Genomic DNA, 144,179 nt, shown 5'->3' on the forward strand with positions numbered 1-144,179 from the left:
TAACACGACACTTACAGTCATAATAACGGTAGTTATTTGGCCTTATTGCATGGGTCTTCCCATGAGTGGGTTGGTAGACATTTTATTTACTTACATAAGCGGTATTCTACCTACTTACAGGGAATAGATGAGAAAATAGGGTAAAGAAACGCATTACAATTTTTTATTCAGAGTTTTATTGAATAATTGTGATCAGCGGCCATAGGTACATCACTGTCTGAAGAGTGGATGGAAACAGAATCAGATTCTGTTTCAGTATCACTAGCCGTAGATATAATTATTCGGTCCATCTCTTCATCCATAAGGCCGTCATTTTTAAAATATTCCTCCTCTAAATGTTCGACATGCGTGCACTGAGCTGTCCAATCTTTCGCCGTAATAGACTCAAAAGCCTCTTAAGTTAATTTTAAAATTTCTTTTGGATCTTGTGCCACGTTTTTATCCGCCACCTTTCTTTTTACAAGACTCCAGATTTTCTCAATCGGGTTGAGGTCGCAATGGTAAGGCGGCAACCTTAATACTTCGTGTCCGTGAGTTGTTAATAATTCATCCACTGCAAATGTCGGTGGACCTTTATTTTGTTTGATTAGCTCAAACAGTATAGCTTTTCTCCAAGTGTCTTCAAAATATATACCCTTTTGCCGGAGCCATTCCTGCATACTACTTTTTAAATTTGTCATTGAAGGGGCTTTATTTAAATGAGTGCAATGGTAAGGAGCGTTGTCCATTACCACAAGCGACCTTTCAGGTAGATTAGGTATTAGTTTTTCCGTCACCCATTTTAGGAAATTTGCAGAGTTCATGTCATCGTGGTAATCTGAGGACTTTGATTGAGATTTGAACATTAATAATGCACCATTTATGAATCCATCTTTTGTTCCCGCATGAGCAATTATCCAGCGACTCCCTGATGAGTCTGAGACGAACATTCCTGGCTCCTCTTCACTCTGCCAACAACTTTTTGAATGATAAGTATTGTGGATATAGGTCTCATCTAAGTATACAACGGGTCGTTTTTCCACGGTGCGATTTTTTCGTATTTTATCCAAATATCTTGCACGCCACGCGGTAATGTCGTGACGTTCCATGAGTAGTTTGCGTCTGGATTGACATCGCTTGTACTTGAAACCAATCCTATTTAATATTCTGTGCAAAGTTGTGATGCTTCCCTGAAAATTGATGTCTTCTCTCAGAGCTGCCCGTAATTTAGCCAATGTTGGCAATTCTTTATGCACAACGTAAAAACTGTGAATTTTTTGACGAATAGCGCACAAATCGAACCCGTCTAAGTCGAACTTTTTCGGATGCGGGCGATTCTTCCCTGGGGTGACAATTTTTTTCGAAGTACTCGCCGCTGTTATACCTTCTTTTGTAATTCTTGTTACAGTTTTCTCTGACACACCTGCAATTAAATTATGAACAATTAAAAATAATAGTAACTTTAAGTTTATAATGCTTATGTACTTTGTAAAATATGTTTTACTTTCAGTTACCTACTTTCATCACGTTATGTTTATATTTTTTTATATTTGTTCAATTTTGTCGCAAAAATGAATTTTTACCATAAAAGTTCCAAAAAATTATTATATGGCAACCCTAAAAAGTACCTGTTAAGGCGGCGACTCTCTTCCGAACATTGTTAAGTGATATTAAAACACCTTGATTCTTTTGTTCCGCTTCACAGAACTCTTTCACCTTCAATATCATTTCTCTAGCCGAACTTTTCACAACTTTTGGCATTGTAAACAATCTTTAAAATGCACTAAGCTAGTTAAAAACTCACAAAAATCTACCACGACAAACGAACTTGATAACATTGACGAACGACAACATGGCCGACCTGTCAAATTTAGTTCCAAAAATTACCGCGGGACTTCTTTCATGAAAAGGACTTTAACTTTGTATACTTGAGATAGAGACATCACTCTAACAGACGCTCATGTAACGACATCTCTTGTTTTGTTTCGGAAACAAATGGCAACCTACATATAAATAGTACCTGTTGAAATGAGTACAGAAAGATCACTTTAAAACCATTTATTTCTATTAATCTTTTTCTTACATTTAAACACACGCTTGCTTATTCTACTTGACATTTGAGAAGAAGGAAAAAACCAGAGAGACAATAGCGTTGATCGCGTCATTTGTCTATACTTATAAAGATTAAATAATTTATTAATTACAACACGCCTCCTTAAATTTTTAATCTTATGACCTTTTACACAACTATATTAATCTTAATTGTAATCTGTTTTTCAAAAATTTCGTTTTATTCAGACTTTTAGTTAACATATCTGCCAAATTAATTTTAGTATCAATTTTTACAATATCAATAATTTTCTTTTCATAATTCTCATTTATATAATGATACTGTACTTCAATATGTTTTGAATTTTTTTGTGAAGTTGCCGTATTTAGCGATTGCTATTGCACCTGAATTGTCGACATACAATTTTATTGGGTCACAAAATTTTACATGAAAAGATTCACTTAAGACATTTCTGATAAAAAGCACTTCTGTCACTGCCTCTGACATAGCTATATATTCTGCAAAAGTTGAACATTTAGTTACTGTATTTTGTTTACGTGTTTTCCAAAAAATTAAGTTTCCATTGGAGTATCATATAGCTTACTATTTTTCAGATCATATTTTGCAACCAAAGATTCAATATATTTTGTTTGGTTTAGAGTCATTATACTTTTGTCATCACTATAATCAATGTCTATGCCGATGAAGTTCTTAATTTTTCCTAAATCTTTCATTGCAAATCTTTTCATTAAATTAGTTTTTACATCTTCAATTTTATTTTTATCTTTACAACAAATTAATAGATCATCAACAAAAATTAATATGTATATTGGATCTTTGCTTGCCCTATTAACATATAAACAATAATCATAGTTACTTTTAACAAAATTCAAAGTAGTAATAAATCTATCAAAACACTCATACCATGCTCTGGGACTTTCTTTAAGGCCATAGAGTGCCTTGTGTAATTTGTAAACTTTATTGTCATCAGTTCCATAACCTTCATGTTGATTTACATATACTTCTGACTTTAAATGGGCATTTAAAAAAGCTGTCTCCACATCCATCTGTTCAATAAACAAGTTATTTTTACAACTGTATGACAATAAAATTTTCAATGTTTGCATTTTTCCTACTGGTGAGTAAGCATTTTCAGTGTAGTCATTTTGCTGAAACCCTTTCACAACTAATCTAGCTTTATAAACATTATTATTTTTCCTCCTAAAAACCCATTTTACATCAATAACCTTTTTATCTTTTGGTTTATCTACAACTTCCCAAATATTATTTTTATTTAAGCTATTTATTTCAGAGTCCATCACTATTTTCCATTGTTTATGATCATTGGAGTTTATCGCCTCCTCAAATGTATTTGGTACATTTGCATCAATATAGTTGACATATATAAAATGTGAAATTGGATTACCATACCTATTAACTGGAGTTCTCTTTCTTTTTAGTGATCCCTCTACATCCTGCTCACTATAATTATTTAAATAATCATCATTTACAACATCCTTCACAGCTTTATTAGAATTAGCCTCCTCAGCATCTACATAACTTTCATCACTTTCAATATTGTATTTTTCTATTTCATTTAAACTTTGGTCTATTTCTTTATCTTTCTGATCATCTAGTTTTTCTAGACAAATCAGTTCAGTATTTTCTTCAACTACCTGCACATGCCTAGCATTAATTATTCTATTATTTAAAAGAACTCGATAACTATTTTCATTATAACCTACTAAAATTCCTTCTTGTGCTTTATCATCCCATTTACTTTTCCTCAATACTTCAGGAACCCTAACAAAAACTCTACTTCCATAAATTTTTAAATGCTCAACGTTTGGTTTTATTTTGAAAAATATCTCATAAGGAGTTTTGTTTTCTAAAGTATTTGCAATGGTTCTATTTTTTAAGTAAGCTGCTGTTTTTATAGCTTCAGGCCAATACCTTCTATTAATTTTAGCTTCTCTCATTAAACACCTACCTATGTCCATAGCAGATCTATTATATCTTTCCGCTACTCCATTTAATTCATGAACATATGGTGGACACGGTAACAACTCTATACCCTTATGTTTTATGAAATTGTAGATATCTTTATTTAAATATTCTTTACCATTGTCACACTGAATTTTCTTTACTCTTTTGTTAAATTTATTTTCTATTAAATTTACAAATTCTATAAAACAACTAGCAACTTCGCTTTTACTTTTAATACAAAATATCCTTGTACATTTACTAAAGTCATCAATGAATGTAAGGAAATATTTTTCTCCACCATAACCAGTCGTGTGATGTGGACCGTTCAAATCAGTATGAATTAATTCTAAAATTTCAGTAGTCTTTTTTCTATTATTTTCAAAAGGTACATTACTCATTTTACTTTTAATACAATTTGAACATTTCATTTCCACACTTTCAATCTTATCAGGCAAACCTTCTACTAATTTATTATTTATTAATTTATTTAAATATTGAAAATTTACATGACCAAGTGCCCTATGCCATTTCTCTTTCTGGGTTAATTTTACTGAATGCGCATAGATTTCATTTTTTGTTACAAAACTTTTTACACAATACAAATTGTTTATTTTGTCAGCAACAACTATTAATTCTCTAAGACTATTATAAATTTTTGCATATTCGTTTTTAGCTACTATTGTACAACTTTTGGTTATCTTTGAAAAACTTAACAAATTTTGCTTAATACCCTCGACAAAATAAACATTTTTTAAATCTACATGTTTTTGATTATAGTAGTTATTAAAATAAATTTTGACAGTTCCTACTTTAGTTGCTTTTAACATTTTACCATCTGGCAGTTTTACATTTACATGACTTTTTAATTCTACAAAGTTATAAAAATATGTATCATTATTTATTATGTGGTCGGTACACCCACTATCTAAAAGCCAAGTAATTTCACAGTTATTATAATCTTCTTCTGTTTTAATACATCCACGTACCTGATTTACTTCTGGATTACATACCTCAGCAGTCCATGACTCCGATGAAAAATTTTTTGATGTTTCACCACTGGACTGACCTTGACCCCTTGAATGATTTTGACCTCTTGAAAGACTTTTACCTCTGAAATGATTTTGACCTCCATGGAATCCACCTCTGTTGTATCCATGCCAGCAGTCCTTCTTGAGATGACCCGTCTTGCCACAGATAAAACATTGGGCTGTAGTTTTGGTTGTGAATGTACTCACATTGTTTTTCTTGTCCGAGTCACTAGTAGCCATATTTTTCTCTTTTATCTTTGAACATACATAATCAACTGTTCTTTGTTCTTCTGGAATCACATCAAGAAAATCTCCAATATAACTGTAGCTGGGTGGAAGTGCTCTGAGTAGGTATCTTAACTTTTCTTGTTCATCTATATTTCCCCCGGCTACTTTGAATTCATTAATTGTTTTTTCAAAATCCACAAAAAAATCTTCTATTTCATTGTAATCATTTAATTTTATCTCTTCTATTTTTCCCCTACATATAATTTGCATGGCGGTGGATTTTGTTAAATACATTTTGTCAAGTCTCTTTATCATATCGAATGCTGTTTTACACTCACTTATGTATTCTAGTTGTTTGTCGGAGACTGCACTCATGACTATAGCTCGTGCTTTTAAGTCCTTCTTTTTCCATACCTCTGCTGCATCTTCATTTTTGATAATTACGACTTCGTGACATTCTTTGTATTCCAACAAAGTTAACAACCTTAATTTCCAGCTTGAATAGTTTGTACCATCAAAAATAGGTATTGTAATATCATCTATCTTTGCTTGTTTAGACATTTTGGCGATGATATAGTGTTATTAGTGCGGATTTATGTATTTTCACAACAATTATTTTCGTAGCGCGTGTCAACCTAACCTCTGTTTTCAAATTTTCGTTGTATTTTATTTTACACTGAATTCAACACACTGACTTTTATTTTTTTCAACCACGCTCTGCTACCATGTTGAAATGAGTACAGAAAGATCACTTTAAAACCATTTATTTCTATTAATCTTTTTCTTACATTTAAACACACGCTTGCTTATTCTACTTGACATTTGAGAAGAAGGAAAAAACCAGAGAGACAATAGCGTTGATCGCGTCATTTGTCTATACTTATAAAGATTAAATAATTTATTAATTACAACAGTACCATTTAATGATTACTTTATTTTTCTTTCAATACGAAGTAGATATTGTGATTTGAATGTTGATGTTAAGATAAAACAATTATTTTATATATTATTTATCTATACATCAACATTAAACCAACAGGCCTCTTAATTCTAAAGGAATGGGAACAAAATGAAAAAAATATATCGGGAATAAATGTTACCGGCAAAACTCAATTTCAGGATATACTACTACATACATGAACATATATATATACATATATATATACGTAACATGGCATGGCCTACAATAAACTAGTTTTTTCTAAAATTGGGCTCACAAGTAACATAATTATATTTTATTTGTTATCTTTTTTACAATATTGATATGCAAGTTTTTGAATAACATCATTCTCATCAAAGTCAGACCTGTTCCCACTTAATATTTTATTTGTATCTTTGCACCAGTTATAAATAAATATGTTTATGGTCAAATTTTCCAACTTTTCCACAATATCAATTTTGTGTGATCTGCATTTAATAAAATTGTAGTCCATAACAACAGCAAATATTGTTTTTATATATTGTCGGATATTTTGCCGAGTACAATCTTTTCTTATTATACTTATAACCACATCTTGCATCTGTGAAAAACATTTTATTAGGGGCATTGATGGATATGTGAGCAATCTTTTATTTTTAAAATATTCTCTAATTGTTATAGTAGATAAATCATTTTGATTATAAAGGCATTTTTTGCATGTATTACAGCTTTTGATTCTTAATTTTCGCAACACATATCCTGTCACATATTCTAGTTGTGCCCTTATTTTTGGGTTGCCCATTTTTTGACCCAGTTCTACAAAGATGTGGTCTGGTCTGTTAAAAAACAATTTATTTAATGATTTGAAATTTTGACATGTATCAACTTCACAGTTAGACCCTTTGGAATGGATGCTGCTTATATTATTTATAAGTAACGAAGCGAATGCTGCTTCGAAGCCAGCGCATGTTGGAGATACGTTTCTGCATCCATGGCTCCGAATGCAGCCAAAAAAGTTTTCCAAAGGGTCTTGATTGAAATGTCTCATCCGGAGAGATGTCAAACCATAATTTTTTGACAAAATTTCCACAATGTACTCAGTATTTTCAATTGTTTGAAACCAATTTGTTAATGATGGAACAGAACCTGACTTTGTATGGTTTTCGTTTACAAATTTCATTGTTACCAAAACTTTTTTCGCTTGCCTCCAGAACATTCTATGACTTGAATATGGTGTCTGCACTGCACCTAAAAGAGTCTTTCCACTTCTTTTTTTAAAATTATCATAACTCCCATTTAGGGAATCAAACAAGTTATCAAAAAATAAAAGCACTTCAGCAGTCTCTTCACATTCCTTTGGGAGAACTCCTCTGCCTGAAAATAAATATAAGTTTGTCACTTCTCAGTACATATTTTTTTTATACAAAATCATTGCCCTTACTGTAGGTTAAGATTACATATTATATACATCGTGTCGTTACCATCGCGACAATAAATCAACACACGTCTAACGCTACTGGCCTATAATCATAAAAAATATTAACGTTAAACAAAATCCATAATTAAAAAAAAATATTTTTCAAACAAACTAATAAGTAAAAAAGAAACAAAATTTGTAACATCCTATACAACTCGCGCCACAGGGTCGCAATATAAGCCTCTCCTTCTAACAGTATGTTTTGTCTCTTTTAAATTCATCAAACCCATTCATATGCTTTGTGACCTTTACAAATGAACTTTATGTTACAGTTTTATACGTAAGGCTGTTCTAAAATTGTTTGTTTTGGAAAGTTTAATAACTCGGTAAATATTGATGTTTAAAGAATGTAAATGTTTAATACAATTTTAAAAAGTTATCATCTAAATGTGTGTTCAGTTAGTTTATTGTCGCGGTGGTAACGACACACTGTATATACTGTGTTGTAAAATTTTTTGATTGATAAAGAATGATAATAAATGTTGTAGTTTTTACCAATGCTAATAGAGTATTCCTACAAGTGGAATTTAACATATAATTGTTTTTTTATCAAGTTATGTAAAAAAATTGTTCCGCTGAGTTGAAAATTCAAATATGAATTCTTCTATTTTGAAGAATTAATATTTGAACTTTGAAATCCTCTTACAAAGCTAGTAACTTTAATAAGGCACTTTAGGCAATGGAATTTTATATACTACATGGGGAGATTTATAATTGGCATACTACCTAATATTTTATGCCTATATATTATTATATTTTTAATTTTATATAAAAGCCTGAGGACTAACAGTAAAATGACGCAACTTACTTGCTAAGAATCCCATATGAGTTGCAACAGAATGGCTGAATATCTGTGTTGCACATTTTACTTTCATTTTAAAAATCTTTGTTGGCAAAACATGATTTTCTGTCAAGTTAGGTATTAATTAAATTAAACCTTAATCCTTTGTAGGCTTCATTTTGATCATACAGTTTGATAATGTGGTCCCATTTTGCAGTTATATTGTGATCATTTATAAAAGCTTTTAAATTCTTGGTAAGCAAGTTGTTCCTAATTCTTTTGATGAGGTGAGGTACATCAAATAAAGGTATTACTTCGTGTCCATCTACCTCAAAGACTTTATTTTTAAATTCTCTATTTTCTTTTAGATATTTTTCACGATTTTGATTAATTAAATAATTAATAGCACTAATGTTGGTGGCACCTTGATCGCAAATTGTGGCCATAACTATAAACCCTATAAAGTTTAAGTTTCTGATAATTTCCTTTATCTGCATGGCTAGGTCAATTTTTTGTGTACTTCCTGCACAAAATGTGTAGGAAATGGGCTGTTTATAATTTTTGTAGACACCTCTCACCATAAAAACAAGTGCGTGATCTGCTATTTGTTTTTTAACAATTTGCCCATTATTAACAAAACCTGTAATATTGTCTTTTCTTCTATTGTAAAAAAAACCTGGTTTGAGAGAAACTTCGTCAAACAGCAAGACACATAATTTTTCATGTTTTTTCATTTTTTGCACCTTTTTTTTTAATTGTGCAAATATATTTTTGTTGATATCATACGGCTCAGTGTTAATGGAGACGGTAATACAAACACTTTCCTCAACCATCTATAAGCTCTAGGGCCTTGCTTGTATGTACAAGGCCAAAGCTATCACTTTTTCGTCCCTTTTGAAACGCCTACCTGTATTTTTTTTCCCTACTTCTCGGAACTGTAGCATTGTTAATACTGCAGCAGTAGTGGCAAATTTTTTTAAGGCTTTTTGTAAAGTAATATTTTCAGACAATCTTAGTATTAACACTATTAGCCTCCTGCTTAATTAACAACGTGTAACAATGTGACAACCAACGACAAGTATACATTACCAGACAGAGTATACATTACCATAGATAATCTATTTTGTTAGAACTTAATACCCCTACTTAACAAAATAAAATTATAACCAAATATTTTTTTACTTAGCCTCCTTAAGCCCTAACATATTCATAAACTTATAATGCTTAGCCGATAAAAGACCTTTAGTTAACAAGTCAGCAGGCATTTCCTGAGTTGAAATATATTCAATATTAATTAACTTGTTTTCCACTGCATCTCTAACATAATGAAAACGAACATCTATATGTTTTGACCTAGTATGTGCCTGATGACTCGTTGCAAGTTTCAATGCACTTTGATTATCACATAACAATTTAATAGCATATGTTTTACCAGTAATGTCAAACATTACATTTCTTAAATAAACAGCCTCCCTGGCTGCCTCTGAAAGAGCAACATATTCAGCCTCAGTGCTAGATAAAGAAACTGTCTTTTGTTTTCTACTTTGCCATGATATTACACACCCATTCATGACGAAACAGAACCCAGTATAAGACTTCCTATCCAGACTATCACTAGCCCAATCTGCATCAACAAAACCTGTCAGGCCTATATCTGTCTTACTAAAAGTTAAACAATAATGTTTTGTTTTCTGTAAATACTTCAATATTCGTTTAGCATAGTTAAAATGAGTTTCATTATAACAATTATTAAACTGACTGAGATAGCTAAGACAATATGACAAATCAGGTCTAGTAAGGACAGCTAAATACATTAGACTTCCTATCAATCTTTGATAAGGAATATTTGCAGTACAACATTCAGACTTTTCTAAATTTAACTTACTTTCAATAGGTGTATCAATAGTACTACAATCAGACATATTAAATTTTAATAACAACTGCTCTATATAATCTTGTTGGTCAACTGTTATGGTTTTACATTCTTTGTTCACATTTATTCTCATACCTAGGTAGCGTCTCACATTACCTAAATCTTTTAACTTAAATTGAGAACTAAGAACAGATTTTAATTTTTCAGTTTCATTATTACAATTAGAAAAAATCAAAAAATCATCAACATAAACAACCACAATTAGTTTTATATTTCCAAATGATTTTGTAAAAAGACATGGTTCACACTTACTAATTTTAAACCCACAATCAGATAAGCATTCTTTAACTCTTTTATACCACATTAAAGATGATTGTTTTAAACCATAAATTGCCCTTTTAAGTTTTAACACTTTACCCTACTCTGTGTTTACAAAACCATATGGAATCTCCATGTAAATATTGTTTGTTAAGTAACCATTTAAGAATGCAGTAGTTACATCCGAATGAGTAATGTCCATATCAAACTGAACACTTAAAGCTAACAACATTCTTAAAGTACAGTGTCTCACTACTGGTGAAAAAGTGTCATCATAGTCAATTCCAGGTTTTTGACTAAAACCTTTGGCTACAAGTCTAGCACGATACCGCACTTTGTCACTGACATCAAGTTTTTTATTTAACACCCATTTACACTTCACTATAGTTTGGTCACTTGGTGCATCAACTACTTCCCATGCGTCATTGACCTCAAAGGATTGAAGCTCATCTCGCATAGCTTGTCTCCATTGGTTACCTTCTGGTCCGCTCAAAGCTTCTGAGAAATCTATTTGCTCAGCTTCAAGATTAGAGCTTGCCATACTTATATAACCCAACCTTTCTGGTTGTTTCCTTATTCTCTTGCCTAAGTTGATATGATCTGATATTGGTTGTATCTCACTATTTGAGTTGTTCTCCGATTGATCATGGAGAGATTCATTTAGCGAATACTCCCCCACTGAATCTCTGCCATCTTTGTTTTCTTGCTGATCAAATGTTTCATTCTCAATATCTTCTTGAATCCAGTCGACTGTTTCTTTTTTACCACTTTCATTCTCTTTCTCTGTCATCTTGTCTTTTTCTTCCATTACTATAACATCCCTTTTTACAGTTATAATATTTTTCTCCTTATCATATACTCTATATCCTTTTACTGTATCTGAGAATCCTACAAGGATATGCATTGTTGCCTTTTTGTCCCATTTTAATCTTTTTTCTTTTGGTACATGCACCATCACCGGACTTCCAAATATACGAATGTGCTGTAAATTTGGTTTTTTACCGGTCCAAACTTCATATGGAGTCTTTTCAATACCTGAAGCTGCTGATCTGTTTTTTAAATAGACTGCTGTATTGGCAGCCTCCGCCCAAAACTTCTTTTCTAAATCAGCTTCGAAAAGCAAGCATCGCGCTCTCTCCACAATAGTCCTGTTTGATCTTTCGCTAAGTCCATTCTGTTCTGGTGTGTACGGATTAGTTTTTTGATGAATTATACCTACTTGCTTTAAATAATTTTCAAAATCATGGCTACAGTATTCCCAACCATTGTCAGTTCTTAGTATTTTTATTTTTTTATTTTGTGAATTCTCCACCATTGCTTTATATTTCTTGAAGTTTTTTAAAACCTCACTCTTGTTTTTCAAGAAGTAAATGTGTGTGTATCTGCTATAGTCATCAATGAATAACAGAAAGTATTTTGCACCTCCTATTGACTTACTTTCCATGGGGCCACATATATCTGAATGAATGATTTCAAGTACATCTGATGATCGTGAACCTGCAGAAAATGGTAATCTTGATTGTTTCCCTTCACAACATACCTTGCAACTTAATTTGCTTGTTGCAAATGTGTCTGGATATTCCATTCCATCAACCATTCCACCACGCTTCATCTTATTCATATCAGAGCTATTAATATGTCCAAGCCGCTTATGCCATATCTCCCCATTTGATATGCTACTGGATGTCAATAAACATTTTTTAGTTTCTAGGTTAACTTTGTAAACACCATTCTGCAAACTTGCAATAGCTACCAATTGATCTTGCATGTTTTTGATGTAACATTTATTTTCTTTAAAAATCACGTTATTTCCATTTTTAATCAATTCACTGACTGATAAGAGGTTTGTTGTTAACCTCGGAACACACAGTACATTCTTGATAATAACATCATAATTACAATTTGTAGACACATGTACGTCACCGGAACATAACACTGGCATTTTTGTGTTATTTGCAGTAGTTATCTCTGATAAAACTGGTGTATAATTTGCATTTTGCACCCATGTACTGTTTGCTGTCATGTGTGCGCTCGCGCCGCTGTCCACGTACCATTCGTTTATACTATATTCTCCACTCAAAAAAGCAACACTAAAAGCATTAGACTGCATGTTTTTTTTAAGTATTGGACATGGATTTCGAAAATGTCCTACTTGTTTACATTTATAACACGTCACATTTTTTTCGTTTGACATTGACACTTTTGAATTTGACATTTGCTTTGTTTGTGGTGTCGCGCCATATTTAATTTTATTCTTTTTGTTAGCAGCGAATGCAGCGCCACTGGCGTCCGTGTCATTTCTAGAAACATCCATATCAATCAATTTTGACTTTATACTGTCTGTCGTAATTTTGATTCCTGAATGCTCTATGGCCATAATCATCGGTGCAAACTTTTCAGCTAAACCTGCCAATAGTAACGATCACCTCCGTGAAGTTGGCCCCCCCACTTTCATTTTTTTAACTTTTTTTTACGCAAATCGTTTGAGAATCGTTTGAGAGGGTTTGAGAGAAAAGAAATATCGTTTGAGAGTTCCTACTTTCTCCGTAAAAACAATTTCAAATTCTAGTGTTAAGTTGGCCCCCTCACTTTACTTTTTTTTACTTTTTTCAATGCGAATCGTTAGAGAGTCGTTTGAGAGACATTAAGAGAAAAGAAATATCGTTTGAGAGTTTTTACTTTTTCTGTAATAAATATTTTAATTCTGGGCATCGAAAGTTACAAATCGATTTTCTTTTCTTTCCGAATTAAATATGGCAATCATGCACTTGGACGTTTCAAATTTATTGTGTAGGTAGAGAATGGTAAGAGAGTGATTGAGAGAAAAGAGAAATCGTTTGAGAGTTAATACTTTTTCTGAAATATATATTTCAATGTCGGAATCGAAAGTAACAAATCGATTTTCCTTTTTTCCGAATTAAATATAGCAATCATGCACTTAGACGATTCAAATTTATGGTGTAGGTAGAGAATGGTAATAGAGTGATTGAGAGAAAACAGAAATCGTTTGAGAGTTAATACTTTTTTTGAAATAAATATTTTAAATGTCGGAATCGAAAGTTACAAATCGATATTCCTTTTATTTCGAATTAAATATGGCAATCATGCACTAAGACGTTTCAAATTTATTGTGTAGGTAGAGAATGCTTAGGGAGTGATTGAGAGAAAAGAGAAATCGTTTGAGAGTTAATACTTTTTCTGAAATATATATTTCAATTTCGGAATCGAAAGTTACAGATCGGTTTTCCTTTGCTCCGAAATAAATATGGCAATCATGCACTTGAACGTTTCAAATTTATTGTGTAGGTAGAGAATGCTTAGAGAGTGATTGAGAGAAAAGAGAAATCGTTTGAAAGTTAATACTTTTTCTGAAATATGTATTTCAATGTCGGAATCGAAAGTTACTAATCGATTTTCCTTTTTTTCCGAAATAATTATGGCAATCATGCACTTGGACGTTTCAAATTTATTGTGTAGGTAGAGAATGCTTAGAGAGTGATTGAGAGAAAAGAGAAATCGTTTGAGAGTTAATACTTTTTCTGAAATATGTATTTCAATGTCGGAATCGAAAGTTACTAATCGATTTTCCTTTTTTTCCGAAATAATTATGGCAATCATGCACTTAAACGTTTCAAATTTTTTGTATAGGTATAGAATGATTAGGCAGTGATTGAGAGAAAAGAGAAGTCGTTTGAGAGTAGATACTTTTCCTGAAATAAATATTTCAATTTCGGAATCGTAAGTAACAAATCGATTTTCAAAAACTTACAAATCTCAAAAATTGAAATATTTATTTCAGAAAAAGTATCAACTCTCAAACGATTTCTCTTTTCACTTAATCACTCTCTTACCATTCTCTACCTACACAGTAAATTTGAAACGTCTATGTGCATGATTGCCATATTTATTTCGGAGTAAAGGAAAACCGATCTGTAACTTTCGATTCCGACATTGATATATTTATTTCAAAAAAAGTATTAACTCTCAAACGATTTCTCTTTTCTCTCAATCACTCTATTACCATTCTCTACCTACACCATAAATTTGAATCGTCTAAGTGCATGATTGCCATATTTAATTCGGAAAAAAGGAAAATCGATTTGTTACTTTCGATTCAGAAATTGAAATATTTATTTCAGGAAAAGTATTAACTCTCAAACGATTTCTCTTTTCTCTCAATCACTCTCTAATAATTCTCTACCTATGTAATAAATTTGAAACGTCTAAATGCATGATTGCCATAATTATTTTGGAAAAAAAGGAAAATCGATTAGCAACTTTCGATTCCGACATTGAAATATATTTTTCAGAAAAAAGTATTAACTCTCAAACGATTTCTCTTTTCTCTCAATCACTCTATTACCATTCCCTACCTACACCATAAATTTGAATCGTCTAAGTGCATGTCTGCTATATTTAATTCGGAAAAAAAGAAAATCGATTTGTCACTTTCGATTCCGACATTGAAATATATATTTGAGAAAAAGTATTAACTCTCAAACGATTTATCTTTTCTCTCAATCACTCTCTAAGCATTCTCTAACTACACAATAAATTTGAAACGTCTTAGTGCATGATTACCATATTTAATTCGAAATAAAAGGAAAATCGATTTGTAACTTTCGATTCCAACATTGAAATATTTATTTCAAAAAAAGTATTAACTCTCAAACGATTTCTGTTTTCTCTCAATCACTCTATTACCATTCTCTATCTACACCAAGTCTATGACACGGTAATAATAATACCGTGAGTGAGAGAGAGATACAGTTATACCCAATTCCTGTGACGTGACAAAGACAGGGATAACTATCTTCTGTCCCTTTCTGCGTACCAGGCTTTGGGGTTTGTTTGGAACAAAGGTTGTCCCCTACAAACAACCTAGGTTGTCCCTAACAAAGTTTGACATTCGTGCTATTTTTCGAAAATTGTGAGTACTTAGTGGCTGTAATTGTGCAAAAATATTTTGATATTACAGTTTTAGTAAGGTAAAGTTTATAAAACATGGTATACTGCTGTATTGTCGGTTGTAATAGCCGTAGTGAGCGAAAATAGAAAAACATAACCTTTCACTCGTAAGTACTGAAATTACGCACCTATTCACATGTATTCATACAAAATAAGGAAGAAAATACAAACTAGTTGTTCTTTACAGTCTTTGTAATAACTAATATGTTAAAATACGGGTAAAATCAGCTAAAATAAAATAGTATTTTTCGAACATTATGCGCCCAAACGCAGATGACATTTGTGTCAAATAATATACCTAATATACTGTAGATCTGGGAAACAAGCGGCCATATTAAACTTCTTTTCAAATTGGTTGGTTATTACCCGTAAAAATAATACCACCATCTTGTTGTAAAAATTACCCTGAATTTAGGGGAAATAAATTATAGTATGTATAATGTATATAAATGAAACAATTCACATTTTTTATACTATTTTCAACAGATTTCAAAAGGAGTTTTTAATTCTGGTATATGCTGTGTTTTTAAATATTTGATACTTTCTTATCCCTTTGATTTTAAAGAGTATGCTTTTTAATTTGTCCCATGTAAATTTTGTTTCTTAGAAATTACAATCAAAATAGTTTAATATTAAGTAGTTTTACATGTAGTGTTCACTGTAATGATATACAGAGTAATTTAAAATTATATGACTATAATATTGGTATGTTTTTGTAGCTTTTTATGAAGACTTAGGGCTTCGTGCATATCGAAGAAAAATAGGACATCGTTTGAATGCTCGTCCAATGGACCTAAGACTGAAGAGATGCCGCGCTTTGTTGAAGCGGTACACGGGAAAAAATATCGGGAAATTCTTTTTTTGGAGTCACTCAAGACATCCTTGATTAAGGCAGCCGCCGATATTGACATGGACCTCGTTCGTGCTGCGATAGACGACTGGCCGAGCAGATTGAAGGCCTGTATTCAAAATCACGGAGGTCATTTTGAATAAACTTTAGTGTCATAAGAATCTATGTTTTGTTAAGTTCATTTTGGTATATAAATGGTCACATAATGAATAAACTTGTTTCAATTATTTTATATTAAACATGTGACAGAATTTATGACCTGACTAAGTATTAATAAAAAAATCTGTTTACGTAATCTTAGTCACATAAACAAAAATTACGCATTGTTTTTTATATTTATTACGTTTATTAATTACAATTTAATTGGGAATATATAAATTGGTCTATATTAAATTATATCGTAATTATTCATTTTCGGGAAAAAACAAATAACTGGTAACCCCAATCCTTTTACTTATATATAAGTATAGTCTATAGTACTCTCTATCTGTCCCTAACGGGTGAACGCGCGTGTCATATCTATATAATTCTTCATCTGAGGACACAATAACATTGACGAATGGTCACCCTGACAGCTGACAGTGTTGTTATCCTCCACTTCCGAATACACCCAAGTCAAATCAACTTGACATTCCAACAATCACTACGAAGATGTCGCTGTAGCTGCGCTCTCCGACACATATATATGTAACATATCCAAAGGAACTGTTTGATATCCCAATATTCAAATGTCGCTGTAAAATAGCAAAGTGACAGCTGTTAGATATAACATAATATATCCTCTAAACAGACTTCTTTTACAACGGCTGTCTTGTAAAGTCAAGTAGTTGGATCTGTCAATAATCTATAATTATCTCTAGTGAAATTAAAAAAACCAAAAACTCTTTACTTTAATAAATATGTGGCTGGAGGTCTAGTTTGTACAGTTTTTTATATATGTTTATATGTTTTTATATGTTTCATTAGCTGTCGCCCGTGACTCCGTCCGCATAAGTAGGCTATGTGTTCTTCCAGACTATGTTCTACATCTGTGCCAAATTTCAACAATATCCGTAGATCCTTTCTGGAGATATCTCCAAACAAACATCTATCCATTCATCTAAACATTCGCATTTATAGTATAAGTAAGATTTCTTAATTTTTTTCATAAAAATGTTTCAGCCTAGAAGGGAACATCATCTTTACAAGTTGCACGCTAAATATCAGGCCAAAGAAAACAGTGAGATGATAACAAAGATACTACGTGAAATGGAGGACAGCTGTTTGTCGGAAATTGAAGAGTTTTTAAGTAATTTTGACCCGGAGAATACCTCGTTAGAGGAATTAGACAATTTAATGAAGGACTGCGTTGACACTGAAGTCAAACTGTATGGGTAAACATTTTAATTCTTTAAAATAGGACGCAAATCTTAATTCAACTATGAATTTTCACTGACGGAATGCAAAAACATATAGTAATCCTTGTCTAATCTGTAATTCACTTCGAAAAAGTAAGAAATGACAACATATTTTAATACAAATTGAATTTCACGATAAACAGTAATAACTATTTTTTTTGCCGACTTCAAAAAGAAGGAGGTTATCAATTCTAGTGTATTTTTTTTGGTTAATAACCTCAGTGAAAATCCACAGTTAAATAGCGTTTGAAGGCTTTATAAGAGATATATCTCTTAGTATTTAATTATTTTTTTATATTTTTTTTCATGTTTCCTGCTTAGGTTTTTTTTTTAAATATAATTAAGTTTTTTTTTATGCTCTGAATGTTAGGTTAATTTGAAAATTTGAGCTTATTAATAAATATCCCTGCTATGTGCAGGTATATACGCACCAGCTTTATATATAACTAGAAATATATAAATATATAAATATATAAATAACTAGAAATCTATGAATGTTTTATATATTCACTTGTTAAATTGGTATTATTTTTTTCTATATTTATAATATTAATATAGAAGAAATTTATGCATAAAATATCATCAATTATTTAAGAATTTTTTTTTCCTCTGACTTATATTAATGGGGAGAAAAATTACCTTTTAAACACTATAAATGTCAGTATGTTCAAAAATGACATCACTAAATATACCACAGATTATACAAAAATACTTTATTTTATATACAAAGTACTCTATGGATTGTAGTCATAGTAACGAATTCCGTCATAATCACTTAAAAAAAGGATTTTTTTTAAATAGTTTATCAATTATATGTAACACAAAATGGCTACATTTTTTTTAAAATCGCTAGAATTATGTATAAGCCCTATCTTGACGGCGGCACTAGGCTTTAGTTTTCAGTTTTTTTTATATTACAAGGTGGCAAACGAGCAAGCGGCCACATGAATTCGCCGAAATTGGCGACCGCTGCCCATAGACATTCGTAATTGTAGATGCGTTGCCTACCCTCTATCGACGAAGGAGGAGACGCACAAAAAGAGAATATGTAACCTTCCTATGCATCTCCTCCTCCAACAAATCCACCTTCCCTTCCCATCCTTTCCTTATAAGAAATAGGGTGGGAAGGGAAAGAGGACTAGAGTTAGGCCTACTTAAAGAATTGGGGTTTTTCTCCCCAATTAAAAAAAAATTAATACATAACTGAAGTTTAAATATAAAAATTCTAGATGCTTAATTTTTTTATTACAAAATGAATATTGTTGCGTCAGTCAGAATTCTTTGCCGAAACCTTTTGGCATCGGCGATGAAGTTGGCTTTAAAGTTTACAAACAACTTAACAAAGCTTTTGTTTTTGATTAAAAATGTTTCTATTCGGCCAAAAAATATAATGTGCTTACTCAAATCTTACTCGTATATAATTGTTAAGCTCATATAAAAAGGAAGCTAAATAAAAAAAAATATTACCGATAGGTATCAAAACTTAACAATTTACTGTAGTTTTTTTTTTATTTTTATATAAAATTTCTATTATAGTTAATAATGTGCTTAAAGTTGATTATCAAATTTATAGAAAGGCGGCTACAATTTTTTAATATTCAAACGAAAAAAAAACACGGCTTTATTTGCAATTATTGATTTATAGTGAATTACTGATAACAAAATCTCCGTTTAAATTTTTTTTTTATATCTGACGGATGTGTTTTATACCTCTATATATTATTTGGTCAAAGAAATCTACGGTTTTTCCGCAATAAGTAATTTTTTTGTTTTTTTTTTTCTCTAAACTTTATGATATATAATATTAAATGAAACACAATGAAATGCATCACATTTGGTTGATTAATTTTTTTAAATTATAATTTTATATTATTTTTTACATAATATTAAAATGCATGCCAATTTAAAAAGGGGCTATTTTTTGTAACATAATCTAAGTCATTTAGATATATTTATTAAAATAAATGTACTATGATATCAATTTAAATTTTAAACTTACAAAAAAAATTAAATTAAATGTGCTTTAACGGTAGTCATGTTTTTTAAATACCTTTTTTTTAAAACAATGAAAAAAAGACAGTGAAATAAAATCGAATATGAAATGTTTCATAATTTATTATATAAAAAAAACTTAAATGTGGCCTAAAAACATATTGATTGTTGTGCTGTAAAAATAAAAATTATTTATTGATTATTCAAAATAATTTCTCGTATAATGTAATCAGAGGATTAATTATATATTAACTGACATGTCACAAAGTAAAATAACTTTCTAATCAGATTTTATATTATATTTCGTATGTTTAAAAATACATATTTGTTAATTGTCGCTGCAAAATAGTTAATTGGTCGCTAAGGGTGACTCTCAGTTTAGTTTACACTAAGAAAGATCACTTTTTTATATAAAATATACATATATGGTCACATTGCACTACAAAGTTTACTTAAGCACTGAATAAATTAGATAAATATACTAATTATTAATTAAATTATAGTGTACTTAGTTAATGCTGTGCTTTGATAAGTGAGAGTCATTATCCAGTACCGACAGATGTCTTTCATTTTAATTCAGGTTAGAAAAATATCGCGGTTTGAACTCTCGCTTATCCAGGTTCGACTGTATTAGTCAATATACTGAATTTTCACAAATTTTTAATCTGTTACAAATGTTATTAATTCACGTTTGAACGCCATTTATTTTTAATAAGTAAGTTGTAACAAAAATTATTGTTTATTTTTTACTGAATGTGCTATTATTTGTTTAATTTACACATATGTTTTTTTTAATTTTATTTTTAATGTACATATTACTTTGTGCTTTAGTCAGTAAATAATTTTGGATATACGTAATATGTGTAAGGTTGCTTTTTAAAACTTTTTCTACTTAACTGTAGAATTAATTTGAATTAAATTGGATGTGCGTTGCTAAAATTTTAATATGAATATTTAAATGTAGGGATTGACTTCAATGAAAAAAGATCTGTTGGAAATAGTATATTTCATTTCGATTGCGGAAAGCCTGTCATTGCAAGTTCCGATAAATGTCTACAAGTTGACAGTAGGAACAATTTGCAATGACGGTTCCTCACGTGTACTGAACAACTATTTTTAATACAGTTGCCAAAAAATGAAGCATTTTAGTAGAATAATAAAAATAATTTTTTTGGAAAATGGCGCCAATCGTAAAAGAATGTAAGTAGAGATTTTTTTTGTTTTCTTCACCCATTCTGGGTAGGGAAAGGGAACCATGCCCATACAGCCAAGTTTTCAGCTGATTTTTTTTTGATATGAAATAAAAATGAAATTTAATGAGATGAAATGAAACCTAACCTAACTCGTTGAATCAAATCATCTGATATTGAAACAAATCAATAGTTTCTTTTTAGGAATATTTGCATGAATCATAAAAACTTCTATGATTTTTCTTTTGTAAAAAGTTTGTGGTTGTTTATTTTCTTTTTAATAGACATTATTTTGACAGTTGGGTAAGAGAACGTACGAGTTCGGAAAAGGTAAAGAAAAAGCACGAGAGAACAAAAGAATACGCTAGTTTTTGAGCAAATGTATTAAAAATATTTTTTAACACGAGTATTACAACGGCTATAACAATTTATAGCCGTTGGTCTGACATTTGACTGTTGATTTGTTCTACAGTTTCATCACAACTTGATCATTCGAGAAAGTATAAATTACAAACAAAAATATTTTTTTTATTTTATTTTTGTGATGATTTTATAGATTCTCTATTGTAATTAAAGACAGATAAATTTATTTGACCCGGTGAGTATTACTAAAATACGCGCTCTAAGTTCATTAGCGCCGCCCTGTCAATGTCAAAAAAGTGTCAAAAGATCCATCTCGTAATGTAACTGTGTCTTATAAGACAAAACATAACAAGACGTATACGTCATGTTCTATGTCGAAGTAGTTTTTATATGTTTTTAACAAGTAATCGCGATGACAGCGCCATTCACCGGGTCAGATAAGTATGTCGCACTATATTCCGTTTTTAATTAATTTTTAAATTTACGATGTGTCTATAATAGATTTATTTATCGTCCATTAATTGAATTTATTATTTCGTATATTTTCATTGTAATGATGGCTGATAATTTGTTAGCGTACTATTACGGTTAAATTAAATAAAGTAATTATTTCAATTTGTATTTTATTTGGGATGAAATATAGAATTATAAGGATAGTGGTGTGGTGGAGATTCACCATGTTGTCAGAATGAACACACTAGCCTCGCCTACCCGTAAGGTTGCCAGGTCGCCAAACCTACTAGCCGGACAGAGCAGCCAGTTTGGTCGGACATTTGGGTACAAAGGTCGGACACCCTATATTAATTAGGATTTAGTCTCAGTATTAATAGGTACACTCTCTTTCGAGAAATGTAAAAAGCCTAACAAAAGTCGGAAAACTGTTTATTTTGGCCGGACAACGCTACCTACCCGTATTCGGACGAGACCTGAATAATTTTTAAGTTATATGTAATATCTTTAACCAAAATACAAAAATATGTTTCTATATTTTAAAAGTGGAATAAAAATTTAAATAATAAAAATTGTTCGGAGCCCTTGGTTCTTTTCGACGCTTGTGTAATTTTCTTCCGATTCTTACCAAAGTTGCGCTTGTTCAGTCCTTACTTCTGCCTATACTTGACTATGCCGACATTTGCTATCCTGATCTCACAGAGGAGCAATTAAATAAACTTGACCGCCTTCAAAATGTTGGTATACGGTTTATATTTGGGGTACGCAAATATGACCACATATCCGAATATCGTGTAAAGCTCAAGTGGCTCCCAATCCGTCTTCGCCGGAATGCTCACATTCTTTCTACTTTATATAATATACTGTTCAATCCACTTGCTCCACATTATTTGAAAGAACGTTTTAAGTTTACATATCTCACTCATGACCACAACTTGCGTTCTAGTACAAACTTTTCTCTTCTTACTCCTTCACACACTTCTTCTTTCTACTCAAAATCGTTCACGGTTTACGCTGTGAAACTATGGAACTCCTTACCTCTCTCTATTAGATGCAGTAAAAGTATTGAATCGTTTAAAAAACATGTCAAAGATCACTATCTGCAGCTCTAATTTGGCTATATATTGCTGAAATATTGTATTATTTTATTTTCTCTTATTAATATTTCTATTGTTTTTATTTTTATTTCTTATCACTGTTCGTGTGCACCCTACCGATTTGGTTTACTTAGCTTAATTTCTACCCAAAGGTTGTCTGGCAGAGATCGCTGTTTAGCGATAAGACAGCCTTTTGTGAAAATCCTGTTGTACTTTCTTTTTTTGTAACTCCATGATTGTGCACAATAAAGTATATTTGTATTGTATTGTAAAAATATATGCACATTTTTATTTAATACATATGATAAATAATTGCCTAAACATCGATCAATTTATTTTCCTTAGCATTAATCAGACGAAGTCTTTACCGCAAGAGTGAACGCGACAACTGTAGGCATGAAAACTCCAACCTAATCTGCATTCCAGTAGCTAGAAAAATATTCCTACACGTAACACACACACACACCTATGAAGATTGTTCGTGACAACGAACATAAACAACAACCGTGAAAGAAGATCAAGGCAAAAGAACAACCTCGAGCTAAATAATTAGTGCTGACTGAGCGAGGTCAGCAGTGAGACAGCTGGTGGGTCGAATCGATTCATCAGCAGTTTTCAATTGTATAAAAGATCTTGGAATCAGAGAATAAAGCATTCTGGTTTACTGGAATCACGGTGGTTTTACTCTCCTCGCCGCCTCCACCACCCTTAGTGCCTTGGGTTTGCCGTTGATCTATTGCCGGCTTATTCCATTGCACTGTCTCCTTGCCACCCTCTTCCCCGCCTTGTGCCTTGGGTACGCCGTAGATAATTGCCGGCCACCCCCACTGCACTATCACCCCCTTCCCCAACCTTCGGACCTCGACTTTGCTGCGGGGTATTGCTAGCATACTCCATAGTTTTGGTCGCTCCCATACCGAATCCTAGCATCCCGTCTGTGAACCCGGAAACACTGGTACCCTGGTGATCTGGTTGCACATGTTGGTCCTTCGAGTAAACCGAACCACAGCCGCTAAATTAAAAAAAAAAAAAACCGCGATTAAAACGGGAGGCCTACCCAAAACGGTAAAATCAATTATAAACGAAATAATAATAAACGGTCGCGTACGTAAACAAATATCGGAATCCGTGATAACGCGAGTGAATAAGGAGGTCGTGTCGTGTGAACGGGGACAAGCAAATTGTAAGGTAAGCATATTGCATGTTTTCATAGCTAACTCATTCAAATCCACTAAAGTAATTAAAAAAAAAAAAAATAGAGGAGAATTGAAATCACAGTTAACTTTTACGTATACACCAATTGATGATGTTTACACAGGTCTAAGTGCAAATAGTAATTTCTATGTTTACGTAATTTACATCTAATAAGGCATAATTACACGAGTTTGAACCAAGCGTTAAACGTAGTAGGTCCGAAGGGAGGAGAGTTTATTATTTTACTTTTATTTTTTTATTTTTTTTTCTCCTCCCATTTGTTACGCGGCAATTCGATAAACAAATTACGGCGGCGTACGGTAAACAAGCGGTCAAAAGCATAGAAATAAAGGAATTAATATCATAGCGGCAGAAGTTGGTAGTAGAACGTTAGTGTGGTATAATAATTAAAGCACAGTGCTATTTAAAGGAAAAAGGACTTGAAAAGAAAAAAAAAAAATTATAATTTTTATGAGCTTAGGACTCTAGCGGCGAAGCTAAGGGCTTGCACGCATATATACAAATAATAATTTTTATGAGCCTAGGACTCTAGCGGCAAAGCTAAGGGCTTGCACGCACATATACAAATAATAATTTTTAAGAGCTTAGCGCTCTAGCGGCAAAGCTAAGGGCTTGCACGCACATATACAAATAATAATTTTAAGAGCTTAGCGCTCTAGCGGCAAAGCTAAGGGCTTGCACGCACATATACAAATAATAATTTTTAAGAGCTTAGCGCTCTAGCGGCAAAGCTAAGGGCTTGCACGCACATATACAAATAATAATTTTTAAGAGCTCAACGCTCTAGCGGCAAAGCTAAGGGCTTGCACGCACATATACAAATAATAATTTTAAGAGCTTAGCGCTCTAGCGGCAAAGCTAAGGGCTTGCACGCACATATACAAATAATAATTTTTAAGAGCTTAGCGCTCTAGCGGCAAAGCTAAGGGCTTGCACGCACATATACAAATAATAATTTTTAAGAGCTTAGCGCTCTAGCGGCAAAGCAAAGGGCTTGCACGCACATATACAAATAATAATTTTAAGAGTTTAGCGCTCTAGCGGCAAAGCTAAGGGCTTGCACGCACATATACAAATAATGATTTTTAGAGCTTAGCGCTCTAGCGGCAAAGCTAAGGGCTTGCACGCACATATACAAATAATAATTTTAAGAGCTTAGCGCTCTAGCGGCAAAGCTAAGGGCTTGCACGCACATATGCAAATAATAATTTTAAGAGCTTAGCGCTCTAGCGGCAAAGCTAAGGGCTTGCACGCACATATACAAATAATAATTTTAAGAGCTTAGCGCTCTAGCGGCAAAGCTAAGGGCTTGCACGCACATCACATTATCTATATACATACATTTTTTTTTAAAAGTAAAAAAAAAAAAAAAAAAGGGGCCTAGCACTCTGGCAGCAAAGTCAAGGGATTGCGCACATATAGTTATAAAGGAATAGCGGTCAAGAGCCTCAAAGTAAACGTCCGCACACGCAAATAAAAGATAAATTGCTATTAAAAAGATCCAGGAAAAGGCTGTCAAGAAGCGCAAACGAAAATAAGAATAAAGAAGAGATTGCTGTCGAAGAAAAATAACGATTTATATAAAGGAAAAGCCAAACGATAACTGGAACGGTAGAAAAGTAGAATAAAGTGCCTGGCTAACAATAAAAAGAAGAAGGAAAACGTCAGTGACGCAAAATCGCACCGGGTGTTAAGTAAGCGGTAAACAAAAATATTAAAGATGTCTACGAAAGAATTATTGAAGGAACAAGAACAGATTGGTTTAAAAATAGACTCAATAGTGACCAACGCCAAAAAAGATGGACCGTCAAGAAGAACCGCAAGTTATATAGAAGACCGCAAGAAATTGTTGTGTGACTTATACGAACAAGCATGCAAAAATCATGATACGCTAAAAAAAGATAGTTCGATCGCAGACCATCAGTACTTCACTACCAGGTACTATCAGCAAATAAAAATATCATACGAGGAGGCATTGCAATACTTTGAAAAGTTAGAACAAGGAATGAAGCCAGAGTTACACGAGAAAAGGGAGCCACAGAATAATGAGATACAAAAACAAAAGTATAGAATACAGCAATTATCAAAACGGATACAACAAATTACGCAGGCAATGATGAACAATGAGGCCGAGTGGCAAATAGAGAGCATGGTCCAGGCGGCACAGCGGCAGTGGGACTTGGTGGAAGAAGCCGACGTTAATATATCTATCTATGGCAGCAGTAGCAATGATAGTTACTATATTGAGAATTTATTTGAAGAAATACAAATCAAATTCGAAAACATGAAAAAAGAAGCTAATAGGATAATAACACACTTCGTACACTTTGGAATACCAGGAAGTACATGCCAGGAGCTTTCGGTCTCAATCGGTAGTACTAGTATCAAACAAGTAAGCTGTACGTCATTTTTAGGTTTCGAGATTGACCGCGGTCTCACGTGGGGCTCGCACTTAGACAAGTTATGCGCTAAACTAGGCGCCGCGTGCTTCGCATTGCACCGGCTCTCGCGAGTCGTCCCCGCTGATGTCGTCCGCACCTGCTATTTCGCGACCGTACACTCGCTGCTGCAGTACGGCACCGAGCTGTGGGGGCGTGCGGCCGACAGGGAACGGGCATTCCGAATGCAAAAACGCGCGATTAGGGCGATCGCTAGGGTACCGCAGACGACTTCGGCAAAACCGTTTTTTATTTCAAACAAGATCTTAACATTGCCGTCGTTAGTTATTTTCCAGGTGGCGATGTTCACCCGTCAAACGCTACGCGACTTCAAAACGCAAAAGGAATCCGGTAGCAGCAGTATGAATACTCGCGGCGCGGACAAGCTAGCTCCAGTGGCGCATCGACTGGCTAAGACGGAGAAGTCGACTCACGTCATGGGGCCTGCTGTCTACAACCGCCTGCCGGAGCACGTCACAGCGGCTACCAGCCTCGCGTCTTTTAAAAATAAACTAAAATCATGGCTTATTCAGAAAGCGCTGTATAGCTACGAAGAATATTTTGTCTAAAAATATGCATATATATATATAGTAATTGTGTGCTCATCGTTATTCAAAATATTTGAGTAGTGAGATTTTGTTTCATAAAATAGATATTGTAGCTTTTACTTGTATGACCTGTAATTTATATATTACCAATAACATTGTAATTGTAATTGTAATTGTAATTGTAAATGGATACGATAATCAACTAAATGTCAAATCAAGCATAACGTTGCCAAAAATTACGATACCTATGTTTCATGGGAATTATGAAACATGGCCATCATTCAGAGATTTGTTTGAAAAGATCATTCACCAAAACAGAACAATATCGGACGCGGAAAAAATGCAATATTTGAAGACACATGTTAAAGGAGAAGCAGAAAGACTTATTCAGCATTTAAATGTTACTGATAGCAATTATGAGGCAGCATGGGATCTATTACAAAAAAGATACCAAAATGAACGGTTAATAATAAATAAATTTTTGGACCGCATTCTAGATATACCGAGGATGGATCGCCCAATGGTTCGAGACCTGAAAAACTTGTACAATACAGTCAACGAATCGCTCGTAGCACTAAAGAACCTAGGAATGGAGGTGGACGCATGGGGTCCGATTCTGACCCGAATAATAACAAGAAAATGGGACAAAAGCACAAATCACTTAAATGAGTTGTCGCTTGACAATCCGCATAAACGGCAGGAGTTTGCTGAAATTATGAAGTTTATGGACAAAAGAATAAAAAGTTTAGAAATCACTAGTGTCCAGGACAATCAAAGAATGACCGGGCAACAAAATTACACAAAGATTAAAGGGACACCAGGTCATGACAAAAAGCCATTTAACAAGACAAAGACTTGTGCAATGTGCAACGGTATAAATCATGCAATTATGAACTGTACAATGTTTAAGATGCTTGATCTAAATGCAAGAATAAGAATAGTAGATGAACGAAGAATATGCCACTGTTGTCTAAGCCACGACTCAAGAATACCGTGCCAAAGTACGAAAAATTGTGAGATCTGCAATAAGAAACATCACACTCTATTACATAGGTGGGGTGTCCATTCGGAAACCACAAAGAAAGAATCAAATGTAGATCAGAAAACAAGAAACAAAAGGAATGTCAGGACCTATAACAGCCAAGCGAGTAAAAGCGGACAGATCTCAGCACTTCTGCCAACTGCAATCATACAGATAAAGTCGTCATCGGGCGAGCCACAACTGTTTAGAGCATTGTGCGACCAAGGTTCAGAAGTATCATTCTGTACGGAGGAGGTAGCACAGATCCTAGGTTATCCGAAACACAAAATAAGTGCCAAGATTAGTGGCATTGGCAACAGCAAGGCAAGGGAAGCGAGCAGTATGATTATCGCGTCAATATCCCGAAGACGCCCAAATGGATACGAAATGCAAGTTCCACTAATCATCCTACCGAAGCTGACATCGGCGTTACCAAACAAAAACATAAACGAATTCGAAATAAAAGAAATAAGAGAAGATTTGACAGATCCAACTTATAATAGAAGAGGGAAGATTGATATACTTTTAGGAGCAAGCGAGTATGGGCAAATGCTATTACCAGGATTAAAGAAGCTGGAAAATGGGGCAATCGCTCAAAATACTCAGCTGGGATGGATTGTTTCAGGAAACATTAATAACAATATAGGTAAACCTATCAGGCTTGTAAGCATGGTAAGCAGACGAGAGGAAGAGAATAGACTGCCAAAGTTTTGGGAAATGGAAGAAGTGAATTTGGTAGCAAATAATTTGAACGAAGACGATATACTCTGCGAAGAGTTCTATACTAAAACTACGCGAAGAAATAAGGACGGGTCATACACAGTTCGAATACCCTTTAAAAAATTTACTTCAGGGACAGAAATACAGCTGGGAGAGTCAAGAAATAGAGCAGCAGCACGATTATTACAGCTAGAAAAAAGGTTCAAGAAAGATGAAAATCTACATAGACAATACGATAACTTCATGGAAGAATATTTAAAATTGGATCACATGGAAAAGGTGCCCTGGGAGAAAAGTAGTTTGGGAAAGTATTATATACCCCATCAACCGGTAGTCAAAGAAGATAGTCTGACGACCAAATTAAGAGTTGTGTTCGACGCCTCAAGTAAAACATCATCTCAACAAAGTCTAAATGATATGATGTATAAAGGACCAAGACTACAAGAAGATCTACCGTCGATATTGCTACGGTGGCGAAAACATAGGATATGTTTTATGGCCGATGTAGAAAAAATGTATAGGTGTATAAAAATTTCTGATTGCGATCAGGTTTATCAACGGATACTGTGGAGATTTACGAATGGCAGAAACACAAGTAATAAGACAAGTATCGAAGAATATCAATTAACAACAGTCACATACGGGACGTCAGCTGCACCATACCTGGCAGTACGAACCCTACAACAATTAGCAAAAGACGAAAGGAAAAAGTATCCGGAAGCAAGCAGAGTAACCATGGAGGATTTCTATGTAGATGATTGCTTGTCAGGAGAAGATGATGTTACATCAGCAAAGAAGCTGCAAGATCAGTTGATTCGAATGTTAAAGTCAGGCCAATTTAAACTGCGGAAGTGGTCGTCAAACGCTGAGCCATTAATTACGGAGTTACCTCACGAAAATCAGGATATGGAGCTACTGCAATTACCACACGACGAAACAAGAAAGTCGCTCGGTGTACTATGGGCACCATGTTATGATCATTTCACATTCAAAATATCTGTAAAAGAAAATGGTACCCCGACAAAGAGGTTTATCCTATCAGAAGTATCCAAAATATTTGATCCACTAGGCTGGCTGGGGCCAATCATCCTGAAGATGAAGCTGTTAATTCAACAATTATGGATCAAGAATATTGGATGGGACAGTCCGCTTGATGAATGCTACACAAACCAGTGGATAGAGTTCCAAAAACAAATAAAAAGTGTAGAAAACATAAACGTACCACGATGGATGGGGTGCATGAAGAAAACGAAAGTTGAACTACACGGATTTTGCGATGCGTCCGAGAAGGCATATGGGGCGGTAGTGTATAGCAGAGTCAAAACCATCAACGGTTACATTGTAACATTGCTACAAGCGAAATCTAAGGTGGCTCCGATAAAGCAAAAAATAACATTGCCAAGGTTGGAGCTCAACGCAGCCCTACTATTAGCAAGACTTCTAAAGAAAATAAGAGACACGCTGAGGTGCGATCAAATTGATTTAAATATGTGGTCTGACTCAATGATTACACTGGGGTGGATAAAGGGAAATCCCGGTAAATGGAATAAATTCGTTGGCATACGCGTATCAGAAATACGCAATTTGACAGTGCCAGAGAAGTGGAATTACGTAAAATCATCAGAAAACCCAGCAGATATAATTTCAAGAGGAAGTGAACCAAACGCGTTGCAGGAAAATAAACTTTGGTGGGAAGGGCCGCTCTGGCTGAAAAAACAAAATATACCAATGAAAAGGGTTATCATTGACACACACGAAGAGGAAATACGGTCGTATCACGCGAGTACCGAAGAAGAAAGTAACTTATGGGATAGGTTCTCGGAACTACAACGTATGTTAAGAGTATTAACTTACTTTCGGCGAGTGTTTAGCAAAAATAAATCGAATAAAACATTAAAAGTGGTGGAAATACAGGAAACATTACACAAATTGTTAAAGATTATTCAGCGAAGAGAATTCGAGACGGAATATAACGCGCTATTAAAAGGAGGAACAGTGAGTAAAAAAGGTAGAATAGCCGCTTTGGATCCATTCATTGATGAAGAAGGACTGATACGAGTTGGAGGAAGATTAAGTAATTCAACGTTAACATACAATCAGAAACATCCCATAATACTACCATATAAACATCATGTAACAGATCTATTAATAAGAGATGCGCACAAGGAAACACTACATGGCGGGAATCAGGCAACACTTTGCTATATAAGGAATAAGTACTGGATACTCGGGATCAAACGAAGAATCAAAACAGTATTGAACAAATGTGTAAAATGCATTCGCTATAAGGGTGTAAATACGCACCAAAAAATGGGCCAAATACCAACCGCACGAGTGACACCATCACACCCATTTAGTTCTTCAGGAGTGGACTATGCAGGACCGATTCAAGTGCGCACAACGAAGGGGCGAGGCCACAAATCTTACAAAGGTTATATTGCGTTGTTCGTTTGTTTAGCAACAAAGGCAATACACTTGGAATTAGTAAGCGATATGACAACATCATCATTCCTCGCGGCCTTCAGACGATTTACAGCGAGAAGAGGACATTGTTATCACATGTACAGTGATAATGGAACATACTTTGTAAAAGCGGCAAGAACACTACAACACGAAGTACTTGAAATAACACAGAAACCACACCTTCAGGATATAATAACGAACATCGGTACGCAATGGCATTTCATACCAACGCATTCACCTCATTTTGGCGGTTTATGGGAACGGGGAGTAAGATCAATGAAACATCATCTGAAAAGGACTATTGGAGAAGCGACACTGACGTTCGAAGAACTCACCACACTCCTATGTCAAATAGAATCATGTCTGAATTCAAGACCTCTATGCAAAATGGATGAGAGTATCGAGAGCATGCAAGCTTTAACGCCGAGTCACTTCCTTATTGGAAGAGAAGCAGTTGGTATCCCGGACCCTATAGAACAGTGTATCATTAGAGAACCTACGTTAAGATGGAAAATGATACAAAAAATAAAAAAGGAGTTTTGGAAAAGCTGGACAAGTGACTACTTAAATCAGTTACAACAAAAATACAAGTGGCGAAGTCAAGGACCGAACGTGAAACCAGGAGACATAGTATTAATAAAAGATGAAAGTATAAGCCCGAGCAAGTGGCCATTAGCAAAAGTAGTAGAAAGCCACCCCGGGAGTGATAAATTAACAAGAGTAATTGTAAGATACGTCAATAAAACACTGCGGTCGGATGCCAACTGATTTATTACTTTTTCATAAGTACCTTCAATATACTACACATCTCTCTCCTAATTAATAACATTTTGATAATCTATGAACTAAATAAACTTACAGATTTTTTTTTTTTTTTTTAAATGCATTTTAACAAGTTTAACTTACATCTACTATTTTCTTCCTCCACCAAGTGAAACTAATTATTCATCTTACATCATATAACTTACTTTATGTTGATATTAATTTTAATATTAATTATTACATTTTACTAATATCTAACAAAAAGCTTGTTTAATCAAACGACAAGAAAACCAAAGGAAATGCGATAAATGTGACCAAGTGCTGTAACGATTTTTTTTTTTTTTTACTTGACCTTACTCCATCCCTTTCCTTCGCCATTCGCGACGAAGCGCTCTTTTTGCCCTCTCATTTAATTCTCCGGATAACGTGCTCACCTGGTTGGAACTTCCGGGAACCGCCCAGGTGGTATCTTCAGCCTCCGCTGGCCCTACAGCCTCAGTGGTCGGCGCCGACGCAGTGCCTGTGTCACTGTCGGGCTGCGGCTGAGCCGTCGTGTACGTATCGTAATCAATATCGAAAGTATCACCTTCATAATTGTTATTTCTATTCCGCGGTCTCGTGTTGACGTACTCATCCATGTTACTATAATTATCCGATTCGTTTTCTATGTCCCATGAGAACCTATTGTTACTCCGAGGTAAAATTTGGTCCGTGTGCCTACGGTATACATCCCCATCATTATTCATAATTTTATACGACACCGGACCGGTTTGTTGTAAAATTTTCCCTTCGACCCACTTATGCTTATTAGTTGAATAATTTCTAGATAATATTTTATCCCCTACCTTAAAGTTTCTAGCGAGTCCCGAGGAGTTGAGTACTTGTTTGTCCTGCGCTTCCTCGACTATTTTTGCGGTGCTCGGGCGCATCACGTCTAGCCTGTTACGCAACCGATGTCCGAGGAGCGCCACCGCGGGCGCAACCCCTGTTGTTGCATGTTCACAATTTCTATACTGCATTAGAAACCGATATAAACTAGTATGGATGTCCCTACCTTCTATAACGGCTTTCTTAATAGTTTTTTTTACTATTTTAACACAGTTCTCGGCTGCACCGTTACCTTGCGGTCTATAGGGCGAAGAAGTTATGTGACGTATCATATTTCTATCACAAAATTCCCTAAATTCCGCGCTTTGAAACGGAGGCCCGTTATCCGTAACGAGCTTTTCCGGTAGGCCGAACCTCGCAAATAAACTTCTAAGAAATTTTATGGTGTGATACGCCGATGTGCTACGTATTTCCTCCGCCTCGAGCCACTTACTATGGGCATCCACTAGGATAATATAATACTTGCCGTGCAGCTGCGCAAAGTCAGCGTGCAGTCGCTGCCAAGGCGCGGCGGGAAACTCCCAGGGATGGAGGACGGCGCGCGGGGGGGCGTCGCGTACGCTGCGACACGCCTCGCACTTGTTTCCTATCAACTCGATATCTTTATCGAGTGCCGGCCAATAAACATAATTCCTAGCGATGGACTTCATTTTTACAATGCCTAAATGACCATCGTGAATTTCTAACAGCACGCGTTTTTGTAATGTTTGCGGTATCACCAGACGATATTTATACAAAATACAGCCGTGATCAATATTCAAATCTGCACGTCTGACATAAAAAGCCTTTTCATCATCTGAACACTTTCCCGGCCAGCCAAACATAATATATCCAAAAATTCTACTTAACAATTTATCTTTAGTTGTTGCTAATGCTATTTCTTTAAAATTAACTGGTAAAGTTTCATCAACGTACATTAAATAATGTTTATCCGGCGCACTCGATGCGCCGCCGCTGCCGTCTCCCTCTAGCGGCAAGCGCGACAACGCGTCCGCGTTGCCGTTGCACTTTGATTTTACAAAATCAATATTAAAATCGTACGCGGCTAGTTTGGCGGCCCAACGTTGTAGCCGACTCGCCGCAGTCTGTGGAATACAGCCTTTAGGTCCAAAAATATATACCAATGGTTTGTGATCAGTTTTTAACGTGAATTTCCTGCCGAATAAATATTGATGATGTTTTTGCACTCCGTACATAATAGCGAGCGCCTCTTTGTCTAATTGACTGTAATTCTTTTCGGCGTCGGAAAGCGTCCTGGAGGCGCAGCTTATAGGGCGCTCGGAACCGTCGGGGAAGGTGTGCGCGAGCACCGCGCCCACGCCGTACGCGCTGCTGTCCACCGACAGCACCACCGGAAGTTCCGCCTCGTAGTGACACAACACCTTGTCGCTAGCTAAAATGTTTTTTATTTTTCTGAATGCGATTTCACAATTTGTATTCCAATACCACGACTGATTTTTTTTTAACAAGGCATATAAGGGATGGAGTAATGTACTTAAATTAGGAACGAATTTGCCATAATAATTAACTAATCCTAAAAATGCCTTTAATTGAGTCACGTTCATCGGTTCCGGAGCCTTCACGATCGCATCAACCTTGGCCATGTCCGGATGTAAACCGTGCCTATCAATAATAAAGCCTAAATACGATACACTCTCTTGTAAAAAATTACATTTATTCAACTTAACAGTAAGACCCATGTTTGCCAACCTTTCTATTACCGCTCTCAGATTTTTTTTATGCGTCTCCCTATCTTTTCCTGTAACACAAATATCATCTAGGAACACTACAGTATTCGGTAAGCCCCTAAGGGTCTCCTCCATAATTTTTTGAAACATTTGTGGAATGCAATTTAAACCATAGGGAGTACGCTTAAATACATAAGTACCAACGTGTGTGGTGATGGCCGTGCACGCCTGCGAATCGGGGTGGAGAGGTACTTGCATATACGCGGTTGTCAGATCTATTTTTGAAAACTCCTGCCCACCGCTTAGGGCCGCAAACAGTTCCTCTATTCGCGGAAGCGGATATTGATCAATTTTTAATTTCGGATTTATTGTAGATTTGTAATCGCCGCATATGCGGATGTCCCCGGATGGTTTAATGATAGGTACTATAGGTGTACCATAATCGGAATGTTCAACTTGATAAATCGATCCCTCTTTTTCTAGACGATTTATTTCCCTCTCCACCGCGGTGCGCAATGCGAGCGGTACGGGCCGCGCGCGTAAGTAAACCGGTTTGTTATCAGTCAATTGCAAGCGAAACTGTTTTTTACATTCACCTAACTTATCTGTAAAGACGTTAGGATAATTATTTTTTAAATCTTCAATGAACCGATTTCGCTGCTCGTTAACATCAAGTGAAATATTATTAATACACAATCCATTTATATTAAATCTTTGAATCCAATTTCTACCTAACAAAGGACGACTACCATTCTTGATTACGTACAGTTGTAAATTATCTTGAAAATTATCATCAATCGACGCGTTTACTACAATATATCCAATCGTTTCTATACGCGACCCGGAATACGAACATAACTTAATCGAATCCTTAAGAATTTTATAGTTGGAAAAAAATCGCTTGTAACAATTCTCATTAATTGCCGAAATCTTACTTCCAGTGTCTAGTTCACATTTTAACATTACATCACCAACCTTAACGTCTATAAAGTAAGGCTTATCTCCGCAAGAAACCGCACAAATATTATACATTTCACAGTCGGAGTCCTCCTCCACAAAATTGTGTCGCGTGCCGGCTGTTCTACTATTCGACGCTTTGCACATTATTTTTAAATGCCCTTTTACATTACATTGGCCACACGTATATTGCTTAAAACGACACTTATCTGCACGATGTGGTTTACCACATCTCCAACACGGCGGTTGCGCCGCAGCCGGTCGCGCCGCCACGGCCGGCCCGCTGCGCAGCGCGTGCAACGGCTCGCCGCCCGCCTGTGAAACGCCGCCGCTTGCGCCCGCGCTGACCGCCGTCACCGCCGCCGCCACGTCGTCGCCGAGGTCCCTGGAGCGCACAGCACCGCTCACGCTGACGCGGCCGCTCACCCGCTCCACATGCTTCTCCGTGGCTTCCAAATTTAGAGCTAGCTCCACCGCCCGTTTATAGGTTAATTTCGCATCAAATAGCAATCGTGATTTAATCTCCGTGCTCCGCAAGCCCGTGACGAATTGCTCACATAAGTTTTCTTCTAAATTCTGGGCAAAATTGCATGACGAAGCTAAATGTTTTAACTGTTGCAAAAATTCGCCGATGCTTTCTTCTGCCTTTTGCCGTCGTTGTCGAAACATTTCCCTTTCGGCGTACACCGAACGTTGCGGTTCTACGTGACTTTTTACAATTTGCACTAACTGTTCGAAAGTTTTATCCTCCGGTCTATCAGGTGCACACAAGTCACACATCAAATTATATGTACGATCGCCTACTAAAGTCACCAACGTGGCGACCCGATGCGTCTCCTTTATGTCATTTAGGAAAATAAATTGTTCTACACGTCGCACATATGTTGTCCATTGTCCACAAAACAAATCGAACGGTTCGATTTTACCAAATGGCATGTTAACACTTTTAACTAATTACTTCGCACGCGTACAATATAAAAAAAATAACCCGCCTCGTCGCCAGTGTAAGATACGTCAATAAAACACTGCGGTCGGATGCCAACTGATTTATTACTTTTTCATAAGTACCTTCAATATACTACAGTAATCACTGTGCAAAGATCAAATGGCACAAAAAGCAAGCGGAGTATACACAGCATAGTTCCACTCGAAATAAATGAAAATACCGACGCAGCAGGTTCCAAGGAAAGGGAACAAGCACAATGCAACGCAACTTATAATAAGCGCAAAGATAGAACATACAATAAAACAAACAACCCGCTTAAGTGGCTAATGCTGGCAAGTACAATAATGTGCTTACTTACAAGTGTGTCCGGAAATTATACATTGAAAAAATTAGACGAAGGATATTACATAGAAGAACTAGGGGACGTGCGTGTAGACCGAGGAGTATTTCGAATCGATATGACATATGCGAAGGAAGACTTAAACCACGATTGGCAACACGTAGTCAACATAATGAAGGAATTTGAAGACTTTTGTAATGAAACTAAAAAAAAGACTACATCAGAAACACAATGTTTCAAACTATTATATATCAACACTTAGAAGACCAAGGCAATGAGTTAAAACATGTGAGAGAAAGCCTGCTGTACCTACACAACATAAGAAAGAAAAGAGGCGTACTGGGAAACATTATGACATCGTTATTCGGAGTAAATGATGAGGTATACAGAGATATAAGTGTACTACAAGACAATCAGAATAAATTAAGACAGGCGGCAGATCATCAAACAACAATAAGTATCACTACAATAGCAATAATCTGCATCATGACAATGGGCTGTTGTCATCTCATCAGAAAAACAACATGTCGATGGAGGCCAAGGATTGGAAGAAGGTTGACAATAAGAAAGAATACAACAAATAACAACAGTGAAGGCGCACATTCACAGAGTAGAGGAATTAAATCAGTCTCAGCAGCCGAGACAGCCCGTCCGTGCGTCGCACCCCCACCGCCGCCATCTGAAGCAGCATGTGCCGGCATCCAGTTGCAACCTCTAAGAACCATCCCGTCATCTGGAGACTCCCCAGAATGTTCGTGACAACGAACATAAACAACAACCGTGAAAGAAGATCAAGGCAAAAGAACAACCTCGAGCTAAATAATTAGTGCTGACTGAGCGAGGTCAGCAGCGAGACAGCTGGTGGGTCGAATCGATTCATCAGCAGTTTTCAATTGTGTAAAAGATCTTGGAATCAGAGAATAAAGCATTCTGGTTTACTGGAATCACGGTGGTTTTACTCTCCTCGCCGCCTCCACCACCCTTAGTGCCTTGGGTTTGCCGTTGATCTATTGCCGGCTTATTCCATTGCACTGTCTCCTTGCCACCCTCTTCCCCGCCTTGTGCCTTGGGTACGCCGTAGATAATTGCCGGCCACCCCCACTGCACTATCACCCCCTTCCCCAACCTTCGGACCTCGACCTTGCTGCGGGGTATTGCTATCATACTCCATAGTTTTGGTCGCTCCCATACCGAATCCTAGCATCCCGTCTGTGAACCCGGAAACACTGGTACCCTGGTGATCTGGTTGCACAAAGATCGTGTAAAGATAAGAACAAATATATGCGAAATACATTTCAAATAAATCTCTTTCGTTAACCAGCATTAGGTGGTTTTATTTCCCCGTGCTCCGCATTGGGAGTGCACCGTTGAATATTTTTCCGGTGCACCCCCCGTGCGAGTCGTTCTGTATGTCCGCAGTCAGTTCCCCAGCCGGGGCTGATTTAATATGTACATGTCGTTTGTTCTAAAAAGCAATTAGCCGTAGTTTATTAAGAAAGTTTTATATAACTTTGATTTTTGTCGTGATGTTTATTTTTAAAATAGGAAGATTTTTGATTCAATTCATTAATGTAGTACCTATATAACATTTTTATTTTTTGTTACATCATAATAGACATTTTTTCAAAATATTTATGATATAACTAGCTGTCGTCTGCGACTCGGCGACGGCGGCGAAAAAAATAATAATTAGTAGCCTGTGTTCTTATAGTCTGTGTTCTATATCTATGTCAAATTTCAGCGAGATTCATGCAGCCGCTCTTGACATACCTCTAAACAATTCATCCATCCATCCAAACATTCGTATTTATTATATTTTGCCTACAAAACCTGTAATTTATACTACAATAAATTTGTAAGTTCGCAATAACCTTTTAGATGGGTGTTAACTTTAATGTCAATATTAAACTGCGTATTGTTTAAGTCTTTATCATGGACCTAAAGACGGCTACACACCATCAGTTTTAACTCAACGGTCGCACTGTTTTGTTAAAATGTATGATTGAAGGCAAGATTTACTTGATACTGTACACGTCTCAGTTTTTCTTAAACATATACGTTTTAACTGAACAGTCCGACTGTTCTGTTCAGACTGATCAGTTAAAACCGAAGGTGTGGACCTGGCCTAAGCAAGGACAACGCAAATATGTTTATAATTTTGTAAACATCGAACTTTGTAGCAAAACAAAAGCTCATTTCTATCACTTCTCTTTCGTAGTGTTTACTGTGTGAACGTCATCCACTATACTCCATATAAAAGGTGTGCAATTACGTTTTTTATAGTTAGTTTTTTTACGTTATTATAATGCGTATTACTGTTATAAATATCTTAACGGCTCAAGGTCATCGGTGCGCTGCGCAGTGCCCTCCCTCCCATATCCCGATACGCCCCGCTACACTTATAATTGTGTTCTGCGCAGCGACACGCGCGTTGTTAAGAACCACCAAGATATCTGAAAACTACAATACCAACATTGTTTTCAATATCTATCAAACGTACGTACGTACTACTCTTTTACTTTTACTATAAAAAAAAAAGCAATGGCAGGACCCGGCAGTGCAGAGCGTCTCTGACCGGGAGGCAATATGGAAAGAGAAAGAGCTCCACGGGAGGTTCTACAAGGCTCTTCATGAGCCCTCCGTAGATACAGTATCATCCCACCACTGGCTACGCTTCGGGGACCTTTTCGGGGAAACCGAGGGTTTTGTCTGTGCGATACAGGATCAGGTTATTAAGACCAACAACTATCGGAGATACATCCTAAAGGACGGCACCGTCGACATTTGTCGAGCATGTCGCCGTCCCGGTGAGTCACTTAGGCATGTTATCTCCGGTTGTTCGGCGCTTTCTAACACTGAGTATCTGCACAGACACAACTTAGTAGCCCGTATTGTCCATCAGGAGCTCGCTCTTAAGTATGGTCTTCTGGATGTTAGACTGCCTTATTATAAGTACGTCCCGGAAGCCGTGCTCGAAAATAACCGCGCCAGGCTCTACTGGGACCGGTCCATCATCACAGACAGGACTATTCCAGCGAATAAGCCTGACATTGTGCTGATGGACCGGGCACAGTCAGGGATATTTTTGGTTGACATAGCGATCCCCCATGACGAGAATCTCGAGAATGCCGCAACAGAGAAGAAAAGAAAATATACTTGGCACACGAGTTTTCTGACATGTGGGGTAGCTTGTCGACTGAAATTATACCGATAGTGGTTTAAATAAATAAATAAAATAACATTTAATCCTTCCACCATTACAACGCAATAAAAAACTAACATATTACAAAATAATTATAAATACATAAAACAGAATAAAATTAAAATTACACTAGCATAAAGAAACATTTATAATTAACGTTGCAATGCTGACCGGATAGGGTCCTCCCTCAGCTTTGTATGCTGGGTGCTCCTCTCTGGAACACTCAGCGCTGATCTTCCGCGAAAACCCTCACGACTATCCGCACGCCAGTTGCAGCGGTGGATAACCAAACATAAATATTTATATATAAAGATAAATAAAAATTTCAATATTACAAAAGATAAAATAAGATAAGAACTAATAAATAATATAAGAACTATGGTATAAAAAGAAGTTAAAGTTATGTATAATTAACGGGTCCTAAGTTCAATATGCAAGGTATTTAAAACAATATTAAAGAAAAGAAAAAAAAAAAAAAAAACTTATTCACTATCATTACTTCAATGTAACTTAAAACAAATAAAAATTCTGGAACAATATTAGTCTCCCTTTTACATATGTACATTTCGATAAGCAGCCAAAGAGTGCAGGAAAAAAAAAAAAAAAAATTAGAAAAAAGATTTATTATAAATTTTCTGCTTTTGGACTTCTAATACACTTCTGCAAACGGTTTAATTCCAGTCAGCCTTTCTGGATACTTGAGGAGGCTGGGGCTCCGGGACGGTGTGCTCCGAGCTCAAATGCAGAAAGCGGTGCTTCTCGATACCGCCCGAATTGTCCGCCGGTTTCTTTCCCTTTCTCCCTGACCCTTGGCCGTCTGGTCTCCCCTGCCGAGGGAATCCCGCCTGGCTAGGATTATTTATGTATGTATGTATGTATAGTGTGTAATTTAGGTTTTATATATATGTATTTATCGTAAATACGTAGTATATTTATTAGTTTTTATTTAACCATTATTTATTTACTTTATCTATCATATAAAAACCAGCCAGGCGGAGACAGAATTAATATAAAAGAAATAATAATAATAAATATTGTTTAGTCCAAACACAGATGGTTGGTTTTAATGGTTTATTTTCGGATTACAAAGTTGCAAAAAGACAAATTATACGGTGCGCGTATGCATCGGCAGCCGGTTGAGATTTTGAGTGACGTTTCTTCACCCGCACGCCGCTCCGCCCGCTTATAGGGTTGCCCGCATCTCGGGCGCGAACATCCTCCCCGGGTTGAACACCTTTGTTCAAAGAAGCAGTGTGATGGGCCCACGGCTGTGAAGAAACAGATGTAAGTGGTTGTAATGGAAGAGTTGTGGTAGCAGAGTGACGAGAAGGTTCTAGTCCAAGGGAAGAGGACAAATGTTTTTGTAGCTCCGTAGAACAGTTTTTCCTTTCATCTTTAGTTCTGCCACTCTTGAGCCTCCATCGACGCCAGGATAAATTTTGGTGACTCGTCCCAATGGCCACAGTAGAGGAGGTTGACCTGCTTCCTTCAATAATACAAGAGTTCCGACAGATAGTTGTCCTGTTGAATGGAACCATTTAGTTTTTGTTTGAAGTAAAGAGACGTATTCTTTAGAAAACCGCTTCCAAAAATGCTGCTTTATATAATTGATTCTTTGATAACGCTGCAAATGCTCGACCTTCATGTTTGAAACCTGTGGATAAGGTACAGATAAGAGAGTTCGTCCGATTAAGAAATGAGAAGGAGTAAGAGCAGAGAGGTCAGTGGGATCAGATGAGAGAGGGGTAAGCGGACGGGAATTCAAAACGGCTTCAATTTGAGTTAGACAAGTTGTAAGTTCCTCATATGTAAAGTTAGTCATTTGAATCAAGCGCCTTAAATGGTATTTGGTAGAACGAACCGCTGCTTCAGCAATTCCGTTAAAATGGGGAGAATATGAAGGGGAAAAGGAAAATTGAATGCCCTGCTGAGCAACCTCCGAAGGCAGGTTTGAAGTCTGTAAAAATTGTTCCAACTCCTTGGAAACACCAACAAAGTTCGTAGCGTTTTCTGACAGAATGGACTGAGGTTTGCCCCGACGAGCCACAAAACGGTTCAAAGCTGACATGTAGCCTTCCTTGGTCAGATCTGTAACAAGCTCGATATGCACAGCCTTGACTGCAAGGCAAACAAAAATACACACGTATGATTTTATAAGCTTACAACCTCGCCCTTTCCGGTCAGCTATCAGTATTGGTCCGGCATAGTCGACACTGCAATGTAAAAATGGAAATTCTAAGTTAGTACGAGAAATTGGTAATTGTCCCATGACAGGTTGTATAGTTGTATTTTTATATCTGAAACATCTTAAACATTTTTTTACGATTACTCTAGAAAGCTTTCTGCCCCCTAAGGGCCAATATAATTGACGAATATTTGCTAAAAGCAGTTGAGGCCCTGCGTGCAATAAATCTAGATGGTATTTTTGAAATAATATTTTAGTGACGTGATGTTTACTACACAGCAAAATAGGATGTTTTATATTATATTCGTAAGGTGAGTTTTCAAGCCTTCCGCCTACACGTATGATACCGTCTTTGTCCATGAACGGACTCAACGACGCAAGTCTATTCTTACGAGGTAACGATTTACCCTTTTGTAGCAAGACATATTCATCGGGAAACATATCAATTTGGGCATTCTGCATTACGACTTTAAAGGCCTGATCTAATTCGTCCTTCGTAGGTAAACCGATTCTTTTGTTATTTTTGTTTTTAAGGTTATACACAAAACGTTGAACATATGACATTACTCTTACAAGACGATTGAAGTTAGAAAATTTATTAATTAACGATCGAAACACCGACTCGTGATTTAAATTTGCCGTAGTTAATAGTTGTGATTCGTTGTAATGGTAAGTAGATTCCGAAGATGGCATTTTTGGCCAATCATTTTCGGACTTTACCAAAAACTCAGGTCCTGACCACCACAACGTACATTCCCCAATGTTATTAGCCTTCACGCCTCGTGATACTAAATCGGCAGGATTGTCTCCAGACGAAACGTATCTCCACGAATGGTCAGCAGTACTCTCTTGTATTTCATGAACGCGGTTGCGCACAAACGGATCTAATGAATGCGATGGCATAGATAACCAGCGTAAAACAATAGTTGAATCGCACCAAAAATGACACCTTGTAATTGGTAAATGGAGAGCATTTATGATCTTTACGTATAGTCTAGTTCCTAGTAATGCCCCACAAAGCTCTAACCGTGGAATAGTTGTAGGCTTGATCGGTGCTACGCGATTTTTAGATATTAATAATCTAACCTTTACTTGATTTTGCTCATCTATCGAACGCACGTAAACACAAGACCCGTACACCTTTTCCGAGGCATCTGTAAAAATATGAAGCTCATATAAACACGCTTTATCAGACAACACCCAACGGGGAATCTTTAAATTATTAAGATGTAATAGAGAGCTTGAGAAGGATGTCCAAAGTGCTTTTATTTTATCTGGTACTTGTTCATCCCAATCAGACTTTATCAACCAAAGACATTGTAATAAAATTTAGCCTTCAACAACACACGGACCTACAAGACCTAAAGGGTCGAAAATTTGACTAATTACTGACAACATAATACGTTTCGTTACCTGCTTGTTCAAGTCTATATTAACAGAGAAAGAAATATAATCTGAATTGCATAACCAAAATAAACCTAAGGTTTTATGCGGCGTATCTTTATTTTCTGCGAAGTTTAAACTATCCTCACAGCTTGAAACACCTAAAACCTGAGCCAATACCTCCGGGCTATTGGATTTCCATTTACGAAGATGAAATTTCGCCGAAGATAAAATAGAACGTACTTCCATACTTAATTGCACTACCTGTGGTATGGTGTCGCCGCCACTAAGGTAGTCGTCCACATAGAAGTCTTGTAAAATTGACCGTTTAGTTTGTTCATTCGACGCGCTTGACGCTAGGCTGCTTAGACACTTTGTGGCCAAATAAGGAGCTGACGCGGTGCCATAAGTTACCGTATTAAGTTTGTAAGTTTTGAGAGGTAACTTATTGTTCTCCCTAAAAATTATTTGTTGTAAACTGCGTTGGTTAGGTGTAACATTAATAGCTCTATACATTTTTTCAATGTCCGCGGATATGACATACTTATGTTGCCGAAAACGCAACAAAATCGAAAGAAGATCGTCTTGTATAGTGGGTCCTACCATTTGGATGTCGTTGAATGATAGCCCGGACGAGGTTGGAGCAGATGCATCAAAAACTACACGAAATTTTGTTGTTGTACTAGCATCATTAATGACTCCATGGTGCGGCAAAAAGTATTCGATATTAGACTCTGCTTCAGAAGTATTACGCGTATTGTTTTCAGTCATATGACCCAAACGTTCGTATTCCTGCATAAATGCTATATATCGTTCTTTGAAGACAGGATTACGTTGAAATCGACGTTCCAATGATAAAAAACGGCGTTGCGCCATTTCATATGACTCACCTAAGACATTAGTATTATTTTTTAATGGGATCGTTACAATAAATCGACCGTCTTCGTCACGGATAGTATTCAAGTTAAAGCTTTCCTCACAAGCTCGTTCTTCACTAGACAGGGCATGGCTCGAAGCGACGGAATCGAGTTCCCAAAACCTTTTCAAATTGTTGTCAAGATCTCTAATCGACAAATTACAAGAATGAGTAAAATTTGATGTTGTCTGTATTGGTAGTTGGCCTGTAACAATCCAACCTAATTTTGATTCAACTAACTTAGGTTTGTTTTTGCCTAGGTTAATTGATTTAGTACATATAACATCCCAGAAAACTTCAGCCCCGACGAGAATGTCGATTACTGACGGTATGTTGAACGAAGGGTCAGCTAGATGTAGATCTGAGGGCAACGAAAGTTGACTGATGTCTATAATAGTAGAAGGGAGTATTTTAGTTATCTCCGGTAAAATATAACATTCTATATTCGCTTTATACCTACAACATTGGGACTCGATTGTTAAATTGCAAGCTTGTGTACTAGTTAACGATTGATTATTAATGCCATTAATTTCAGAACTTACAGAACGTGTAGATAATTTTAGTTTACTGCAAAGCGACTGCGTTATAAAATTTGCTGTACTGCCGTTATCGAGTAGAAGCCGTGCGTCCATGCTGTTGCCGTTGTCGTCAATCACTTTCACCATAGCTGTGGACAGTAAAACATGCGTAGAAGTAGTAAGTTGTATAGGAGCATTACTCGACAAAACGATATTATTTTCTTTGGCGAAAGCAATGGATGATGATGAATGATTTATAGGCAACGCAACACTAGAACTACTAGGCATTGGGTCTTGAAATGAAGTAGACTTTGACTCTTCGGTGTGCAAAAGCGTATTATGTTTACTATTGCAATACTTACAATGCGTTAATCTACATCGCTTAGTACCATGTCCGGGACGCAAACAGTTAAAACATATTTTTAACTCTTTCGCCTTATTTAATCTTTCTTCAACCGTTAAACTACGAAAATGTTCACATGTAAACAAAAGATGATTTTTTGAACATAAAGGACATGACAATTTATAAGATTTAATGTTGTTATGTTTTGATTGTTCTAAGGAACGATTATTATTATTTATGTTAGATGCTATTATATAACTGTTATTTTTCGAAATTGTTTTATTTACATTTGTATTCTGTTTATTTTCAATTGTTTCCAATAAATCAGCTTTGTTACTAATAAAATCGCAAAATTGTTGTAAAGAAGGCGGTTTCGATAAGCCATTACGATATTCTTCCCAATGTCTACCGGTTACTACGTCTAATTTGTTTGACATTATGTAAACTACAAGCGTATCCCAATATTGCGTCGGCTCGTTCAATGTTTTTAACGCTCGAATATTTTTATTAATTGTATCAAGCAAACGACGTAAACAAAGACTCGATTCTTTGACAACCTGTTCAACATTGAACAATGCCTGCACGTGATTATGCACTAATAGACGACTATTGTCATATCGATCACATAGCAATTGCCACGCCATTAAATAGTTGTCGCCTTTAAAATCTATGTTCGTAATAATGTCGAGTGCCGCACCCGAGAGCGAGGCGCGTAAATAGTGGAATTTGCTTATGTTATCGATAGAAGCACTACTATGAATTAATGATAAAAATGTATCCCTATACTCAAGCCAGCACTGATAACTACCATGAAAGCGAGGTAAATCAATTTTAGGTAAGCGAATAAAATTGTGTTGGAATGATTCACCTGCTTGTTTGCATATCGAACCTGCAACAGAGCGGCCGTCATCTGCTGCACCATCTCTGCACAGCAGATTGCGCGCTTGCGCCATCAGCGCGTAATAACGCTCTTCGAATTTTGAACGTTCCTCGTATTCGTCCTCTGGCTTGTCGGAACACACCTCAATCTCCACCTGTAATTCATCGAATTGATCGTATAATGCCTCGTATTTATTTAATCGACATTGTAATTCATGTTGAAGTTCGGAGATTATGCCGGAAGCGCCAATTGAGCTAATATAATTGGAGAAATTTGTAAGCTTGGCTTTCATGCCACTACGTTTGCGAATTAAAACATCTAGCTGGGCCATTGTTGAATTAAAAGGAAAAAATTATCGATAAGAATTACGAAAAAAAAAGAAAAAAAAGTGGGTACTTCACTATACGGTAATTAGGCGCTCGTAAATGCATAAGCGTGAGATTGAACAATTAACACAATAGGAAGCCAATTATAGAGGATTTAGAAGGGAAAATATGGAACGAACTCACTTTATCTTCCCCTGTCCACACGGTACTTCCTTTGTCTTGATGTCTGAAGTTTGACTCCGGCGGCCGTTGAGCCGATGTCGCGATAATTTGCTGCACTTCGTTCGCTCCAAACGTATTAAATGAGTGGACTGTATTTTCGTTGTTGATTGTTGAGGCTCGATGGACCATTTGTTTAGGCCAAACACAGTTGCTTGGTTGTAATGGTTTATTTTGGAATTAACAAAGTTGCAAAAAGACAAATTATACGGTGCGCGTATGCATCGGCAGCCGGTTGAGATTTTGAGTGACGTTTCTTCACCCGCACGCCGCTCCGCCCGCTTATAGGGTTGCCCGCATCTCGGGCGCGAACATCAAATTGAAGCCGTTTTGAATTCCCGTCCGCTTACCCCTCTCTCATCTGATCCCACTGACCTCTCTGCTCTTACTCCTTCTCATTTCTTAATCGGACGAACTCTCTTATCTGTACCTTATCCACAGGTTTCAAACATGAAGGTCGAGCATTTGCAGCGTTATCAAAGAATCAATTATATAAAGCAGCATTTTTGGAAGCGGTTTTCTAAAGAATACGTCTCTTTACTTCAAACAAAAACTAAATGGTTCCATTCAACAGGACAACTATCTGTCGGAACTCTTGTATTATTGAAGGAAGCAGGTGCTCCTGTACTGTGGCCATTGGGACGAGTCACCAAAATTTATCCTGGCGTCGATGGAGGCTCAAGAGTGGCAGAACTAAAGATGAAAGGAAAAACTGTTCTACGGAGCTACAAAAACATTTGTCCTCTTCCCTTGGACTAGAACCTTCTCGTCACTCTGCTACCACAACTCTTCCATTACAACCACTTACATCTGTTTCTTCACAGCCGTGGGCCCATCACACTGCTTCTTTGAACAAAGGTGTTCAACCCGGGGAGGATGTTCGCGCCCGAGATGCGGGCAACCCTATAAGCGGGCGGAGCGGCGTGCGGGTGAAGAAACGTCACTCAAAATCTCAACCGGCTGCCGATGCATACGCGCACCGTATAATTTGTCTTTTTGCAACTTTGTTAATTCCAAAATAAACCATTACAACCAAGCAACTGTGTTTGGCCTAAACAAAATACATTGTGTTATGTTTTAACATTAGATTCTTGAATAAAAGTCTGGATCTTGTAATTAATTTATTTGTAACACGTTTTTACACTGTTGTCTGTTGTAACAGAAGTTGAAAAGGGAAGAGAAGGGCACGCGAACAGAAAGCATCGACAAAGAGTATGAAGTGTCAAAGATTAACGAATCGATTCGTAACATTCTCGCCCTTTTTACAAATAGTGAGATTATATAACTCTAAAATAACACAATAGAATCTAGTAGTTACATTATTTAAGTAATAGTATTAATAGTTAACAAGGTAAGTATGATGTACACACAAGGTAAGTATCCTTTACACTTTTTTAGCAAATCAATTATAATAATAGAATTAGTAATCATAACATAACACTAGTAACTAAGTAACAAAAAAATTAAAGTAGCTTCTAAGTAGATTTAAATTTAAGTCTTAGTAGGTAACAAAATTAACTTATGAATAGGTCTAGCATAGTCTCCTTTAGAAGTACGGATAACAACTGACCTGATAAGACCATCCGTTTTATTCATTTTGGTAGAAATTACCCTGCCTAGAGGCCAAAATGTGGGGGGAGTAACTTCATCTTTAATTATCACTAAATCTCCAATATTTAAATTATTATGAATCTTTAACCACTTGTTTCTAGTTTGTAACTCTGATAAATAACTGAAATAGAATTGTTTCCAAAATCTCTGTTTTAAATGTATTATTCTTTTGTAAATATTAAGTCTAGACTCATTTATTTCTAGTAAATTAGGCTCAGGTAAGTCTGTTATAGCTGTACCTATGATAAAATGAGCCGGTGTTAGACAAGTTAAATCATTTGGCAAATCAGGGATAGGATACAAAGGTCTGGAATTTAATATTCCTTCTATCTGCACTAATACAGTGTAAAGTAATTCATATGTTAACTTAGTAGTAAACAAATATCTCTTAAGTAGTGACTTAACAGATTTTATACCTGCTTCGTAAATACCACCCATATGGCTAGCTAATGGTATAGTAAATTTGAACTCTATGTTATTAGAAGCACAAAAATCGGTTATTTCACTATAACATTTGTCATTTTTAAACATTTTATAGAGATCATGAAGTTCAGATTTTGCACCCTTGAAATTCGTTGCATTATCTGTATACAAACAAGTAGGCAATCCTCGTCTAAATATAAACCTCTTTGTTAGTTTATAATCGATATTTACTCTATGATCAATAATGTAAACGAACTATCGATTCATTGATCTATGATCTATGCAATTATCTATTACTTTTGTAAAAGATGGCGAGTCGCTAATAAAATTTCGAACAAGTAACAGCGTTTCTCTTCTCAAGATCCGACATAACCACATCCAACCAACATAGTGGTCCTTCGAGCCGGATAGTCAGCGTTTTATTCAAAATTAGAAAAATTGGTAGAAAATATGGATAACGTAGAACAATTATTAACAGTGCTCCAAGACATACGCCAACACATTACCCGAATTTACGAGAATATCAAGAAGACTCCAAAAAGTCGTCTGACCGAAGGATATGTTGAAACCAAGATGTCGATCTTACAAGAATACTGGGTCGCCTTCACAAACAATCATAACAGCTTAATAAGGATAGTAACGAAAGAACAAAGAAAATCATTGGAGTATTTCAAGAACGAAGTATTCGTCGACTGCGAAGAGACCTACATTCAAGGTAAAGCAGCTATGAAAGATTTTCTTCAGCCAGCACATCCCCAAAGCAGCAGCATACCAGCTATCGGCAGCCCACTAAGTATGAAGCAGCAGGTAAAATTACCAAATATAGAAGTACCCACATTCGCCGGTAATTATGAAGATTGGCCAACATTCCAAGACCTTTTTATCTCCCTTATTCACAAGAACGATGGAATTAGTAAAGTACAAAAACTACAATATTTAAAATTGAGTGTCAGCGGGGAAGCAGAAAATTTACTAAAACATATACAAGTAACGGAGGACAACTACGATCAAGCCCGGGAAGTGTTGAGGCAGCGATATAACAATAAGCGTCTCATTGTAACATCTATTTTAAGGAAATTACTTAACCAGAAAAAGTTGCAGAGTCCATCGGTGAGTCATATAAAAGCTTTACTTGATACCACTAACCAATGCCTCCATAGCCTTAATAATTTAAACATTAATACAGACCAATGGGACCCTCTAATTGTGTATATAATTACCAATAAATTAGATCTAGAGTCACAAAAGGGATGGGAAGAATATGTAAGCAAGGAAGTTTCCGGAGATCTACCTACATTTTCAATTTTAAAAAAGTTTCTAGAAATTAAATTTAGAACGCTCGAATTATTACAATCATCTACAAAGGAGAAAAATACAGTCCACACATTTCACACTACAACAAATTTCAAAGCATGTGTCTTATGTAAAGAACATCATGCACTTTGTCACTGCAAAAGTTTTGGAAAAATGGATCTACAAAAGAGAAGAGAATATATCAATCAGAATAACATCTGTTACAACTGTTTAATTCCAGGACATCCTGTCAAATATTGTCGATCATCTAGCACTTGCAGGATTTGTCACAAACGGCATCACACGCTTCTTCATCATTCACCCACAGCGAGTACCCAAGGTAACATTGCAAATCATTCTCAACCTACGGTTTTAAATGCAAATGTTGAAGAAACACCAATTCAAATTAATACAGTAGCGACTTCACAATCAAATACAACATACAATAAAACAGTTTTATTAGGGACGGCAATAGTAGCTGTTAAAAGCGAGGATGGATACACAACTGTTTTAAGAGCATTAATCGATCCAGGTTCACAAGGTTGTTTAATAAGCGAGCGAGCCGCTCAATTGTTAAAGGCAAAGAGATATTCAACAAAAGGAAACATCATCGGGGTGGGATCAGTAAAGTCAAGGATACATGAATCAATTCAAATTGAAGTAAGCTCCAGATTTATGAAAGATTTTAGCATCAAAATAAAGGCATTTGTGATTTCCAGGCAACTTACTTCAAGAATACCAAACACAACATTGCAATACAGCGACTGGCCCCACATACAAGGACTTGAGTTAGCCGATCCAAGTTTCAACATTTCAAGATCTGTAGACCTACTGTTGGGAGTAGATGTATATTCACAAATAATACTGAGTGAGGTTATAAGAGGCCCACCAGGAACACCATGTGCTCAAAACACCACATTAGGTTATATAATTTTTGGAACAATAGATGATAGTTTACAATCAACCCAAGAAAATATTATAGTTATGCATCAAATTACAAACCTAGATGATATGTTAAAATCACTATGGGAAATAGATACAACTTCTAAAAGAAAATTAACGCAAGATGAACAAATTTGTGAAGAATTATTTCAGAATACAACATCAAGAAGTAGCAATGGCAGATACATTGTACAATTACCTTTCAAAACAGACAAGCCTAAATCCATGGAAGGAAATAGTCGAGAGATAGCATTGAGAAGATTCAAACAATTAGAAAGCAAATTAGAAAAGTCACCAGGTCTTAAACAAAAATATAATAAAGTTGCTCCAGTGAAAACAATATCCCTACCTCGTCTCGAGTTATGTGGTGTAGTCCTACTATCAAAATTATTACACCATGTAACCAATGCAATGAGAATACCATCAAATCAAGTTTATGCATGGACAGACTCTTCAGTTGTGTTAGCATGGCTGCTAGGAGAACCAAACAGATGGAAACCATTTGTCGCTAATCGAGTAGTGGAGATATTGGACAACATCAACAACAGTCAATGGTATCATGTTAAGTCTCAGGAGAACCCGGCAGATGTTGCCTCAAGAGGTTGCAGTGTCGATGAACTTCAAAACGATATTTTATGGTGGAATGGCCCTTCATGGCTTCTACAAAAGACAATAACATTTTCAAGACCTAACATTGTATCAACTCATCTCGAGAAGAAATCTGTACAAGTTTGTTTAAATACCATGGAAACTGAAGATAACTATTCAAATAAATTTTTAGATTTTGATAATTTTGATACACTAGAAGAACTTCAAAAAATAATTGTTTACAGTAGAAGATTTCTAAATTTCAGAAAAAAGGAATACAAAGAGTCCAGCATTACAACAGAAGAATTAAATCAAGCTTTATTAATCTGTATAAAAAGGGATCAGAGCGAACATTTCAGTGATGACATAAGAAATATTATGATGTATGAATATGTCAAACCAACCAGTCACCTTAAAACTTTGAACCCTTTTCTTGACAAAGGAAGAGTTATCAGAGTTGGAGGAAGATTGCGTCATGCAAACTTAAGGGAAGACAGTAAACATCCAATTATACTCGACTCCAAGTCTAAACTTACCGCACTTATTGTAGCTGATGCACACAGAAAAACTTTACATGGTGGATTGCAACTCATGCTTTCATATTTGAGAACGAAATATTGGATTATAAGAGCTAAAAGTATTGTTAAATCACATATTTTTAAATGCTTAATTTGTGCAAAACTTCGACCCAAAACAAGAAGTCAACTCATGGGTGATCTACCGAGTCAGCGAGTAACTCCATCACGACCTTTTCTCAACAGCGGCGTAGATTTCGCGGGACCATTCAACATCCTCATGTCCAAGGGCAAGGGCATTCGCACAAGCAAGGCTTACATTGCTATATTTATTTGTTTATCTACAAAGGCTATACACCTAGAATTGGTGAGCGACTTAACCTCAGAAGCTTTTATTGCAGCATTCAAACGTTTTGTGTCGCACAGAGGGCATTGTGCTCAGATGTGGAGCGATCAGGGTAGAACTTTTATTGCTGCAAATAGAGAACTGAAGGAGTCCCTAGATGAAGCTAATTTAGAATCATTACATAAACAAACTGCAAACACCTTGGCTATGGATGGTACTCGGTGGCATTTCATTCCTCCCTACAGTCCAACATTTGGTGGACTCTGGGAAGCTGGAGTCAAATCAATGAAAGGTCATTTGAAGAGGGTTTTGACAACAAATTTAACATTCGAAGAAATGAGCACACTTTTGTGTCAAGTAGAAGCTTGTCTCAATTCTCGGCCGTTGACACCAATAGATGACAGTGATGTAGATAATGTGGACCCGCTGACACCAGGACATTTTTTAGTTGGAGAAGCCCTTAAAATTGTTCCTACACCTAATTTAACTAACATTAATTTTAACTTACATACTAGATGGCTTTATACACAGAAACTTTTAAATGATTTTTGGCATCGATGGCAACAAGAATATCTAACAAGATTACAACAAAGACCTAAATGGTTGAAATTTAAAAAGGAATTTTCAATTAATGATATTGTATTAATAAAACAAGACAATATGCCTCCGGGGAAGTGGATGCTGGGGCGCATACTCAACAAACATCCTGGACCAGACGGGATAACCAGAGTGTATAGTGTAAAGTGTGGTGATAGTGTTACTAAAAGAAATGTGCTTAAATTGTGTCATTTACCTATTAATATTGATTCATAATTTACTGTAAAACTTGTTAAGTAGATATGTTATATCATTTTTCTTTATAAATTGTTGTAGTTAATAAGTTTACTTGATTCATACTTTCAACACTTACCTTAGATTCTTAATTAATGTTTTCTTCATATTGTGTACATATTTAATTTGCAATTACTTAAAACTAATTGATTAAGTTTGTGTTATTGATTTCAGCAGTTATGTTTTAAGTTTTTATTTTGGTTTTGAGATTTATTTATTTTGTTTTTCTTTTCATTTTGATTTATGCTAAGTTTGTTTACATTTACTTTGATTTGTACTGATTACAGCGATTTAACTATAAGGATAATTACTTAAAATTAGGATGTTTTGTAAATACTAGGATAATTTCATACATTTGTTTTCATACTTGCATATTTGTTTCACTATTTGTATTACTTAAGATTTTCATTCATGTGTGTTTACAACTTAAAATTTTGACAGTTTGCTATTAATTCATTCTTTGGTTTATATACAGTTTAATTTCAATTTCATTAATTTTCTTAAAAAGGCCTGTGCCCTTTTTGGTGGGGGGCATGTTAGTTTATAATCGATATTTACTCTATGATCAATAATGTAAACGAACTATCGATTCATTGATCTATGATCTATGCAATTATCTATTACTTTTGTAAAAGATGGCGAGTCGCTAATAAAATTTCGAACAAGTAACAGCGTTTCTCTTCTCAAGATCCGACATAACCACATCCAACCAACACTCTTTAAAGCACATATAAAAGCTTGAGATGACAGGTCTGTCACTAATTCTAAATGAATTGCTCTAGTAGCCAAACACACAAATAAACAAATATATCCTTTTAAATATCTGCAGTTTCTAGCCATAGTGTTTCTGATGGATACAGCACCACTAAAATCTATTCCTACGTGCGTGAAAACACGAGTTAACGTAACCCTAGGAGTTGGTAGGTTTGACATTTGTTGTCCACAGACTGTTCCTCTGTACCTAGTACATCTTACACATGTGTGAATACATTTTTTAACTTCATGTCTACCATGTATTGGCCAGTAAGTGAGCCTTATGTTGTATAATGTGTTTTGAACTCCCGCATGAAGTAATTTGAGATGATAATGACGTACAATTAATTCAGTTATGTGGTTTTTAGCAGCTAATATAATAGGGTGCGCCTGACTATATGGTATGTCCGAGTGCTGAATGCGCCCTCCCACTCTTAACAAATTATTTTCATCTAAGAAAGGATTTAAGTTTCTGATAGGGCTAGAAGTAAATGTGTATAATTTATGTGTGCTTATGTGATCTGACTGTGTGTTATTATTCTGAGCATTTTGTAATTCGCTAATTTCTTTTGGGAATGACTGATGTTGTGATGTTTGAATGATAAAATTATGTGCATGTTTGAGTTCAGAGACTGATAAATAAGAAATGTGTTTGTTAGTTTTGTTTTTTAAATTATATATGAATCTAAATATATATGCTACTGACCTAGTTAAGCGAGTAAAATTAGAGATCTTACAAAAGTGATCATAAAAGAATGAGTAGTTTTTAGTTAATTTTGTACAAACATTTACCACTTTAGTTGTTGACAAATCAATTACCTTTTGACTATCATTTTCAGGTATATTTGCAGTGATAGGCCACAATGTTTGGTCTTGTGTTAACCAAGAAGGTCCATTCCACCATAAAGAGCATGATGGAAGTGCATTTGGCATGACACCTCGTGTAATTAAGTCAGCTGGATTTTGTTTAGTATTAATGTAATACCAGTTGTCATTCTGTGTAGTATTAATGATAAGCATGAGTCTATGGGTAACATATGTGTCATGTTTATGTTTGTATGGTGATTTTATCCAACATAATACAATTGAAGAATCTGTAAATAAACATATACATGAAATATTGATTTTATTTTTAGTTGTATCTAAAAATCTGTTAGTTAACTGAGCTAGTTAAAGTAGTGCTCCACACAATTCTAGTCTAGGGATTGACTGTTGCTTTTTAATAGGTGCAACTTTAGACTTAGCCGTTACTAAAGTACATCGTGCTTAGGACTTGCGCTCCCGAGTTGGCACCGGTTTTAACGCGCCTGTTCCGGTTCTCCTACTCCTTAGGCGTTGTCCCGAAATCATGGAAGACTGTCATAATCCACCCGATCCCGAAAAAAGGAGATAGCTCAGACCCGTCCAACTACAGGCCGATCGCCGTTACCATCTTGTTCTCGAAAGTCATGGAAACGACCATCAATTGCCAACTCATGAGGTACCTTGAGGAGCATCAGCTGATTAGCGATCGTCAGTACGGTTTCCGACAGCGTCGCTCAGCTGGTGATCTTCTTGCGTACCTCACGCATCGATGGTCGGAGGCGATCGAGGGCAAGGGGGAGGCCCTGGCGGTTAGTTTGGACGTGGCCAAGGCCTTTGATCGGGTATGGCACAGAGCACTTCTCTCGAAGCTGCCTTCCTACGGGCTGCCCGAGAAACTACGCGCCTGGATTGCCAGCTTTTTGGAGGGTCGAAGCATCAAGGTCGTTGTCGACGGTGCATGCTCGGACCCCAAACCGATTAATGCTGGTATCCCACAGGGCTGTGTACTGTCGCCCACCCTGTTTCTTCTGCATATCAATGACATGCTGCAAATTAGCAACATCCATTGTTATGCAGACGATAGCACGGGTGATGCATTGTACACGGCCCGCGCTAACGTTTCTCGGGCTACTGCCAATGAGAACCGGACCAAACTTGTGTCTGAACTGGAGACCCTATTGGGTGAAGTTTCGGATTGGGGTCGGCGAAATCTCGTTGATTTCAATCCCAAAAAGACACAAGTATGCGCCATTACCGCTAAAAAACAACCCTTTGTCGTGGATCTTCGTTTCGAGGGCACTCCCCTGGTTGCCTCAGCCAGTATCAGTATTCTCGGCGTTGACATATCGAACGACGTTCAGTTTCGCGGTCATTTGGAAGACAAGGCCAAGCTGGCCTCCAAAAAACTGGGCGTGCTCGGCAGAGCGAAGCAGTATTTCCTACCGGGCCATCGCCTTCAGCTGTATAAAGCGCAAGTTCGGCCCCACATGGAATACTGCTCGCATCTCTGGGCGGGAGCACCCCAGTACCAGCTTCTTCCATTTGACCGCATACAACGGAGAGCGGTTCGAATCGTCAACGACCGAGTTCTTACTGATCGGCTCGACACTCTGGCGTTGCGGAGGGACGTTAGTTCCCTCTGCATTTTCTACCGTATTTACCACGGGGAGTGCTCAGAAGAGTTGTTTGGAACAATTCCTGCCGCCGAGTTCCGTCATCGGACGACCCGATAGACCGCCAAGTTCCATCCACACCACCTCGATGGCTGGCAATCCACAACCGTGCGGTTTTCGCGTAGCTTTCTACCGCGTACCGCCGCGTTGTGGAATGGTCTGTCCTCGGCGGTATTTCCAAACCGCTACGACTTAGGGTCCTTCAAGAAGCGAGCGTATCACCTTCTCAAAGGCCGGCAACGCATCTGCGATTCCTCTGGTATTGCAGATGTCCATGGGCGTCGATGAACACCTTGGTGTTCCCGCTGCTCGTTTGCCCCCTTCTCTTATAAAAAAAAAAAAAAACATGTAAACTCTTTGTTAGGATAAGTTGCTCTTAAATATAAACATGCTCCATAGGCTTTCTGTGAAGCATCACTGAACCCTAACAAAATGATATCTGTAGGAATATCAGAAAAGTAATATCTAGGAATCTGTATGTCTTTTAAAGAATGTAATTGTGAAATGAACATATTCCAAGTTTCTAACAATTCTTGAGGAATTAAAGAATCCCAATCTATATTTTGTTTCCAAATATCTTGCATTAATATTTTTGCTAATATAATTGTAGGAGATAGTAAACCAATAGGATCATATATTTGTGCAATTTGAGATAAAACATTCCTTTTGGTACATTGAGAGTTGTCACTTGAATTAGGAATGGAAAGTTGAAGTACATCTTTAGTAGGTATCCACTGTAAACCAAGAGTTTTGACTGGAGTGTGAGATAAAAAGTTGTAAGGATTGCTCTCAGTTTGTGTACAATCTAACTTTAAGACATGTGATAATATCTCTGAATGATTAGTTGACCATTTATGCAATTCGAAACCAGCTTTACTCAATAAGTCAATGAGCTGAGTACATAATTCTACACATTGCTCCACGGACTGAGCACCACATAAATAATCATCCATATAAGAACTAGATTTTATACATTCTGCAGCTAGCTTATGAGTGTTTATGTATTTATCAGCTAAATGTTGCATTGTGCGGCAAGCAAGGAAAGGAGCACTCTTAGTACCATATGTAACAGTTTTTAGTTCTAAGCATTTCAGTGGTTCTGTGTTTGAATTCCGCCATAAAATTCTCTGTAGGGCTGTAAATTTAGGATTAACCCAGATATTTCTATACATTTTAACAATATCACAAATGAAAGCATATTTATAAAGTCGGAAGCAAAGTATTATATCAAATTGGCAAACCCCCCCCCCCCCCCCAAATGAAGCATGACAGTGGGATCTAAAGAAAATCTACCCCAGGGGGGTACCAAAACCAACAGTTTTGGAGAATCCCCCTCCGCGCGTTTACACCTGAACTCTCGCCTGGAGTCCGGGGGTAAGCGCACGGATTGCCCCGCGTATTCTGGGGGGGGCACCATCCCGCTCTGTGCTACTGGTCGGGGCAAACGTAGCAAGCGCCATGTCACATCCCCTGCCACACTATCTGTGGACTTCTGTAACGTCAGGGGACTCCGTTCTAACCTTGAAGCCGTCCACCATCACCTTGAGACGACTAAGCCGGGCTTGCTCTTTCTCACCGAGACACAGATATCTTCTCCGGCGGACACTTCATTTCTTCACTACCCCGGGTATAAGCTCGAACACCGCTTTTTACCACGGGCTGGGGTGTGCGTGTACGTCCGTGAGGATATCTGTTCTCGTCGCCTCGACCACCTTGAAGGCCGGGACCTATCTGTTTTGTGGCTGCGTGTAGATAGCGACGACCATCCGCGAGTCTACGCGTGCCTCTATAGGTCCCATGGCGGAAATACCGATACAGACCAACTCATGGAGCTAGTCCAAATGGGCACAGATTCCGTGTTAGAGCAGATCCCTTCTGCTGAAGTCGTGGTTCTTGGCGATTTTAATGCCCACCATGCCGAATGGCTCGGCTCACGTACCACGGATTACGCGGGGAGATCTGTTCATGACTTTGCCTTAGCATATGATATGACACAGCTGGTTACCTCGCCTACGCGAATCCCAGATGTTGTCGATCATTTACCTTCCCTGTTGGACCTTCTGCTGACCACTCATCCGGACAGCTATCTGGTTTCCGTCGACGCCCCTTTAGGGTCGTCAGACCACTGTCTGGTCCGGACAACAGTGCCAGTCGCAAGACGCTTACGGTCACAACCGACTGGTCTTCGTCGAGTCTGGCACTTTAGGTCAGCGGATTGGGATGGGATGCGGACCTTCTTTGCATCCTACCCATGGGGGCAGGTTTGCTTCAAGCTGGACGATCCCGACGCCATTGCTGACTCTGTTGCAGACGTGGTGCTTCAGGGGATGGAACTTTTTGTCCCATCAACTGTAGTGCCCATCGGTGGTAGATCTCGGCCCTGGTTCGGTCGTTCTTGCAAGTTAGCTTTAAGCCACAAGCGGGAATGTTATCGTGCCTGGGCCAAAGCGTCGGAAACGGGAGACCATAGATCCAGCGGGCTTAGAATGAAGTACAACTCTGCCTCCAGGTCCTACAAAAGTGTAATTGCAAAGGCAAAGTCTGAACACGTGGCCAGCATTGGTGAGAAGCTAGTGTGCCTTCCATCCGGAACTCGCGCATTTTGGTCTCTCGCCAAGGCTGTCCAAGGAAATTTCTGTCGCCCATCACTACCATCTTTGCGCAGGGAGGACGACTCATTGGCCCATACTGCAAAGGAGAAAGCCGATCTTCTGGTATCCTTCTTTGCATCAAACTCGACACTGGATGATAAAGGTAACTCGCCGCCGAAAATCCCGCGCGTTGAGACCTCTATGTCGGATATCCAGTTCATCCAGAGATCAGTGCGTAAAGCGCTGCTATCTCTGGATGTCAACAAGTCGAGTGGGCCTGACGGTATTCCTCCTATTGTGCTAAGGACATGTGCTCCTGAGTTGGCACCGGTCTTAACGCGTCTTTTCCGGTACTCCTACTCCTTAGGCGTGGTCCCGAAATGCTGGAAGACTGCCCTAATTCACCCGATCCCTAAAAAAGGCGACAGCTCGGATCCAGCGAACTACCGGCCCATTGCCTTAACCCCTTTGTTCTCCAAGATAATGGAGTCTAGCATTAATTGCCAGCTCATGAGGTACCTGGAGGAGCACCAGCTCATAAGCGATCGCCAGTACGGTTTCCGTCAACGTCGCTCTGCTGGTGATCTTTTAGCGTACCTCACTCACAGATGGGCTGAAGCCATTGAGAACAAAGGGGAGGCCCTAGCGGTCAGCTTGGACGTAGCGAAGGCCTTCGATCGGGTGTGGCATAAAGGGCTTCTTTCGAAGCTTTCTTCCTATGGGCTTCCCGAGAGACTATTGGCCTGGATTGCCAGCTTTTTGGAGGGTCGGAGCATCAGAGTCGTTGTAGACGGTGCATGCTCAGACCCTAAACCAATTAATGCTGGTGTCCCACAGGGCTGCGTACTGTCGCCCACTCTCTTTCTTCTGCATATCAATGACTTGTTACATCATAGTAACGTCCATTGTTATGCAGACGATAGTACGGGCGACGCTTTGTACACGGCCCGAGCTAATGTTTCTCGGGATAGCGTCATCGAGTACCGGAATAAACTTGTGTCCGAACTGGAGACCCTTCTGGGTAATATCTCTGATTGGGGGCAACAAAACCTTGTCGAATTCAACCCCAAAAAGACACAAGTTTGCGCGTTTTCCGCCAAAAAAGAACCCTTTGTCGTCAACCTTAACTTTGAGAACACTCCTCTGGTTGCCTCAGCCAGCATTGGTATCCTCGGCGTTGACATATCGAGTGACGTCCAATTCCGTGGTCATCTGGAGGGGAAGGCCAAGCTGGCCTCTAAGAAGCTTGGTGTCCTAGGGAGAGCGAAGCAGTATTTCACGCCAGCCCATCGCTTACAGTTATACAAAGCGCAGGTTCGGCCACATATGGAATACTGCTCGCATCTCTGGGCTGGAGCTCCTAAATACCAGCTTCTTCCTTTTGACCGCGTGCAACGACGTGCCACTCGAATCGTCAATGACCGGGGTCTTACCGATTGGCTTGACTCACTGGCTTTGCGAAGGGATGTCAGTTCCCTTTGTATCTTCTACCGCCTTTACCACGGGGAGTGTTCCGAAGAATTGTTTGGAACCATACCTGCCGCCGAGTTCCGTCATCGCACGAGTCGACAGAGCGCCAAATTTCATCGCTACCATCTCGATGGGTGGCATTCCACAACGACGAGGTTTTCACGAAACTTTCTACCTCGCACAGCCGCGTTGTGGAATACTCTGTCCTCGGCGGTATTTCCAAACAGTTACGACTTAGGGACCTTCAAGAAAAGAGCGTATACCTTCCTTAAAGGCCGGCAACGCATCTGCGATTCTTCTGGCGTTGCGGATGTCCATGGGCGTCGGATCAAATAATTCTCGGTCCGTTGCTCGTTTGCCCCCTTCTCCTATAAAAAAAAAAAAAAAAAAAAAAAATATATATATCATTGTAAATGTTAGGACCCTCATATAGAATATCATTAAGAGATAAACCACTAGATGTCTTAGCACTGGCATTAGCTAGTATTTCATGTTTGCTAAATTTCTTTCTCTAATTATTTATCCAGCTTTTGATTATGGAATCACTTAAAGATACCAGAGTTTTTACTATTTTACTAATATTATAAATTCGAATGTTTAGATGGATGGAAGTTTGTTTATTGGAACGTATCTGTCGAACGGCTGAACGGATCTTGATGAAATTTGATACAAATGTAGAACATAGTCTGGAAGAACACATAGGCTACTTATAATTTTTTTTTTAATTCCTCGCGGACGAAGTCGCGGCCGATGGCTAGTGACCTAATAAATACGTTTTCTATTGGTACACGAAGCATAGTAGAAGTAGAGTGCCGTGACACTTGTAATAATACACGTGTCAATACAAGTATCACTAAAATAGAGTTTAAATCCATACATTATAGATTTTTTTGTTATTTAGCGTAAAATTGAGAGATAAAGTGAATTAATACTGTAATTATAATGTTCGTAAGAAACGGGATTCTTACCACGATTAGGCTGTTTGAGCTCCCGATATTACGAACATTATATACACACCGGCACAATTAGCGGAACAGAAAAAAAAGTGACACTATGATATAATAACGTATATATTTGACGAAAATGTAATTAGATACAAAATAACAAATTGATTAACATCTTTTAACAACGACTTTGGAAAGTCTTCGTCATTTTTTTATTGAAAAATAAAGAAATTTGAAATAAGTGAATTTTTTAGATGATTATGAACCATTACAAAAAAATAAAAAAGTAAGCATTAAATGATTTAACAATAAAATTAAAGCAAAATTAATAACGAGTGTTTCCCCCTCTTGCTCTGATTACGGTTTCCATTCGTCTGGGCATGCTATAGATTATGTTATCGATGATTTCTTGAGGCAACCGCTCCCACTCCTCAAGTAATGCGTTTCCAAGTTCATTCAGATTGTTGGGGGGTGGCATTCTGGATTTAACCCTTCTTTTTAGCAAGTCCCAGACATGGTCTATCGGATTCATATCGGGGGAATTTGCTGGCCACTGCATCACCGGTATAACTACGTGGCTAAGATATGCCTGTACCGATTGTGCACTATGAGCACGAGCATTATCTTGCATTAGAATAAAGTCGTCACCAATAAATGGGGCAAATGGTACAATACGTTCTTCTAATATGTCTCTGATGTATCGATCTGCTGTCATGGTCCCTCCTGTGACTATCACTAACTCCGTGCGAGCTCCCAAACATATCCTTCCCCAAACCATAATCGAGCCGCCAGTATAAGCCACTGTGTGTTCAAAATTAGACTATATGTGGCGTTCTCCTTTGCGTCTCCATATTCGCTGTCTCCCATCGATCTGTTTTAAAAGAACTCTGCACTCATCAGTAAAGAGAGCCTGCTGCCATTCGTTCAAATCCAATGACGATGTTCTCGCGCATAGCTTAATCGGTTTACGCGGTGACGTCTCTCAAGTTTTGGGCCTTTGGCAGGTATATACGACCCTAAACCAACTTCTTCAAAACTCCTGCGTACTGTACGCTCACTTACTCGTACTCCTCGAACGTCTTCCAGTTCATTTCGAGCTTGTACAGCCGTTAATCGCGTATTCCTACGAACTCCAAGTTGTAAAAAACTGTCATCTCGCCTCGATGTACATCTTTTTCTACCTTGACCCCTCCTCCTCACAAGAGAATTAGACGATCTGCATCGCTGGATGCTGCGATGAATCGTTGATACTGGTCGACGAAGCTTTGAGGCAATCGATCTGTAGGTATGGCCATTTCTTCTCATTTCATCAGCCCTAATGATTTCCAGTGATGTTAAGTCAGGCATAATAAAGAGATTTTAATAAACTAAATTGCCTATAGAATAACAAATTTATAAAAAACCATTATGTTACCAATTTTTCAAAAAAATTACAATTACGTAGTTATTACTCGAACAAGTTGACAAAACGTATTGTTCGGGAAAATAAAAAAATTAATGAAAAAAGTGTATGTCATCTAATTTTCTATTATCAAATTTGACAATAAATTAAAAAAAAATCATAACTGGCCAGTTCCTCCAGTAAAAGATTTTAAAATCCTGTTTTTTTTTGTGTTACGCTAATTGTGCCGGTGTGTATATTAGTAAAAACCACGAAAGTTTAAAGTTATAATACTGTAATTGTAAAATAAGGGCATTAATATTAAACAGTGATATGAGACTGTTTTATGCGAAATATTTTGGATCTTACAAGTTTTAGTGTAAATTGTACTTTGTCCATGGTTTCGATTCGAATCCGGTATACTATTTTTTTACTAACTTATATAGAAACGGCTAAAACACTCACGTATATATATCCGGTGTCGTCACCGACTAGTTTCGAGCCCTTCGGGGGCCCTTCATCAGGATGAGTGGGATTGGTATTATTTCGCGGACGCGGCCCGTCGCTCACTGCGCGCCTGCGCTCTTAGGGCGCGTCTTGAGGGGGCGGAGGGCGCGGGGTGCGCCGGCGTCGTTGACGAGGTTGATACCAAAGTGTCATGGGTGTTGTTATTAGAGTTTCCGGGGGCACAAAATGTACTGATTATATCCACAATATCGTCTTCAGCACTGTTGATGTTGTGTCGCGCCGCGTTCATTAAAACGGGTTCCCATGTACGCGGCAGAGCCCACCCCTAGTCTCTGTTGAAATTAGGTCGACGACCTATTTCAATAGCCTCCCGAAGCTTCCGAGACACGAAGTTCCTCTCACGGGCCAGCACTTTAACTTTGTCGAACCTAATATAATGCGAGGTTCCGGAGTTAAGTGCGTGCGTTAAGTGCGTAAATTAGACGACAACACCTCGGCGGTTGCGGATCACGATAAACAATTTGCGCACACAGAATGCGGTCGTGTCAAAATTGATTTGTTACTTAGTGGTAACAAGAAATGGATCACGATTTGGTTTGTGCAAGCAAAAACTTTTATTGAGCCAAATAAACATTTTAATAATATTTTTATAGGCACAATTTTATGAATATCTAGTGGTTTAGGGACGCGAATTAAAATTACAATATTTGTTTATATTCATTGTACATTGATAGTACATAAAATACTGGATTAGGCACCAAATTATTATTATACTATATGCACGTCTTTCATAGAATTGGTCCCGATGCGTTCCTTTGGAGATCCCGGGACTCTTACCAGTTGAGGATGGCCACCGAGGAGGTTTTAGTGAGTCTAGTCTCACATAACCCAGTGTAAATTTTTAAGATTCCCCCCCCCCCCCCGAAAAATAATGTACCCTAGACTAAACAAATTTGTTTTGAATTATGGGGGCTTAAAAATATGGGAATCTTTTTAAAAGATTATCTACTGAGAGCTAATCCTTACTTAATATTATAAATGCGAAAGTAACTCTGTCTGTCTGTCTGTCTCGCTTTCACGCAAAAACTACTGAAGCGATTTAAATGAAATTTTGTACACAGATAGTCTAGAGCCTGAGGTAGGACATAGGCTACATTTTAACGCGAAAAAGGGGTTGAAAGTGGTGAAAGTTTGTATGGAATTATCGTCATTTTTACAGGTAGAAGGTTGAAACTTATTTTCAAGGCTGCTAATTTGATAAAAATAAATATGAAATTAAATTTTTGTAAAAATTTTACCCCCAAGGGTGCTAAATAACAATAGGGGATGAAATTTTGATTGGCAATATGTTCGGTTTTGGTGAATGTTTTGTTTAATATGCTGTGCTGTAACCCTTACCAATATTTAGTCTTGAGCCTGTGGAATGTCGTAGGCTACATTTTAACGCGAAAAAGGGGTTATAAGGGGTTGAAAGTGGGGGTGAAATTTTGTATGGAATTATCGTTATTTTTACAGATAGAACCTTGAAACTTTTTTCAAGGCTGCTAATGTGATATTGTTAGTAACGATTACAAAACTAGATGGCGCTGTTCGATAACGAAACGCGATATGGTTTGGTGTAACTATTTTGAATATACATTGTATTAATTTAAGATTTTTTGAGTTGTTCTTGTGTGTTGTTCTTTTTCTTGTGAATTGTTAAGTGAGTTGTGAGTAATAAATCTATATAAGTGAGTGAGTGTCTAGTGCTTTCCCCTACAATTTTATGGTCCTTCGAGCCGGATTTTGAGATAACGGGACTTTCGATTATTCAAACACTTAGAATAATTTGGAGAATTTCGCTTATAAGCGACTTAGAATATTTTACTGATTACGAGACTTGTAAAATTTTCAAGTTCACTGATCAAGGGACTTAGAAAAATTTTAAAGAAATTTGGACTTAGAAAAATTTTCAATAAATTTGGACTTAGAAAATTTTGTAAATTACAAGTGAATCAATAACATTGCAAATGGAGACCTTAATATCAGAACAAGAAGTTACTTTAGAACTTATTTAAAAAATCGGAGTAAATTTCAGAAAATCCTCTAAGTCAAGATTGAAAGTTGCTACAATTCAAGTGAAAGTTGAGACGTTAAATGAGTATTGGACGAAATTCAGAACAACACATTTTTCTATAGTGCAAATAGCTACTTCTGAGCAAAAATTAAAGCATAAATATTTCGCTATAGACATGTTTGGCATAGGAGAAGAGGAATATATCAACACAAAATCAGACATGTTAGAGAAAATGGAGGAGTTAAGTGATAGAGCAAGAGCCCGTGAACCCCAGACCTTCGTTATTTTATAAAAGCTGAAAGTTTGTCAGCGCATGCTCCCAACACAGGTAAGAACGATGGACTATTATGAAGTTTGGGTTACCGTGGCTTTGGCAGGTAAACGGTACTAAAGGTGTGTAAAATACCGATCTAAATTCATCAAATAATAAAGTGTGATTTTTTGGTATTACCTTCAGAATATTATTAAAAATCACGTTATTGATTGCCAGACACTTAACATCGTGGCAACCCCTTGCCAGACACCCCTAATGTTCATGAAATTATAATTCTACTTATGTTATAGTATAAAAGCTGATTTTTATATATAATACTTAGGTAATAATTAGATGATGTTTCCTCATCAGCCAGACATTTTTGATAGTTCCAACCCCTTGCCAGACAATGATGTAGGGTCGCTGTAGGAGCGAGCGCGAGACAGTATATGTATGGTGGGTGCGAGTGAGATGGCGAGATAGGTCTATCGCGATCCCTCAATAACAGATTATAAAAAAAAAACCAAACAAATAATACTCAAAAATTTAATTAAAAATATATTAATAACATTACAAGTTATTATAGAGCAAGAGCCCGTGAACCCCAGACCTTCATTATTAGTAGTAGTAAAAGTAGTATCCATTTCAATGGAATTCTCTGCATATATTCTCTCCAATGAATCAGTATATAATTCATGTAAATGAATCAATAAATGACAGCGGCCATTGTTGATAATATCTTCTTCTATGATGCTACAAATTTCATTGAAAGATTCTTGGTGGTACTCTCGATAATGATGCCAATCACTTTTAACAGATATTTTCGCCAATGAAGATATTTTATTATTAAACTGAATCCTACAGTCAGTGTGATAGTATATTTTCGGACTTGCAATACTTTCCAATCTACTTAACAACTCATTATACTCTTTTTGACTTTCAATGCTAGACATTATACGAGACTGAAATTGGTTTTTATCACCTTCATGGAGTGGAAGCATTTTTGATCTCACTTGTCTCTTTTTTTTATTGCAAAATAAACAAATTTTTTTACTTATACTGATTAAAATGACTTATGACTTATGACTGATGAAAAAATATTTTACCCCAGAACCTAAAAATTCTAAAAAGACTGTTGAAACAGAGCAAGAAAAAGAGCCATCTTAAGACGTAAATATATCAACAGACGATTCAATACCAGGTTCATCGCATTTGTCTGAGTTAACTGTATCACACCCACCTTCAGCTTCTCAATCAACAGAACTTCAACCTTCCCAGGCAGCTGTGGACATTCGCGGACTTGAAGAAGTGAGTGAAAATGCTAATGCAACCACAGAAGTAAATAGTTCGATTCAAAGTGATACCAGTGTTGATATAAGTAAAAAAATTTGTTTATTTTGCAATAAAAAAAAGAGACAAGTGAGATCGAAAGTGCTTCCACTCCATGAAGGTGATAAAAACCAATTTCAGTCTCGTATAATGTCTAGCATTGAAAATCAAAAAGAGTATAATGAGTTGTTAAGTAGATTGGAAAGTATTGCAAGTCCGAAAATATACTATCACACTGACTGTAGGATTCAGTTTAATAATAAAATATCTTCATTGGCGAAAATATCTGTTAAAAGTGATTGGCATCATTATCGAGAGTACCACCAAGAATCTTTCAATGAAATTTGTAGCATCATAGAAGAAGATATTATCAACAATGGCCGCTGTCATTTATTGATTCATTTACATGAATTATATACTGATTCATTGGAGAGAATATATGCAGAGAATTCCATTGAAATGGATACTACTTTTACTACTACTAATAATGAAGGTCTGGGGTTCACGGGCTCTTGCTCTATAATAACTTGTAATGTTATTAATATATTTTTAATTAAATTTTTGAGTATTATTTGTTTGGTTTTTTTTTTATAATCTGTTATTGAGGGATCGCGATAGACCTATCTCGCCATCTCACTCGCACCCACCATACATATACTGTCTCGCGCTCGCTCCTACAGCGACCCTACATCATTGTCTGGCAAGGGGTTGGAACTATCAAAAATGTCTGGCTGATGAGGAAACATCATCTAATTATTACCTAAGTATTATATATAAAAATCAGCTTTTATACTATAACATAAGTAGAATTATAATTTCATGAACATTAGGGGTGTCTGGCAAGGGGTTGCCACGATGTTAAGTGTCTGGCAATCAATAACGTGATTTTTAATAATATTCTGAAGGTAATACCAAAAAATCACACTTTATTATTTGATGAATTTAGATCGGTATTTTACACACCTTTAGTACCGTTTACCTGCCAAAGCCACGGTAACCCAAACTTCATAATAGTCCATCGTTCTTACCTGTATTGGGAGCATGCGTTGACAAACTTTCAGCTTTTATAAAATAACGAAGGTCTGGGGTTCACGGGCTCTTAGACTATGAGAAAACACCTGAGTTATTAGAGAAAAATATAACACATAACCAAACACAGGAAGTCAAGCTACCAAAAATTAATATACCCCAATTTTCTGGAATTTATCATGACTGGAGTACATTTAGAGATTTGTATACACCACTTATACATAACAATCATTCTTTATCCAAAGTTCAAAAGCTACATTATTTAAAATCAAGTATAACCGGTGAGGCAGAGCAATTATTAAGACAAATACAAATCACGGAAAAAAATTAGGATGTTGCATGGGAGACTTTAAATAACAGATATAATAATCGGAGAATAATAGTTCAAACTATACTAAATCGACTTTTTAACCAAAGAAAACTATCCCAAAGTACAGCCAAAGGAATCAAAGATTTATTGGATACGACAGTCGAATGTCTTAACAGTTTAAAGAACAATGATGTGGAAACCAAAAACTGGGACATCATAGTAATCCATTTGATAGTCAATAAGCTGGACGATGAATCACATAAGCAATGGGAAGAAGATGTTGGAGAGTTACCTATAGATATCTTACCACTTTTGAGAGATTTACGAAATTCCTAGAAACAAGATTTAGAGTCTATGAAATGATGAGTACTACTTCAGTTAATGTGTCAAGAGAGAGAAACCCAACAAAATCATTTATTACAACTAATAATACTCAACATTGTCCATTTTGCAAACAAGATCACCGCTTATCAGCATGTACAGAATTTGCGAAATTAGACGTAAACAAACGAATTGAACATATACAGAACGCGAGATTATGTTTTAATTGTCTATCACCGAGTCACAGTGTCTTAAATTATAGATCCAAAGCGTCCTGTCATGAGTGCAGAAAGAGACCTCATACATTAATTCATCTAACCAGAACAGAAAGAGAGAGTGAGCCTAACAGGTCTGAAAATACAACCATAGAGACTCCAACTACATCTGAATCGAGAGTTATTCGATCACATCTTACAGTACAAGGAAAAACTGCATTATTAGCAACCGCACTGGTTAACATCGAAACTAGTAAAGGGCCTCAAACCTTAAGAGCTCTTATAGATCCATGTTCACAAGAGTCCTTTGTAAATGAAATAACTGTGAAACGTTTACAATTACGCAGAAGAATAGTGGAAGGCGAGGTGAGTGGTGTAGATCAGATGACATCAAAAATCAAATATGCTACTGAGTTGGAGATCACTTCGAGACTAACAAATGCATTCAAAATTAACTGTACAGCATTTGTAGTAAAACAAATCACAGACTTTTTACCCACTTCAAGAGTCAATAATGAATCATTCTCTCACATCCAACATTTAACTTTGGCAGATCCAACATACATGGAGCCAGGTACCATAGATTTACTTTTAGGAGTTAATGTATTTACTGAAATAATAATGAGTGGAGTAATTAAAGGAAGTGAAGGGTCACCAATTGCCCAACAAACACAGTTTGGTTGGATAATATCTGGAGGAGGTATAAAAGAAAATATAACAAGAGGAATAGTAAGCATGCACTTAAACGTAAAACTAGAGAAAATGTTAGAGAAATGTTGGGAAGACGAGAATGTGGAGATTAGAAATAACACGCCCTATACATTAGAAGAGTTACGAGCTGAGCAAATTTACGAGAATACTACCACACGAGAACCTAATGGAAGATACGTCGTCGCACTTCAGTTTAAGCACGACGAACCTAACCTACCTACCCATACTTATGAGAGAGCACTAGACAGATTCAAGAGATTAGAGAAAAAACTATCACAAAATGAGAAACTGAGTCACGAGTATAATAAAGTCATGAGAGAGTATCTTACTTTAAATCACATGGAGCCGGTAAAAGAGAGAACGAGAAACGAGAGAGCCATATACCTACCGCACCATGCAGTATTGAGAGAAGATAAAATTACGACAAAGGTTAGAGTTGTGTTTGATGCTTCGAGTAAAGGAAGCAACAATATTTCACTTAATGATGAGTTATTAATTGGTCCACCGCTACAAGAAGAATTACGTAGTATTTTGATGAGATGGAGAATGCATAAGATTTGTTTTACAGCTGACATAATCAAAATGTACCGACAAATAAGACTGAGAAAGGAAGATACAGATTATCACAGAATATTATGGCGTTTTAGTGATGAAGAAGAAATACAAGATTTTAGATTGCTAACAGTCACATTTGGCACAGCATGTGCGCCATACCTTGCAATAAAAACACTTAAACAAGTAGCGATAGACGAAGATAAGGATGAGTCAAGAGGCACAGAGAGCCATTCTTAACGATTTTTTCGTCTATGACATTTTATCAGGAATTTACGATGTAGAAACTGCAATCGACATTCAAAGTAAAGTAACAAAAATACTACAATCAGGAGGTTTTGAGCTACAAAAATGGAATTCTAATAGTAAACAATTTATGGAAGAGATCGAGAATAGTAAAAGAGCATCAAAAAATGAGATAGAGCCAAACATAAAGGATACAATAAAAACGTTAGGTATTAACTGGAATACACTAACTGACAAGTTACAAATAACAAATACAGTCCACAATTCGAAAATATCACTTGAACCAACTATAACTAAGAGAAAGGTACTTACCGTCATAGCTTCGCTATTCGATCCTATGGGTTGGCTAGCACCGAGTATTATTGTTGCAAAAATCTTCATGCAAAAACTGTGGGCAGCAAAGATTGCATGGGATGATGAGTGTTTTCATTATCGTAGTGTTGACCTTTGCCGTGTTCTACGCTCTGGGTATGGTAATGTACTTGATGTGCCATTTACTAGGTCGGGTTATTATCTGAATTCGTTCACAGTGAAAGGTGCGTACTTGTGGAATGAGCTGCCTCGTGATGTTCGTGAGTCAAAGTCCCTAGCTATATTCAAATCTCAGCTACATAGCCATCTCCTGAATAAAGTCACTCGCTAAATCTATTATATTGTAAGATATTTGATGCAAAAGTATTTTAAAAGAATTAAACTAACAGCGAAATAATGAATTTAACTCTACTTCATAATAATCCTCGCTGTAGTATAAACTCAAACCGAACGTAAACAAACAAAAATGTCAGACATTCCGCAATGACGAATGGAAAGAGACAGCCTCGAGCAGCAGCGCACGCTTCCTTATAAAACCTTTTTTTTATGCGGCTACCCTCAACAGTCCTAACACGGCTTCTCCTGACATGAGACCGTCCTCGGGCTCGTTCTTCCAGCACCTTCAACACTGGAATTCGTCTGTAACAATGGCATAGAGTCTTTCGATACCAGCTCGTTGGCAGCCGCGATGCGGGCGCGCTGCTCGTCGTCAGGCGCTACACTGGCGCGCTGCTCGGCAACAGGCGCTGCACTGGCGCGCTGATCGTAGACAGGCACCGCTCAGGCGCGCTGATCGTAGACAGGCACCGCTCAGGCGCGCTGATCGTAGACAGGCACCGCTCAGGCGCGCTGATCGTAGACAGGCACCGCTCAGGCGCGCTGATCGTAGACAGGCACCACTCAGGCGCGCTGATTGTAGACAGGCACCGCTCAGGCGCGCTGCTTGTAGACAGGCACCGCTCAGGCGCGCTGATTGTAGACAGGCGCGGCTGTGGCGCGCTGATTGCAGACAGGCGCGGCTGTGGCGCGCTGCTTGTAGGCACGCGCGGCTGTGGCGCGCTGCTTGTAGGCACGCGCGGCTGTGGCGCGCTGCTTGTAGGCACGCGCGGCTGTGGCGCGCTGCTTGTAGGCGCGCGCGGCTGTGGCGCGCTGCTTGTAGGCGCGCGCGGCTGTGGCGCGCTGCTTGTAGGCGCGCGCGGCTGTGGCGCGCTGCTTGTAGGCGCGCGCGGTGCACAACACAGCTACACAGTAGGACACAAGATCCGACCAAATCCGCATCTATATCAATAATGGTGACCTCGGTTATTTGATCATAACTCTTTATGGTTTCAAAACATTCGACACATGACCATGCGAGCCATGACATCAGTGGCAGCCCGCAGTATGCCAGATACTGAACGTCCCGCAGTCCGTTCAATGCCTTAATTCACAAGACCATGTAGGGCAAGCGTCCCGCAGTCCGTTGCCGATAGGAGCGTCCCGCAGTCCGTCCTCTACATGATATTAATGGCAGCCCGCAGTATGCCAGATGCTGAACGTCCCGCAGTCCGTTCAATACTTTACTTCAAAAGACCATGTAGGGCAAGCGTCCCGCAGTCCGTCCTCTACATGATATTAATGGCAAACGGCAGTTTGTCAGTCGTGAACATACCCTAGAAGCATCTACTGATACAGAACGTCTCATATTCCGTTCACAATCTCACATCTGCGGTTGGGTATCCCGCAGTCTACGCAACGCAGAGCATCTCGACAATACATGGACAAAGCAAACTGAACTAATAAAGGGCATCAATGACTATTACGACATAATGACATACGTCTGAATCAGGTAATGGCTTAACACGCTCAGCGCAACCGACTAGCCTTACAAGGTCACGTTAAAATGAAAATATCATGCTGGCATGTAACGTGTTAAATCTTGCCACGACTCGGCTTTACCTGACCCTCACTAATAAACTGATCGAGGTATTCAATTTCAGTCTTTAGTAAAGAACATATCTTTAAATTAATTGAAAAGTCTATTGTTGACTTATTTGGCACCAAAACTTGAAATATAAAAACATTGATTCGATCTTACCGCAGTACAAATTGAATAAATCGTGTCCACAATCCTCTCTGCTGTGAAATACACAGACAGCGCGTGAGCCTCACTACCGACATATTCCCACGCAGAATAAACGGCTTGGTCCACGCTATCCATGTTTCGCGAACACTGGTATGACTTTGATATCGACTCAACTTGCTACGACTACAACAATTATCACGGTAACGATCTGACATTTTTCTCTTTGCATTTATTTTTTACGAAAATGCAAACACAAACACAGAGTGAGCAAAGTGGATAGAATCACGTGGATCCTATCCCACTTCTGATGTAAGATATTTGATGCAAAAGTATTTTAAAAGAATTAAACTAACAGCGAAATAATGAATTTAACTCTACTTCATAATAATCCTCGCTGTAGTATAAACTCAAACCGAACGTAAACAAACAAAAATGTCAGACATTCCGCAATGACGAATGGAAAGAGACAGCCTCGAGCAGCAGCGCACGCTTCCTTATAAAACCTTTTTTTTATGCGGCTACCCTCAACAGTCCTAACAATATATTAAGTAAGTTGTATAATCTGTTAAGTATATTCGTATTTAACTAGTTTAATTATACATAGTTCTTGCTCTTATTTATTTATTTTTGACCTTTTTTTTATATTTATGATACACCCCGCTATTTATGTTAGTCTCTCCTGTCCCACAGGGTTGCCTGGAAGAGATCGCTTATAGCGATAAGGCCGCCCTTGCGATGTAAATTAGTATTTAGTAATTTTTCTGTATAATTCGTATTAGCAATAAGAGTTAATAAATAAAAAATAAATAAATAAATGAGCTACCAGCCTCACTACGCAATGAATGGTGCAAATACAATTCTCAGTTAAACAAACTTTCTGAAATAAATGTAGATAGATGGATGGGTACCTCGAATACACATCGTAGATTTGAGTTGCATGGTTTTTCAGACGCTGACTGTTGTGTATGCGCCTGCCCTGCGTGTGTTTTCGAACTGGCGGCTGCGCCCGCCGCTAATGTGACAGCGACTTGAATAAACAGTCTGCGCTAAGCAAGCAATCGTTTCATTACTCCCAATACGTAACAGTGGCGACGAGTGCGTGAAATACCCACTTTTGAATAAATAAAACCCAAAATGTCTGTAATGCATTTTGGTGTTTTATCGTGTTTTAATCACAGTGAACAAACGTGGAAAACGTATAAAAGTCGCATAACGCAGTGGTTTATCGCGAACGACGTAAACCATATAACCGATGCGACGGGAGTTAAACGACGAGCTATACTGCTTAGTGCGCTCACTGAGGGCACATACAAGTTGGCAGCAGATCTAGCGCTGCCCAAGGAACTCCATGAGGTGCCCTACGAAGATATTCTAGATCTCCTGGATGCTCATTTCACGCCGAAACGTGTCGGTTTCGGCGAACGGCACAAATTTTACGCAGCAGTGCAGCAACCCGCGGAGTCATTTACGCAATGGGCGGCTCGACTACGGGGACTCACGGCTAATTGCAACTTTAGCAGCCTAGAAGAAGTACTCCGCGACCGGTTCATAGTGGGGATGCTACCGGGACTCGAGAAAGAAGCGATCTTCGCCGAGGATCTGAGTAGCCTGACCCTGGCAAGGGCGGTGGAGCAGGCCGAGAACATCAGGTGCGCGCGGACGGGAGCAGTCTCGAGCGGTGTCGTTACCGCGCATACAGAAGTGCTATGTAAAATCGGACAGTCGAACAAATGTGAACAAGAAGTGAGTGAGAGAAAGTCGGGAAAAGTGCAGTGTTCCGTGTGTGGTTATTTTAACCACAGGTCGCCAGAGTGTCGTTTCATTAATAATACGTGCAAAAAATGTAATCAAACGGGTCACCTCCGACGCATGTGCAAGAAGGTGAATCTGACGTCAGCTGTGACGAGCGGGAAGGGCGAGAACGACGACGGCGGTGAGTTGTATAATATCCGATCTTTCAGGGGTGAACCTATGGTGGAGTCTGTTAATTTAAATGGGGTCACTTTAAAATTTGAAATTGACAGCGGGTCCGCTGTAACGGTTATTTCCGAGATTATTTTTAAACGGCATTTTCATGTGTCATTGTCGCCTTCGAATAAAAAGTTAATGAGTTACACGGGCCAAAGAATACACTGTTTAGGTGTTATGCGTGAGTCACAAATGTCGTTCGATGGGGTCACTCGCGCTATAGACGTATACGTGGTACGTGGCGGGGGCCCGGCACTTCTCGGCAGGGATTTTATCTCGAAGTTCCACTTAGAACTAGCTCCAGTAAAATATTGTGGGTCATCGCTCTCGATAGAACAGCTTCAGACTCGTTTTTATAAAACATTTTCCGACAATTTGGGTTGTTTTAAAAAATATAAAATAAAATTATTTTTGAAAGAAAATTCGAAGCCGAAGTTCTTTAAAGCGCGACCCATTGCTTTCGCCCTCAGGGAAAAGGTTACCGACGAGTTAAATAGGCTAGTCGACCTAGGTGTGCTGAAACCTGTTGACCATTCCGAATATGCGTCCCCCATCGTGCCAGTCCTAAAAAGGAACGGCTCCGTAAGAATATGCGCCGACTACTCGGTTAGTATTAACAAGCAGCTAGTCGTCGAGCAGTTTCCCTTGCCGACTGTCAATGAGTTGTTCTCGAAGCTGCACGGCGGCGAACAGTTTACGAAGCTAGACTTGTCCAGCGCGTACAATCAGCTGTGTCTCGACGAGGACTCACAGAAGCTGACGTGCATTAACACGCACCGTGGACTTTATCAGTACACACGGCTCGTATTCGGTCTGTCCTCAGCTCCGGCGATTTTTCAGCGCGCCATGGAGACCGTGTTGTCGGGCTTAGACGGGGTATTGTGTCTGCTCGACGATATTTTGATTACAGGTCGTAATAGGGAGGAGCACTTGACGCGACTAAGTTCCGTATTGCAGAGGCTCGAAGACGCGGGGTTAACACTTCAAAAGGAAAAGTGCGAATTTTTTAAAGACGAGATCAGTTATTTAGGTTATGTAATTAACAAAAATGGTCTTAAAAAATCGCCGGAAAAAGTTAAAGCCATACTAAACGCACCTAGGCCAAGTAATGTGAGTCAGTTGCAATCGTTTTTAGGGCTAGCAAACTATTATAGAAATTTTGTACCCGGTGCATCAATGATGTTAAGTCCATTGTACGAATTGTTAAAAAAGAATAGTAACTGGAAGTGGACAAAAATTCACTCGGACGCTTTCTCATCTATAAAAAAGTGTCTAGCGTCGGATTCGGTTTTGGCACATTTTGATCAAAGCGCTAAACTTATTCTAACGGTCGACGCATCCCCCACCGGTCTCGGGGCGATTTTGTCACAAGTGGGGAAAGACGGCACGGAGCGGCCGGTTGCGTACGCGTCGCGCACACTCACGGCCGCCGAGCATAGATACTCGCAAATACAAAAGGAAGCGACTGCGATTATATTCGGGGTGCGTCGGTTTCACCAGTACTTATACGGTCGATCGGACCCTTTCGTCTTACGAACCGATCACAAGCCTTTGATCTCCATCTTCGGTCCACATAAGGGTATTCCAGAAGTGTCAGCAAATAGGCTGCAACGTTACGCGATGTTTTTAAGCGCATATAATTACGTTATAGAATATGTTCGCAGCTCCGATAACAGCGCGGACTATCTTTCCCGCGCGAGCTTGGCGGGGGCGGGGGAGCGCGGCGCGGTGACCACGAAGGCGGGGCGCGCGTCGTGCGCAGACGCCGCTGCGGCGCTGTGCGATAGGGCCGCATATGTTTGCTTCGTGGTGGACGGAACGTTGCCTATTACCGTAAGCGAATTACGTCATGAAACATCCAAAGACGTAATATTATCCCGCGTTGTGAACTATGTTCTAAACGGCTGGCCACCTAAAGTAGCAGATTTAAAGTTGAAGCCGTACTTTTTATGTCGAAATCAGCTATTGGTAGAAAATGGATGCTTAATGAGGGGCCATAAAGTAATCATTCCAAGTTCATTACGTAAAAAGGTAATGAACGAATTGCATACGTCCCATTTAGGGATAGTTAAAACTAAGGCTGAAGCGAGGTCCAGATTTTGGTTTCCGGGCGTGGACGACGCTATTGAAAATTTAATCGGGTCCTGTGAGGTGTGCACCCGGCTGAGGCCGTCACCGCCGCGTGCTAAGCTGGCGCCGTGGAAGTTTCCTCCTCAGCCGTTTCACAGGGTGCACATCGACTTCTTAGGGCCGTTAAACGGTCGGTCGTATTTGGTCATCGTAGACTCGTATACCAAATGGGTTGAGGTATACGACATGAACGCAAACACAACGTCGAATGCAGTAATCGAACGGTTTTACGAATACATTGCGCGTTATGGGATTCCGAACACGATTGTGAGCGACAACGGACCCTCCTTTGCTTCGCAAGAGTTCTCAAAGTTCTGCTTAGGAAATGGAATCAAGCACTTGACTACACCGGCATACCATCCAGCCGGCAATGGTCAAGCGGAAAGTATGGTAAAAGTTGTGAAAAAAGGCATCAAAAGTAGCGTTATGTCTAGTCGTACAGTGAAGGAATGTAAGTTACGTCTCCTCAAGTTTCTGTTTGACTATCGAAATTCAATTCACTCCACCACAGGTCTATCCCCAGCAGAACTGGTGTACGGGCGTAAACTTAAATCGCGGTTGGATTTAATTAATCCCAGAGAGCCGTCGCCCTCGTTCGGCGCCCTTGCCGATTTTGTTGAGGTTAGGCAGCAGTCGCAAATCACAGCCCATGGTGGGAAAAATAAATCTTTCTTTTCCCCTGGTGAACATGTGCTATACAAAAAATTTAGTGGTAAAAATAAGTTCACCTGGCATAAGGGTATTGTGTTACGGCGACTGGGCAAAGTATTGTACGTAATACAAGATAATGAAACTTTAGCTACACTAAAAAAACACAAAAATCAATTATGGTTATATAAAGCCGACTATACTAATAAGAACTTAAACACGTGGGATGTTGATGATTTTGATGAGGTTGTTGATAGTATGCCAATATCGTTAACATCCTCAGGAATGCCAGAAGTCCCACAGGATAGTGATAGGGCCTATCTGAGGGGGGAGGTGAGGAAGCATGCTCGCTTCCGGTCACACCTCCTATCAACCATCCCAATGTGACTGTAACTCGAGGGGTAAGGCGCCCTGCGCCGTCCGATTGTTTAGAGTTGGATAGTCAATGAATATAATTGTGTTAGTAATAAGCTACTGTATATAAAAATTGTATAATTGTATTGTCTTTATCAGAGTTTAGGGTTAAATGCTATGTCACATCTAAAGGGGGAGGGATGTTGTGTATGCGCCTGCCCTGCGTGTGTTTCCGAACTGGCGGCTGCGCCCGCCGCTAATGTGACAGCGACTTGAATAAACAGTCTGCGCTAAGCAAGCAATCGTTTCATTACTCCCAATACGTAACACTGACGATGACGATGAAGTCAAGGTTTCGTTGATAATATCAAAAACAAAGGTAGCACCTTTAAATCAAGTAACGCTCCCACGTTTAGAATTATGTGCTGCTCTTCTGCTGACAAAACTTTTAAAACATGTCGCGACCGCATTGAGAGTTGATGAGACACATACTTACGCTTGGTCCGACTCACAAGTAGCGTTATGTTGGATTAACGGCGATCCCAATAGATGGAAACCATATTTAAAAAATAGAGTGATTGAAATATCAAATACTTTCAAACCAAATTGGTCTTACATAGCTACAAAAGAGAATCCCGCTGACGCAGCATCTCGAGGAGTAGCGCCTGAAAAATTAAAATCCCATGAGTTGTGGTGGCAAGGTCCATTATTTCTAAAAGATAAATACATAAAAAGACTTACCTGTGAAGTACCAACTACTACATTGGAGCTAAAAGAAACAGTTTCTTGTATGACAGTTAAGTTGCAAGAGTCAGAAGATGTGGAAATACTTACCTTATTAACTAAATATTCTTCTTTGAGAAAACTAATAACGGTGATAGCATACTGTAGACGATGGCTGCACCTGAAAAATAAAGACAAGGTTAAAACATCATTTATAAATTTTGAGGAAAGAGGAGAAGCACTTACCGTTTGTTTAAAGTTGTCACAAGGCATAGAGTTTAGAGATGAAATTGAGAATTTGAAAAGGGGCTTACCTCTACAAAAAAAAAGTCGTTTATTATCATTAAAACCGTTCTTGGATGAGAACGAAGTGTTAAGAGTCGGAGGTCGCCTAAAGCATGCTCACATTCAGTATCAGAGTAAACACCCTGTAATTATATCAAAAACTAATGTACTCTTACCATTATTATTAGCAGATGCTCATTTTAATACGCTACATGGAGGGCCACAATTAATGTTGTCATATTACGTCTACGACATTTACATATCACGTCTTGAATCCATTCAAAGACGATTTGTTAGATATTTACAATATAAAACTCAAAAACCTAATTCAGATTATACATTACGATGTAAAGAACACCACCTACTACCATTGTCTGTGAGAAGAAATATAGCTGACATTGCATATTTATCAAAAATAACAAATGGCACGGTTGATTCTCCTCTACTTCTTTCCAAAATAAATATTAACGTTCCATCGAGACCAATTGGGAGTAATCTATATCTTAATATAAATCGAGTAACGACGAACTTTAGAGCAAACGCTTTCTTTTGCAGAGCGGCCAGACAGTTTAACTCAATATCAAAGCAAAGTCCTCACATCGACTTGTTTAATACTAGGCTTGCTGACATTGTAAGCCATTTAAGCAGCGAATTCTTTGGTTGTCCGGTTCGCTAGCCGCTTGTTTTTTTACCTTCCTGTTTACTTTTAATTTGTTCAACTTTTTTTGAATTATTTTTATACTTCCCTATTATTTATCAATTGTTTTTATTCTCTTCGCGATTTTGATACTATTGTTTTTGCTGTCTATTTGCGAAATCTATAAAAACATAGTTTTCCAGTTAAATAAATAAATAAATAAATAAATATTTACGTGGCAAATACTGGTTGATAAATACAGGCAATACTGTAAAACGATTTGTGAGAAATTGCATGATTTGTTCGAGACAACGCGCCAATAACACTACACAGATGATGGGAGATTTGCCCGAGTGTCGTGTTACTCCATCGAGACCATTTCTTATAAGTGGAGTTGATTTTGCAGGCCCTATAGACGTACGTATGAGCAAGGGCAGAGGAGCAAAATCCTATCGTGGCTACATCGCATTATTTATATGCATGGCTACAAAGGCTATACACGTAGAGATCGTGAGTGACATGACCGTGGATGCATTCATGGCTGCATTCAGACGTTTCATATCAAGAAGAGGTCCATGTAGAGAGATGTGGAGCGATAATGGAACTACATTCGTCGCTGCCAGTAAAGAAATTTTAGAGATGTGGCACCAAGGCAAGGCATCGATACCAAAAGAACTTGAATCACTACTAGATTCCAAATCTACCAAATGGCGTTATATTCCACCTGGATCACCAAATTTCGGAGGATTATGGGAGGCCGGAGTGAAATCTATAAAATATCACATAAAGAGAACAATAGGAGAGGCAACACTTACCTTCGAGGAGTTGTACACCGTCCTCGTCCAAATCGAGGCGTGCCTAAATTCGCGACCGCTCTCTCCCATGAGTGATCATCCTGATGATTTTGAACCTTTAACCCCAGCATATTTTTTGGTTGGCGAATGATCACTGATCTGATCACAGTTCCTGAGCGAGATTTAACTGATTTCAAAATACGAAATTTAACACGATGGAGACTTCTACAAAAGTTGATGCAATCCTTTTGGAAAAAATGGCATGTCGAATATTTATCACGATTACAAGAGCGACCAAAATGGATGCAACTAAAGAAGGAGTTTAATGTGGATGATTTAGTCCTTATGAAAATACCTAATCTGCCGCCAAGTAAATGGTTTCTTGGGCGCATTGAGAAAAAATATCCTGGACAAGACGAAATAACGAGAACTTATGATGTACGAACAAAGACAGGAGTCTACACGAGAACTGTTGGGAAACTATGCCCATTACCTGATGTTTAAAGGACTATCGTCCTTTCCGGGGGATGTGTGTTAGTAACGATTACAAAACTAGATGGCGCTGTTCGATAACGAAACGCGATATGGTTTGGTGTAACTATTTTGAATATACATTGTATTAATTTAAGATTTTTTGAGTTGTTCTTGTGAGTTGTTCTTTTTCTTGTGAATTGTTAAGTGAGTTGTGAGTAAAAAATCTATATAAGTGAGTGAGTGTCTAGTGCTTTCCCCTACAGATATAGATAAATACGAAATTAATTTTTTGTAATAATTTTACCCCTAAGGGTGCAAAATAATAATAGGGGATGAAATTTTGTTTGGTAATATATTCGGTTTTGGTGAATGTTTTGTTTTGATATGCTTTGCTGTAACTCTTACCAATATTTAGTCTAGAGCCTGAGTAAGGACATAGGCTACATTTTAACACGAAAAAAGGAATGTAAGGGGTTGAAAGTGGGGGTGAAAGTTTGTATGGAATTATCGTCATTTTAGCGGGGACTGGGGTCGGGGCGGGCACCGGCTCTACGGCCGGGGCGGGGGCAGCGCGCTTCACCTCGCGGCGGGTGCTGGTCGCTCCTGCGGTGGCGGTGGCGGCGGTGGCGGCGGCGGCGGCATTATGCGCGTCCGCAGCCAGCGGAGGGCGCAATCTCGGCTCGTGCAGCAGGCGGTCGCCAATACCCGCGATCCAATACCAGCCAGCTCGGCCTGCAGGTGGGCGACCTCCTGCAACTCGGTGCGGGTTCGTAGAGCTCGCACTGCCTCGCCAATGGTCGCCACTGCCTCGCGGACGCTGGCGATGTGCTGGCACTTCATTTTGGCCAAAATCGGCTGGGTGGGGAGCGCGATCTTGAGCGCATGCCCTCACCCCCGATTGCCTCTAATGAGGCGCAGCTGCCGCTGTCCGTATCGGACAGCTGCCTCCTCTCCAGGACCATGGGCGAGTCGCACCGAGAGAGCGACACCCGTAACTCCCGGACGGCCACACCCGCGGCCCTGTTCCCGCCTTCGACTGCTTCCAAATCGTTGTGCGTCTCTTCTATTCTTTGTGCGTTGCCATTGTCGTCGTTGTGTTTTTTGTGTTCTGTATCCCATAGTTCTGTATAGTTCCCACGAGTGTGGGGGAAAGGATACTCCAGACAGGCAGAGCCCCCTGTACCCAGACTGGGCGTACATACTGCGGAGGTCCGCCGGTATCCGCAGGTTTTAACGACTTCGCTGTCGGGTTTTTAGTGACTGTGCCGTACACGACGGGTTCGGGTCCCGCGGCACAACCTGCCTTAAACTACGTATCACAAGGCCTGGCGTAAATATTGTAAATATATGAAGTGGCACTTACCTACTCGATGCCCCGTTCACCGCCTGCAGGTGCCTGGTCACTCTGTCGGTGTCAGTCGAGTCAAATAAGTCACTGTCATACAGTCTAAAGGCGCCAGCAATGCTGCACTTCTGATGCACCCTATGCACTGCTTCCCGTAAGCGCCCTATAGACGCGTCCTTTATCGAACCGAACGCGGAACCGTAAACTTAGCGACCCTGTACGCTAAATAATAGACACTTCCGATGTGCTATCTAACTGCCGACCACTTTCTATGCTGCCACGATGAGCTCTGTCCCCGCACAAGCCCCCCGCAGGCACCGCGCCCATCCGTAGCGGAAAGGGATTTCTAACTACCCGCTTGAGCGGGAGAATAAAAATGAGTCGATCTACCTACATAAAACCTGTGTAGGTCAACCGCGAAATTCAAAAATATACATATAATATAGTACATCTGTACCGAACAGTGACTGATCCTTGTCTTGGGCCGGCCAATGAAGGCAAGCCCCCTGTCCCGGCGACGCCGCTAGACATGATCAACTGACACAGTCTGACCGGGACAGGTTGCCCGACGTTGTCCCGAAGGACATCCCCCTAAGTGCGTGTTAGCACACCCAGGGTGTCTACGCCATATTTAAAAAGTGGCAACATTGCCACAGAGCAGCGACAGTGCACTGTCATCGCTGCTCTCGCGCCGACGGCCGACCGGCCGGCGGTCGTCGGCGCCATCTTTCACTTCACTTCAATTTCAACATTCAACCTTACAACAAGCACGCGATCAAGTAAGATCTTTCAATGATTCTTCACGAACCTGCACCGACATAGTTTCGAGCCGGATTCGAATAATTTCGATTGGATCTCAACAATCAAAAGGGGCCAAGAAGAAAAATTTCGAAGCGGTGCGGTCGAAAAAAGAAGATTGATCGACATGGACGCGTGCTGAATATCAAATCTTCAATTCATCAAGCCAATATATACCTAGAGAGGTTTGCGGAGATGAGTGAGTTCGTTCCAATTATTTTCCAACTATTTACGTAAATCTCACTATTGCAATTTTCAATCTATTTGTTCAATCATACCAACTATCTAAAGGTGTGTTATTCAATTTCTTTGTTATTAATCATTTCAAAAATCATTATTCCAAATTCAAAAAACTATAATTTATTTCGTTTCAACAAATTAAAAATTGTCGCGTCATCCCACTTACCTTCACTAACTTTAAAAAAAAAATTCAACTATTGTACATTTCTAAAGGGTCTAGAACGGTGTATTGCCTCTATTTGTACTAATGCAGCATAATTTTAACCATTTGCTAACTTAAGTTTCGAACATTACAGAAATCCATGTGGGGTCATTGTTCCCGCTTAAGCCGGTTGGTAGCCGAGTGAACCCTCATGAGCCTTCGGTTGTTCTGCCATCTGCTTGCTTGAATATAACCTAACGTTCTGCCTGCTTTTTTCAAGTTTTTTTTTACAAAATTTAAGTATTTTTTTTTATTTTTTTACTTACCCTCAATTTAACTTTTTTATTTGCATATGTAACTTTGTTTAATTTTCTTTACAACAGCAGGGATTTATAATTTATTTCATTTTCATTAACATTTAATTAACTTTGCATCATTAATTTACTTTCAATTAACAATCAAAATGGACATCCAAACTTTGAAAAAATCTAGAGCAAGCTTCAAATCGAAATTAACAGTGTTTAAAAAATTTCTAGATACATTATTACCTAGCAAAACTATAAATAGTGTACAGGCCCATGAATTAACCATAAGAAATGGGAAAATGCAAGAAATGTACAATGATTTTGACTCGGTACAGAATGATATAGAAGGATTAACCGACATTCCAGATGACGAGTATGCAGAACGAGCTGCCTTCGAGAACAGCTACTTCAGCGCCATGGCTGTTGCACAGGATTTGCTCAGCAGGCATGCCGCTGTTAATGCTGCTACTGCTGCGGGCAATGACAATGCATCGGTGTCGGGCTCAGGTGTTATTGGATATTCAGGTGGGCCGAGCATCAAATTACCAACAATACATTTACCCACCTTTTCTGGTCGCTATCAAGATTGGTTAGAATATCATGACACCTACAAATCATTAATACACGACAATCACACAATTCCAAAAATACATAAATTTCACTATTTAAGAAATTCATTAAAGGATACAGCGGCTTTAATTATTAAATCTATAGAATTTTCAACGGAGAACTATGATGTTGCCTGGGACTTACTTTGTGACAGATTCAACAACAATCGAATTTTAATTAACAACCATATTCAAGCTCTATTTAACATACAGCCTGTCACGCAAGAGTCTTCCAAGGCTCTGCGGAACTTAATAGATTGGGTAAATAAAAACCTACGGGCTCTAAATACATTAAAACTTCCAACAGAACATTGGGATGTGTTAATTATTCACATGATGTCAAGCAAACTTGATTTAGTTTCAATACGCGATTGGGAAACTGAGCGTAATCGGATTCAGCATGTACCATCTTTGCAAGAGTTCATGCAATTTTTAAAAAACCGTGCAGATCTTTTAGAAACCATCGAAGAAGCTCAGGGACAACCTAAGTCACGACGTTATAGTGATGTAACTCACAACCGTCCCAAGACATTTATTGTTAATGAAACATCTAAACAAAAACAATTTAAGTGCCCCGTTTGCAAACATTTTCATTCCATATATCAATGTCCTAAGTTCAAGGCAATGTCTATAGAATCTCGGCTAACAAAAATAAAAGATCTGAATCTTTGCACAAATTGCTTGCGGTCTGGGCACAATGAACAACATTGTAGACTCAGTTCCTGCCGCTTATGCTCAAAGCGACACAATACTATGTTGCATCCATCTAAACAATTTAATGAACCTCCGGTTAATCAATCTTCTAAAAGTGACTGTGTTGTTCTACCAAATATACAGGAACTATCTAAACCTGTTACACTATCATCAATACACAATAGCCAGGTTTTATTATCAACAGCAATGATCACCATAGAAGATCATGCTGGGCAATTACACAAAGTACGTGCTCTATTGGACAATGGTAGCACTAGCAGTTTCATAACACAATCTTTGCAAAGGCAATTAGGGATACCCAGTTATTCCACATGTGTATCAGTCCAAGGACTAAATCAACAATTTTCCAACATCTCACAAAGATGTGACGTCACAATTTCATCTCTATATCAAAATCATTATAAAACAGAAGTCAACTGTTTTATCGTTCCCAATATCACTCAGCTGATACCCACGGTTCCCATTAATACCAATTCATTTGAGATTCCTTCCCAAGTTCAACTTGCTGACCCAACATTTGCTGTGCCGTCAGAGGTGCACATGTTGCTTGGTGCTGATCTATTCTGGAATGTTCTTTCTTCAAATCAAATATCTCTAGGTAAACACAAACCAATCCTCGTTGAAACAAAACTTGGTTGGCTAATTTCTGGTTCAATTCAATTACCATACAAAAGAAAATCAAAACAATTTTATTCACATACAGTCCATTGCCATTTCACAAACGATATCGAGCTTGATGAAAAATTAAACTATTTTTTTGAATCTGAAGCCGCTCCAGTCACTCAACAATTGCACGATCTTAAAGCTGAGAGTGAGTGCGAACGGATCTTCACTACCACAACAAAACGCCACCCAGATGGCAAGTTTATTGTTACAATTCCATTTAAAGAGTCCCCGGACTGTCTGGGTGACTCGAGCCAACAAGCTTTGGTTAGATTTAATTCTTTAGAACGCAAATTTAAAAGAAATCCTAGTTTCAAAAACGAATATATCAATTTCATGAATGAATACATAGAGTTAGGACATATGTCTGAAAAAACAAACACACAATTTACTACAAATTCATATTTTTTACCACATCACGGTGTCTTGCGCGAGGGCAGCATCAGCACACGCTTGCGTGCGGTGTTTGATGGATCTGCAGTGACCAGTACAGGTGTCTCACTAAATGATATTCAACACATTGGCCCTGTAGTGCAAGACGACCTATTAAGCATACTTATTAGATTTCGACAGCATAAATATATTGTTACTTCCGATATAGAAAAAATGTACAGACAAATCTATGTAACAGAAGGTCAACGCTCTTTACAACAAATTTATTGGCGTTCAGATCCTTCACAACCTATCAAACAATATACACTCAACACAGTAACATATGGTACAGCCTCAGCACCATTCTTGGCTACCAGATGCTTAAAACAATTAGGTGAAGAGTGTTCCAATCAATTAGTAAGTCAATCTATCTTACACGATTTTTATGTAGATGATTTTATAACTGGAAATGATGACAAAAATACACTAGTTGAAACCTGTAAGGGTGTTATTAATGAACTCAAAGGGGCTCATTTCCATTTACGAAAGTGGCGTTCAAATAAAACGTCCATTTTAAATGAAATTGTTGATGAAACCAACAATAATGACATATTGAACTTAAATAAAGATGATTGTGCACGGACCCTAGGCGTAGCCTGGGCCAGCAAAACTGACACATTGTTGTTTCCATCAATACCTATAGATGATACCTCAATAACAAAACGCACTATTTTGTCCACAATAGCACACATCTTTGACCCCATGGGTTTAGTAAACCCATGCATGCTACAAGCAAAGCTTATCCTTCAGGCTCTATGGGCTCACAATATACCTTGGGACGGACCAGTACCAGCTGATATTGAGTCGCAATGGAAACAATTCATAGAATACTTTCCATACATTTCTCAAATAACAATACCTCGAAAAGTGTTATGTGAAAAGTATATAACAGTCCAAATTCATGCCTTCAGCGATGCTTCAATTAAGGCATTTTCAGGTTGTGTTTATATTCGCACAATATCGAGCAGTGGTCAAGTAACTGTACGCTTACTTGTTGCAAAGAGTAAGGTGGCACCTTTAAAAAATAAACTAACAATGCCAAGGCTCGAACTCTGTGGTGCTTTACTTGTAACACAACTGACAAAAAAGGTAGTAAGTGCGTTGCGATTAAACATCGACTCAATACAGTTCTGGTGTGACTCAACTATAGTGCTGGGCTGGATAAAAACTTGCAAAAAACAATTAAAACAATTTGTATACAATAGAGTTACAGAAATTACTAATACATTTGATCCAGCAGCATGGAATTATGTCCCAACCAATCTCAATCCGTCTGATATAGGTTCCAGAGGTTTGAATCCTTTACAACTCAAAAATTCAAATTTGTGGTGGGAAGGTCCGCACTTCTTGCGGCATCAAAACATAGATTGGCCATCCCAACCTCAAAACTTAGATATTTCAAATTTACCAGAAATAAAATCTAACTTTCATATTTCTGCGACTGCAGTCTTACAAGATATTGATGAACATTTCACAACCAAATATTCAAATTTTAACAAAATGCAACATATCGTAGCTTATTTATTAAGATTCAAACACAACTGTCAAAATAAAAATAATAAACATATTGGTTCACTTAGACTTTCAGAATTAAAACTAGCATTATTAGTGTTGTGCAAAAGAGTGCAACTAGATATGTTTAATAAACAATATTTTTTACTCATGAAAGGTGAACTTTCACCAAAAGATAAACTGATTAAATTGAACCCTTTTATTGATAATGACCATCTTATTAGAGTTGGAGGTCGATTGTCAAACTCCAACTACGACTATGACACAAAACATCCAATACTGTTACATGCATCACATCACATAACAAAAACATTAGTACAACATTACCACACAATATTATTACATGCAGGACCACAATTACTTCTATCTACACTACGGCACAAATTTTGGATCGTTGGAGGACGCAACCTCTGCCGAAAAATAACACATCAATGTACAACTTGTCTCAGATTTGCAGGCAAAACTTACCAACCAATCATGAGTACACTTCCTGCGGAGAGGTTGCAGTCTGAATTCGCATTCTTAAACACAGCTACAGACTATGCCGGTCCAATCATGATATTGAACAGAAAGGGTCGTGGTGCACAACTTATCAAATCCTATATAGTTGTGTTTGTATGTTTGGCAGTAAAGGCAATACACCTTGAGCTCGTCACCGATCTCACTTCGCAAGGTTTTATTGACGCGTTAAACAGATTTATTGCCCGCAGAGGTAAGCCAGCAACTCTTTATTCTGACAATGGAACTCAGTATAAAGGGGCGTGTAATGAATTGTCAAAATTTTTAAAGGATAACTGCAACAATATAGTTTCATATTCGGCTGAAAATGATATAAATTTTAAATTTTGTCCTGCTTATAGTCCCAATTTTAACGGTTTGGCAGAGGGTTCAGTAAAATCGGTAAAGCACCATCTAAAACGAGTCCTACCTATGACTCATTTAGACTACGAACATATGAATTCTCTTTTAGTACAAATAGAGGGGATACTAAATTCTAGACCTCTCACTCCTCTTTCGTCCGATCCTACGGATCTCATTCCCTTAACACCGGCCCATTTTCTAATTGGACGAACAATAACTATGTCGCCTGCACCTCAGGTGGAAAATCACCAATTATCAACTTTAAGCAAATTCAAGAGAATTCAACAATTAAAATGTCATTTTTGGACCAGATATTATAAGGAATATCTTTCAGAACTCCAGTCCCGCAGCAAGTGGCGCACGCGAGGAACGCAACCGCAATTAGGAGAAATGGTCGTCGTGAAGGATGATCGCCTTCCACCAAACCGATGGCTGATTGGAAGGATCACTGGCGTCCACCCTGGCAGCGACGGTGTCAACCGCGTCGCTGACGTCCTCACCACAACCGGGACGCTGCGCAGAGCCTACAACCGCCTCTGCCCACTACCTGCTGCGTTGGACCAGGATGCTCCTGACCCAAGGGGGGCAGCCTGTCTACGCCATATTTAAAAAGTGGCAACATTGCCACAGAGCAGCGACAGTGCACTGTCATCGCTGCTCTCGCGCCGACGGCCGACCGGCCGGCGGTCGTCGGCGCCATCTTTCACTTCACTTCAATTTCAACATTCAACCTTACAACAAGCACGCGATCAAGTAAGATCTTTCAATGATTCTTCACGAACCTGCACCGACACAGGGGAACCGCCGCGCCGCGGAATACTCCTGCCAAAACTACGTCCGAAGACCGCTGTCCAACAGGACCGACAATGGGGAAAACACCGCTCCCATGCCGACTAAGCCGGCGACGACGCCAGTCTGCACCAGTTCACCAGTCGACTCTGAAAATAGAGCCGGACCGTGCACTGGGCAGACCCGGCAATTCGCGGGGCGCTCTTAAAAGAGCGCCTCGCCGCGGACCTTGGAGGTCCGCCATCCCACGACCCCTCCATGGGTCAGCTGGCCAGATATTGGTCAGCGACAGATGACTTCCCTCCCCCCTGTAGAGGAAAGGAACCCATCTGCCGCCGTCCAGGGTGCACCGGACCTACCGCTTCCATTCCCCCGGGACTTGTCCCAGAACAATCCAAGCGGCGGCCCAACGTGGAGGTTTCCGACCCTAGCACCCCCGCCTGGCTAGGATTATTTATGTATGTATGTATGTATAGTGTGTAATTTAGGTTTTATATATATGTATTTATCGTAAATACGTAGTATATTTATTATTTTTCATTTTACCATTATTTATTTACCTTATCTATCATATAAAAACCAGCCAGGCGGAGACAGAATTAATATAAAAGGAAAATAATAATTGATCTTAAAAGTAGATAATTTAGCCATGGGGGGTCTGTGGAAACGATTCATTTTGGAAAAGGGGGTCACTTGTCCAAAATAGTTTGGGAATCCCTGATTTAAATCATAATATTTAAGTTAGTGTAATCATAAAAGTCTACTGCACATAAACTTGTATCTATGTATATTTATTCCCTTTCATCGTCTTTTATAAAACAGAGACAATATGTTTTAATACTAGTGCTGTGGAATGGGTACAAAAAACGTCAAATTCACCATCTGTCAAAGTTTGTATACGTCATTCTCGTGATTTATTAAAAAAAAATGTATTCCTTATTGACAGTGCCGGAATTTAAATAAGAGTTTCCAAGATGGAATTCATTCACAGGTGGAATAATAGCCTTTTTTGTTGTTGTTGTATATGTAAGTGTATAATCTGTGCGCGGCTGCTGCGTCTGCCGTCAGTTTGACAATGACGTCAATAAACCAGTCTGCACCAAGCTAGCGGTCGTATCATTACTCCCTATATCTAACAGTGGCGACGAGGATTCGAAAAACCTACATATGAAAATTAAAAATGGCAGTGTCGTATTTCGGTGTTTTATCGTGTTTCGATCATAATGTACATACGTGGAAGGTGTACAAAAGTCGCATAACGTTGTGGTTTATTGCGAACGATATAAATCACTTAAATGATGCGGCGGGAGTGAAGCGACGCGCTATACTGCTCAGTGCGCTCAGCGAGGGTACATACAAGCTGGCAACGGATTTGGCGTTGCCAAAGGAGCTGCAAGACGTATCCTATGAAGACATCCTAGCCCTGCTCGACGCGCATTTTACGCCAAGGCACATCGGGTTCAGCGCGCGGCATAAGTTTTACGCGGCGGTACAACAACCGACCGAGTCGCATACACAATGGGCGGCGCGGCTGCGAGGGTTGACGTTGAATTGTGACTTCAGTAACCTCGAAGAAGCCGTAAGGGACCGCTTCATAATGGGCATGCTGCCAAGCATCGAGAAGGAGGAGTTATACGGCAAGGAGTTGGCCAGTCTGCCCTTGTCCATGGCGGTGGAACTGGCTGAGAGCATCCAGTGCGCACGGGCGGGAGACGCCTGTGCAGCGGCCGCGACCAGAGTCGGCGCCATCGTGCCCACGGACGCTATTGGACAAAATAGTAAGCAAAGTGTCAGTGTGAGCAGTAGTGAAAAGGTGATGTGCGGCAACGTTGACCATAAGACTTTGGAGTCTCGTCGTTCCGACTGTAGTTCTAGAAAGTGCAACCAAAAAGTTCATGTAAAAAGTGTGTGTAGCAAGGCGAACCTGGTGGCGTCAGCCGAGACGGACGAGAACGACGACGGTGAGTTGTATCATATCCGATCGTTTATGGGGGAGCCAATGGTGGAGTTTATTGAGTTAAATGGTGTTAGTTTGAAATTTGAAATCGACAGTGGCTCGGCCGTAACGGTTATTTCGGAAACCAGTTATAGACGGCATTACAATAAGGTATCTTTGTCTCCTTCGAAAAAAAAATTATTGGGTTACACGGGCGAAAAGATACATTGTTTAGGGGTTATGTCTCAGTCGCAGATATTGTATGGCGAGGTCACCCGCGCCATAGACGTCTATGTAGTACGCGGCGGGGGCCCGGCACTTCTCGGCAGGGATTTTATATCAAAATTCAATCTGAAACTAGCACCGGTTAAATATTGTGAATCATCTATTTCAATAGAACAACTCCAGGCTCGGTATGCAAAAGCATTTTCTGACACTTTAGGGACGTTTAAAAAATATAAAATCAAATTATATTTAAAAGAAAATTCAAAGCCGATTTTTTTTAAAGCCCGACCTATAGCGTTTGCTCTCCGAGACAAAGTTACTGAAGAGATCGATAGGTTAGTCGATTTAGGGTTCCTTAAACCTATAGACCTATATATATCAACGGCGAAAACCTAACTCATTTGAGATTCGCGGACGATTTAGCTGTATTCTCGTCCTCTGCATTGGAACTAACGACAATGCTTAAAGATCTCTACAAAGAAAGTCAAAAAGTAGGATTAACAATGAATGCGCTTAAAACGAAAGCAATGACGAACAACATTGAAGAGCCTATCATAGTGGACGGAAATACAATAGAATACGTCCGCGAATATACATACCTAGGACAAGTAATATCACCAACAGCCCAAAACTCAAAAGAGATTGAAACAAGAATCAGCAATGCTTGGAAGAGGTATTGGATGCTAAAAGAAGTAATGAAGAACAAGGAAATGAGTGTACAGCTGAAATGAAAACTCTTTAATGCTTGTGTGCTTCCTGTTCTAACTTACGGTTGTCAGACTTGGGCTCCGACAAAAGATCACTACAAGAGACTACAAGTTTGCCAAAGATCTATGGAGAGAAGTATGCTAAATGTTAGAAAAAATGATAAAATTAAAAATACAACTATAACAAAAATAACAGGATTAACAAATATAACCACGATTATTAAACAATTTAAATGGAGGTGGGCCGGACACATTATGCGCGGCCCAGACAAATGGACTAAATCAATTAACTTCTGGTACCCTAAAAGTGGCAAAAGGAAGCGCGGGAGACCAGTAAGAAGATGGGTAGACGAAATAAGGGCAGTAGCGGGACATACTTGGACCAGAACGGCAATACAAAGAGAAGAATGGAGGAAGTTGGAAGAGGCCTATGTCCGAAACGGGCACACAGATTGTACAAGAAATAAAGAAATGTAACTATAAACAATATGTAATTATGTATGTATCTATCTGAATAAAGGCTATTATTATTATTATTATTATTAAACCTATAGACGATTCTGATTACGCATCTCCTATCGTACCGGTCCTTAAGCGAAACGGCTCCGTTAGGATATGTGCCGACTACGCTGTGACTATAAACAAACAACTCGTCGTCGAGCAATACCCCCTGCCCACGGTAAATGAACTGTTTTCAAAGCTGCACGGCGGTGAACAGTTCACCAAGTTAGACCTGTCAAGCGCACACAACCAACTTTGTCTCGACGAGGAATCGCAGAAGTTGACGTGTATCAACACGCACAGAGGTCTGTACCAATACACGCGGCTCGTGTTCGGTCTTGCGTCGGCCCCGGCGATCTTCCAGCGCGCTATGGAAACCGTTTTGTCAGGCTTAGACGGGGTGTTGTGTCGCCACGACGACATACTTGTTACCGGTCGGAATAGGGAAGAACATATGAGTCGCCTAGGTGCCGTATTACAAAGGCTCGAGGAAGCCGGCCTTTCATTGCAGAAAGAAAAGTGTGAATTTTTTTAAAACGAGATCAGTTACCTGGGTTATGTGATTAACAAGTATGGGTTAAAGAAATCGCCAGAAAAAGTTAAGGCAATAATGGATGCACCTTTCTTTTTTTTTATAGTCAGGAAATGCGTTTACGCACGCCTACGCCGGGCTGTGCAATGGCGTAGGGAGTGTGGGATTCGCCGGCCACAGAAGGTGACCGGAATACCCACTAAAACCTGACTGCCCTCTAACGCATTATGGCGGGCGCCACGGGAACACTTTAGCTTTCTTCCGTGGCCTCGCCTGCGTTATCGCCCTGAAGGGGCCTCCCTCTCACGCATGGTTTGTGGGGAGAAGTACGGCGGCGAAACCCCGCCTCCTACTCCCCACTCTCCTGCGTCTGAGCGGGGGCGCGAGGGGATTATCCTCGCGCTCTCGCTCCCTTTCCTCTTCTAGCAATAGTAATTTCGCAGAAGGAGGAAACCGCCTCCCATGACCCCTCACTGCCCAGCATGGCGCGAATTACGCCTGGGAGTGAGAGGTCATCACCAATTGCCGCTGCCAGAGTGCGGCGCTCTTCGGACCACGCTATACAAACCTGAAGGGTGTGTTGCGCGGTGTCCTCATCAGCGCCGCACTCGTGGCACGACATCCTCTCCTCTCTTCGTATTCGGTGAAGGTACCACCCGAAGCAGCCGTGACCTGTTAAAATCTGGGAAAGTCTGTAATTCATTGCGCCGTGGCGCCTCCCGCACCAGTCCGAGAGCCGTGGGCGTATGGCCTCTATGGTGCGGGCGCCGTATTTGGCGTCCGCTAGGCCAACAGCCCACAGCTCTATGGTCGTTCGCTTTCTCCTCGCCCGGGAACGGGCGAGCTCCCCTGGAGCCGGGGCTTCGCCCCGAGCTCTCTGTTCGGCCCGCTCCCGGTACGCTTCGGCCAGCACACCCGCTTCTATCTCCTACGGGGGAGTGCCGGCCAAAGCGCAGGCCGCTGCGTGGCCCACCGAGCGGTAGGCCATGCATGCGCGCACCGCAACGATGCGCTGCGGCCTGCGGAGGAGGGCCCTGTTTGGCGCGTCAAGGGCTTCTGCCCATATCGGCGCGCCGTACAGGGCCATACTGCGAACGACCATGGCGTACAGGCGTCTGACCTGCACGCCCGGACCTCTCAAGTTCGGGAGGAGCCTGGCGAGGGCGGAAGCCGCGCCGACGAGTCGGGGGGTTAGCGTCCGGAAGTGATCTCCGAAACGCCAACCCCCATCGAGGATAAGGCCAAGATATTTGATCCGGGCCTTAACCTCGACCTCGTCCCCGTTGATCTGGAGGGTCGCTCCTGCGGGCACTCTCCACCTCGGCCCTTTGAAGCAGAGGGCCTCGGTTTTGTGGAGTGCCACGCGGAGTCCGAGCGCCTCGATCCTCCGGACCAACAGGGTGGCCCCAGCTTCCGCCCTCCTCTTGACCTTCCTCCAGGTGGTGTCCCGGACGGCTATTATCGTGTCATCTGCGTAGCAAATGACAGCCATCCGGGGCAGCACCTCCCCGCGGATGGCCCAGTCAAAGCCGATGTTCCACAGCAGGGGTCCTAGGACGGACCCCTGAGGAACATCGGAGGCCATCCGCCGCTCCTCTCTTCCCTCCCTCCCCATGTAGGACACTACCCGCTCTCGCAGGTAGTGTCCCACAATCCTTCGGAGATAGAGGGGCAGTTCGTGAAACCGAAGTGCCTCCTCTATTACTCCGAAGGGGAGGGAGCCGAAGGCGTTGGCGATGTCAAGTGACACCACCATCGCCCCTTGTCCCCTCTCGGCCGCATCCTTCGAGAACCTTTTCAGGGCAGTCAGGGCGTCCAGGGTGGATCGCCCGGACCGGAACCCGAACTGGTTCTCGGAGAGCTGCGGCCCTTCCGTCTCCAGATGCTGGATGATTCGGGAAGCCAATACTCTTTCCAGTAGCTTCCCAGCCTCATCCAGCATCACGAGCGGCCGGTGGCCGGAAGGAGAGTCGACGGAGTGACCCTCCTTCCTCAGCAACACCAGTCGCCCCTCCTTCCACACCCCGGGGAAACGCCCTTCTGCCAGACAGTCGTTAAACAGTCTGCGGAGGCGTTCCCCGAGGTGTTCCAGCGCAATGTGCAAAACCTTGCTAGGCACTCCGTCTGGCCCCGGGGCCTTGCGGGTCCCCCTGAGCCGGCCCGCCGCCCTGGCCATTTCCTCCTTAGATATCGGAGGTGGGGCGAGAGCGGCAGGCCGATTCAGCGTCTCGATGTCCGCCGGCATGTCTCTTGTCATGCGGTGGTACAAAAGGGGGGCTATCCGAGAACAGCCCCTCGACCACCGCGCTAAGAACCGCCGGCTCCATCGTTTCCGTGGGGGACGCCACCTTCAGCTTCGCCCGCACCATGCGGTATGGGCGCCCCCACGGGTCTGCGTCTAGGGTCGCCAAGAACTCCGCATAGGCAGAGTCCTTGGCGGCCTTGATCGCACTGGAGAACGCCTTCTTTGCCGAGCTCAGCTCGGTGTAAAGGCGCTCCAGCTCCTCCTCTGTTCTGTTCCGCCGTCTGCGGCACCGGGTGAATGCCCGTCGGGCGGCGTTACTGGCGGAGCGCAGGGCGGCTAGGTCCTGCGTCCACCAGTACACACCTTCCCGGGGCGCGAAACCACGGCACCACGATGGCGACTGATCCCTCTGTGTCCCGGAACCAACTGGGTTACGGGGGAACAAAGTAGGGCTCAGCCACGACCGCAACAGCAATTCTCCACTCTGCCAGGCACTGCATGAGCAGGTCCTGTGCGCGGGCAGAGTGGTTGGTGTTCGTCTGTAGTAGGTCGAAATGCAGGTGTCTTGGCATTAAGATACCTGCATTTCTTCCTCCTCAGCCATACGGCTGCCGTGCGGTTGGGGCTGAGTGCGAGGCACTCTGCTCGACGACGGGGCTTTGCCCTTCACCGACGGGGGTGTGCACTTGGCACCCCCCATCACATGCGAGTGTGGGCGCCCCGTCGTTGCACACACGGTGCATTTGCAGGGGGCCTCGCACTCTGCCGACTTATGCCCTTCACTGCCGCAGCGGAAGCAGAGACGCCCGTTCTCTGCCTCCGCTGGGCATAGCGCGCGAGTGTGGCCCAGCATCATGCATTTGTAGCATCTCAATGGCTAGGCCTCCACTGCTTTGACGGTGGCCATCGTCCATCCGATGGCCACTCGTCCCGCCTTCACGACTGCCTTAGCGGCAGTCGCTGGGCACTTGACCAGGGCGGAGCCGCCGCCCCAGAAGCTCGGCCTGATGTTCCCTTGTTGATGAGAATACCTTGACTTCTGGAACTTTCCTCTTCGGTTACAACGGACGGCCGTCCGCTGTAAGAACTTTTGGGCGAGTGACCCCGACACCCCGCACAAAACTTTCATGGAGCTGGGGGGACACCCGCCGATCGATGCCAGTTGGGCCGCCACTTCCTCAGTGGTCACCGTGTCATCCAGACCGGTGATCCTGAGGACGACCATTTTGGTAGGGCGGGTGATGTCCGCCCAGCTCCCTACTGCCTCCACCAGGGCGGCGGCGAGGCGGTCCGCGGTTTCCTCGGGGGTGATCCCCCGACCTCCATCAGTTTGGAGCCGGTCGTGCTCGTTCGGATCTTGACCGACTCCAAACCGAATTCCCTCAAGGATATCGAGGACCTGGCCTTTGCCAGGACCTCGGTATATTTCGCGTCAGTCGTGGCCCCTTCCGCGGTGGTCATGGTGGCCCCTTTCTTGAGGGTCACCACTATGGCCGCGGGCACAAGGTCTATGTCCAAAGGTAAATTTGAAATACCCATGGTACAAAATTACTATGGAGATAGAATGTTAAAAAAACGAGTTCCATATTTACTCAACAGTTTACCCGAGCACATAAGACGTGAGCCTAAACTTAGTAAATTTAAACACTTATTAAAAAAGCACTTGTTAAGTACATTGTAACCATTTAATTAATGTAAAGCGAGTGACCTGCAATCAAACTGCGTAAGCAGTTTTGCGGGGCACGTAATATTTGAAAGTATAACTGTGTAAGTGTAAATTTTCCAAAATAAATAAATAAAATAATCTCCTCCATGGCGCATCTGAGCACCTCCTCAAAGTTGGGCTGCTGGGGCCCTGTGGCCTCTCTCGGGGCTGCAGCAGACTTCCGCTGCGACTCCACGTACGCTTGTTTGAATGCACGCAGCTCGTTGCGGACTAGATCTAGCTCTCTTGCTAGACGAGCATTGTCCGCGCGGAGCCTGCGCTGCTCTTCCTCTGGTGTTATATCCCTTAGGCCCTCAACTGCCTCGACTACGCTTTTAGTCGCCCGGTTTATTTGCCCCCACATGGTACCCTTTAGGTGGCCGCTCTTCTTAATTTCCTCCTTTTTCTTTTCTACACTTTTGAGAGCCTCCTCGGCGAGGGCCTCAACCGTGCCCCTGGATAGGGCGTCTGGGCTCCCATCGTCGGCTTTTGCGGAGGCCACTACGGGGCTCGTCTTCCTCCCGGATGGACGGTAAGTTGGGTCGGGGTCCTCCCCCTCACTATCCCCCCCATCAGCTAAGTAGTCTTTAGCCTCCTTGAGGAAGCTGTAAACCCCTACCGGGCGCCTAACGCGGCCCCTCCTCGAAGACGAGGCCACTTTATGCGCCACGGCCGGGGCGTCCTCATCCGCGGATGTAGCGGCCAACGGCCGTTTATGGGTCGTTCCTGTTCGGAACTTTAATGTCAAGCCCGCTGACCGCGGCTTACCTCCCTTGTTTTGCCTTGCGGCGTCCTCGGTGCTCGCGGCGCCCGCGGCTTCCAGCCGGCGCCCGGAGGCGCCCTCGTCCTCTGAGCACGTGTAGTCCGACATGGAGGTGTCCTCCCCCATGTCGTAAGTCACTTTGCTATTGTTGTTCATAGCGTTTGTAGACTATTCATAAGTTCTACAAACGAACTTAAACACTAAAAAAAAAAAACTAAACTACTAAAAACTTAACTAATTTGGTCTTTGTCCACTCTAAAAACTATACCGGTCAATTTGTCTCACTGAGACGCATCTCCCGGTATATTGCACAACAAAATCGGAGCACTTTTTGGACTTTGCCGAAAAAGTGCCACGCCCAAAATGACCGTTATAACACTTAAACACTAAAAACTTAACTAATTTGGTCTCTGCCCACTATGTATTTTATACCACTAGATGCGAGACGCATCTTCCGATGTATAACACAGGTATATCACTTCACTTTTTACCACATTTAAAGATTTTTAAATGCGGAGCGACACGGAAGCGATGCACACGGTACGGCAACCGGCGCGCGACTCCAATAATGGATGCACCTAGGCCGACTAATGTAAGTCAACTCCAGTCGTTTTTAGGTCTTGCTAATTATTATAGAAATTTTGTACCGGGCGCGTCTACTGTTTTAAGTCCATTGTACGATTTATTGAAAAAAAATAGTAAATGGGAATGGTGCAAGGTTCACTCAGACGCATTCCTTTCAATTAAAAAATGTTTAGCATCGGATACCGTCCTGGCTCACTTCGATCCGAATGCTAAACTTATCTTAACTGTGGATGCGTCCCCTACCGGCCTCGGCGCGATACTATCCCAAGTAGGAGTAGACGGCGCGGAGCGGGCGGTCTCGTTCGCGTCTCGCAAACTCACGCCAGCGGAGAAACGGTACTCGCAAATTCAAAAAGAGGCGACGGCGATCATTTTCGGCGTACGCCGTTTTCATCAATATTTGTACGGTCGATCGGATCCGTTTATTTTGCAAACCGATCATAAGCCTCTAATTACAATATTTGGCCAGCATAAAGGCATTCCAGAGGTATCGGCTAATAGGCTGCAACGGTACGCATTGTTTCTTAGCGCTTACAATTTTAATATTGAATATGTTCGCAGCGCCGATAACAGCGCGGATTATCTATCGCGTGCGACCCTGGTGGGGGCGAGCGAGAGCGGCGCGAGGACCGCGGAGGCGGGGCGTGCGTCGTGCGCAGACGCTGCCGCGGCGCTGTGCGACAGGGCCGCGTATGTTTGTTTCGTGGTGGACGGAACGCTGCCGATAACCGTTGGCGAGCTACGACACGAAACATCTAAAGATGTTATATTGAGTCGCGTCGTTAATTATGTTTTAAACGGATGGCCAAATAAAATAGCTGATTTAAAATTAAAACCGTATTTTTTGTGCCGTAATCAGCTATCGGCCGAAAACGGTTGCCTTATGAGAGGACACAAAGTCGTTATTCCCGCATCGTTACGTAATCGTGTGCTCAGCGTATTGCATATTTCTCATTTAGGCATCGTAAAGACTAAGGCCGAAGCTAGGGCGAGATTTTGGTTTCCGGGCGTTGATGACGCTATTGAAAAATTAATAGGGTCATGTGATGTGTGTAACCGGTTAAGGTCGTCACCACCACGGGCTAAAATGTCGCCGTGGGAATTCCCTCCACGACCGTTCTACCGGGTACACGTTGATTTTTTGGTTCCGCTAAATGGTCGTACATACCTGGTGGTCGTAGACGCGTACACGAAGTGGGTTCAGGTGTACGATATGTGTACTAGCACGGGTTCTAGTGCAGTTGTGGGGTTGAGATATATTAGAATAGAATATTTACAATAAATATATTGACAAGAAATAACAACTAGTTCAGCAACACAATATTTATTAGCCAGAAGGCGAAGTATATAATGCACGTGGCACAGAAGGTTAATTGGCACAATAGTTACACAGATCACAGTAGAATATTAGAATATAGGTATTGCGAAGGAATTTAGGAAACACGAAAGCGTCACAGAGATCGGGCGAAGCGGCAGCGGAATACGTAAGCAGGTAAGCGAGTGCGTCGGGAGCGCAAAGCGGCGTGCGTCTAGTGCGAGCGCAAAAACCGGACTGGTGCGGGGAAGCGATGCGGCGGCTTGCCGGCCTGCGTATGCACATGGCTGCCTCGCATACAATAGGCGCTGACGTCGGTGGATGCGTTTCCACTGCACCTCATTACAGGTCGCCCGATACGACACAGGTAAGTGCTAGCTGACCATTTATTTATGTTATTTAGTTATGTAAGTTGTGTGTGTATGGATTTATGTTTGTGTGTATGATAATGTAAATTATTGATAAATGATTTATTAATGTAAATTAGTATTTTAGGTATGTAAGACCCTACACCACCCCCCTCCAGAGACCCGGCTAGGGGCGATAAAAATCCGGGAACTTAACTCGACGTCCCGAACGCGTAACATAATCTTTATTCACCTTTGGTAAATGGTCTTGCGAGGTTGCATCATGTACGTCTCTAAGGATGTACGCTGGTTTCAGCCGATCTATGGACACGGTGACGTCTCTGCCATTAACGGTGATTTTAAAGATTTTGTCACTTCTCCAGATAACTGTAATATTCACAATGAAACACGAGTGCTCAGTCCAAGATGTTTATTGCCAACTGGCGTATAAAATAATCACATTAAATAAGGTACTTACACAAAGTTGTTCTGTAGCTACCTACATTACACTCCTCTACACTAATTAAGAACTATCTTAAAACTCTCTTACAACAATAATGACAACATACTTAACCCTAAGGAATACTAACTAAGAATTACAGAACATAAATAATAAGAGTCTTAACTTAAATAAAATAAAATACAAAAATCTTTATTACTTAGGCTTAACTAATCGGCACTGCCTAATAGGGCGAACTCTAAGTGCGGCAGCCGCGGACACATGTCCTGACCCGCCCGGTGAAGCCGGAGCGGGCTGCGGCTGCGACGCCGGCGGCTCGGCCACGCGCGGCGCCCTCTCTTCCGTCGGCCCCTCCGATTCTTCCTCCTCCTCCGACCCCGCGCCCCCGGGGTCTGATCCTTGAGCGTTCGCACTGTCTACCTGTTCACCCAACACAGACGGGGCAGACGCGAGCGATTGCCTGCTCTCGCTCGGTCTCCTACGCAACTGATCGATATGTCTGTGCACCACCCCACCGTCTGATCCTCTTACCTTAAAATTACTGCTTCCAAGAACCTCTACTACCTGCCCCGGAATCCATTTCTCCCCTTTCAGGTACTGCCTGTACCAAACCGTATCCGACTTGTCGAAAGTCCGGTTGGCCCCGCCGGCCGCCTCCTGCTGACGTTGTTGTGCGCAACGCACTTTGCCCTCCCGATCCGGTCTAATTACATCGAGGCGGGTACGTATCGGTCTGCCGAGTAAAAGCATCGCCGGGCTCTCGCCAGTCGTACAATGTTCCACGTTTCGGTAGTAAAGTAAAAATGACCACAGAGCCCTGTTTATGTCCCGCTTCTCTTGCAGCGCCTTTTTAATTATCCTCTTAAGCGTTTTAACCGCGTTTTCGGCTAACCCGTTCGATGATGGGTGATAAGGTGGAGTAAAAATGTGTTGTATGCCGTTATACTTGTTAAAATATTCGAACTCTTTCGAAGCGAACTGCGTACCGTTATCAGTGACGATCTGCTTCGGTATACCGAATCGGCTGAATAATTCATTTAAACGATCAATTAAATAGCTCGCCGAAACCCCCGTCATGTGGAAAACTTCGATCCACTTGGACATCGCGTCCACTACCACCAAAAATGTTTTCCCCCCGATTGGGCCCAAGAAATCTAAATGGAGGCGAGTCCAGGGGCGCGATGGCCAGGGCCACATGCGCGGTGTCTGCCGTGGCGGCGCGTCCGCCTGCGCCGCGCACGCCTCGCACTCCCGGCACGCGCGCTCCACCGCTTCGTCGATGCCCGCCCACCATACATAGCTGCGGGCGAGCGCCTTGGACTTTACTATGCCCATGTGGGGTTCGTGAATAATTTTTAAAATTTTACTTTTACATTGTTCCGGCACTACTAACCGGTGCCCCCACATAACGCATCCTAACTCCTCGTATAACTCATTTCGCCTATTCCAGTACGGTTTCATATTCGTTAACTCGCAATGTGCAGGCCAACCGTCCCGTATGTATAGCAATACTTTAGCCAGTATTGGATCCCGTATCGTCTCGTTCTTTATTTCATTATAATCTAAACATAAAGAATCTTGAATACAATGTAAGTACGTTTGCTCAGGCGGTGTCGGCTCGCTTTGTTTACAGTCGATCGGCAAACGTGACAGACCGTCCGCGCTATTTTCATCAGTTCGCACATACTCAATGTCGAACGAGTAAGCCGACAGAATAATCGCCCAGCGCTGCATACGACTGGCTACCATAGCAGGGATACCCGTGTTCGGACCGAAAATAGATACCAAGGGCTTGTGGTCTGTCCGCAGCGTGAAATGTCGACCGTATAAATATTGATGAAATTTATTTACGCAAAAAATTATAGCCAACGCCTCGCGATGTATCTGTGAATAGTTCTTTTCGGCATCGGTAAGCGTCCGCGACGCATACGCTACCGGGCGCTCGCCACCGCTGCCGGCGTCGATCTGCGTCAGCACGCCGCCGATGCCACGCCCACTCGCGTCGCACGTTACTACTAATGGCTTCTTGGAATCATAATGGGCTAGGGTGTCCACGCTACTTAGTATTTTTTTTATTTTAATAAACGCATTTTCACATTCCGCAGACCAATACCACTCTTTATCTTTCTTTAATAACTCATATAACGGAACCAACCTGCCACTCATATTCTTTATAAATTTCCCATAAAAATTCAGAATTCCTAAAAATGACCTAAGTTCCGAAACATTACTTGGCCTAGGTAGCTTTGCAATAGCCTCGATTTTAGATGGGTCCGTTTTGATCCCGTCTTTACTGATTACGTAACCCAAGTATCGAATTTCGTTGACTAGGAAAACACATTTGCTAGATTTTAACTTGAGACCCGAATTATGTAGTCTACTAAAGACTTCCTGTAATGCCTCCAAATGCTCGCTTATTGTTTTACCGCCTATGATGACGTCATCTAAAAATATCTCCACATTAGAAATTCCCCGTAACAGATTGCACATAATACGCTGAAAAATTCCCGGACTGGACGCCAAGCCGTAAACGAGCCTATTATACCTATATAGCCCCCTGTGCGTATTGATAACGGTGTATTTTTTTGTGTCGTCTAGTTCAATCTGATTGTAAGCCTGCGACAAATCGATCTTGGAAAAGAAGCAAGCCCCGCTTAACCTAACCATTAAATCCTCGATCCGCGGCAAGGGGTACCGATCGATCTGCAAGACCGGATTTAACGTTGCTTTGTAGTCAGCGCAAACCCTCAAGGATCCGTCCGCTTTATTTACCGGTACTAGAGGAGAGGCCCAGTCGGAGCAGTCGACGGGCTCGATGACGCCGTCGCGCAGCATGCGATCCAGCTCGGCGTCGACGCGCTCGCGCAGCGCGTACGGCAGTGGCCGCGCGCGGTGGAACACCGGCGTTGCCCCCTCCCGCACGCGCAGCGTCACCTGGCCACCCGTAAAGCGACCGAGTCCGCCACTGAATAATTCCTTATACCTAGAACATAGTTTATTTAACTCAGTAGACCATGTTATTTTCCCATTATTAACGTCTATCTTATGACAACCACTCAACATTGGAACTCTTATATTTAACTCAGTGAGCCACTGTCGACCGAGTAATGATGTATTACCACCAGTGATAATAAATAATTCCAACCTTTTTTTGTGGTCACCATATCGGACCATTGGTTTGATTAAACCTAACGGCTTTATTTTTGAGCCGTCATAAAAATTTAAAATTAATGCACTGTTTTGTATACGATGATGCTTAAAGTATAGGTTGTATGTGTCAGCACTTATACACGATACAGCCGAGCCAGTATCCACTTCCATATTAATAGTAACCGCGTCAACTACGACGGGGAGACTCACCGGTCTGTAATCGTTGAGGCAGAGGTGGTGGAAGTTCTCCTCCAGGCTCTCCTCACTGAGGTCTTCTGCTCCCGCGTAATTCAGCAAGGCACGGTCGCCGGCCCGCTGTCCGCCGGAGCCACGTCCGCCGCGCTCGGGACACGCGCGCCGTAAATGTCCCTTCCGCCTGCACCAGCTGCACATATAATTACGGAACCGACATACTGCATACCGGTGATCCGACGACCCGCAGCCTGTACAAACTGCATACCGGCTTCCGACCCTCTCGTCTGCGGCCGCACCGCCACGCCACCTCTCCGCACCTAGTGTCCCGCTCTGTCCGCTCGTCGCTCCTCCACGCCAACCAGGTGCGCTGTCCCGCGCTCCCTTGCCTCTTATCACCCTGGGAAGAACACCACGCTCACCGCCATGACTTATCGCATTCACTGCTTGTATTGCTTGACTGCCGCCGTCCAGAGGCTTCTCAACTGCCGCCGCATCCCGCTCTGCCGCTTCCAACGTGCTTGCTATTTTAACTGCCTTCGTATAGGACAAAGAGTCGTCTTCGGCGAATAGGCGCTGCCGTATGACATCACTGCGGAGGCCACACACAAATTGATCACGCAGATTCTCGTTGAGGTTGCTTCCAAACACACAGTACCGTGATAATTTCTTAAGTTCCGCCACGTATTCCGATACATTTTCCTCGGTGGTCTGTCTGCGCTGCCTGAACTTATATCGTTCGGCCAGCACGGAAGGCGTCGGTTCCAAGTGTTGTTGCATTAAGTCCACCGCCTCCTTGAACTTGAGCTCAGAAGGTTTCTTGGGACTAGCCAAATTTACTAAGAGCTCATAGGCTTCCTCCCCCATTACTGCGATCAATGTCGGCAGCTGAACCTCCGGCTTGATTCCGTTGGCAACGAAGTACATCTCGAGCCGATCCACGTAGGACGCCCACGCAGCACTCCGCATTTCAAAAGCGCCTATTAGTCCCACCGACATTTCGAACGTAAACAAGTGTAAACACCGTGCAACACCCTAAACGATTGCACACCGCACAAAATATCACACCCGTACGTCTTCCGTTTTATCCTCGTCGCCACTGTAATATTCACAATGAAACACGAGTGCTCAGTCCAAGATGTTTATTGCCAACTGGCGTATAAAATAATCACATTAAATAAGGTACTTACACAAAGTTGTTCTGTAGCTACCTACATTACAATAACTTTATGAGGGCCTGAGTAAGCTGGTTGAAGGCTTCCTCTCACTGTGTCGTCCCTGAGGAAGACGTGCTCACATGTAGCCAATTCTCTGAAAACAAAGACTTTGTCTATACCATGACGAGCTGCAGGTACTGGACGTAGTTTTTGAGCGAATGAGCGGAGACGCGCAACGAATTCAGTAGTGTCAGTCGTTACGTTGGTGTTCGACTCAAAGAACTCTCCTGGGAGTCTGAGCGGCTCGCCGTACAGTAACTCAGCGGAGGAGGCCTGCAAATCTTCTTTGAAGGAACTGCGTATTCCAAGCAGCACCCAAGGCAAAGACTCAGTCCATCTGTCATTTGCATGGCACATGATGGCTGCCTTGAGCTGTCTATGGAACCTTTCAACCAAGCCATTACAGGCTGGGTGATACGCCGTTGTTCTTTTGTGATGAAACCCAGCAATCTGCGAAAGGTATTGGAACAGGGCTGATTCAAATTGGCGACCTCTGTCCGTTACGATGTCTGTCGGGCATCCATAACGGGAGATCCATGTGGTGAGTAATGCTCTTGCCACTGTCTCCGCAGTGATATCTGCGATTGGTACCACTTCCGGCCATCGAGTGAATCTATCTACAGCGGTTAGGCAATAGCGGTAGCCCTCTGATGAAGGAAGTGGACCAACCAGGTCGATATGTACTTCCTTGAAGCGCGCACGTGGGAGGTTAAATGTGCCTGTTTTCGCAGACACATGCCGGCTCACTTTAGCGCGTTGGCAGGCGAGACAAGCGCGTGCCCATTCCCTGCAGTCTTTTTTCATGCCAGGCCACACAAAGCGTGCTGACACTACTTTGGCTGCGGCCTTGGGGCCGGGGTGGCTCAAGGAGTGGAGACTGTCGAAGACTTGTTTCCGATAGAAACTCGTTACAAACGGTCTTGACACTCCTGTACTGACATCACAGTACAATAAGGAACTGCAACCAGGCAATGAGAGCTTTTCGAAGCGTAATGACGAACCTTGTTCGATCAGCTTGGCTAATTCAGGGTCGGAAGCTTGACTTGCGGCTAAGGCATTGAAGTCGATAGGCATTTCTAGTTCTTCGACCCGGGATAAGGCATCAGCGACTACATTGTCTTTGCCAGATATATGCCTTATGTCTGTCGTGAACTGGGCAATGTAGTCTAAATATCGGTACTGCCTAGGCGAGCAGTTAGCTTTCCGACCCTGGAAAGTGAAACTGATCGGCTTATGGTCAGTGTAAATGATGAAATGCCTGGCCTCTAACATATGCCGGAAATATTTCACAGCCTCATATATTGCCAAAAGTTCCCTATCGTAAGGAGAGTACTTCTCTTGTGCAGGGTTCAGCTTTCGAGAGAAGAAAGCTAAAGGCTCCCATGATCCATCCTTAAGTTGCTGCAAGGCGGCGCCGATTGCTTTGTCCGACGCGTCAGTTACTAGGGCAAGCTTAGCTTTGCAGTCAGGGTGAGCTAAGAGTGCAGCGTCTGAGAGGCTAGACTTGCATTCCTCAAATGCCTGCAGGGCTGCTCCTGAAATGTCAACCGGCTGAGAACCCTTTACTGAACCAACCAAAAGAGCGTTCAGTGGAGCTTGAACTTCAGCGGCCCTGGGCAGGAATCTTCTATAGAAGTTTACCATGCCCAGGAATCGTCTGAGTTGGCGGACGTTGGTCGGTGTTGGGAATTGCTGGATAGCTTCGACCTTGGCATCCAGTGGCTTCGTCCCTTTAGCGGAGATGCTGTAACCTAAAAACGTTACCTCCTCTGCTCCAAAAATACACTTCGATGTGTTTATCAACATGCCGTAGTTCTTCAGGCGGGTGAAGATAGTGCGCAGGTGCTCCTCGTGTTGTTCTGCATCCCTGGAGAAGATGAGAAAGTCATCGAGGTAGCAGTAGCAAAAATCCAGCCCTCTCGTCATTTCATCCACAAACCTTTGGAATGTTTGCCCAGCGTTCCGGAGACCAAAGCTCATGAATGGGAATTCGAACATTCCAAAGGGTGTGGTGATGGCAGTTTTCGGAATATCCTCCGAGAAGACCGGGATTTGGTTGTATGCCTTCACGAGGTCGAGAGTGCTGAAAATTCTGCATCCTGCTATGCTGTGCGTAAAATCGTGTATGTGCCTTATGGGGTACATATCAGGAATTGTACGCGCATTGAGCATCCTATAATCCCCACAGGGGCGCCATCCATTATCTTTTTTAGGTGTTAAGTGTAATGGGGAGGACCACGGGCTCTCCGAAGGCCTAGCTGTCCCGCTGTCCAACATTGACTGGAACTCGAGCTTGGCAATTTTGAGTTTCTCAGGGGACAAACGTCTAGGGGTACAAGAAACTGGAGGGCCTGGTGTAGTGCGTATGTGGTGCACGGTGTTATGTAGTATGGCGCGGTGTGTACCTGAGGGTCGTGTGATATCTGGGAACTCTTCCAAGATCTTGTGGTACTTTGTGTTTCCAGTTGCAACTTTTACAGAGGTAATAGCGTTCTTACAATCTAGTGAAGCTACAGCGGTTATAGTAGTAGTATTATCTATTAAGCGCTGATGGCGACAATCTACCATTATATTATAAAAGGTTAGAAAATCTACACCAATAATAGCTTTTTGAACATCTGCTACTACAAATCTCCATTTAAATACACGTTTAAGTCCAAAATCTAAATACAAATACACAAAACCATAAGTGTCTATGGGGGTGCCGTTAGCTGCACACAGTTGGTAGTCCGTTTTCGCTCGTCGGTCCTGCAGTGACGATCGGGGGAAGACGCAGAGGTCGCTTCCAGTATCGACCAAGAACTGCATCTTCGTCTTCCGGTCAGTGACGAACAGGCGACTAGTTGTGTAAGGGCAATCGGCAGTCGCCATTACTGACCGCCCTGCACGTTTTCCGACTTGTAGTCGCAGGGTCGCGAACAATGGTTGGCCTTATCCCCAAACTTCGCATGATACCAGCAAATGGGGTACTTCCGGTAGTTCGACTTTGACCTGGACCTGGAACGACCGCGATTGTCCTGTCTTGCGTTGGAACGGCCTTGCCTCTTCCCTTGGGTTGTAAACGACTGGAACTGCTTTCTGAGTTCGGCCACTTCCCTCACCAGATCGCTAAAGGCTGACCCTGGTATAGCTTGGCTGGTAGATGCTACCTGAGGTGTATGCGGTGCGATGTCGTGTGTGCGGTCTGCTAGGTCTGACAAAACTTCCAGAGTGGCTGTAGGTTGTCCAGCGAGTACTGTTTGGGTTCCGCTTGGTAGTCGACTGATCCAAATGGTTTTAATAAAATCGTCTGGTACCTGGGGTCCGGCAAGACTGGTAAGATGGCGGAGGAATTGAGACGGCTTGCGATCACCTAACTCTTCATGCATGAGCAGTTGTTTCAGTTTCTTCTCCTTCGATGCGGTCAGTCGCTTAATGAGCTCGGATTTCAGCTTCTCATACTTCTCTGTGGCTGGAGGATTGACGATTATGTCTTTTATTTCTATAGAATACTGCTTGTCCAACTGGCCGATGACGTAATTAAATTTCGTCGCGTCGTTAATAATTCCGGATATGGCGAATTGTCCCTCGATCTGTGCAAACCATATTTCCGGTTCTTCCGGCCAAAAAGGTGGAACACGAATTCCCACTTTAAAAATGTCGGATGACGGACCTGCTTTGGAAGTGGAACCACACGCGCCTTCTCCTGCGCCCGGTTTGTTCATTGTCAAAGGGGTCACCAGTTGTGGGGTTGAGATATATTAGAATAGAATATTTACAATAAATATATTGACAAGAAATAACAACTAGTTCAGCAACACAATATTTATTAGCCAGAAGGCGAAGTATATAATGCACGTGGCACAGAAGGTTAATTGGCACAATAGTTACACAGATCACAGTAGAATATTAGAATATAGGTATTGCGAAGGAATTTAGGAAACACGAAAGCGTCACAGAGATCGGGCGAAGCGGCAGCGGAATACGTAAGCAGGTAAGCGAGTGCGTCGGGAGCGCAAAGCGGCGTGCGTCTAGTGCGAGCGCAAAAACCGGACTGGTGCGGGGAAGCGATGCGGCGGCTTGCCGGCCTGCGTATGCACATGGCTGCCTCGCATACAATAGGCGCTGACGTCGGTGGATGCGTTTCCACTGCACCTCATTACAGGTCGCCCGATACGACACAGGTAAGTGCTAGCTGACCATTTATTTATGTTATTTAGTTATGTAAGTTGTGTGTGTATGGATTTATGTTTGTGTGTATGATAATGTAAATTATTGATAAATGATTTATTAATGTAAATTAGTATTTTAGGTATGTAAGACCCTACACAGTGATCGAACGGCTACACGAATATATCGCGCGGTTTGGACTACCGAAAACGATTGTCAGCGACAACGGAACCGGATTTAGAAAGGGAAGAAGCACTGACACTGCTCTTGGGCAGTTCACCGATTATGTCAATAACGAATTAAGTGAGGGCAATCAGCTCATAGCACTTTTTGTGGACTTCAAAAAGGCATTTGACACCTTACAGCATAACCAATTACTACTGGCCATGGAAGAATGTGGTATCAGTGGTCCCATCAATAGATTTTTCCACAATTACCTCAAAGAAAGGTCAATGTATACGGTTGTTAACGGGATAAGGGGAGCAGAGGCGGGTGTAGTGCTCGGTGTGCCAACCGACTCAGTGTTCGGGCCGGTTGGGTACATCATGCACGTAAATAGTGTGGTCAACGTGGTCGAGAATTGTAGGGTGTACATGTATGCAGACGACATGTGCTTGTTGGTGGCTGGCAGAGATTTGAAGAGGATGGAAAGATTGATGCAGAATGATTTTGATCGAGTGGTTCAATGGGCGCATGATAACGGCATACTATTAAATATAGCGAAGACAAAGGCTATGCATATATATTCACCCTACAATAGGAATGCAAAGAAGGCTGCAATACAGGGGGTTCATGTCATTGGCCACTCATTTGACTGCTTCCACCGCAGCGACCACAATTGGTGTAACTGTCCAAGGGTAGACTGTGTTACTACTTTTCGGTATTTAGGTCTGACGTTAGATAGCTGTTTTAACTGGCGACCGCATATAAATAATGTTTGTAACAGATTAAGAGCTGTTTTGGCTAAATTATATCAGCTCAAAAGAGTGGTTAATAAAGATATTATGTTCACGGTATACTACGCGTTAGCAGATTCAGTGATAAGTTATGGTTTAAGTTCATACGGGTTAACATTTAAAACTTATATAGATCAAATTAAAAATATACAGTTACGTTTATTGAAATTAATTGTTGTTTAATTCGGAGATCGGGACCACAAAAATAAAACTCTTGATAGAACTTCACTAGTATATTTAAATTTTAATCTAAACATCTAATCAGTGACATTTTCAAATAAAACACCACCGTGATTTAAAAGATCAGTAACTCCTCTATTGATTAGCTTTAACATAAACCGCCCACCAAGGACACACTTTGTCCTTCATTTTATTATAACTAAACATCAAATTAAAATAACACTAACTTAACATAAACAAAAATATAAACATTAAAGATAAACCGCCCACCATGCCACAAGCTATTTGGTCAGGACACAAACTTTACTCATTGGTCTTTTTTTTGTACCATTGATTGTCCTGATCGAAACTACTCTGGTGATATTATCTTTTCCAGTATATTTTTCTACTATAGGGCCTAGCTGCCACTTGGCTGGTGGTACGTTGTCATCTTTGATTAACACTACTTCGCCAAGTTCAGGTTCTTTACCTTTGTGATACCATTTGTATCTTTGGCTTATATTTGAAAGGTACTCCCGACTCCATCTTTTCCAAAAAATGGAGACCATTTTTTGTACCATTCTCCATCTATAAATTCCAACGACCTCACTTTGATCTTAATCTGGATCAGAAATGTTGATCAAGGGTTCGCCAACCAAAAAATGGCCGGGTGTCAGTGGGAGTGGATCATTCGGATCACTACTAAGAACTGAAAGAGAGCGCGAGTTCAAACATGCTTCGATTTGAGTCAAAACCGTACTTAGCTCCTCAAATGTCAGCGCACTGTCACCAATTGTTTTTCGTAAATGATTTTTAACACTACACACGCCAGCCTCCCATAATCCACCAAAATTAGGTGCGTGTGGAGGGTTAAAATGCCAAGTAGTTGATTCTAGTGTTAACAATTGGACAATTTCCTCTGGCCAAGACCTTTGGGCCGCCTTAAGCATATCGAATAACAACTTATTTGATCCTACAAAGTTCGTGGCATTATCACTATATAGATCTTTGCAATGGCCTCTTCTAGCTATGAATCATCTAAACGCGGCGATAAATCCTTTACCAGTTAAATCCGAGACAACTTCAAGATGCACTGCGCGTGTGACCATACATACAAATAAACATATGTAGCCTTTGTTCCTCTTCCAGGTGAGAAACGAACATTTATAGGACCGGCGTAATCAACGCCCGATGACTTAAATGGTTTACTTGGCTTGAGTCTTACATCTGGAATTTGTCCCATCAATTGAGATCTGTTAGCGGATGAATATCTTCGACACTTGACACAGTTTCGATAATACTTCTTGACTTGAACTCGAGCATTGATGATGAAGTACATATACCTAATGTAATTTAGCATAAGCTGTGGTCCGCCTTGGAGAGTCTTAAAATGAGCATCTTGAATAACCAACCACGTAAGATGATTCTTAGCAGGCAGTATGATTGGATGTTTTCTCTCATACGTAAGTTCAGATCTCTCCAATTTTCCACCGACTCTTAACGTCCCCTTAGAATCTAATATCGGACAAAGAGTATGTAATGTACTCCGTTTTAGAACACAACCACGTGATTTGATAGAATCGATCTCTTCTTTAAAAGATATAGCTTGTACTACACCCACCAATGTCAACAATGTGTCGTTCATCTCTTGAACTGATATGGAACCTGTATTTGTCATATGATTACCTTGAGACGTTCTATAATGTGACCAACGTCTACAATATGATAAAACCCTAAGCATTCTTGTTAGAGATGAAAATCTTCCTATCAATCCTTCTGAATCATTTTCTTCCATTACATTCGCTAATAGACATATCTTCTTACTCGCTTTTTCTTCTAAACTTGTGTTCTTAAAAATTCCTTTACTGTATTTGATTTCTTTGTCACTTAACCACTTTGGACCTTTTTTCCATAGTTCTAAACCTATTAACTCCTTTGCTTTAATACCTTTCGATGCACAATCAGCAGGATTCTCTTCGGATGGTACATGTGACCACTGATTACTATCCATCTTCGTGAGTATCTCTGACACACGGTTGGCGACGAAAGTCTTCCATTTACTTGGATGACTGCTTAACCAAGCGATGCCAACCGATGAGTCCGTCCACGCGTGGATATTCTCTTTTGGTACCTGTAACACCTGTGATACATCAGATAGAAGTTTGGCCAGTAATACGGCACCACACAGCTCCAGACGGGGTATCGATACCTGCTTAACAGGCGCAACCTTTGTTCTGGAACGGAGAAGGTTGACAATTACCTCTCCTTGATGATCGATTTCTCGCGCATACAAAACTGCGGCATAAGCAATATTAGAAGCGTCGCAGAAGCCTTGAAGCTCCAGTCGTTTGTTGTTTATGCTACTTCCAATCCACCGAGGAATGCGAAATTCTGCAAGTGTATAAAGATCTTGACGATATGTGATCCATTCCTTCAACATGTTTTCTGGAAGTTCTTGATCCCATTCGATTCCAGCCAGCCACAATTTCTGTATGAAAGCCTTGGCTGTGATGATTGTAGGAGCCACCCACCCTAACGGATCAAACAGCATTGCATGTCCGAAAGCACCTTGCGTTTGGTAACCGGAGTAGTTAATGGAGGTAACCTGACAACATATTAAAACCTGTCCTCACATCTATTCCAAGTCATTCCTAATATTTTTAGCGTCTGATCCAATTTGATAGGTATAGATTCGTTATCTGTCATTCCGTCTTGTCCAATGAGTTCCAACAATGTATTAGAACTACTGCTCCACTTTTGAAATTGAAACCCTCCTAACTTCATAAGATTGCTCAACTCTTCAAAAATACTAACTGCTTCAGACTCAGTCTCACAACCTGTCATTATGGAGTCACTCCAATTAGTGGAGTACTTAGAAACTATCAATGTACTACCCGAATTCCAGTCTGGGTTTAGAAAAGGTCATAGCACAACCACAGCTCTTTTAGATGTCACTGACAACATTATCACCGCTCAGGACGACGGCATGTGCACATTGTTAGTGCTTCTAGATTTCTCACGGGCATTTGATTGTATAGATATATCACTACTTCTCTCTAAGATGTCGTATTACGGGTTCGAACCGAATACGGTAAAATGGTTCCAAAGTTTCCTCACAGGTCGTGGTCAGTGTGTCGAAGTGGCTAGAGACGACGGTCGCACATGGCGTTCAGATTATCGCCCCCTTACAAGAGGAACCCCCCAGGGAACTATCCTATCTCCTATTCTCTTTGTTTTATATACTGCTGATATAATAAAGTGCATACAAAATTGCAAATATCATTTATACGCTGACGATTTACAGATATACATCTCATTTAAAAGTAGTGAATTGGACTCTGCTATAAAATCTCTTAATGAAGACCTTGAAAGGTTACAAAATTGGTCCATAAACAACAGTCTTATTCTAAATCCCGGCAAGACGAAGTACATAATTTTCGGATCCAAGTATCAAATTAACAGTATACCGACTGATTGCCAGGTAAGGTTAGGAAATGAGATTGTTGAGCGTGTTTATGAAGCTCGAAATTTAGGATTAGAGCTAGACCAATACCTACGGTACGAAAGTTACATATCTAAAATCGTACGCAACTGTTTCTATAGATTAAAATTACTGTACAAAATTCGGGGATATGTAAATGAACGCCTTCGTAAACAGTTGGTGGACACGCTGGTGTTGTCAAAACTAAATTATACAGATGTAGTTTATGGGCCGCGTTTATATGCTAGGACTGAAAAGATAATACAGAGGGTTCAAAACGCATGTGCCCGTTTCTGTTTTAATGTGCCGCCACGTAGTCACGTAACGCCGTTTTTCAATGAAAACAATATTTTAAAGATCGGTTACCGTAGGAAACTGCATCTAGCTTGTCTTCTTTTTGATATAATTAATTTACAGTCACCTAGTTATCTATTTTGTAAGCTTGAGTGGTCTAAAGGTAGCCGTCCCAAACAAAGACAGGGGTCTTTGCAACTATGCACAAAGCGACATAAGTCTGCCGCATTTCGAGGTAGTTTTCGATACGCTGCCACGAGATGTTGGAATAATATCCCGCCACCTATTAAGAATGCGCTAACTAAATTAACTTTTAAAAGAAAGCTAAAAGTATTTTTATTAGAAGTCCAAAAGCAGAAAATTTATAATAAATCTTTTTTCTAATTTTTTTTTTTTTTCCTGCACTCTGGCTGCTTATCGAAATGTACATATGTAAAAGGGAGACTAATATTGTTCCAGAATTTCTATTTGTTTTAAGTTACATTGAAGTAATGATAGTGAATAATTTTTTTTTTTTTTTCTTTTCTTTAATATTGTTTTAAATACCTTGCATATTGAACTTAGGACCCGTTAATTATACATAACTTTAACTTCTTTTTATACCATAGTTCTTATATTATTTATTAGTTCTTATCTTATTTTATCTTTTTTAATATTGAAATTTTTATTTATCTTTATATATAAATATTTATGTTTGGTTATCCACCGCTGCAACTGGCGTGCGGATAGTCGTGAGGGTTTTCGCGGAAGATCAGCGCTGAGTGTTCCAGAGAGGAGCACCCAGCATACAAAGCTGAGGGAGGACCCTATCCGGTCAGCATTGCAACGTTAATTATAAATGTTTCTTTATGCTAGTGTAATTTTAATTTTATTCTGTTTTTTTTTGCATTTATAATTATTTTGTAATATGTTAGTTTTTTATTGCGTTGTAATGGTGGGAAGGATTAAATGTTATTTTTTTTTTTTTTTTTTTTTTATTTATTAAGTCATCCATATACAGATCGTTTTTAGTGATTTCTGCTCCAATTGGATATAACAGTTTCTCATCTTCTGCAAGTTGATGTAATGCTTTTACTGCTAGATACGGTGCGCAAGCTGTCCCAAATGTCAATGTTAACAACTGATAATGGTCAATTGATTCTGTCCTATTAGGTCTCCATAAAATCCGTTGATAATTCACGTCTTCTTCATGAACACGAACCTGTCGATACATCTTGATCAGATCGGCTATAATAGCGATTCTGTGAATACGCCATCGTAACAGGAGATGTTGTAAATTCAGGTCAGCATTGCAACGTTAATTATAAATGTTTCTTTATGCTAGTGTAATTTTAATTTTATTCTGTTTTATGTATTTATAATTATTTTGTAATATGTTAGTTTTTTATTGCGTTGTAATGGTGGGAAGGATTAAATGTTATTTTATTTATTTATTTATTTATTTAAATCTTGCTGTAACTTAGGCCCAACAAGAAGGTTGTCGATGAGCGACACATCATTTACGCCTTTGCAGGAAGCATCAAATACTACACGGACCTTTGTCGTGTCTCTATCTTCTTTTACCACTGCATGATGTGGAAGGTATACAGCCTTGGGATTGTCGATGTCGTCTTTAGGAACAGGTTTCATGTGATTTAATGTCTTACATTCTTCTATAACTTTAGCATATTCTTCACTTAATTTAGGATTTCTGGCGAGTTTATTCTCTAAAGACATAAATCTGTCTTGTGCTATCTTCATCATGTTACCATATTGACATTCTGGGTCAACCGAGTTGAAGGGTAGTCTGACGACGTATCTACCATTTTCATTTCTCGTTGTTGTCGAAGCAAAGATCTCTTCACATTTCTTCTCCTCTTCGGTCAATAGCTTCTGATTGGTTTCTGTTTCTTGCTCCAACTCCCAAAACTTTTTTAATAAATCCTCTGCTCGGATTTGTGTGTGCATACTTATGACTCTTTCTGGTGAGCCTGATTCTGACATCTTTCCTGAAACAATCCAACCAAGAATGGTGTCCTGTGCGATTAATCTTCTTGTTGGATTCTTGATTACGTCGCCTTTTAAAATCTCACAGTAGACTTCAGCTCCGAGTAAAACGTCGATCTTACTCGGTGATAAATATGATGGGTCAGCTAGAGGTAGCATTTCTAGCTCGAGCCAGTCAGGTGAATGAATAACCTTTGAAGGAAGCATAGTTGTTAGGGAACTTAATACATAAGCGTTAACTTTGATAGAATTGTAAGGAGGATGGCGTGATGTGATATGCAATGATACCATATATTTTACTCTAGTATGACCATCTCCCACTCCAGACACCAAACCATTGATTGGCTGGCGTTTGAGCCCTAACAACTGGACAGTTTCTTCCGTGATAAAAGACGCTTGCGACCCTTGATCAATAAGCGCTCTGATTACATGACTAACACCATTAACTGACATAGCCCTAACGATTGCGGTTGCTAATAATACTTCACAGGGTGATGATTGTTTCGCAAACGTTGATATGATAGTAGTGCTCTCCTTGGATTGAGTTTTTATATTTTCTGTGGTTTCCTGCGCTTTCTCCTTCTCTTGTTCTCGTTCTAGATGTAGTAAAGTAAGTAAAGTGATGACGTCGGCCGCATCTACGACAGCTGGTTGATTGGTGACATTTATTTACAGAATGATTTGGTGCCAGACAGTTAAAACAAAGACCTTTTTCTTTGACAAGCTCCGATCTTTCTTAAGGTGTTAAGTTTGAAAACTTCTTGCATTGATATAAGTAATGTTCACTGTGGCACATCCCGCAACTTATTGTTTTCTTATTTTCTATTGCGTGAAATGTCTTTGCTTTCCATGTCGTCGGCGTTTGTTTTACTCCTTCTAACATCTCCATTGTTCTATATCTTGTCTCCAAAAAGTCCTTTAGTTGGTTCCATGATGGTAGCTCATCCATACTAATCTGGCTTAAATGAAGTTCCCACTGCTTACGGCTTTCCTGATCAAACTTAGTAACAACAACATAGTTGATAATAGTATCCCACGATGTAATATCTATTTTCAAATTATTTAACGACTTCAGACAAGCTGATGTTGTATCCAATAATCGTTTGACAGCCGTAGATGACTCTGTAATAGTTTTTTGTGAAAACAGTGTCTTTAGCACCTCATTCGTATTGAAGCGTCTATTATTATATCTTCGTGTTAGCTGAAGCCAAGCTTCATGGTAGTTGGCTTCGGTGATTGTAAGATTTTTAACACTTGCTCAGCTTCTCCACGAAGGCAGCTCTTAAGATAATGCATCTTCTGAACCGATGTTAGTTTTTCATTATTGTGGATTAATGATACAAACAAATCATGAAAAGACTGCCACTCCTCGTATCCAGACGTAAATGTCGGAAAATTTATTTGCGGTAGCCTTACATCACAACTGGGTGAACTTGCAATGACATTTGTTTTTAAAGATTCTAAACGTGTTTCAATGTACGATGAAGTTATTCGCGCCTTCGGAGACTTAGAATAGTTGTTGATTGCTTTCTTTATTAACTTTGATAGCTCTTCTTGATTACTAATAAGTGACTTTGCCATTCTTAATTTTTTTTTTTTTTAAGTTACAGTCAATTCTAAATTATTCTATGTATTTTATGTATGGCAAAATCCACAAACTACACGTAACACATGAAATTGTCCAAAGTCCAGATATAAACACACTGTTTTTCAGAGTCACATACACTCACTGAAACTTTTTCTAAGTAACTGTTCACTTCACTGATCACATTTCACTTGGAACCAACTGAAGCACTGCACTGATTCACTCAATCGTCCCGGGTTTCGGCACCATGTTTAATTCGGAGATCGGGACCACAAAAATAAAACTCTTGATAGAACTTCACTACTATATTTAAATTTTAATCTAAACATCTAATCAGTGACATTTTCAAATAAAACACCACCGTGATTTAAAAGATTAGTAACTCCATCTATTGATTAGCTTTAACAATTGTAGATAAAAAATTTAAAGATAAATATAAACACGATTATTATAAACTCTTTAAAGAATGTCAGATATTACCTATTGATAAAAAAAAAAACACACTACCTAATAATGTTACAGTTATACTATGAAAATGAAAAGGTTACGGATTTAGAAGTAATTAATAATAATTATAACACGAGGGCTGTCGCTGCGGGTAACGTACGCGAAGCCAGAGCTTATAATTATTACGGCGAACGAACCAGAGAATACTTGGCACCAAAGCTTTTTAATAAATTCTTAAGACCTTTACTAGTTCGTAGTTCAATTGTGAATAGTTCTGTAAATAGTAGGGGCTCACTGAAGCAAACATTGAAAAATATGCTGCTGTAGCTTTCAATCAACAATGAATTATTCTTGATCGAAAGCTCAGCAATGAATATATAAATAAGAAATAACTTGATAGCGTTAATTTAAAATTGTATTTAATTAAGTTTGTAACACGTCGAATTACGTCGCATATATGTGTGTGTGTGTGCGCGACATCCGAGAGCCGCCGAACACACCCGTGTGCGCGCGCGCCGCGGGTATAAATACGGAGCCGGGGCCCGCGAAAGTCACAAACCACTCCGCTACAGACTGTTGAGGCAAACGGACGTGTTCGCTCGCCGCACATCTGTCGCTCCGCCCGACATTACGTTGAGCAATCCGCACCTGCGCGCGCCATAAAAGGTGCCGCCGTCCTTTGTTCGCGAGCCGATTGTGTCGGCGCAATTTTTATTGCGCCCGCCTTCTGGTAAGCGCTAATCCTAGTTTCTAGGTAGAACATCGTAACGTCTATTGTTCCGCTAAGGAACTATTATTGCTCTGCCATCTGGCAAGCCATCTGGTTTCTTGGGATAGCGACGTCATTGTTTCCGACTTCGGGAACTGCGTGAAAGAAATTGTGAAGTGCAGTTTTCACTGCGCTGAACAATATCTTAATAACCGCAATTTTGAGAAAGGCTAGCGGATACCTAACGGTGATAACGAAGCTAGTCAGGCAGCCCCGTTCGCCTGCGTTTCCCCTTCAGCGAACCGCGTAATTCGGAAGGGACCTCCATCATTGGCCTTGGGTAGTGCCCTAGTCAACGTTGGTCCACGCTTGGCCCTTTAGAGCCCACGGGTAGCTTTAGTTAGACCTAAGTACACACCCGAGTGCACAATAAGATCGGCACTCGGACACACTAGGGCTACACGTAGTAGGCACACATCCTCCCTGCTTAACCCAGCAGGGAGGGAGCTAGGGATACACACCCCGGTATCCCACCGGGAGACTGCAATGCAATAGTTAAGTCCCAACCCATCATAGGTAATTAAATGGCGGACCAAAGCTTAGTTGCCGTTCTTGACTTCCTCAGGGCTAAGTTCCCTGATGCGTTTAAGGCCTTAACAGCCTCTCTACTAGAATCAGAATCAGGGGCCCCCGTAGTGCCATCTAAGTCAGACTCGACGTCGAGTAATGCGTCGCCATCAACCACCGATACTGAGGAGATGGAGTTGGACTCCCGCTTGTCCCCCGAAAACCCCGACGATGCAGGCGGTCTATTTACTGAGGTGAGGAACAAGAAGAAGCGCAAGAAGCGCTCTTCCCCCGCCTCCTCGTCGGCAGCATCATCGTCCCCATCACCCGTGCCTCAGAAGGCGCCGCGCCCATGTCCCCAGCTCGAACCCGGATCTTCCCAGCCGGTTCAAATCCCAGCCCTTATGGCTATCCCCGTTTTTTTTTTTTTTTTTTTTTTATTAATATTTTTACATCTACAGACGCTTGGTCCGTACTCTTTCCTGCACAGGTTTTAGTTATCTTTTTTTTTTTTTATTATTAATATCCCTGTGCTACATTGTTTGTTCCTGCTTACTTATAAATACATATAATTTAACTTAATTATATATATATTTTTTTTTTAACCATTTACTATACTAAACTTACTTGCTAAATTACTTATACTTATTATTATTACTTGTTCTTTTTTTTTTTTTTTTATATATTTAAACTGTGGCGACGGATCGTAGTGTTTCTCATTTTTAGGAGACCTTCTACGATCGCCGCGTCTCGGTTTCTCATCGCCATTTTTGTGTTATAGGCGATGATTTTGTCGGTTGGCGCGTTCGTTGCCCTCAGGATAAGCCTTGCTGTTGCGTCTTGGCGGTCGTCCGTGTAATACGCACATTCGGCCGTGTGCCTGGATACCGCTACCACAGCGTGCTGTACGCTGTCGTGCAGCTGCAGCTTCCGTGCTGTGGAACGCAAGATGATAACCGTCCCGTATGTTAACCCTTGTGCTTCGTGTACCGTCAGCAGACGCGATCCCTCACCAGTTCCGTAACCAAGATGGTGTAGATTCTCCTTTTCTTCTTGGGTAAACACTAGGAAAAGGGTGTTGGGTACTGATGTAGGTATTTTCGCTCCTGTGTATCTTCCGATCTTGTACGAACGCACTTGGGTTTTAGACGAATATATGCCGCTGTAGATCTCGTTTAGCGCATATGCTACGTCTAACGGGTTTCGGTGCGTGCATAGCAATTCCTGACTTACTCCGGTTATGAGGTTGGGGCGAGTGTACTCCATTGTGAAGAGGTTTTCTCTGTCTATGTAGGGGAGTTGATTGTTGTCACCACACAGAAGCACTTCCTTGGCGCCACTGATCCGCTGGGCCATCACGATTGCTCCAAAGTGATTCATGAGTGCCTCGTCTACGATGAGTCGGGAACAGGTCTTGTGATCTCTAAGCCCGTTCACCAGTAGCGAGGCCATTGTGCGCACTTTGGATTTCGCTTTGGGACCGATGCGGTTCATGAGCTTCTCGCGTAGGTCTTTAGCCGCCTCTGTTGTTGTGGTGATGACAATGTCTCCCTGTTGGCTGAAGTTATTGACCACCCAGGTTGTCTTGCCGCACCCAGGGACACCATTGACCCACCTTATTGTCGGCACAGTCCAGTTGTCTAGGTCCTCGGCGCTTAAAATGGTTTCCGCCATCTCGAGAACTTTATGCTCTAAAACGACCTTTGTGCTTTTGGCTACAACAACAATGGGGTCATCGGGGGGAGATTTATAGGTTGTCTTCCCTTTTCTTTCCGTCTCTGCTTCGTCCAGCTCGACGAAGCCCGCTGACCTACTATATGCCGCCATATGTGTCTTCATTGTGCCGTGGATTGTCTCGGACGTGATGTTGTTGTATATGGCAGCTTCTGACTCCTCGAGCTTGGTTTTTAAGATTGTCTCGTTCTTGCCTGCAAATGCGTCTAATATCTCCCTGCAGGTGGCGAGGTTTACTTCCCTCGTTGCTCTTGTGAGGGCTTGAAACTCGAGGAAGGCGTTTACATAGTGGTCCCGGGTTTCGCTCACTGGCCGAAGCCGAGGCGGAATGACTTCTCCCTTGTCGGCTCTGGTTAGGGTGGTGGGTGTTTTCGGTGGAGAGTAAGTGGTTGTTGTTTTGTTTGTTATCTGGCTGTGGCTCCTTTCTTGATTTCTGGCTCCGGGTATTGATTGGGCTGCAGCATTAATGATTTTAAGGAGCTCGTTAACCATTCCTCCTGTCACTGATCTTTCCTGGCTTCTCCTCTGTCTGGTTTCGTCTATAGCTGTCGTGCGTTCGCTCACTGTTCTTAGCTGTAGGCGTTCCGAGCCGCTCAGGGTTGATAGGTTCGCTATGGGGTGGCCCCAAGCATCCACTTGGTTAGTCGCTGTTGCTGAGTCGTATTTAAGTAGGTAACTGAGGTTTTCACCCCTGTCCTCATATACGATGATCTCGTGATGTTCCGAGGCCATCAAGCAACCCGTGCGATCTGCAACTTCCCCTTTTTCGTGCTGCACCACCATAGCGTCCACACTCACCCTGCGAGATACAGCTGCTGAGTGGGAGGGGCCGAGCTTTCTTAGTAACGAGCATGCTTGTGAGAACGGTGTTTCATCTGCATTCCATGAGAACAGTAGTATAGTCTTGTTACGGACTCTCACTACTTTTCCTCGTTGGTTTGCGACTTCAGCTACCGTTAACGCATCGTAAGTTTTGCGTCTCATGCTCACTTTGTTTGTGCTGCCGTTCAGCAGGACACCCAAGCCAGGTGAGATCTTGATATATTTGCTGGCCGTTGCTATGCAGAAACTTATACCCAGCTTTTCTGAGGGGTTGTCCATAAAAAGTGCAACTCCTCGAATTTTGATTCCAGCCACACCTTTTTCTCCCCAGGTTAGGAGTTGTGATATTGTGAGTGACTGTGTTTGGTTCTTTTGTGGATTCGGGTTGGTTGGTTGTGCTTGTGTGTGTGGGGTTATTGTTGTATTGGTGTTTATTGTGGTGTGTCTCTTTGCTGCTTTACGGAAAACCATTTCGGTAAATGCAAATAATTGTTGTCTATGGTCTTCGTTTTTTATTATTTCGTGGAGATTGTTCAGACTTAGTGTTTTGTTTAATGCGAATTCTAAGTTTAAGCGGGCTGTTGCGAAGCGGGGGCAATCTATGACCAGATGCCATACGGACTCGCTGATATTTGGGTCGCATTCACAGCCAGGACTGTCTTTTATCTTAAACCTGTGTAAGTACTCCCCTATTCCACCATGTCCTGTTAAAACCTGCACTAAGGTCGGGGATGGTCTTGTTTTTCTGATTATTCCGAATGCCTCATGGACATCCGGAAGGAATTTCCTTGTGACCGACGCTGTGGTAGAGGTTGTGTATCTGTCCTGCCATTTTCGAACAGTTTCCTCTCTGATCTTCCTTTTGACGTAGGAAATCGGGATGCTATCGTAGTCCGTAGAGCTTGCATTCTTTAGTGCCCCCGACTTCGCGAGCTCGTCGGCCCTTTCATTGCCCGGTGTTCCGACATGGGCCCTGAGCCAGAACAGACGGAGTTTTCTTCCCTCTTTGTTTATTTCTGCTATTGTTTGTTTTATGGTATGTGCCAAAGGATGACTTGTTTTCGGGTTGCTCAGGAGATCTAGCGAAGATCTTGAGTCGCTGAAGATATTTGCCGCCGGAACGTCCTTTGATTTTATCGCCTTAGCAGCGCTGTGTAGCGCATACAGCTCCGCCTGGAAGACTGTGCAACGGGGGTCCAAACTGAAGACCGCGTTACTGGACTCTTTTCCCTCCTCCCACCATGATAGGGCAGCTCCGACTCCTCCTTCTATTTTGCTGCCGTCCGTATAGATGTGTGGGCCGGTTATTTGGTGTTTTCGGAGTGTTTCCGTGCTCGTGTCTTCCAGGAGTTCGTAATTTGCGTTGATTTGTTTAGAGGGATGTGGTGTGTTTGGGTATGTTATGTGGAGTTTGAGTTCTTTACCTGGCGGTATGTAGTCATTTAGTCCTTTCTTTTTGGTCAGGAACAGGGTGGCGCATTCGGCAATTCTTAGGTCCAGCGGTAGAAGACCAGAGAGGATAAGGGCGGACGTGAGTGAGACGGTGCGGTACGCCTTGCATATCTTCTGCGCGAATCCTCTCTGCAGCGTGTTTAATCGGTCTTTGACCATTTGTAACTCCGCTGCAGGGTACCATGCGCTACTGGCGTACAGCACTATTGGCTCGATGACCGCCACGTAGATGGTCCTCGTTATTTCTCCACTGAGGCCCCAAGTCACCCTCGCCGCGCGCGCAAGTTGTTTGTAAATGTCGGCTGATTTCTTACATATAGCTGCTACGTGCTTTACGAAGGTGAGTTTGTGGTCAATTGTGAGTCCCAGTATTTTGATCTCTTCTACTAGTCCTATTTGCTTGCCTGCTATTAATAGTTTTGGGGGTTCCCACTTGAGCTTTTTTGTCACCACCATGGCGTTGGTTTTGTGTGGGGCGAATTTCAGCTTGTTTTGGGCTCCCCATTTAACTACTGTTCGGAGTACTTCGTTGGCCTGTTCCTCTAGGACGCTGGAAGTGTGCCCGGCAAAGACCAGCACTACGTCATCCGCGAATGCTTGGCAGTGCACTTCTTTGCCTGAGAGACGATTGAGAAGCGAATCCAGGATGATGTTCTAGAAAGTTGGGCCGCCTATAGATCCTTGGACGCAGCCCTTTGTGGTAGCCTTCTCACTCGTCTCCCCTGCATAATTGACCTGGATCTTACGGTCTGTGAGGTACGACTCGACCATGCTGAAGAGGTTTCCCGGGCATTTTTTGCGCGAAAGTTGGAGTTTTAGGGCTGGCCACCACGCGTTGTCAAAAGCTCCCTCTATGTCGAGCGACACAATTAGGACTATCTTCTTGTTGTCCCTTTCCCGTTTGACAAGTGTCACTAGGTCATAGAGAGCGTCCTCCGTACCGCGCTGAGGTGTGAAACCGTACTGGTTGGTATTTAGAGTTGGAAGGATGTGCCATTGAATTCTGTTGACCATAAGTTTTTCGATGATTTTTCCGAGAACTGGTAGAAGGCCTATCGGTCTGTACGACTTTGGGTGTGTGTAGTCGTCTTTACCGGGTTTCCGAAGTACAACTACGTGGGCGGTTTTCCACTGCATTGGGAAATACTTAAGCGATAAACACTTGTTGGCGATTGCCATAAATATCTCCCTTCCCGCATTGATTGCCGCTAGGCAGATATCGGCTGTTAGCCCGTCTGGACCCGGTGCTTTTTTGGGGTTCAGACCCTTAAGCACCGCTTCCAACTCTGCTGTGGTAAAAGGTGGGTCGTCTTCTCCAAGATGTTCTGTCTCAATGTTATCGGTTCGTTCCCGAACTCTCGTGTGGTAAGTATGGTCGGTCGACTTGTCGTCGTCAGGATAGAATGTTTTGGACAGGAGTTCCGCTGATTTCTCCGGAGTTAGGGTAGTGCCGTTTTCGTCCTTGAGGAGCACGTCCTCTTGTTTTTTCGAGGTTTTCCGGATGACTCTATAGATTTTGTCCCACATGCTCTCTCTGTCCTGCGTCGAACAGAATGTCTTCCAGCTCTCGGTTTGAGCCTCTTCCACTTTCACAGCGTAATTTTTCTTTGCTTGGAGATAGTCATCTATGACCGATTGTCTTCTGGTCGTCGCGGCATTTCTGATTCTCCTCTTTTTTCTTAGAACGTCCTTTTTGGTGTTTTCTAAATCTCTTGACCACCAGGGGGGCGTTGTTCTGCTCTTCCTGCTGCCTATCTTCGGCATAACCTTCTCACAGGATTCCTGTATGGCTTCCGTGTAGGCTTCCGTGATTGCATCTAATTCCTCTGATTGTCTTGTTTTTTCCACACGCTCTACATTTATGGCTTTCTCTTTAAGCATGGACCTGAAGTGTGTTTCAAAGTCTGCCCAGTTCGCCTTCCTTGTATTGAACTTTCTCGTTGTGGACGGTGTCATCGGTTTTAGTGCTTCCCCCGTGCGCAACGAGAAAGTAATGGCATTATGGTCGGATGTTGTCAGATCTCTGTCCACTCTCCAGTCTTCTATTTTTCCAAGTAGATTTTCACTGCAAGCGGTTACGTCTACGATACTTGAATAGAGTTTGCCTCTTCTGTATGTTTCAAAAGTTGGTGTGTTTCCGACATTCAGGATGTGGAGATTCATTTGGTCCAGGAATGTGCAGTATGCCGTCCCTCTTTCGTTTTCTGTGTTGCTGCCCCACCATGTGCTCCACGCATTTACGTCTCCGGCCACTATAATGTTGTTGGTGCCGAGTTTAACGCAGAATGATTGGGTTCTGCTAAGGTAGGGCTCTATGTCTGCATCCCCTTCGTAATAGACGGAAACAACTCCAATTCTTAGGTTTCCTGCCACCAGTAGAACTGCTGCCTCGGTTTCAGTGACCAATTGAGGGTCGTTGATTACTCTCAAGAGGTCGCCGAAAACGATGATCGCTGCTTTTACTGGTTTTTGTCTATTGATAGTGCATTGGATTACTTGGGTGCCTGGGTATTGTTTTACGGTACCAGTTTTGCCTATGTAGGGCTCTTGGACAAGCGCGACCGACACCCTTTGGTCTTTTGCTACTTGGAGAAGTTCAGATGTTGCTGCTTTAGATCTATGAAGGTTGGCCTGGATGAATTTGAGGCTACCGTCCGGGTTTATGGGGATTGCGCATCTGTGCGTTGGGACGCCTTTAGCAGTACGCTACTCGGGACCTCGCTATGGCGTCCCATTTCTGCCTTTCCCGACATTCGCTGCTGAATGCATTGTGCTCTCGGTCTGGGATTTTGGCTATCGTACAGTTCACGCAATGCGGTGGTCTGCCGTCTTTTCTCTGAGTGCAGTTTTCCCATGTGTGCTTTCCTCCACAGTGGCTACACTTAGCGCATTGCACTAGGGGGGACTGGTCCAACACAATTCTTCTTTGTAGTCCTATGTAGACCTTCCCCGCTTCGATTAGCCGCTTGTGAATTTTAGGAGAAACCTCTAAGACTGGGTGACACTCCAGAGGATTTCTTGCTCTTTTTCTGTACTTAATCCGCATCGTGATGTCTTTTTCTACGGCTTCTTCCAGCAACTCTTTGTTTTGTGCCTTTAGATTTTCCAGGATTTCCGTGTCTGTCTGGAAGGAGAGCACGTCTTTAATGATTATCAGCGGGTTGCTCGTTTTTGCAACTTCTATTTTTAGTTGTTTATTTTGCTGCACTCTGTCCTTCACTATTTGGAGGTTCTCCTTGGAACAACAGCTGAGAACAACCTTTTGATTTCTCGCTTTCCTAACCCGGTCTACTTTTGCACCTGTCTTCGAAGTGTTGAGTGCTTCTCTGATACTCTCAATGACGTGCTCCCCGGTGTTTTTGGGGTCAGTCGATGAGACGATTATGGTGTGGCTGGGTCTAGGTGGCGGTATAGTGGCGGCGACTTTGGCATAACTCCTTGTGTGCCTTCCTGACATTTCAAGCTCTTTAGCTAGGTTAATGGCAGGGGGTGGGGGAGTGTGTTGCCTTGCCTTTCGCAGTATTCTCAGTTCTGATTTCATTGCCTCCATACGTTCGGTCAGAGGTTGGCTATCCCCGTTGAAAGTACTCAGCCTCCGTTATCAATCCGTCCGGCTCCCCCCGCAGCCCGCGCGCTGCTTGATAAAAAGCCACCGCCAATTTATATTCAATCCCAGGACAAATGGCCGATGATCCAATCGGCTATGTCCAACAAATTCAAGGTCGTGGCTGCAGCGACAGCCCATGGTATCAGGATGCAGCTGGAGACCGCGGAGGCCTTCAGATACGTAACCCGCTTCCTCCAAGAAAAGGAGGTGTACTATCATACTTACACGCTCGCCGAAGAGCGCATCCTTAGAGTGGTGATCAAACGCATCCCTAAGGAAATCCCCGTAGAGGACATAGTCCAGTCCCTGAAAGATCAAAAATTCCCCGTTATTAGCGTATTCCGCATGACAAATAGGCGTACAAAATCGCCTATTGACTTGGTACAGGTACACCTAGACCTGTCGCCGGAAGGGAAGGCCATTTTTGACGTTAAGTCAATCTGTGGCCTAAGCGGGCTCATAGTTGAACCGCCACGCAAGAATGGCCTCCCCGGACAGTGCCACAAATGCCAGTTGTACGGACATTCGGCCCGCAACTGTTTCGCCCGCCCTAGGTGCGTTAAGTGCTTAGGCGATCATGGTACATCGGATTGTTCTAGACCGAAGGATAAATCACTCTTAGAGGCTTTCGGAAAGCCTGCCTGCGTTCTTTGCCGCGGTGATCATACCGCTAACTACCACGGGTGCCCTAAGGCACCTAAGCGAATTCAATCCCAACCCCAGCGACCATCGCGACGTCAACCGCTTCTGCTTCCGCCGTCTATCAACGAATTCCCACCTCTCCAACCGTCGTGGAAAACGAACGCACAAAACACCCCCGCATGGGGTATTAACAGGCCCACTCCTAGCGCACCCGCGAGCAATATATTAACAACGCCCATTGCTAAACCGGTACCGGTCAAGCCGGTGGCAATGCCTACGCCACCTAAAGCGACAGAGAATCCCTTTGAATCTCTCAACCATCTATCAAGCCTCAACATGGAGGAAGTATTAACATTCGCTGACGAATATGAAAAAGCGTCAGGAAATATAGGGACCCGACTGTACTTAATTAAGAAGTACAAGCACATCGTAAGTGCTCTAGAACATAATTAGGCGCCTCGATGGCTGCAAACGCGCTAAATGATTGTAGTAATCCGTCTCTCGCGAGTAATAACGGCAGAGTCAAACCGCGTTCAATCATCGTAGCTTTCTACAACTCGAACGGTATTAGGAAACAACGCGACGAAATTCATAACTTCCTTCGCGATCATCAAGTCGACGTGTTACTCGTGCAGGAAACCTTTCTCAAACCGGCTATGAGGGACCCGAAAGTCTCTAATTACAATATCGTTAGAAATGATAGGACCGGCGCCCCAGGCGGTGGCACTGTCATTTACTATAAAAAATCCCTGCACTGTGTACCGATTGACACGCCCGCGTTAACGCACTTAGAGGCCTCGATCTGTCAGCTAGCCATGACTGGCCATGCCCCCATTACGATAGCTTCGGTCTACCTTCCTTGTAGATCAAGCGCAACCATCATACGCTCCGACTTTGAATCGCTTCTATCTATAGGAGGAGCCACCATCCTTGCTGGTGATTTCAATAGCAAGCACATTCGATGGAACTCTACCAGAATCAGTAAACGCGGCCGTGAGCTTGACTCACTGTCGGACTTACTTGATTTTGAAATCATAGCGCCACTAGAGCCCACTCACTACCCCCACATACTGGGACACACTCCGGATGTGCTTGATATTGCAATCATCAAGAATATTAACCTAACCTTACGTAATATTGAGGTGATCCATGAGCTTCACTCAGATCACCGACCAGTTTTGCTACAGCTAGGGCCCTCTGCACCGGCTGACCCCCCAATGAAGACAGTCGTTGACTGGCACAAACTTAGTGCCAGGCTCAAAGACATTAACTCCCCACATCTAAACGACATCCCCGACATAATTAATTCTGATAACGATATGGGCGTCGCGATCGGCTCTCTAACAAGTCATATCCAAACCGCCATCAAGGACTGCTCAAGGCAAATGCCAGAGTCAGACAATCAACGCTGGGCACTACCACCAGATGCCAGAGACTTGTTGAGACGCAAGAACGCGGCTACCCGAGCTCACGATTTGTATCCCACTGAATCGAACCGAAAACAGCTACGTAAATTACAGCGTGAAGTAAAAACACGCATAGCTGCCATCCGGAACGAACGATGGGATTCAACGCTTCGAAATATAAAGCCATCACATTTAGCATTCTGGAAACTTCCCAAGTCACTTAAAGGCGACACGTACTCAACGATGCCGCCATTGTCGCGCCCAAATACAACACCAGCTATGCTAGACGAAGAGAAAGCCGAATGTCTTGCAGACAGCCTCGAGGCCCAGTGCTCCCCCAGTAGCCTACCGGTCGACCCTGACCACCTACGGAGGGTGGACAGCGAGGTCGACCGAAGGAAAAACGAACCCCTTCTCGACTCAATTCCTCCGGTTACTAGCGACGAAGTCGAGAAACTAATTAAAAATCTACGTCCACGCAAAGCTCCCGGCTCAGATGGCATCACCAATAGGGTGGCGAAACTATTTCCAGTTGCTATTATACAACTTCTCGTAGCCATTTATAATGCGGCAATGACCAAAGGCGTCTTTCCCAGCGAGTGGAAGGACGCTGAAGTCATAGGGTTCCTCAAACCCTCAAAGCCGCCTTCCAATCCCACGTCTTATCGCCCCATAAGCCTTCTCAAAACCTTTGGGAAGATTTATGAACGATTAATATTAGCACGCCTTCGCACCTTTATGGACACAAAAGGCATGCCTATTGCAGAACAATTTGGCTTTCGCGCCAAACATTCATGCACCAATCAAGTGCACCGCATCACGGAGCACATACTTGTCAAACGCCAACGTGGCCTTAGCACCGGAGCTATCTTCCTCGACGTAGCGAAAGCGTTCGATAAAGTATGGCACAACGGGCTTATATACAAGCTATATGAGTACGGGGTACCCGACCGTCTCGTATGCATAATACGAGACTTCCTAAGTAATCGCACGTTCCGCTACCGCGTCGAGGGAGTGTGCTCACAATTGCACCCCGTTCGAGCCGGGGTGCCCCAAGGTTCGGTGTTAGGGCCTGTTCTATTTACCTTATACACAAACGACATTCCCCGCGTACACGGTGTAGAGCTTGCTCTATTCGCCGATGACACCTGCGTATACACATCTGGTCGTTCACCCGAAGCTATATGTCGACATCTCCAAACCGCTGCCAACACGTTAGGTGCCTGGTTTCGGAAATGGAGGATCGAAATTAATCCTAGCAAAAGCGCGGCGCTCTACTTTTCACGCCAGAAAGGGGCTGCTCTTCCGTCCATTAAACTCATGGACAGCCCAATACCTTGGGAAGACCAAGTTAAATACTTAGGTGTCATATTAGACTCTAAACTTAACTTCTCCGCTCATGTGACCCGGGTCAGGAACCGCGCGGCTTTCATCCTAGGTCGTCTTTCCGCGTTGATTAATAGAAAGAGTAAAATGTCCCTTCGGAACAAGGTGACACTCTATAAATCAGTAGTTCGTCCCGTCATGACGTATGCTAGTCCGGTATTCGCGCACATCGCCCCGAAACAAATACATCGACTTCAGGTGATTCAGAATAGATTCATGCGTAGAGCCACGGGAGCCCCGTGGTACATGCGCAACAGCGATCTCCATATAGACTTGGACTTGCCCACCATTGCCCAACACCTGAAGTTGGCGTCGCGTCGTTATTTTGACTCTGCCGTCGGTCATCCTAATCCGCTTGTTGTAGGTGCCGCCACCTACAATCCAATCGCGCTCGGTAAGTTTCGTCGGGATTATCGTAGACCTAGGCACGTTCTTGACTTTCAAGACGATGCAATTACTATCGCCCAGGCTAAGCTCAAACATCACAAACAGATCACACGCCGCAGTCGCTGTCGGCTGCGACAATCATTATCGCGATACGGCCTCATAGCAGGCAGGTTTTCACCTATTAATAGTAGAAGCGTTGCTGGAGTTTCTTCCGCCACTTCTTCTCCCAGCGCTAACGCTTTCCGAAGTGGTAGTAATGTTAGCTGTATTAATAATAGCAATCAGATAATAGCAACCGATCAAGCCGAGGTTCGGCCCTCTCGGGCACCCTTGAATCGGAATGCTAAACGCGTAATGAGTGACAGCCCAAGCCGAGGTCCCCTCTCGGGGGCCCTTGCGCCCAGTCACTCCATGTATAGTCCCAATCCGGTAATAATAACGAAGTAACAGCCCGAGCCGAGGCTCCTGAGGGAGCCCTCGAGCCTAGTTACTCTTAAACGAGGTTTAGGCTAAGCGCCATCTGCGCCCGGCCACCTCAAGCCCGGTGAAACTGTAAATGCCTCCTCAAGGCAAACAGTGACTACTCAAACTTTCGTGGTTTTTACTAATATAATGTTCGTAAGAAACGGGATTCTTACCACGATTAGGCTGTTTGAGCTCCCGATATTTCGGCACAGTTGCATGCGCCATGTTCACGGGTTGACTGGTGTTGTGCGGTAGTGTAAAAAAAAAAAAAAAAAAAAAAAAAAAAAAAAAAAAAAAAAAAAAAAAAAAAAAAAAAAAAAAAAAAATGTTAAAGATAGCCGTATCGGTCTACCTTCTTCCTGATTCGGCGACCACTACCACTGTCCGCGTTCTCACTGCACATTAAGTCCGCACTCGATGTTATTTTTGTTTGTCGACAAACTACACTCACTGTGTCCACATTTGTGCGCGTACTCGAAGTCGGTTGCTGTCCAGTCTTGTTGTAATACTGAATCACTGGATTCCAGGCACTCGACAATTTAAACCCATCTTCGCGATTGAAGTTTTTGCATTTAGCAATTTCAATCGCTTCTCTTACCAATCTTGGTATGTAGTGGCGTTCTGTCGATAGTACCTGGGGACTATGAAGTTCAATCCAGTGATTGGTGGAGGGGTCCAACAGGTGTTCAGCTATAGCCGACTTCTGAGGATCGTTGTTTTTAACAGCTCGTATATGTTCCTTTATGCGACTGGTGATGGTGCGCTTGGTTTGTCCTATATACGAGCTGCCGCAGCTGCAGTTGATTTTGTAGACACCGGGTGTTTCAAACGGAATACGGTCTTTGGGCGATCGCAGTTTTTGTGCTATCTTACTGTCAGGGGTAAAAATAGTTTTTATTGCGTATTTGCTCAAAACCTTCGACAGTTTGTCAGTTACCCCTCTGACGTACGGCAAAAAAGCAGGCTGTCTTGCCACCTCCATCGGCCTATTCCGTCTGTGTCGTCGTGCTTTCAGCTTTCCATCATATCCATTCCGCCGCAGTACGTTCGACAAATGTTCGAGTTCACCTGGTAAGTGATCTTTGTCACAAAGATCATGGGCTCGATTCACTAGTGACGTCACTACAGCGTTCAGGTGTAGTGGATGATGGTGTGAGCTCGCGTGAAGGTACCTGTCAGTGTGAGTTGGCTTCCGGTACACAGAGTGGCCGAGTGATCCATCCGGTCGAACCTTAACTAAAACGTCCAAAAAAGGTAGTTTCCTCTCTTTTTCTACCTCACAGGTGAACTTTATTTTGTCGTGGATGCTGTTGAGATATGACAAGTAACACTCGATGTCTGCCTGGTTACCCCTCATAATACAAAAAACGTCATCTACGTATCTTTTCCACAGTTTAACTGGTGATGGTGTGGCTGTGATGGCAATGTTTTCAAAATGTTCCATCCAGATGTTAGCAACTACGGGGGCAACAGGGCTTCCCATAGCCACGCCATCAATCTGTTTATAATACTGACCATTGTACAGAAAGTAACTCGTAACCAAGCAGTGTTCAAGTAACTTGGCATATTCCATCGGGATGTTATTTTTATTCAGAATCACCTTTATGACATCTATACTATCTTTAATGGGTACATTGGTGAAGAGCGAATCGACGTCGAAACTGACCATGATCTCATCCGCTTCAACTCTAGTGTCTTTTAAGATGTTTACGACATGTCGAGAATCCTTCACGTGAGATGTTGTACGACCCACTAAAGGTTGCAGCACATTCGCAACATGTTTTGCCAGGTAATACGTGGGTGAGTCAATTTGGCTCACTATGGGTCTGAGTGGGACATTGTCTTTATGGACCTTCGGCAAACCATACAGTTTAGGGGGCTGCACTATTCTAGGCTGTATTAGATGCTTATGGACGTCTGATGGCAGTACATCTTTATGTTTGTTGATTAAAGCTAGGGTTTCCCGATTCACTCGTTGCGTAGGGTTGTTATTCATGAGTTGATAAGTAGAAGAATCATTTAGCAAAGTGTTGATTTTATTATCATAGTCGCTAACATTCATAACAACCGTCGCATTGCCTTTATCTGCCTTTAATACTAATATGTCGGGGTCAGTGCGAAGTTCTTTGATTGCGGACAGTTCTTTAATAGTAACATTCTTGGGAGGAAGTTTTGCCTTACGTAATATGACCGCCACATCCTGTCTTAATATGTCTGCGTCAGTTGTCTTTAACTTGTTTCGACTAATGGCTTCCTCTATACCACTCTATAATATCGGGAGCTCAAACAGCCTAATCGTGGTAAGAATCCCGTTTCTTACGAACATTATATTAGTGACTACTCAGTCACAAAAAAAAAAAAAAAAAAAAAAAAACGCGAAAGTCAGTCGATTGCGCGCAGCGGCCGCTTCCGCATCGGAACGAACGCTCCGTTAATTGACGCACCCCTCTTCGGACGCCGAAGTAAATAGATGAAATTTTATATTTGAGATGTATTAGACATACTTACGTTTATGTCCCTACTTAGGCCGAAACCGACTCCAAAATAACAATAATTATACAATATAGACATGTTACAAGAAAGAAGAGAACTTTCTTTAGACTTTAGAGACACGCAAAATACGCGCTTGTCGTGGAGAAGCGGAAAACTGAGCCCCTACTACTAACTACTAGAGTTTAGAGAGTTTTCATGACATTATTTTGTTTCTTTTTAGTGCATTTTGTTTGAAATTGTTTTTTTATGTTACTTTTGAGTGCATTTTGTTTGAAATTGGTTTTTTTAGGTTACTTTTGATTGCATTTTGTTTGAAATTGTTTTTTTATGTTACTTTTGAGTGCATTTTGTTTGAAATTCGTTTTTTTAGGTTACTTTTGAGTGCATTTTGTTTGAGATTGTTTTTTTTTTGAAGTCGGCTATTTTTTTTTCTTAAAATTTTTGTTCTATTTCACAATTTTTAGTGAATTTGAAGTTCAATTACAAATTTCGTTAATACGTATAAAGACATCAATAAGACAAATAAAGAAAAGGACTTTCCTATTTGATATGTGTGTAATTCAATTCAAAAACTAATTTAGAATACAGCAGATAACCACTTATCCTTTAAACAATGAAATAATTATCAAAATCGGTATACAAATTGAAAATTAACGAACTAATACATCGTAGCGTGCCTATAATTTTGTCCAGCCGCGCGCCGCAGTAGCATTTTTCGAATGCGCGTAGTTTTTAATTATTTAATATCTCCCAAACTATTGATCAGAATTACATAGTGTAAAGGCTAATGTAATCTGCATTTAATGCTCTAGCCATCAAACATATTTATTTGGATAAGAATTCATATCGAATATAATATAATAGCGCCGTAAGCTTACGACGCTGTTTTTAGCCGACTTCAAAAAGAAGGAGGTTATCAATTCGACTGTATTTTTTTTTTTTTTTATGTGTGTTACCGCGATACTCCGCCCCTGGTGGTCCGATTTTGATGAAAAATATTTAAATCGAAAGGAAGTGCTTGCAGGTGGGTCCCATTTTTTTGTTTTTTTTTTAAATAACTAGAAGACTAGTAGATTTTGAATATAGCTTCAAAATTTGTTGCGAAAATTAGGGACATTTTTGCTTTCAGCGCTTACGTAGGCTAAACTATAAGACCTACATAAAAATGATGTATGGCGAATTGTAGCTCTTTAAATGTGCTAAATTAAAGTCCGCGATAGCATATATCTATCTTTTATAGTTTTCTCACAATAACCATTTTTTTCTTCAGAAACATCAATTAAATTCATGCCCTATTTCCGACGCTATTATTCGAGTTCAGTATTAACCCTTATGTAAATAAACATGTTCATTATCAAGAGAATTTAATGTAGATTATATTTGCAATTGAAACTATATCATTCTGTCTAATAGTTTAGGAGATATCGTAAGAATAAAATTACGCGGAAACGAAAAATGCTACACGAAAAGCACAATTTTGCTTTCTGGGCTTACGTAGGTCAAACTATATGACTTACATAAAAATGATGTATGGAGTAACTATAGATCCTTAAATTTGCTAAATTAAAGTCTTCGGTGGCATATATCTATCATCTATGGATGTCTCACAAAAACCATGTTATTGTGAACAAACTTCGATTAAAATGCACACGAAAAACAGCGTCGTAAGCTTACGGCGCTATTATATTATATTCGATATGAATTCTTATCCAAATAAATATGTTTGATGGCTAGAGCATTAAATGCAGATTACATTAGCCTTTACACTATGTAATTCTGATCAATAGTTTGGGAGATATTAAATAATTAAAAACTACGCGCATTCGAAAAATGCTAGTGCGGCGCGCGGCTGGACAAAATTAAAGGCACGCTTCGATGTATTAGTTCGGTAATTTTCAATTTGTATACCGATTTTGATAATTATTTCATTGTTTAAAGGATAAGTGGTTATCTGTTGCATTCTAAATTAGTTTTTGAATTGAAGTACACACATGTCAAATAGGAAAGTCCTTTTCTTTATTTGTCTTATTTATGTCTTTATATGTATTAAGGAAATTTGTAATTGAACTTCAAATTCACTAAAAATTGTGAAATAAAACAAAAATTTTAAGAAAAAAAAAAAGCCGACTTAAAAAAAAACAATCTTAAACAAAATGCACTCAAAAGTAACCTAAAAAAACCAATTTCAAACAAAATGCAGTCAAAAGTAACCTAAAAAACTAATTTCAAACAAAATGCACTCAAAAGTAACATAAAAAAAAAAATTTCAAACAAAATGCACTAAAAAGAAACAAAATAATGTCATGAAAACTCTCTAAACTCTAGTAGTTAGAAGTAGGGGCTCAGTTTTCCGCAACTCCACGACAAGCGCGTATTTTGCGTGTCTCTAAACTCTAAAGAAAGTTCTCTTCTTTCTTGTAACATGTCTATATTGTATAATTATTGTTATTTTGGAGTCGGTTTCGGCCTAAGTAGAGACATAAACGTAAGTATGTCTAATACATCTCAAATATAAAATGTCACCTATTTACTTCGGCCGACACCGACTGCGAAATAACAATAATTATACAATATAGACATGTTACAAGAAAGAAGAGAACTTAGTTTAGAGACACGCAAAATACGCGCTTGTCGTGGAGTTGCGGAAAACTGAGCCCCTACTTCTAACTACTAGAGTTTAGAGAGTTTTCATGACATTATTTTGTTTCTTTTTAGTGCATTTTGTTTGAAAAATTTTTTTTTTATGTTACTTTTGAGTGCATTTTGTTTGAAATTAGTTTTTTAGGTTACTTTTGACTGCATTTTGTTTGAAATTGGTTTTTTTAGGTTACTTTTGAGTGCATTTTGTTTAAGATTGTTTTTTTTTATTCGTGTGCATTTTAATCGAAGTTTGTTCACAATAACATGGTTTTTGTGAGACATCCATAGATGATAGATATATGCCACCGAAGACTTTTATTTAGAAAATTTAAGGATCTATTATTACTCCATACATCATTTTTATGTAAGTCATATAGTTTGACCTACGCAAGCCCAGAAAGCAAAATTGTGCTTTTCGTGTAGCATTTTTCGTTTCCGCGTAATTTTATTCTTACGATATCTCCTAAACTATTAGACAGAATGATATAGTTTCAATTGCAAATATAATCTACATTAAATTCTCTTGATAATGAACATGTTTATTTACATAAGGGTTAATACTGAACTCGAATAATAGCGTCGGAAATAGGGAATGAATTTAATTGATGTTTCTGAAGAAAAAAATGGTTATTGTGAGAAAACTATAAAAGATAGATATATGCTATCGCGGACTTTTAATTAGCACATTTAAAGAGCTACAATTCGCCATACATCATTTTTATGTAGGTCCTATAGTTTAGCCTACGTAAGCGCTGAAAGCAAAAATGTCCCTAATTTTCGCAACAAATTTTGAAGCTATATTCAAAATCTACTAGTCTTCTAGTTATTTAAAAAAAAAACAAAAAAATGGGACCCACCTGCAAGCACTTCCTTTCGATTAAAATATTTTTCATTAAAATCGGGCCACCAGGGGCGGAGTTTCGCGGTAACACACATAAAAAAAAAAATACAGTCGAATTGATAACCTCCTTCTTTTTGAAGTCGGCTAAAAAGGGCATCATAAGTAGCGTTTTGAGTAGCCGTACGCCCAAGGAAAGTAAGTTAAGATTACTAAAATTTCTGTTCGATTACCGCAACTCCATACACTCCACCACGGGTTTCTCTCCAGCTGAGCTGGTGTTTGGGCGGAAGCTCAGATCGCGGTTGGACTTAATGAATCCCAGGGTACCGCCGTCGTCGTTCGCCGGCCTCGCAGATGTTGTTAAAACGAAACAACGCTTGCAAACTAAAGCGCGTGGCTCCCGCCACGCGCTTTAGTTTGTAATAACTATATAGTAGTCTTTGTAATAAATAATATGTTAAAATACGGGTAAAATCAGCTAAAATAAAATAGTATTTTTCGAACATTATGCGCCCAAACGCAGATGTCATTTGTGTCAAATAATATACTGTAGATCTGGGAAACAAGCGCGGCCATATTAAACTTCTTTTCAAATTGGTTGGTTATTACCCGTAAAAATAATACCACCATCTTGTTGTAAAAATTACCCTGAATTTAGGGGAAATAAATTATAGTATCTAAAATGTATATAAATGAAACAATTCACATTTTTTATACTATTTTCAACAGATTTCAAAAGGAGTTTTTAATTCTAGTATATGCTGTGTTTTTTAAATATTTGATACTTTCTTATCCCGTTGATTTTAAAGAGTTTGCTTTTTAATTTGTCCCATGTAAATTTTATTTCTTAGAAATTACAATCAAAATAGTTAAAAATTAAGTAGTTTTACATGTAGTAATGTATCACTGTAATGATATACAGAGTAATTTAAAATTATATGACTATAATATTGGTATGTTTTTTGTAGCTTTTTATGAAGACTTAGGGCTTCGTGCATATCGAAGAAAAACAGGACATCGTTTGAATGCTCGTCTAATGGACCTAAAACTGAAGAGATGCCGCGCTTTGTTGAAGCGGTACGCGGGAAAAAAATATCGGGAAATTCTTTTTTTTGGAGTCACTCAAGACATCCTTGATTAAGGCAGCCGCCGATATTGACATAGACCTCGTTCGTGCTGCGATAGACGGCTGGCCGAGCAGATTGAAGGCCTGTATTCAAAATCACGGAGGTCATTTTGAATAAACTTTAGTGTCATAAGAATCTATGTTTTGTTAAGTTCATTTTGGTATATAAATGGTCACATAATGAATAAACTTGTTTCAATTATTTTATATTAAACATACTAAGTACATACATATTGACTAAGTATTACCAAAAAATCTGTTTACCTAATCTTAGTCACATAAACAAAAATTACGCATTGTTTTTTATATTTATTACATTTATTAATTACAATTTAATTGGGAATATATAAATTGCACAGGTGGGCACAGTTAATCGAAAAGTTAACTTCGTTAATCGTTAATTCGTTAATTAAAAAATTAACTTCGTTAATCGTTAAATTCTCGAAAATTTAACGCAAGTTAAAGTAAATCGTTAACAGTTAACCATACCAAAATTATACATACTAATTTCACTCTTATGTGGCGACACTTGTTTAAAATAGTAATTTGACTATACATTTATAGAATGTACACATTAGTATTAGAGACAAATATGAATGCATTATAGTATATTTCATTACGAGTGCGGAAAGCCTGACATTGCAAAGAGTTTCAACAAATGTCTACCCGAGCCGAGGCGCAGTCGAAGGTGAGGGTTAACAGTTGGAACAAGTTGTAATGACAGTTTCGCACGTGTACTACAACTATTTTTGATACAGTTGCGAAAAAATGAAGCAATTTAATAGAATAATAAAAACACAATAAACTCATCTAACTAAAATGTTTGGAAAATGGCGCCAACCGTAAAAAAATACAAACAGAGATTTTTTTTGTTTTCTTCACCCATTCTGGGTAGGCAAAGTGAACTATGCGTAAACAACCAAGTCTTCAGTAGATTATTTTTATTGATGTGAAATGAAAATGAAATTTAATGAGATGAAATAAAATGAAAACTAACCTAATTCATTGAATCAAATCATTAAATCTGATATTGTAACAAATTAGAAGATTCTTTTTAGAAATATTTGCATGAATCATAAAAACTTGAATGATTTTTTTTTGTAAAAACTTCGTGGTTGGTTATTCTTTTTAACAGACATTATTTTGACAGTTGGGAAAGACAAGTTTAGAAAAGCTAAAGAAAAAGCACGAGTAAAAAAGTGTTTTAATACAGTTGCTCAAAAAGTGGCGTATTGCAGGGACGAAGAGCGTTCGGAATGTGGGCTATTACATACTCGTGCTTTTATATACTCGTAATGAAATATACTATTTCGAACCTTCTTTTGATTTTGTTCTGTTGGTCACGTCTTTCCCGGACGGTCTGATGTATCACACTTGCACGCGAACTTCACATATTATATTAATTATCAACTCGTTCGTTCACCATTCGAGTCGCCGACAGTCGCCCAACATAGCTGAACTTACGAGCATGGCGTGGCGCGTAATTTAAACAAAATGACAGCACGTCTCAAAGTTTCTAATGTAACGATTAACGGACTTTTATTAACGGAAGTTGAGTTTAACGGAAGTTAACAAAAGCGTTAACACTTTTTGAAGTTAACTTAAAAGTTAATCCGTTAAGCAAACTGTTAACTTCGTTAATTAACGATTAACGGATTAACGAGTTAATGCCCAGCTCTGATAAATTGGTATATATTAGTGTAGTGTATTGAAGGTACTTATGAAAAAAGTAATAAATTAGTTGGCATCCGACCGCAGTGTTTTATTGACGTATCTTACACTGGCGACGAGGCGGGTTATTTTTTTTTATATTGTACGCGTGCGAAGTAATTAGTAAAAGTGTTAACATGCCGTTTGGTAAAATCGAACCGTTCGATTTGTTTTGCGGACAATGGACAACATATGTGCGACGTGTAGAACAATTTATTTTTCTAAATGACATAAAGGAGACGCATCGGGTCGCCACGTTGGTGACGTTAGTAGGCGATCGTACATATAATTTGATGTGTGGCTTGTGTGCACCTGATAGACCGGAGGATAAAACTTTCGAACAGTTAGTGCACATTGTAAAAAGTCACGTAGAACCGCAACGTTCGGTGTACGCCGAAAGGGAAATGTTTCGACAACGACGGCAAAAGGCAGAAGAAAGTATCGGCGAATTTTTGCAACAGTTAAAACATTTAGCTTCGTCATGCAATTTTGCCCAGAATTTAGAAGAAAACTTATGTGAGCAATTCGTCACGGGCTTGAGGAGCACGGACATTAAATCACGATTGCTATTTGATGCGAAATTAACCTACAAACGGGCGGTGGAGCTAGCTCTAAATTTGGAAGCCACGGAGAAGCATGTGGAGCGGGTGAGCGGCCGCGTCAGCGTGAGCGGTGCTGTGCGCTCCAGGGACCTCGGCGACGACGTGGCGGCGGCGGTGACGGCGGTCAGCGCGGGCGCAAGCGGCGGCGTTTCACAGGCGGGCGGCGAGCCGTTGCACGCGCTGCGCAGCGGACCGGCCGTGGCGGCGCGACCGGCTGCGGCGCAACCGCCGTATTGGAGATGTGGTAAACCACATCGTGCAGATAAGTGTCGGTTTAAGCAATATACGTGTGGCCAATGTAATGTAAAAGGGCATTTAAAAATAATGTGCAAAGCGTCAAATAGTAGAACAGCCGGCACGCGACACAATTTTGTGGAGGAGGACTCCGACTGTGAAATGTATAATATTTGTGCGGTTTCTTGCGGAGATAAGCCTTACTTTGTAGACGTTAAGGTTGGTGATGTAATGTTAAAATGTGAACTAGACACTGGAAGTAAGATTTCGGCAATTAATGAGAATTGTTACAAGCGATTTTTTTCCAACTATAAAATTCTTAAGGATTCGATTAAGTTATGTTCGTATTCCGGGTCGCGTATAGAAACGATTGGATATATTGTAGTAAACGCGTCGATTGATGATAATTTGCAAGATAATTTACAACTGTACGTAATCAAGAATGGTAGTCGTCCTTTGTTAGCTAGAAATTGGATTCAAAGATTTAATATAAATGGATTGTGTGTTAATAACATTTCACTTGATGTTAACGAGCAGCGAAATCAGTTCATTGAAGATTTAAAAAATAATTATCCTAACGTCTTTACAGATAAGTTAGGTGAATGTAAAAAACAGTTTCGCTTGCAATTGACTGATAACAAACCGGTTTACTTACGCGCGCGGCCCGTACCGCTCGCATTGCGCACCGCGGTGGAGAGGGAAATAAATCGTCTAGAAAAAGAGGGATCGATTTATCAAGTTGAACATTCCGATTATGGTACACCTATAGTACCTGTCATTAAACCATCCGGGGACATCCGCATATGCGGCGATTACAAATCTACAATAAACCCGAAACTAAAAATTGATCAATATCCGCTTCCTCGAATAGAGGAATTGTTTGCGGCCCTAAGCGGTGGGCAGGAGTTTTCAAAAATAGATCTGACAACCGCGTATATGCAAGTACCTCTCCACCCCGATTCGCAGGCGTGCACGGCCATCACCACACACGTTGTTACTTATGTATTTAAGCGTACTCCCTATGGTTTAAATTGCATTCCACAAATGTTTCAAAAAATTATGGAGGAGACCCTTAGGGGCTTACCGAATACTGTAGTGTTCCTAGATGATATTTGTGTTACTGGAAAAGATAGGGAGACGCATAAAAAATCTGAGAGCGGTAATAGAAAGGTTGGCAAACATGGGTCTTACTGTTAAGTTGAATAAATGTAAGTTTTTACAAGAGAGTGTATCGTATTTAGGCTTTATTATTGATAGGCACGGTTTACATCCGAACATGGCCAAGGTTGATGCGATTGTGAAGGCTCCGGAACCGATGAACGTGACTCAATTAAAGGCATTTTTAGGATTAGTTAATTATTATGGCAAATTCGTTCCTAATTTAAGTACATTACTCCATCCCTTGTATGACTTGTTAAAAAAAAATCAGTCGTGGTGTTGGAATACAAATTGTGAAATCGCATTCAGAAAAATAAAAACCTTTTAGCTAGCGACAAAGTGTTGTGTCACTACGAGGCGGAGCTTCCGGTCGTGCTGTCGGTGGACAGCAGCGCGTACGGCGTGGGCGCGGTGCTCGCGCACACCTTCCCCGACGGTTCCGAGCGCCCTATAAGCTGCGCCTCCAGGACGCTTTCCGACGCCGAAAAAAATTACAGTCAATTAGACAGAGAGGCGCTCGCTATTATGTACGGAGTGCAAAAACATCATCAATATTTATTCGGCAGGAAATTCACGTTAAAAACTGATCACAAACCATTGGTATATATTTTTGGACCTAAAGGCTGTATTCCACAGACTGCGGCGAGTCGGCTACAACGTTGGGCCGCCAAACTAGCCGCGTACGATTTTAATATTGATTTTGTAAAATCAAAGTGCAACGGCAACGCTGACGCGTTGTTGCGCTTGCCGCTAGAGGGATACGGCAGCGGCGGCGTATCGAGTGCGCCGGATAAACATTATTTAATGTACGTTGATGAAACTTTACCAGTTAATTTTAAAGAAATAGCATTAGCAACAACTAAAGATAAATTGTTAAGTAGAATTTTTCGATATATTATGTTTGGATGGCCGGGAAAGTGTTCAGATGATGAAAAAGCTTTTTATGTCAGACGCGCAGATTTGAATATTGATCACGGCTGTATTTTGTATAAATATCGTCTAGTGATACCGCAAACATTACAAAAACGCGTCCTGTTAGAAATTCACGATGGTCATTTAGGCATTGTAAAAATGAAGTCCATCGCTAGGAATTATGTTTATTGGCCGGCACTCGATAAAGATATCCAGTTGATAGAGAACAAGTGCGAGGCGTGTCGCAGCGTACGCGACGCCCCCCCGCGCGCCGTCCTCCATCCCTGGGAGTTTCCCGCGGCGCCTTGGCAGCGACTGCACGCTGACTTTGCGCAGCTGCACGGCAAGTATTATATTATCATAGTGGATGCCCATAGTAAGTGGCTCGAGGCGGAGGAAATACGTAGCACATCGGCGTATCACACCATAAAATTTCTTAGAAGTTTATTTGCGAGGTTCGGCCTACCGGAAAAGCTCATTACGGATAACGGGCCTCCGTTTTAAAGCGCGGAATTTAGGGAATTTTGTGATAGAAATATGATACGACACATAACTTCTTCGCCCTATAGACCGCAAGGTAACGGTGCAGCCGAGAATTGTGTTAAAATAGTAAAAAAAACTATTAAGAAAGCCGTTATAGAAGGTAGGGACATACATACTAGTTTATATCGGTTCCTAATGCAGTATAGAAATTGTGAACATGCAACAACAGGGGTTGCGCCCGCGGTGGCGCTCCTCGGACATCGTTTGCGTAACAGGCTAGACGTGATGCGGCCGAGCACCGCAAAAATAGTCGAGGAAGCGCAGGACAAACAAGTACTCAACTCCTCGGGACTCGCTAGAAACTTTAAGGTAGGGGATAAAATATTATCTAGAAATTATTCAACTAATAAGCATAAGTGGGTCGAAGGTAAAATTTTACAACAAACCGGTCCGGTGTCGTATAAAATTATGAATAATGATGGGGATGTATACCGACGGCACGCGGACC

At 40.6% G+C, this 144,179-nt stretch overlaps 10 protein-coding genes and 1 pseudogene across 10 annotated transcripts; 6 read left to right on the top strand and 5 right to left on the bottom strand.

The window, feature by feature from the left end:
* The window catches only part of LOC106708755, a 1,897-nt pseudogene extending 107 nt beyond the window's left edge, over window positions 1–1,790 (bottom strand).
* Window positions 1,791–27,667: 25,877 nt separating this feature from the next.
* Window positions 27,668–37,194, top strand: LOC123723347. The gene is made up of 2 exons (XM_045685926.1): window positions 27,668–32,070; window positions 36,729–37,194. The coding sequence occupies exons 1-2, from the start codon at window positions 27,668–27,670 to the stop codon at window positions 37,192–37,194; spliced, it is 4,869 nt and encodes a 1,622-aa protein (XP_045541882.1).
* Window positions 37,195–40,805: 3,611 nt separating this feature from the next.
* On the bottom strand, window positions 40,806–47,213 carry LOC123723348. Its single transcript, XM_045685927.1, has 5 exons — window positions 46,869–47,213; window positions 46,348–46,513; window positions 43,954–45,285; window positions 43,347–43,473; window positions 40,806–40,983 (listed from the first exon to the last, which is right to left on the bottom strand). The coding sequence occupies exons 1-5, from the start codon at window positions 47,034–47,036 to the stop codon at window positions 40,806–40,808; spliced, it is 1,971 nt and encodes a 656-aa protein (XP_045541883.1). The 5' UTR covers window positions 47,037–47,213.
* Window positions 47,214–65,768: 18,555 nt separating this feature from the next.
* LOC123723349 lies at window positions 65,769–70,553 on the top strand. Its single transcript, XM_045685928.1, has 3 exons — window positions 65,769–65,856; window positions 67,033–67,224; window positions 69,253–70,553. The coding sequence occupies exons 1-3, from the start codon at window positions 65,769–65,771 to the stop codon at window positions 70,551–70,553; spliced, it is 1,581 nt and encodes a 526-aa protein (XP_045541884.1).
* Window positions 70,554–73,926: 3,373 nt separating this feature from the next.
* LOC123723350 (uncharacterized protein K02A2.6-like) lies at window positions 73,927–78,069 on the top strand. The gene has a single exon (XM_045685929.1). It carries the CDS (start codon window positions 74,071–74,073, stop codon window positions 78,067–78,069), a length of 3,999 nt encoding a protein of 1,332 aa, XP_045541885.1. The 5' UTR covers window positions 73,927–74,070.
* Window positions 78,070–80,017: 1,948 nt separating this feature from the next.
* Window positions 80,018–80,626, top strand: LOC106717931. The gene has a single exon (XM_045685930.1). It carries the CDS (start codon window positions 80,018–80,020, stop codon window positions 80,624–80,626), a length of 609 nt encoding a protein of 202 aa, XP_045541886.1.
* A 3,237-nt stretch (window positions 80,627–83,863) lies between these two features.
* On the top strand, window positions 83,864–89,371 carry LOC123723398. The gene is made up of 2 exons (XM_045685965.1): window positions 83,864–84,304; window positions 88,904–89,371. The coding sequence occupies exons 1-2, from the start codon at window positions 83,938–83,940 to the stop codon at window positions 89,176–89,178; spliced, it is 642 nt and encodes a 213-aa protein (XP_045541921.1). The 5' UTR covers window positions 83,864–83,937; the 3' UTR covers window positions 89,179–89,371.
* A 14,244-nt stretch (window positions 89,372–103,615) lies between these two features.
* Window positions 103,616–105,055, bottom strand: LOC123723399. The gene is made up of 2 exons (XM_045685966.1): window positions 104,040–105,055; window positions 103,616–103,662 (listed from the first exon to the last, which is right to left on the bottom strand). Exons 1-2 carry the CDS (start codon window positions 105,018–105,020, stop codon window positions 103,657–103,659), a joined length of 987 nt encoding a protein of 328 aa, XP_045541922.1. The 5' UTR covers window positions 105,021–105,055; the 3' UTR covers window positions 103,616–103,656.
* A 3,053-nt stretch (window positions 105,056–108,108) lies between these two features.
* On the bottom strand, window positions 108,109–108,942 carry LOC123723358. Its single transcript, XM_045685936.1, has one exon. The coding sequence runs from the start codon at window positions 108,940–108,942 to the stop codon at window positions 108,109–108,111; it is 834 nt and encodes a 277-aa protein (XP_045541892.1).
* Window positions 108,943–109,287: 345 nt separating this feature from the next.
* Window positions 109,288–110,281, top strand: LOC123723359. Its single transcript, XM_045685937.1, has 3 exons — window positions 109,288–109,401; window positions 109,753–110,175; window positions 110,276–110,281. The coding sequence occupies exons 1-3, from the start codon at window positions 109,288–109,290 to the stop codon at window positions 110,279–110,281; spliced, it is 543 nt and encodes a 180-aa protein (XP_045541893.1).
* A 5,430-nt stretch (window positions 110,282–115,711) lies between these two features.
* LOC123723360 lies at window positions 115,712–116,422 on the bottom strand. The gene has a single exon (XM_045685938.1). The coding sequence runs from the start codon at window positions 116,420–116,422 to the stop codon at window positions 115,712–115,714; it is 711 nt and encodes a 236-aa protein (XP_045541894.1).
* Between the last annotated feature and the right edge of the window lie 27,757 nt (window positions 116,423–144,179).

This window comes from Papilio machaon, chromosome W (assembly GCF_912999745.1).
Source record: "Papilio machaon chromosome W, ilPapMach1.1, whole genome shotgun sequence".
NCBI lineage: Eukaryota > Metazoa > Arthropoda > Insecta > Lepidoptera > Papilionidae > Papilio > Papilio machaon.

Bases quoted from the DNA above. Each gene is read 5' to 3' on its own strand.
- LOC123723347 (XM_045685926.1), top strand. From the start codon at position 27,668: ATGGTTCGAGACCTGAAAAACTTGTACAATACAGTCAACGAATCGCTC. The intron at 32,071-36,728 runs AGTAATTGTAAG...TCAATATACTAC, and splicing joins GGGAGTGATAAATTAACAAG to AGTAATCACTGTGCAAAGAT.
- LOC123723348 (XM_045685927.1), bottom strand. From the start codon at position 47,036: ATGGTCCATCGAGCCTCAACAATCAACAACGAAAATACAGTCCACTCA. The intron at 45,286-46,347 runs GTGAATCATTCC...TACTGTCCACAG, and splicing joins TTCGATATGCAAACAAGCAG to CTATGGTGAAAGTGATTGAC. The intron at 40,984-43,346 runs GTTAGAGCTTTG...AAATAATCCTAG, and splicing joins AAGCCTACAACTATTCCACG to CCAGGCGGGATTCCCTCGGC.
- LOC123723349 (XM_045685928.1), top strand. From the start codon at position 65,769: ATGTTTGGCATAGGAGAAGAGGAATATATCAACACAAAATCAGACATG. The intron at 65,857-67,032 runs GTGAACCCCAGA...ATATATCAACAG, and splicing joins AAGTGATAGAGCAAGAGCCC to ACGATTCAATACCAGGTTCA. The intron at 67,225-69,252 runs GTAAAAAAATTT...CACATCTTACAG, and splicing joins TGATACCAGTGTTGATATAA to TACAAGGAAAAACTGCATTA.
- LOC123723350 (XM_045685929.1), top strand. From the start codon at position 74,071: ATGTCTGTAATGCATTTTGGTGTTTTATCGTGTTTTAATCACAGTGAA.
- LOC106717931 (XM_045685930.1), top strand. From the start codon at position 80,018: ATGGGAGATTTGCCCGAGTGTCGTGTTACTCCATCGAGACCATTTCTT.
- LOC123723398 (XM_045685965.1), top strand. From the start codon at position 83,938: ATGGACATCCAAACTTTGAAAAAATCTAGAGCAAGCTTCAAATCGAAA. The intron at 84,305-88,903 runs GTGGGCCGAGCA...AATATCTTTCAG, and splicing joins AGGTGTTATTGGATATTCAG to AACTCCAGTCCCGCAGCAAG.
- LOC123723399 (XM_045685966.1), bottom strand. From the start codon at position 105,020: ATGTCGGTGGGACTAATAGGCGCTTTTGAAATGCGGAGTGCTGCGTGG.
- LOC123723358 (XM_045685936.1), bottom strand. From the start codon at position 108,942: ATGAACAAACCGGGCGCAGGAGAAGGCGCGTGTGGTTCCACTTCCAAA.
- LOC123723359 (XM_045685937.1), top strand. From the start codon at position 109,288: ATGCGGCGGCTTGCCGGCCTGCGTATGCACATGGCTGCCTCGCATACA. The intron at 109,402-109,752 runs GTAAGTGCTAGC...GACACCTTACAG, and splicing joins GGTCGCCCGATACGACACAG to CATAACCAATTACTACTGGC.
- LOC123723360 (XM_045685938.1), bottom strand. From the start codon at position 116,422: ATGCTACCTCTAGCTGACCCATCATATTTATCACCGAGTAAGATCGAC.